Source organism: Chaetodon auriga, chromosome 6, assembly GCF_051107435.1.
Source record: "Chaetodon auriga isolate fChaAug3 chromosome 6, fChaAug3.hap1, whole genome shotgun sequence".
Taxonomy (NCBI): Eukaryota; Metazoa; Chordata; class Actinopteri; order Chaetodontiformes; family Chaetodontidae; genus Chaetodon; species Chaetodon auriga.
Window position 1 is genome coordinate 18,670,167 of NC_135079.1, and position 143,803 is coordinate 18,813,969.

Sequence of the window (143,803 nt, forward strand, 5' to 3'; positions counted from 1 at the left end):
GCAAACAGGAGGGGCTTTGGCAGTGCTGCAATGGTCATGCCAATAAAGCAAATTTGAAATTGAAAAAAAGAAAATGACGTAGTGTTTGTGTTCCCCAGTGTTTGTGTTGATCAGATAGTGGCTGTTTCCTGCTGGTCAGTTCAGAGAGCTGACAGGGAAAGGCTGCCATATGGCAAGACAGGAAGGAGGGAGAGAGAGAGAGCATAACACACTGACGGGGAAGAGAAAAGAAATGACAGGAGGTAGTAATGAAAGAGAGAGGAAGAGAGGGAGGGAGCATCAGAGGGGGAGGGGGGAGAGCGTAGGAAGCAAGCGAGAGGATCAGCAAGAGCAGCGACAGCATGGGGACGCCAAAAACGTTGGAGACCGGAAAAAGAGTGCAGACCTGGCGATGATGTGTTTCTCACTGAAGATGAGTGAGACACAGGGTGAGGAAGGTGGGTGGCAGAGCCTACAACTTGGAAGCAGAGGAGGTGACAGTGGGGGGTGTTCGCTGCTCAGTGATGTGTTATGATCTGATCCCCCCCATCCCTCCTACATACACACTAGCGTGTTTTTGTCACTGAGGAGGACATCGCATTGATGGGGACTTAGCTTAAACGATAAGACTGGAAATATTCCATATTTTTCTTACTGTGAGCAAAACCAACAATGTGTTCGTCCATCTCCATCTGAATACTTTCTGTCGTCTGTACTCTGTCTGTGTCTCTCAGTCCCAAACCAATTCATTCTTACTGAAGACATGATCCTGAACAAAAGAGTAATGCACTTATTCATTACAATAAACAGACTAAATAATTTCCCTGAACAGCTGGACGCTAGTTTTTCGCAAACATTTCTCAAACACAAGTTGTTGGGGACGATTTTCAGCTGCGGATTAATACACATTTGTTGCTCTGATGGGTATTCATGGCAGCAGGGTGATGTATGTGGGACTGACTGCACATAAACTACAGTGCCTGTGTTCATGGTAATGAAGGACTGTGTCATCTAGTGCAATGTTGTAACTCACTGATATGTTCTTAATAGTTTTTGGGTATTTGATCAAGGTCTGGTCTAGGCAAGGTATTTTAAATTCTTTTTGGCATTTTTATATGGTTTGTTCAGCCTTATCCTTTAACCCTAAAATGTAATGTTTTACCATGTGGGGGCCATCTTTTGGAAGTGAGTCCCCGTAATGTAGCTGTATGTACAGATTAATGTGCCCACAGTGTGATAAATACAGACACGCACACAGTCTCTCTCTCTCTCTCTCTCTCTCTCTCTCTCTCTCTCTCGCTCTCCAGCTCCCTCACTTGCTCGCTCTCCCTCATTCTGGCTCTGTTGCCAAGGCTACCGTACAGCCTCTTGCTGCATATACCTAGACGAAGCTGCCGCCTGTGGATCTCTTTCTCCACCAGGATACAAACAAAAGAAAACCCATTAGACTTTTCTACCTCTGTCTCTCTTTCACACACAGACACACACACACACACACATTCATAGATCCTTCCTCTCCTAACCTCACACACATCCCCTGCCTCTCACTGTCGGTCTGTCTCCTTACATGCAAACACAGTCCTTCTTCTCCCAGACAGAGGAGCAGTAAAGGGATTGGCGTGGTTCTTGGTGTTTGGCTCCTGGTCTTTGGCTCAGAGGGAGCAGAGCAGCAGATGGCGATGTGAAGACAGGCTCAGCCAGGTAAGAGGACTTATCCTAACCAGACTTAAGGCTCTGGGTGAGTGACTGTTCCAGCCCTCCTCTACACCCCATGTCCCCCCCCCCCCCCCCGCCCGTGCGACATGAGGTGAATACCAATTCCTCAGCAAAGCCACGGTTCATATGGCTGCTGCGCTTTCCTGTTTGGAAAAAGGTAGGCATCTGTGCTGTAGTCTACGTATGTGTGTGTTTATTTTCAGTTTTTAAACTGATCATTTGCCAACAGGTTGGTTCTTCGATGCTGTTCTAACTATGTGTTTCCTCTGTCATCGTTATCTTTCAAAGCTTGATATCCTCTGTGTTGTATCATGTCTGTGTGACAGTGTGGGGGTTACCAGAGAGAGATGCAACAGTCCACCTCCCTGGGTGATTCATTACTAATCCATCTAGCTCTGCACTGTGTGGTCGCTCCAGCTCACCGTAGCCATGTACGTGATATGAATGGTGTTTTGTCTTAGTATGAATGACTGCCAGAGAATGCCATTCCTGCACTGGTGTTTTGATGCAGTGCAATCATGTAACACAATCCTTTGTCACCGGGAATCCAAATTTATCTCCAGCAGCCTGTAAATCAATTCGCTATGCAGCAGATTTCAATTATTCATACAGTATATCTTTGGTTGAATTGTAAGTTGATACGTGTGCTGAAAAAGATATTGTAAATCTCAGTGGGCCTCTCCTAGTTAAATAAAGGCGAAAATTATAAACAATGAAATTTCTCTTTAAAATGGACTTGGAGGTGCTGCAGGAGATTGTAGGAGTGTATGTAAACAATGGAGCTGATTATCTGTCTGTGTGATATACAGGAGCTGGGTATTTAATTTTAAGGTCATTGTTAGCTTATGTGTGGATTGATATGAAGATTATGTGTGTGTGTGTGTGCGTCTAAGTGTATTACTCATGTTGTGGGGACACAAATCTGTTTACACAATGACATTGTGGGGACTTGCCTTCCTTATGGGGACAAAATACTCCATACTTTAAATCATTCAGTTTTAGGTTGATGACTTGGGTTAAGTTAAGGTTAGGTTTAGGGTCAAGGTTCAGGTTAGCAGGTAGGTTATGGTTATGGTACCAGGAAATGAATCTAAGTCTATGTAATGTCCCCAAATATGATGGAAACACGACTCCCTCTCTGTGTGTGTGCGTGTGTGTGTGTGCGTGTGTGTGTGACAGGGGAAGGTTGATGAGGCAGGTCTTGGACCTTGTGACTTCATCTCACGTTACCACCCCATCATCACTTTCAGTGAGAGCTTCCTCTCACTTCCTCTCCCTGCCACATTCAGCGCTTCAGCAGCGTGCTCGATACTTCACACTCGATACACGCTCCTTTGATTCACCTGGAAACAGGAAATGCTGCCGTGCCTGAGATTTTGCTGTAACAATTGGGACGCATCAGACAAAGCAAAACAAATCCCAACCTTTTTTTTTTTTTTTTCGTAATAAATAGAGTGGAAAAGCAGATTTGAACACATTATTTTTACAGGCAGAGATTCTTGGAGCGTCAGGAATGTCCATTAAAACACAAGCCAGTTGTCACCAAAAGAATAAGAAAATAGACCATATTAATTCCCCTCGTTCCTGGGACAGAGGCCACAGGCTTGTTGTATCGCTCCGTTTGGACTCAGCTGAATGTTGGGTGATTTGAATGGGCGCAGATTAATGGAAACACTACACACACAGTCTATTTGAAGACTGAGGGGGTGGTGTTTGTAAGGACCCAAAGACAGTAGACCTTCGGCGGGGAATGAGGCTGAATCTGCTCCGGTTTGACTTATGTGCCATTATTTTCTCAGAATAGCGTTTAAATAGTGATTTTTTGGGTTTATTGATCATTTGACTGTCAAAGGTGTTTTATTGAAGTGAAACTACTTCGTGCTTGGTATTGTTTTTTGAAATTTTGAACGATCCTTTAATGTGTCTCCCCCAAATATTGCATATAAGATAAAAAAAAAAAAAAGGGGGCCAGTGTTTTATCACTTTCTAGATATTAATAACAATGACAAACATTGTTCAGACCCACAGAACTTTATTTTAAACACTAGTGGGGATCCTAAGGTTTCTAAACATATCAAAAATGTGAGTCAAATAAGGCTGAATTCTGGAGAAATGTGTATAAAATGATGCACAAGACATCTAGAATATTTCCATTTGACGGGTTTGATGGGAGTCTTGGTTTGATGTTTTCTTCCATGTTAACATCTTATAGCTTCAGTGAAGAGCTGGGACAAGCTGACAGAATATATACCAAACATGACAGTTGAAATAGGCAAGTCTGACTATGTCAAACAAGAGAAACACTGCTTGTTAAAGGGTTAAATGCAGGGCCATACTTACCACTGAAGACACTGAGGTCATGTCCTCTGTGTTATTTCTGGTCCGTGGGGGACATTATGTTCTATATTCTGACTCCAGTATTCTCAATACTACTATCTGTACATTCTGCTATCTTAAGACCTATGAATTAAGAAATATTTCATTCAATATTTCATTCCTGGCTGTGAGAGAAGACTTGGACACAGCATGTCAGGAGATAAAATACAGAAAATGTAACTGAACTTTTCTGGGGTTGGGGGACTCATGACCTCAGTATCTTCAAATCCAAGTACAGCCCTGGTTAAATGTATCAGACAAGTGACCAAACAGGCACTCAGCAGCCAAAGGAAGTGACAGAAAAACAAAGATATTTACCTCAAAGAACAAAAGAAAAGAGAGGCGCTTTAAGACAAACCTGAATATTGTCACTGCTCTCCCAGTGCAGATGTATGTTTGTGTTTTTCATTTTTCAGGCAGTGTGTGTGTGTGTGTGTGTGTGTGTGTGTGTGTGTGTGTGTGTGTGCATGCTACAGTATGTTGGTTGCCACAGTTACCAAAACGCCAACCTCACTGCGTCATTGCTTCAGACAACCTTCACGCAGAAATGAGCTGCTCTCTCTCTCCCATTCATCCCTCCGTCCACTCATCTGCATGTACATCTATTGTTTAAAAACGGAAGCAGCTTCTCTTATACAACACAATCTGTAAGTGTGTGCGTGCGTGCGTGTGTGCTTTATATGTGTGTGTACATTGTATGTATGCACGTTGCCATAACGACGGGCCGGGCTAACTGGCGTCATCACTTCAAAACCACCTTCGCAGCAAGCAAAGGGAGATAGAAAAGGAGTCAAAGCAGCTCCCCTCTGTTCAACACCTGCACTCTCTCTCTCACAGACACACACACACCCACACACACACACACACACACACACACACACACACACACACACACGCGCAGACATGCATATAGCTCCAGCTACTGGTGTGGTCTCATATTCCGCTGAGCTCACCTCATTCGTTCAACAGGGTCCAGTGGCACAGAAGGAGAGGAGGGGAGATGAGAGCGAGGAGAAGGCTTGACTTCATGCATACTGATTCGACTCCAGCATTGTGAATGTATTTCTGAGGGCGTCTGCTCGGTCGGCCTCCAATCATCGCGGCCGTTTAGGGAGGCAGAGAAACACAGAGAGGGGAAGAAATATTGACAGTTTACTGTGTCACCTTACATCACCATCCTCCGCTCATGAAAGCACAGCTGGGAGCTGACGAGGGTGCTACTCTAATCCATCTTTCGATGAAACTAGATGACCAAACCTGTCTCAGCATGGCCAGTTGACTTTGAGTCACAAAGTGTGTATCTAACATATATATAGCGTTTCAGGACACGATTTTAAATTTGGAAATGTTTGACTGTCGTCCTCTGTCCTTCAGATTTGACTCTGCCTCACAATGGCTGACGACGGCTGGTTGCCACAGGATACAGGATTTAACTTGATCATGTGATCTGATTCCCCTCCCCAGTTCCCTGCCGTCTATCATAGGTGAGTCACGTGACGGGCTGTATATGGTTTTAATATTCCAGTAAGCTAACTGGGACAGTGTTTTCCTCTGCGTTGTCGGTGGGTAGTCATTGATGAAAACTGCTTCCAAACTCACTCGTGACAAATTTAGCCATCAGCAACACATTCAGACAAAAGTGATATGTGCGCAAAACAGCACACCACCTCTCTCACAGGCCCCCACATTCACACATCGGCACAAACCACGTGGTGCTAATCAGCCAAATGTACAAAACACCTTTATTAATGGTTGAAGGACAAAAGTGTAGGGCGTAAAGGGCTTTGAATACACTGCTGACTGATACAGAGAGGCTGTGTGTGTGTGTGTGTGTGTGTGTGTGTGTGTGTGTGTGTGTGTGTGTGTGTGTGTGTGTCTGTGTGTTGCCAGTAGATGATAATGCTCAGGATGGATGAGAGGGATGAGAGCCACTCTGTTGCCAAGGCGACGTACAGGGCTGTAAACACGCTACCCCTGACTCATCTCTCCACAAAAGAGCCTCTCTCTCTCTCTCTCTCTCTCTCTCTCTCTCGCTCTCTCTCACACACAAACACACAGACTCACACACACACAATAATCTGGGGGAGACAAGAGCATCGGGAGAGGAGAGCCACTCCAAGCCGCTTAGCTACACATCTGAATAGGCCTGTGGAATAAACACAACTCTTTCTGTCACATTTAAAAACAAAATCAGACACACACACACAACCTGACAAACACAGCGAGAAACTGGAAATCAGTATGTGGTTTTGTTGATTTTTTTTTTCTGTACATGTGTATTATTAATGAAGATACAGGAAAAAAAATGTAATAATGTAATTATTCACCAAGATGTTTTAATGGTGACATGAACATAAAAAAACCTTTTATTTTGTCAAGTTTGAGACATGTCTGTTTAGTATGAATGCTAAATATTGTTCACACAAAGTGTCAAAGGTCTCAAAAACAACACTACCCTCATTGGCCTTTTCTGGGTTTGTGAGTGATTAAAGCTAAAGGACAAACTGTACTTATTTCATTCAAGCAGTGTTTTTTGGACATTCTTTGAGATCACACGCTCTTATTCTTTCAGTATTCTGTTGGATTTTCAGATAGTCTGCATGGCAAACACATGATATGTAAGCAAATGTCAAAAAGGAGAGTCAGAATCCAGTTGATAAAACATGTAAGCATACCTCTAACACAAAGGATCCTCATTCAACAGGGGGATCATGACCCGCCGGCTGAGCAGCTCCACCCGTTCCCATACCGAGGACTCCATCTTCCTGAGGCCCGACGAGGACCCCGTCTGGCTGGATGAGCCCACAAAGACTGAAAAACTAGCCGATGGAGTACCTAAAAAAGATGGACTACCAAACTGCAAAGATGGGCCCACAGGGGGCCAAAGCCAACAGGGAGAGGAAGTGTTTATACACAAGGTGTACGCGCTGGTGATTGAGATTCACTGCTGGGCTGCACTGTTTGTCATCTCGCAAGTCACGGTATGTGAATGGACATCAGATTTAAGCAGAAAAATAAGTGAAAGTGGATAGTCTTATTGGATAGTCTGCTTTTTCGGATGAGTTTCTGCTGTTTCATGTCACGATGCCAGGCCAATCAGTCAAGATTCAAAAGTCTGGACCCAGGCAACAAATCCACAGTAGTGCAATTACAACATTAGCAATGCAAATGACACCTTAACACTTGAGCACAAAGTATTCTCTCAACTTGACCTTTATTTTTCCACAGGGATTTTCTTTTCATATGTTAGTGTTACATGCATGATATTCTCTCAAGTTTAGTCGACAGCTCACTTTTCTCTGGCAAAATTTGGGGCATAAATTGGACACCTCTTTAGTATTCATTCCCTCTTCTCGTCTCTTTCTCTGCTGACTTAATGTTTGATTCATTCACGAACAAAAGGACAGGTGCAATGTTACCATATGTTAAAAAAAAGCCTTGTAAATGTGGCCATAATTATGACATCTGAGTGCATGTGCTCAATTTACATACAGTGATTTTTATGCCTGCATAATAAGCTGTCTTCTTTTTAAATCTGTGTTCGCTTTTCACCTGGGAGCAGCCACAGTCCTGCCTGATTACCAATGCATGAATGACTGGTGAGTGCACAGTGACAGTCTACCTTCCCCCCTCTTTCCTCCCAGGGGTACTGGGTGTTTTTTCTGGTAGAAGGAAATGGACCACTCTCTTCTATCTACAAAGCCCTGCAGGTCATCGACTTCTACCTTGGCTTTGTGTTACCCTGCCACCCGATTTTTGGAATGGACGTAAGTGTCAGTCCAGGATCAGACCTACAGTAGAGCCGTTTGCTTTGGAGACCTTGCAGATATGCTGAATCCAGTGTTGGCTGTGTTTAACCGCCTCTTCCCCTGTGTTTCTGTTTCTGCACTGGCCAGTCCATGGTGCTGATGAGGGAAGTTGTAAACACCAAACAGCACAACTGGATTGTCCATGGAACTGCAGGGATTGGTGTGGCCATCTGTGTTATCATGGTAAAACACTGGACGGACCATTCAGTTACATTACTATCAGTCACATTCAACACAACATTTATTTTTATGCTAAATTTCAAATATTTGGTCATTTCTGCATGAACGTGGGATTCTGGTGGCTGTTTAATTGTTGTAATTTTCCATGAAGGAACAAGCCAGTCTTGAAGGAAGCTAGATCTACTGATTTCATGTGCAGACTGGCTATTTTCTTGCTTTATTGATATTTTATTGATGATAATAAAAAATGCCATCCCCTGCATCCTCCCTCCCACCAACCTCTCCCCAGGTTGTCCACATGGTGTGTAAATGGCGTTTCGGCACTGGCTTGTGGTCGTCAGGAATGGTGTCGCGGGACATTGGTGATCGGCGTCAGTCTGTGAGCCGCCAGCCCTCCTTCACCCTCTCAGAGTGGACGGACGCTCAGGAGGATCTGCTGGACATGGAACCTGTGCCCCAGACGCCAGTCTTTGAAATGGGCACTGACACCAAGACGGAGGGAGACGCCGCCACCCTCACTGTCACACCAGTGGGGCTTCAGGAAAGGTTAGAGTGGGCTGCAGAAGGCTCCAGGGTGGCTGGCTTTGTTTGTTTGCATTTTTATATGGATGTGGATCAACAGGAAGGCATCCATTGTACTTATGCATTTCAAATCCATATTTGTAGATACTGCAGCAGATGGGTAAACACATACTGTATGTCTATATGATTCAATATTTATCACACAGGAGGGGCTCCAATGTTTCCCTGACCTTGGACATGTGTACACCGGGCTGCACTGAGCCCTACGGCTACGGAGCCCAGCTCTCTCCCAGAGACCAGTCGGCCCAGGAGTACCTCCGACAGGGAACACACACCCTGACCCCTGCCATGCTACACACACGGGCCATGGATGACCAGAGCCTGCAGGCTGAATTTTATGTGAGTGCAGCAACAGTGGCTCACCCACCTACATGCTTTAGATTAACAGGGATGAACAGAGACTCACCGGAAGAGACGTACACACAGAGACACAGACACAAATGCACACACCCACACACACACACACACCCAGTGGAGCTCTGTACACACCCGTAAGCTTTTCCACTGTCTGTTAGTGGGCGAAGGACAGCTAGATGAAGGGATATTTGCATACATAAACCCACAGAGGATTCCAATGTCTGCCAGGCAGAAAGATGTGCATTCAAGACCATACACAAGTTGTCCATAGAATTTCAATCACGTACAATTAGACAGCAACAGTTTAGTATGAAGGACAGTGGATGACTTAAAGTTGGATATTATTTTCCTACTGTTTTGTTGTTGTTGTTGTTGTTGTTGTTGTAGAAGGTAAGGACAGAATTTCCCCTCCATTTTTACAAAGACTGATTGTTGTTGGACCCGTTGATTTGTGTCCATCAGGAGACTCCCATGAACTTTGTGGACCCTAAAGAGTACAACTACCCAGGGCTGGTGAGAAAGAACCGCTACAAAACCATCCTACCCAGTGAGTACAGCTGCAAGTTGGAACATTCACCCAGAAGAGATAAAACAGTTGTAAATTGTGTAAAAGCTGCCTTTCTGTGCTGCTTCTCTTTAATAATCCCACATCTGCATCAACTATTTAGCTCAGATGTGTCTATAAAAGGTCTGTCTCTGTGCACCAGAGTATTGATACACACACTGAGACACAGCACACAAAAAGACACCAACCTTTTAACAGAACTGAGCTGTGAGATATAATATACCTAGTATGCATGCATAACCATTATCTCCCATCTTCTTCTGCTGTTATCTCTTTGAATTGCAACCCATGTGTCTCTCTTTTTCATGATAATCTCATATTGTCCACCTCCAGACACACACAGCAGAGTGATCCTGAAGTCACAGGATGAAGATGATTTCCTCACCACCTACATCAATGCTAATTATCTCAGAGTAAGTGGAAATATGTGTATTCTTAGGCAAATTCGTGCTCCAGCATTCTCCATGGATGTAACCTTGAATTCTGTGTCTCACGCTCACAGACAGTAGAAACAGATAACTGTGGATCAGGCCTGTTTGCGTGTGTGTGTGTGTGTGTATTACTCAAATTGTGGGGACATAAATCTATTTACACAGTCACATTGTGGGGACCTGCCCACCTTACGGGGACAAATGCAAGTCCCCATCATGAAAATCATTAAATTTTCGGGTGACGGCTAGGGTTTCGGTTAAAGTTAGAGTGTCGTGTAAGTGTTAGAGTAAGGCAAGTATTGGTTATGGTTAGTGTTATAGTGAGTCTCCAGGAAATGAATGTAAGTCTGTGTAATGAACCCATAAATTATATAAACACAACTCTGTGTGTGCAGGGTTATAGCGATGAGGAGTGTGCATACATTGCGACCCAGGGTCCCACCGTGAACACAGTTGGGGACTTCTGGAGGATGGTGTGGCAGGAGAGAAGCCCAATCATAGTGATGATCACTAACCTGGAGGAGAAAAATGAGGTCAGTGTGGCGGGATGCAAGATGATGATGACGATGATGATGACAGATGCATTAATGAATGAATCGACATATAAGCTGATAATGGGATGAGTAAGAATATCTGCTTGAGTACGCATTGTTTCTTGCAGAAATGTGCGGAGTACTGGCCCGAGGACACTGTGACCCACGAGGGCATCGAGATCACCGTTGTCACGGTAACGCAGGAGGATGACTACAGTCTGAGGGTGTTTACTTTGAAGGTGAGAAACAGAGAGACGCCTCCTCAAGCTAAATGTAACACATCAACATGCTAACATTCTCACAACAAGAATGCTAACATGCAAATGTTTACCACATTCATCATCTTAGTCCAGCCTGTTAGCACGCTAACATTTGCTAATTAGCACTAAACACAAAGTACACCTGAGGCTGATGGGACTGTCATTAGTTTCATAGGTATTTGTTCACAAAACAAAGCAATGGACAAATTAGAGGAAAAGTCAGGTGAACACCAAAGTCACAAGGAGTCATCCTCTGCGGACCATGAGTGACTTTGTACAAAATTTCATGTAATGCATGAGATAATTGTTGAGATGATTCATTGTGGTGGACCGACACGCTGGCATTGCCATCCCAAAACTTGCTGAGTCTGTGTTGAAATCCTTTTATCAGATGATTGACTGACATTCATCTGTTCTCATGATTAATATTCAACCACGTAATAAAAACATGATGCACTGCAGTGTAGATTTGTCTGTCGTCACACCAGATTGTTGTTCTGCATTTCCAACATACCGAGCTAACACTACCCAGGCTTTCTTCCTCCCAGAGTAAATGCTTTCATCAGACAGTTTCATCAGACTGTCAAGGTGCATACAGACTGAACACAGATGTGTGTGCTGGGCAGTAGTTTACTCTACCTTCCTGAGGTAGCTGTGCTTTTCAGTTCCATTCATGTGTTTATGACGGTGCCTTATATTTAATTTGGGGTCACTGTGGCATTGGTGTTTATCAAGCCAAACACGATAATTCAGTAAATGCAGCCTGCATCTGATTACTAAGCACCAGGGGAGCATTATACAACTGAGTTAAAAGCTTGTTGTTTGGTTTCTGTTGTCTATCTGTTGGATTAATGATCATTGTCAGGCTGACACTCATGGAATAGCGTCAGCTGATGGGTTTGATTATGCTACAGTGCAGGCAAGGGAGGAATAGACGATGTCAGCTCTTTTTTATAACCCTCACTCTTTTTTTTTGCTGTCTTGCTCTGTTCATTGTTGTCGTAGCAACTAACACCAAGGTAACAATTTGGATATACATGCAGCGCAACCAGCTGATCAGACAGGATTCTGCGTGTCTCACATACATGTGTGCACAACTCGGTCACATCTGTATTTTATGCCCAAACGCCTGTCTGTGTGTGTGTGTGTGTGTGTGTGTGTGTACCAGTGTGGGGCAGAGGAGCGTCGTCTGCAGCAGTACTGGTACACCTCGTGGCCTGATCAGAAGACTCCAGACAAGGCTCCACCTCTTCTGGAACTGGTGCAGGAAGTGGAAAGGGCCCGACAGGAAGCCCCGCCCTCTGCTGGCCCTATAATTGTTCACTGCAGGTACAAAAGCAGTCTGCTTGTGATATAAGGATGAATAAGGAGCTCTTGTTACTGCACACCCATGGGGGGAATTGTCCAGTTTCATGTTAAACAGACCCTTTCTATTGCTTTTTTTTTTTTCCTTTTTACCATAGACACCACTTGGCAAAGCAGTGCATTTGTCTTCCTCTAATCCTCTGCTGTCTGATTTCCCTGAGGAGGATTTGACGTTAATCAAATTAGTGGGATCAGTGAAAATCAATACACCGATCCATCCATTTTCTCCTCCTCCATCCCTTTGTCCAACTTTTTGTCTGCAGTGCTGGAATTGGTCGAACTGGCTGCTTTATCGCCACCTCCATCCTGTGCAAACAGCTGAGGACTGAGGGTGTGGTTGACATCCTGAGAACCACCTGCCAGCTCCGTCTGGACAGGTGAGATATTCTTAGCCCTTTTCCATGCTCATGTCTATCTTTAGTTCTTGGCACCAAATTGTTGTTTGTTATGAGAAAAGAGCCTAGTTGACTAAGTTTCATTTGATCTGCTTCCAAATCAGCGGCTACAGTAAGTCCCTGCAGGCTTAAGTTTCAGTAGTTTATCCCAAAATGAAATTTAAATTTAACTTTAGAGTTTACAGGACAACCAACCGCTGTGTTACGTCACTTAAATCAACCACAGGCTTCTTGCAATGGGCTTTGAAATTGTTGTGTTTATCTTTTTCAAAAACCTCATTTCTTAAGTTCTTAAGTTTTTCTTGCCAAGTAAAGTGGTCACGAGAGCACCCTTGAAGTAAGTATTGATGAGACAAATACAGCCACAAAATGCTTTTAATTCTAAAACATTTTAACAAATCTCTCTTTCACTACTTTAAATTGTCATAGCAGGAAAAGTACAGATGTAACTGATAACTAATTAATTAATTTAAGCTATGTTAGAGATCCAACATGCACTATAGCTTTGTCCTGACTCTGGCACACCTGAGCGGAACACAGCCGCTATTAGTGTCATTAGTTACACCTGCTGTTGACCATTCGAAATATCATAGTCCATTGTGTTGCATGGGCTGTTTAAGCAAATGTGATGAACATTTTATTCTTTGCTGGAGCTGTTAAATGATGACTGCTGTTTGATGAATACCATACCAAAGATTTTCCATACTTTATAGTCTTATAAAAACAACCCATGCTACCAGCTCTGAGGCTGTACTTAGGCACAAGAGAGCTTTGAGCTAAATGCTAACATGCTCCCGGTGAACATGTCGCTGTTGAGCAGGCATAATGTTTAACATGGTGACCATCTTGGTTTGGCATGTCATAGAGTCAACCTGCAAGCATGGCTGAACAGTGTTTTCGATCTGAATGATTGTGCTTTCTGTGTGTGTGTGTGTGTGTGTGTGTGTGTGTTTCTCAGGGGTGGAATGATCCAGACGTGTGAGCAGTACCAGTTTGTGCATCACGTCCTCAGCCTGTATGAGAAGCAGCTGTCTCACACCGCTGAGGAGTAGAGTGAGCGCCACAGCCACACCCAGACCGAGACACACCACTGTACACTGTACCGCCTCTGGTGGTATGCACCACTGTACCTAGCATCATCTCAGTCTCACCCTTTAACAAGCTCAAACCATGTTAATCTTTCACCTAAGACAGGCTCGCTCAGACAGGACTGAACAGTTGACATGAAATCTGTGCTTACTGTATGTCTTTGACCAGAACAAACATAGAGAGGTGGGATTTGAGATAGGCCCCAAAAATCTGGATCAGACGCTTTACTGTCGTCGATCCACAGAGTCCTGGAGAGTCGTAACAGTCAGGCCCGAAATAATCCAACCCCGCACTTATGACATCGTATCATTTGCACTGCTGAGGTTTTTATCACGTTACTGTACGTGAGTCTCAGTCACGAAGGCCTCATCTAGTACATGGTCTGAAATAGCCCCCTCACATACTGTATGTACAGTTATCAAAAGGTTAAACTGGAGCTGACGTATAACCAGATCACCTGTAGCAGTGTCAGTTTGCTGTAAGGAGGAAATTCAAGTTCAGTCTCCTAAAGTTAGTGACAATATTAAGGGCCCCTTACAGCATAAATGCCAGCATAATTTAGATCTACAAAAGTGATCAAATGCCAGCCTAATATTAAATACTATATAGATGTAAAGGTTCACATTAGATATATGTTAACTGACATCTTTTCTCATTGACTCTCATTTTAAATGTAAAAAATCATGACAGAAGGCCTGTTTCAACTTTTGATGCGTTCAGGAGCCACCTCATCTTCAGGTTGCATGGTGCTAAGTGTTCATTAAAGGCATGTGCAATGTTATGGAACATAGGAATGTATAACAATTAGGTTATTAATTAACTAATTAGGATTTCTGTGCAATCTACAGTATTACAGTTTTACCATGCTGCCTGTGCAGTCTTCATGGCCCATGATGTTTACAGTAAACAACTCCTGCATTAAGACCACATAGATGTACACTCAGAGGCATCACAGAGCCAGCGACACTGAGGCGACAGTGACACAGGAAGTGTGATCCAGGGGAAAGCAAAACGTCGCATAATATACTTGCAGATGTCCCATTACGATCGTGGAGCCTGTCACCCTCAGAGTTACACGCTCTATGATGCCTCTGCTTTCAACAGTAGCTTGAACACATCTGTGAAGTAAGAAGCCCATGATTGTTGTATAGACAGGCCAGGCCTAATCTGTATGAAGCACAATAGACCAACTAAGGTTGTCTCTGATGTTCAGCTGTAAAAGTTCCTTTTTTTCCCGTATTGTGTTTTGATTGTGTTGATTTTAATGGATTGCATGTGCTGTATGGGACTCCATAGGTCCACAATCAAAGCGACGTGATTGGTTGTCCTGCTTTTTGTTGTGTAAAAGGGTTTAAGCCTATTATATTGCTTGCTCTCGGCCAATGCTTTTGATACAGTTTGCTTTTGTGAAACCAACCAGAGATATTTTTAGAACATTTTGATACAATCCTTTCGAGTAGATGCCTTGTGTATATTTCCGTTTACACCATGATGGAATGTAGCTCATACTGTGGATCAAACCATCGGTTTATATTGCAAGATTTGACAGAACAAAAATGTGACAACTACCTAAGTTACCTTACAGTACAGAAAATAAGTATATTACATTCAGTCCTCAGTATTATTACGTTATGCCTTTAGGCTTTGCTTTAATATGCTTTGCTTTCTGTGTATGTTCTTATCGTTTTCTTGGAGAATTTTACCTCAGACTGAGTTTCTACGCAGTCCCCGCTTGATTCCATCTGTGACTCTAGGCCACTCTCAGTTGACAACACGAGAAATAATTGCTATGTGTAAGGCAGCTAAAACAGTGAAGACAGTTTTTCTGTGTAACAAAAATCACACTCAAACCACTTCTATCTTGACTTAATGCATCAGATCAATAGTCATGAACATTATCGGAGGATGAAATTAACTGTGTGGGCTTGGACCAATTTATAAACATCAAATCAACTAGCAAATTAAACTGCCAAAATTACTTTTTACAGGACAATAGGACTGGGATTGATAAAAAACAAAGAAAAGCTACTATTTGTTGTCAGACTTTTGACATAATCCTCAGATAATGTCCAGTGTACTTGACTGAAAAGCTTTTATTTTGAGTGCTTGTTTTCCATGCTTACCTGGTCCTCTTCTGATGATCAAAACGGGGATGACGAAATAGCCAAACAGTCAGACATACAACCAACCAGCAATCAGTATTCCTCTCCTCTGCTACAGTATCGCTTTAAGTTGTGAGTTTTTGCATCCAAATAAAGGTAGATTTTCATGAATCTGTGTTGATGTCTCTGACTCTCTCTACCACTCAATCATGCACACAACCTCCCTTCAAAGCATCAGTTATTAGTGCAATGAAGCAGACAAAGCTGAGCCGGCTGCATGTTGCGCTGGGCATGTGACATCCACTCACATTGCCTTTATTGTACGTGCAAACATTTCCTCCTGCACCACAGTGTGCAGTTACATATTTGTACCACTGGGTGTCAGTATACACAATGTAATTGCGCATAGTAGCAATTGCTCCATTACCCTGCATTCATCTGCTTACTCAACACGTTTATATGGCAGAAGAACAGAACAAAGGCTTTCAATCAAACAAAAGAGAATTCATGATACTGAATTCAAACACCCAGTTATTACAACTGCTTTATCCAGTGGATACTAAGAACGCAATACTGTGGATAAATCATCTTTAATTTCTTTTGTAAATAAGATCTGAAAATATTTTTGAAATGTTCTTCATCTATCTCTCTTAAATCCTTTGAAGCAGAGTTTGGTGACATCATAGTTTTCCCCAGCACAGCTTCACCGACATCCACCCAATTAGAGATCCAATCTGCCAGGCCAATTAAAAACACCTCTGTGGGTGTGCAAGGCCTTTAAATCACAATCAAAAATGTTGATCAGTCTTATCATGTGTGCCTCAATTAACAAATTCGTAGTATGAGACAAGCAATGATTCTCAAATAGCTGTTTTAAGAGAATATTGTTATTACTGTGCTCATTTATTATTTAGCTTTTTCTTATATGCCACATCTAAATTGTGTAGTCTGTGGTGCAAATATTTTGTAATTGTACATTCAGAATTAAAATAATGGTTTCAAAAGGAGACTTAAGTAAAGTGTACTCCGTTTTTGTCAGCACATAGACCTGGGCTAACACAGATGAGCTGCTCAGTGGCTTTCTGCATATTCTGCAATTAAAAATGTCATGTCCATCAGATCGTTGTCATGTGCATCTGATGAATGGTGTAAATATATTAAAATTAAATCACAATTAGTCCCTGTACCTAACAAGCTAAATAACAATTATTGAAAGCGCTGTGCTAAATGTTTTCTCTGCTCAAATATTGGAGAAATAGAGGGTCACAAACATTTTACAATGCACTTTACTTTTAATAAAAGACATAAATGTTTGATACAGACAATAAAGTTGGCATTTGCATTGTTTTCTCCTCTACTTTAATCACTGTGGCTGGCCTGTAAGGGTTTTACTGCAATATTAATTTGAAAGCTATTGTATAGTTTTATGGCAAATCTATATACTGTATGTGGAAACAAATAACCCAGAGCAATATTCTAGTAGCGTTTTATCATGAGAGAATCATTAGCACTATGTAACGCTGATTTGCTTTAAACACAGTCTTTGTGTCGCCGTTGATGTGTTTTTTTCCTCGCGGTGATCTTTGCATCACTGGCACCGGCGCACTGCTGTGGCAGTCCGGTGTTTCTCATTTAAAACCGCGGACTGTCCCTTTAATCCCGGGATCAGAACGCTGACGTCACCATCCCCTGAGCCGCCTGCACTGATTGGCTGGAGGTGACGTCAACCTCATATTTTTTTTCTTTTTTTTCCTCTCCCCACTGAACCATGACCTCATCGCTTTAGTTCAAGAAAGTGCTAAAGTGCACCTTCTGTAACTAACCCCCCTGCCCAACACACACATACACACTACCCGTTTTAGCTATAACCTAGCCTAGCAAAGCTAATCTACTTCTCCACGAGCCGATCACGTACCCTGGGCCAGTTAAACGGCTGAAGGAGCGCTTTGTAGCCTATCACCGTGCTTTCATGTCTCATTTGTTCCTGGCGCTGTCACCCTCTGTCAGCTGTACTGTCCCCCGCCACACAGCCAGGTAAACACCGGCCAGCCTCATGAAGACACGGCCGCTGTCCCCTTACACATGGAGGCCAGTTGAATAACACACAGGAGCCGCGTGGAGCCCGAGGTGAGTGTTTGTGTGTGTGTATCGATTAGTAGAAACGGGGTATGCTGTTATCAAGTGCGTTGCTACACACAGAGCTAGCTTACGTTAGCAGCCGTTGCTCGCTATCTGTGCTCGTGCCCCCCCTCCACTGCTGCGGCGAGTCCGTCAGCGCGCACTCCCCCTTAGATGTGCGCGCTCGCCTTATAATGGGAATTAAACCCGTCCAGGCTGAACTTATCGATTCTTTCATTCTGGCAAACATCTGATCGTTTACCGTCCGACCATTTCAAGGTAGGTAGTCTCCGCGTTTGTCCGTATTTTCTGTTTAATTTGCGCGCTTATAATCATCACAGCCTGTCCGATCAATGGAGTGGTTCATTTTCGCATGCGGACATGTCCACGCGTCATAACAACACAGGGCAGGTTTCCCACTCAAACAACGCGCACTGAACCTTTCCATAAACGTGTAGTTTCACATCATTCATGTATATTGTGCAGCCTTTGTAAAGGCAATGGCCGCTGTCCGTGGCGTGTTCTATTCTTATTTCTAATCTAGGTCGGTTTATTATAGTGCGCTACGAGCGCTCACCCTCCATCATTGTCATTAACGTTATCAAACAGACCACAATGTCCCATCTATTTCTTTGTGCGCCCCGTTTCTGTATTGCTCATAATATCTGAGGATGTGCAGCTTTTCACCAACGATATTCCACACTTGTATTCACACGCATTTCGGAGGCAATGCAGTTTATTTTATATCACGTATTCCTGCTATTTGCTATCAGTATCCCTGTCGTAATTATTGTTATGATTGAGTCGATGTAGTCCCAGTTTGTTATATGACCCCACAGTTTGCAGCAGCCCATTGAGAGAGTATTGATTAAAGGACACCAAAAGGCTTTATATGTTGTGTTGTTTACAGAATGATGCTTCTGCTTCAGCCAAACATGAATCGATTTTTCTAAATTACATGATCACTGTAACAGAACCACTCATGCTGTTTTCCCCCCTGCGTATGCCATCCCTGTATTTTACACCCCAGGCTTGTCACTCTACTAACCCTGTTTGTAACGAACACATTTATTATTTACATCCAGCTGCTCCAGTGTATTGCTATCAACCACATGTAGTAGGTCTCCATAAATACGTGTTTTTAGGTGATTTTGAGATGAGTTCCAGTGACACAAACACTGGATTTAGATGGCATTATCTGATTATTGTAGAAGCAGTGCTGGGACATGCTGGTTGATATCAGGGTGTTTTTTTTGTTTCACTCAGGGGATCAAAACATTCAAGAAGAGCTGAAACAATCAATCAGTCTATTGACAGAAAACTGGTTTACTTAACTTTTCTGCTAATTGATTAAGAGATTAGAGCGTTGCCAAACAGTGTTCAGTTCCAGCTTATCCCTTGTGAGGATTTTCTGCTTTTCTTTGTTTTATGTGATAGTAAACACAGCACCTTGGGCTTGAGGAAATCATGTTTCACTATTTTCTGACATTTTCTAGACCAAGCGTTTTATCCATTCCTCGAGAAAACAGCCGATCAAATAAAATGAAAATGTTTTGTAGTTGCAGCCCTGTGCTCAAGGTCAGATTTCTCGATTTCAGTGAGATATGCTCCCATTTGTCTTAAAAATCAGCTAATGTTACAAAAACTGTGAGGAAACAGATAAGAAATATTCTTATCAGATGAGTTACCTAGTAACTAATAACTAATCCAGCAGTGTTTTAAAGGCATGGCAACATACCCAAACACTGGTGGTGACCCTGTAATCCTCCGGCAGCCCTGTGTTGACGGTGGTGACCCAAATACCTGCAGAGTCCCTTGTTGTGGTCGCATTTTAAAGTGTAAATGCAACATACACACAAAAGAGACACTGTGTAAACATACACACATGCAATCTCTTAGCTCATGAGAGAGCCTGTGGCACAGAGTAAAGGGCATGAGATGCTCTGATGATGTAATTGTTTGTGGTCTAAACAAACAATTCCTGTCTTTCATTGTATGAAACTATGAACCGGCTTTATATCGGTCGACTGGAGACTCTGGCCACAGGTGACGTTATGCAGGGAGTTAATGGATAACCTGGATGGCATTACATCAGCGCTGGTTGCCCTCCAGTTGCTCTCTTTGTGTTTGCCTGATGTCTGATATGGCATTATTGAGCTGGCCCATCACGCTTGGCTCATGGTTTTGTATGAAAGGCCCATGAATGTATCTGCATGGATTATCCATTTCATGGAGATGAAGTTGCATGCCCAACCTTGTTTTATTGGCCTATAACTAAGCTTTTTTTATTATCAGCCTTTTCTTCTCAGCTGTAAAGAGTAACAGCGAAGTCTGTTGATGATTTGTGTGACTGTATTCTGTTTGACGAGCCAGGGGAAAATGTACGGATCTCCAGGATTTCCTCCTTCCTCTCTAGTTAGAAAACAACATATTGCAGTCATTATTTAAACACACATGCTTCTGAATCTGTAACTAACAATTACTTTTATGAACAATTCAGCTGTTCAGGAGTGTTTAACAATTAATAATTAATAATAGGAGTTAAATGATTAATAATTTAACCAGTTACTGTTAAAAAAGTCAAAGTATCACACCGGTTGTGTACAGTTTTGAATGGCAGGTTAGACATTACTTGTTTTGTGGTTAGGGTTAATACATGTGTACGCTCTGTATAAACACAGGTTTGTCATCCTTGCGCTGTAGCATTCATGGTTCTGGTGGTTTTAGTGATGCACGACTGAAAGTTCCAGTACTTTGGAGGCACTGCAGGTAAATTCAGATATTCAAATTCCCCAAGCAGATTAAAAAAAAAAAAAAAAAAAACTCCTTCAAAATGGACCAGTCGATCTGGTTCTCCTGCCTTCAGCCAGTAGTGGCGGTGTAACTGAATTGCTTCAACTTTAAGGAAGTGCACAACCTCGTCTGCCTAAAGCTTTGGTCCATGTGCACCTTTTTGAGCTGCATTTTTGGAAAAGTGGTCAAACGTGTGTTGTTTTTTAGCTGGCTCAGGACCATGATGCTGAATTTGTTGTCTCAGACCAGAGGAGAAAGGGCAGCAGACCAAATCTCAGAAATGCTTCTAACAGCTTGCCGCTCCCTCACTGTGAAATCACATCATTTGTTGAAGGGAACATGATCACTTCAATGTAGTCGTATAGCTGAAGTTGGGAGAATCTTTTCTGTCAGCGCCAGTAGCATCCCATCACCATCACCCTCCCCGTGCCCCCTGCTCACCCCAGCCGGGCTGTTTCTATGGCAACAACAGAATCTGCTCCGGGCCTGTACACGCTGTCTCTTCGCTTTCTCTCCTCTTGGCTTGTTTTCCTCTGTTCAGCCAGAGCCTCACAGCGAGCTCCTGGCTGCTGCCTATTTTAGTTTGAGGAGCTTGTTTGTTTTTGCTCCTTATTGTTCCTGCCTGGATGCAAGATGGAGGAGGAAAGATGGTTTTGCATAAGGGGTCGGGTTGTGGTTGTTGTGCTGAGCAAGCACACTGAGGTTTGAGCTCCCTGTCTCTATCATTCGTCATCTTATTTGTGTCCCTCTCCGTAGTCTGATATTTTCCTGCCTCCATCATTCTCTTTGTTTCCCCTCATCTCCTCTCTTCATTCCCCTTCTTCTCCACACAAACAGGGTCTGCTGCAAGAGAACTTACCGCAGGATGATTGTCTAGTGGCGTAGAAAGGTGCAGAGCACCAGTCTCTCCCTCTCACTACGGCCACACATGTAAACCTGCACACTCCTCCCCTCCCCGTCCCCGTTCACTGCACAAGAGCAAGAAAGAGAGTGATAGAGGAGGAAGGAGGGATTCAGAGAGAAAAAGTGAGAGGCTGGGCGGGTGGGAGAGTAGTCGCCATTAGACATATGCAGCGTCAGATGTTGTGTTCAGCAGCAGGGACGCAGAAAAAGAGGGAGAAAGATTCACACCCCTGGGAGCTGTGTCGTTAGCTGATCAGCTAAAGGGCTCCGCGCCATATAAGGTATGGTATAACAGGTGATGGGGCAGGTCGAAACGTGGCGGGGGCTGTTTGTGGTGGGGGAGCGCTGGCATCGCAGCTATGCTTAGTGCTTCCACAGAATGGCTGCTGGGGTGCACATCATGGGAAAGGTGGGGAAATGTCACTGTGTCAGTTTGCTCATGTGTCGCTGCAGGTCACAGAATTGTGCTTTGCTTAAAGAATTGATGCGGAACTCCACATTCGGTCATCACTACGACACAGGGCTCAGATTAGATTCAATTGTCTGTGTTGTTTTCGTAGAATCCAATATAAGACACATGGTGTTTGTGCACAGTGCTGTGTGTACTGCCGTCAGTCTTCCTAGACTGACTCGACCCTCCTATATTTTATTGGATCAAGTTTTGTCTGTTATGGCTTGTTTGTGTCTGCACATGCCTTTACTGCACAGTAGCTGCTTTCTGATGCAGCAGCTGTTTGGCTGTGTTTACGGTGCAGGCAGTTGCTACTGTCTGTCCAGGTTTTCGTCCATGTTCCTGTGCTGCTGTGCTTGCATCAGGCAGGTTGCCAGGCAGCAGCAGCAGCATGTGTACATCTATGTTGAGGCTTGGCCCACAGTCTATAGGAGACGTATGATTACACATCCACGTCTTTGGTTTGGTGTGGCCGCCTGCAAGTCAGTTTATGAGAATTTTAGCGATTTCTCTTTCCCCTCTCTCCGTGTCACCCAGCTTCTCCCTTTATGTTTTCCTCTCTTTCAAGCAGTCTCTCTTCATCTCTTCCCTCCTCGCTCCATCTTCACCACTGTCCCCTCCCTTACCTTGAGCTGGCTGAGTTGCTAGGCTGGAGAGATTCTCGCTGAAAAACATCCTTTGTTACCTCGGCCCTCCTCTCTCCTCTGTCCTCTCTCCCTCCCTCCATGGCGGCGGTGTCAGAACAGAGGTGAAAAGTTGCACAGCAGAGCCGCCTGGAAGTCTTCCCAAGACAGTACTGATCAGAGGACCCGGTTTCTCCACGTCTCCTCTCTCTCAGACTCAGTTTCTCCTGCCCACCTTCTCACCGCTGTTCTGTTGTGCAAAATATTTTTCTTCTTTCTGTTTGCATAGACAGTGCTCTCCTGTTTCCTGTTGCGTATATAAAGTGTTATTCTTATTATTTTTTTGCTTGCTGTTTAGTCATTCCTTTATGAAGTGGACACGTGTTGCTGATGTGTATTAAATTATGCGTTTTTCTACTTTACCTCCTTCCGCTGTCTGTTTCTACACCTCTATCTGTCGTACTCTCCCTTTTCAACCGAGGTTTAAGCCTCCATTTAGGCTTTGGGGTAAATGAGAGGGGGCCCATTCATTTTTCATGACACCATGTGCCAGTAGATGAATAAAACAACACATTCACATTCTGACCTTCTCGCTTGTTGCATGACACCTGGTCGACCAAGGAAATGCTCCTGAACCTGCACAGGGCTTTTATTTCTATGTTCTCTCAAACAAATGGCGCTGTGGTTTTGTGTTGGTCAGTCTAGCACACTGTTTCTCACACACACATGCACTCATTGATCTTCCAACCCAGATACATGATTACGTGTGCATGTGTGTACATCTGTGTGTGTGTGTGTGTGTATCTCACGTTAAATCCACAGGCGCTGTGGTGAACATGAGCAGGGAGGAGATCAGAGCGGTTAGTAGTGATAGATAGAAGGAGGCAGTTTGTCAAGTTTATAGACCGCTGTGCAACACACACACGCTCACATTCACGCACTCTGTCACACACTCATTCACACGCACGCATGCACAGGATGTCACACAGGCTGTTTGCCTGTGTCCAGACCTGCTCTCTGAATTCCCCTGGCTTAATTTATCTCACGCCCTCAGTTTCCTGTTTCATGAGCCGCGGCACAAGAGACCCTCCATCAACAACAACCAACCTTCACACACACTGACAAAGACATGCACACACACCCACGTTTTATTGTTGTGCATGTCTAACTTAAGTCTTTGGCTTTGTGTTGGGATGTGTGATACTCCCTCAGATCTCAGGACTGATAAATCCCGGCGGACGATCCAGTTGGCTTTTAAGCCTTTAAATAACTTTCATATTCATGTTTAGCATTGTGACTATTTTTAATGTTCAAGCCACTCAAAGTCTGACAGAAAAAGATGATGCACAAAAATACAATGTGCACTTGACCGTGGTTTAGAAATGAATGCGGAATGAATCTGTCATTGGGGCTTTGTAGCGGTGGGAATGATTTTATTTGTTGCACTTGGCATGAGTGGACTGAAGCTCAGGACGAGAGGTGATCGCGCCCTTGATGTCTGATCATCAGCTGTCTCGTCATCAGCGTCTCAAAGCTGACGGTGGTAGTTTTGAATGTCACTACAGGCTAATAATAGCATTGAAATAAATCATTGAATGTCGTGCTTTCTTACGCCAGAGTGATTATTTTCTGTTACCTTTTCTTCTTTTTTATGACTCTGCGCCGCTGACAGGCGTGGTCAGAGGCGGTATGTTTTCAGGGTGCCCGCCCCGTTCTCATGAACGCGATGTCTCTGGAACACCTTTAGGAAATTTCCTCAACTTTGGTGCAAACGTCCACTTGGACTCAAGGATGGACTGATTAGAATTTGGTGGTCAAAGGTCACTGTGACTCCACAAAACACCTTTTTGACCATTCATATGCTAATTCTCACTGGAATTATACATGTCAATATGGTGGTAACTTCCATTTCACCAAAAAAAGACACTTAATACCTTGTAAACTGCAACTTGACTGGTTGACGGAGGCATACGACCACAAGATGGTAATTCTTGTATCTTTTCTCTTTGTCTCCTCTTTTTCAGGCACCATGAATCTCTCAGCGCCTGCTCCGGTGGTAGTCCTCCTCAACTGACCTCTCCTCCTCCTCCTCCCCATCTTTTCCTGCACCTCGCCCTCTCACATCTACCCCTCTTCCTCCACACCCCACCCCTTACTACCTCACGTCTGTGATCCTGGGCGATCACTCCACTGCTCCTACATCATGGCAGGAGAGAAAGGGCCAACGAAGCGGAGCGCCATGGACATCAAGCGCCTTGCGAGCCTCATCCAGAGAGGGACGGGCCGTTTGCTGGTGATTGACAGCAGGACATTTTCTGAGTACAATGTGTCACACGTGCAAGGTGCGGTCAATGTCTGCTGCTCCAAGCTGGTGAAGAGGCGACTGCAGCAGGACAAGGTGTCTGTCACTGAGCTGCTGCAACCCAACGGCAAGGTGAAGGTGAGTTAAAGCTCTGCAGACATGACAGTTGATGCTCACTGGGTGGTGGTGGCTGGATGTGATGTTTGAGAGTCTTTCCTTTAAGTGTCAGTGTGGATTCAAAGTGTCTGTGTGCCAAGCTTCCACCTTGCTGATAAGGGTAAGACAGTGGATCTCTGCCAATTTGATAATCAAGCACATAATCCCTGTAAAACGGCAAATTGTTTTTGTTTACCTTTGCACAGAGCCAGGCTAGCTGTTTCTTCATATTTTCAGTCTTTCTGCTAAGCTAAGCTAACTGGCTGCTGGTTGTAGCCAAATATTGACCCCACAGACATGAAGAGTGTTATCAATATTCTCAAGTAACTCTCCATCAGAATACAAATATGCGCGTTTCCTAAAATTTTGCAGAATTCATGACTCAGATTTTGATGTCTGTCATTTCCTTTAATGTGGTGCTGTGTGTATTTAGTGAACCTCCTCATCCACAGATCTCGCTGCAGATGTGGGATGGGAATTGAAATGGTGCATTTACAGTGCGTTGAGACAAGTCAGCATAATCTTTCTTGTTTTTGGCAAAAGCAGCAGAATCAGCAGGAGAATGAAAAACATGAATACAGCGGGGACTTCTGTGACAAAATATCCTGTGTATCCTGAACCACAGGATACACACAGTTGAAGCTTAGAATACACTCCTCTATGCTATAGTAGTAAAGCAATGTTGTGTGTGCTGCTGTGGAAGTACAGTCTGTGTTTTTTGTTATTCAGAGATACGGTAGTTGCAACAAGTTAGACTTTCCCTGAACCAGAGGTCTCCCATTCGGGTTCCCATGTCAACAATTGTTCACCCTCCTGAAGGTTTCTCAGAACATGTCAGACAGCCTGAGCCATGCACCGCTGTGGTTCTACGTTGACCTCCTCTGTGCTAGGCCGGGCCTGCACCACATCAATGCGTGCTATATTTGGCGGGCAGGCGGGCGTACTGTAGGTTCGTTGCTTATCAGTGGCCCTGAAATCGGATCCTCACGTTTTCCATGACTTCTACAAATATGACAGCCTTTTTTCCATGGCCTGTCCACCCATGGTACGCTGACTCCTGTATTTTTAGTCGCTGTGTGAAACTGAAGGAACTCTGAGAGGGGAAACCTAAGCAGGGATGGGGGTGAAGTCTGTGTGTTTAATGTGTGGGATGTGTTTTGTGCCCTCATGTAGTCTGTGCGTGCATTCATCATGGACAAACACGTTAACGAAGCTGTGGAGATGGCAGATGAGATTGTTCTCTCTGGCTGCGCCCATTCTCTTATTTTTAAACATATATTTAACTTTTGACATGGTACACCCAGCTGTAAAATGTTGATTCAAAGAGGCCGGTGACACATAGGCTAACAGGTGACTGACATTTTTTTCTTAGGTGTGACACATTGGCTTTGAATGGCAGTCCATAAAATGCTGTTCCTTTTGTTTTTCTTGTTTTGCTTCCTGGTTGCCAGGAATAAATCGGAGAGTCTGACCTGCAGCACCGCTCAGTCTATTGAACCTACTTAAGAGATGTGATTTATTACCTGCTCCCATTTTATGCCCCATAGATACTGTATCAGTCCTGGAGTTGTAGGGAACAGACTGACTGTATTTCCATCTGGTGCACAGTAATAGAACTTTAATCACCGAAAACACGCCATGCCCAACAAATGACAAATAATTACACATTATTGCTTTAGATTATTGCTTTGCCGCTCCTGTTGGATTACAGTTATCGCTTGTAGGTGACTGACACTTTCCTTATGGTCAGATGGTAAAATGCAGGAGAACTGTGTATTATTGTTACTTTCTCAAGTCAAATGACCTTCAGTTCAGATGATAGCCTCTGTATAATTGGTACATTGGCCGAGAGTCCCCATGCGCCTGCTGTTACTCACCGACTCTCTGTTATACCAATTAGTTTTAATTCAGCTTTATTGCAAGGGCTTCTGGCAGTGAAACCCACATGCCTTTCTTCTCACTCAAAATTTACCACCATTAACTCGACAAGGATCTTGGATAACACCTCTTGTATTAGTGCATTCTGCATATACAAGGTTACAAAAGAAGGCCACACGCAAGATTGTGCATCTCATGACTCATCCCGACCAAAAGGCACAATTTTGCTCGGATAATGGTTTTATTTTGGGTTGTGATGATGCATGACCTGCTTTTGCCGTCTACGGATTTGGGGAGAAAAAAACAACAACAAAAACAAAAGAAAAGCTGGAGTGGCTGAAAAAACCTGGAGCTGGAGAGCTGTGAAGTGTGAGAGGTTTTGGATGGAGTCAGACTTTGACTTTCATCATCTTAGTCAGTGCAGCGGGCTTGAATGTGTTTTCTGTGCTGGGTGTATTGGGTCCGTCTCTGTGTGGGGCCCTGTGGTTGGCAGGTCTCACACTGTGGCACCCCGTGGAGCCATGCTTCCTCCTGAATTCTCTCACTTTCAATCTCCTGACAGCTCTGTCTGTCCGTCTGTCTCCCCCAACCATAGCTCCCGATCCGTTCCTTCGTCATTTATTCCTTTTTAATCTCCTCTTCCTCTCCCTATCTGGTGTTGCCCCATGGCTGGTTTGTTATTATCCATCCCCCACCCCCAGTAAAGAGGATAAGGCTTGCGATTAATGCTAGGCTGGATAAAGCTGGAACTAGCCGTGTGAGAGAGGAGGGCCCGACGGACCCAGACTCTTTTGTTATTGGCTAAGCATGACATCATCCCTTTTGTGTGGCCACTGGCAGGCCGCGGGCTGGGCACGTGCAGACTGGCTGCGTGGTGTTAAAGGCGGCTCGCAGCTAACCCCTCACGCACACACACACACACACACACACACACACACCATCCTCTCTACCCCCCACATGGCTCTGAGCATCGCCAGGAGCCGCCTCAGCCAGCCAAGACAGCAAAGGACACTATTGTGGCTCTTTGTTGGGGAAGTGAATGCAGGAAGCGGGAGAGCAGCACTGAGGGTATTCATGGATGGGCTGCTGCCTCCGCCTCCTCCCCTGCTGCCTCCCGCCTCACATCCCATTGAGCACTAATAGCCTGCATCCCCCAAGGCGCTGCACTCACCCTCTTTCATAGAAGCTCCCAACGTTTCAGTTAACTGAGCTGAATGAACATCCATGACCAGCACAGCAGTAATCAAAATGCTGTCCTCTTTCTTCTCCCTTTCACATCCCATGCTTTCATAACCTCTTTATTTATGCTCTCTATTAATGTAGGTCAGAAAGAGCTAGATGTAGTAGGTTAGGTGGTGGTGGACCTCTGCTGGGAGAGGGATGACACAGGCTTAGCTGGGAATGGGGCTTCCTCGTGCCTTTTCTGTCAGGCTGGAGGGCAGGCGGCTGGTTTCTTGTCTTAAGCCTGGCTAATCCCTGCTGCTGCGGCGGGGACAGCCGGCCAGGCAGGCCTGACAGATGGACCAGAGGTTTTCACTCCCGGCAGCCGGCCTAGGGAAGCACCCTTCCTCCTGTATGCAGACATGGAGGCCAGACCTCTGATGAATGGAACCCAGAGTAGTGGAGAAAATACAGCTACTCACAGAGATAGATATTACTCGCACAAGCTGTCAGTGGAACATAAATATTTATGACCACAAGCATGTTTCAAGTCTTAGAAGTCTTAGTTTTGTAGTTTTTGTGGCAGAAGACACAAACTGAGCATTAAATTTGTCTGTGATTTGGCATTTTTGATGTAAACCTAAATAAGTGACCTCAATAGGTGGATTTTTTTTCCCCATGTGTCCATATAAAATTTTGTGTTTCCACCAGCACATCTGATGACAGTGACTTCCATTATTGTGGTATACAGATTTTTCTTCCATGCGGATAGCAAGATTTGTAGGCCAGGGCTGTTTTGTCACACATTTTATAATTTTATCCAAAAAAAAACTGCTGCTTCTGCAATTTGGATATTGCATTTGGTCACATTGCGATTTCAGTAATACTCAGTTTCATCGCTCTATTGTCAAGTCAAACGTTTTGATTTCTGTGCTGCCGGGTAGATTAAATAAGCAGTTTGAGGATATCAATACCAGCTGAGGGGAATTCTACTGCTCATTGTGAATGATTCCTCTGTTTTACCGCATCAATGAAAAGATGAATTGAAAAAATAATCAGCACGTTTAAAGATAATAAAGATAAGTGATAATACATCCGTACTCTTATGCTCCACCATTAGTATCATGCCCCTATGACAGGTGAAGAGCTCTTACATAGCTAATTATTTACACTGGTGTTAACAGTAAAGTCCCATGTCTGTAATTACGCTCTAGTATGACTTCAAGTGTTGTTTACCAGCAGATTTGTGTTGATCATTAACAGTAGCCCAGTTGTCGTTTGGTACAATGACTACGAAGCAAGAAGGAGAGCCAGGCGATTGGTCCTGTGAACTTCTGTGATCTTAATTGTTAGAGTTGGCTGAGTGCCCTGCTGCCTCGCACAGGGCCAGACTGCAAGAGACCGACTGATGCAGTGCAACGCTTGCTATGAAGCAGCTCCCCGTATGTTGTGTTGGTCTTCCTTGGAAGGCTGTAATGACACATGATGGAAAACACATGGATAATTCTGACGAATCAAGGGCGAGTATTCCTGCGATTGTGTACAAGCAAACAAAGACGGTATGATTTTGATTGATTAAAGAGTCAGATACAGGGCAGACGCTGGTCGTGCCTTTGGAAAAAACTGTACAGGTTTCGTAATGGTATTGTTCTGAACACAGAAGTTTCCAGTAAGTGCAGTATTACAAAATTAAGGAAAACACAAGTGTTTCATGTGTCATCTGCCTTGACAGTAGCAGCAGAACTGAGAATTTAGTTGATGACTCACCGTGTGGATTGTTTCCCAGATTACCCAGAGGGCAAATTCAGGAAATTTTCTTGTGTTTCATTCACATTTTTCCTTTTGCCAAGTTCAAACAAAGACGCTGTAGCTGGCGGTGGTTTTTCTACAGAGCCGGATATGTCATGTGTTTGCTTTGATGAGGTCATGCCATGAATCATTGTTTGCTTTAAAGATCCTACTGTTTGACATAAACACACACTCACACTGTATATAGTTTCAGACATGTCCTACTGCACCACGAGGCACTGTAGAGCTAACGTTTATGTAAAAATGTATTTTTAATTCATGGATGTAAATGAAAGATGGAGGGAATGATTCATAGTTGATTTGCGGATATGAAATGTGGCTTTCATTATATACAAAGTGAGGAGGATGACGTTGTATAACCGGATCTGCAGCATGCATGTGGTCTTTGTAGGCAACAGTTTAGTCTGTGTGTGTGAGACAGGCAGGGACATGGACAGAGAAATTGTATACTTGTACTTAAATGAATAAAAAATGAAAAATAAGAATAAAAATGCTAACCTTACATAAAACAAGGAGAGTTGTAATGTACCAGGTGTTATTAAATTGATTTGTTCCACCCGTTGTCCCAGGGCAGGCAGTAGAATAATAAATGAGTGTGAGAATTAGACATTAAAAATACTAAGACAGGCAATTAAAGTGTACAAGCACAATTATGTCCACATCCCAAAATCTTAAATACAGCCCCACGACCCGCCGTGGATGTGTTAACAGTGCTCTGCCATTCAGGGGTGTGAGGGTGTGACCAGATCAGGTGACCACATCTCTGAAATGATCAGTGATGACCTCACACTGCACATGCACAGAGGCATCAGGGACTTTCACCACCCTGCCACATCTTCACGTCCTTGTCTGAATCACACACACACACACACACACACACACACACACACACACACAGTTAGAGACTCTGAAACTTCTATCAAAACCATCAACTTAATGCTAATTCTGCACACAAACATGAGCCTGTTACCTAAACCCATAACTTGAAACCTCTGTGTATTTGGTCCTCATAAGGACAGAAGTACAGGGACTCTGTGACACACACATCACACCTACACACATGGAAGTGGCAGCTGCCAGTGCCAGTCAATGACATCATCTGGCCCCAGGGTGGGATCTTTACAGCGGCGAGTGGTATATGTCACAGCTTGTGTGTGTCTTAAACTGACAGATCAACTGCTCGGAGAGGTCGCTGCCTGGTGCAGCGGTCCTTGATTAGTATGTAATGTACTGTATGTGGAGGCAGGTGTTGTATGTTTTGGGGCCGTGAAAGAATGTGCAATGTGCAGAATTTTCTGCAGTTGGTGAATCGATGAAAGGGCAGGAGGTCTTAAGGTTTAAAAAAAAACGCTGACATCAAAATGCACAGTCTGAGCTGAAAACACTGTTAGTTGAAGGGAGTTCATAATGCGGTCTTCTGTGAGACATCCCGGAGAGGACACAGGGAGAGGACCCAGACTGCGCTTCAGGAATGTGGGGCCATTTTTAGTCTGTTTGTGCTGATGTTGTGTCACAGGCCAGTTCACACACAAACACACACTGCACTGCTCAGCACTGACCTTGTCACTGGTCAGAAGCGCTGATGAGGTCAGGGGGAACCATGTTTCACTTTCTTATACGAGCTCTTAGCGTATACGCCGGGACTGTTTCCATTTTTCCACTGACATGTTCTGTTCCCAAGCTACCCCTAATCTATGTTTTATGCTGTGTGTGTGTATGTGTATGTGTGTGTGTGTGTATGTGTGTGTGTGTGTGTGTGTGTACAGACTGTCCCTCAAGAGGAGCATTGACAATAAGGCCGAGCCTCAACCCGCAGCCTTGTGTCAGACCTTGTTCTCCTCCTACTCCTTGTATATTTCATAACACGGGGTCAGAAACACGCAGAGAGTTTGGTCTCCTTCCCAACACATCCGCGTTTTTCCTCCTTTACACTCACATTTTCTCTTTACAACACAAATGTACACACTTGTCCAACTGGCTTTCTTTCACTCTGTCTCTTGCTTTCGTCGCAGTCTCTTTCTGTCTGTCTTGCTGTCTCCCTCAGCAAACGACGGGAGAAAAATCACCTCTCCTCCTGTGTTTTTGTCCTGCTGTGATGCCAGCCTTAAGGTCTTTCAGAGAAAGCTTGGGTGCAGCCGGATCATGGCATTTAATCTGCCACTGTCCCTCCCTGCACCCTCCCCCCTCTTACCAGTCTCTATACATCTGCTCATACTCCTGCCTCAGTTTCTCCTCTGATCCCCTTCTCAGGCTTCTGTTCCCCCTTCATTCCTTTTAACCCTCAGGTTATTCCCACACGTCCCCCCCCCCTCTCTCTCCATGGCCCCTCCTCTTTCCTTTTCCCTGCCAGTGGCATTCCTTGTTTACCTGCAGTGTACATGCGTCAGAGTGCCTGGCCCAGTACAGTAGGAGCAGTGATGCTGTAGCACTGCAGAGGGATGAGGGATCTGTACTACTGCTGCAGTCCGACAGCCAGCCCCACACTCCCTCAGGTCGTTGACCTCTAACACTGCAGCAAACTTTATGCATATAACATACTGGGCTGGAGGTGCTGTTTTAGCTTTGGGCAGATCTTAGCAGATGTTATTTTTACTGCCATGTATACACTTCTATCAAATATAGAGCCTGCTGGTTTTTCCTACCTTGCAGGGAACACTGTACTTTCATCCTCCATAACTGCAACATTGAATGAATCTTCTAATGAAACTTTTTGCACAGCTGACAAACAAGACTGTCGAATATGTTGTGTTTGTGTGTGTATTTCTGCATGTATGTACAGTTAAAGGCCTGTAATCCTCAGGCGTTCAGATCAGGCTCCCAAATTAGATCTGATCCCATTAGGATCATTAGCCAAAATTATCCACAGTTAGTAAAGATGGAGGGTGTCAGGGATTTAAAACAAAGGAAGAGAGGCATGAAGATGAACATGCTGTGGACAGATAAGAATTAAGATGAGGAGACACAGGTTAAACTCTGTGTAACCTCCCTATGACATCACAGGTGTGTCATTTAAATATCTTAAAGACCAGAACACAAATAGTGTGAAGTTGCTCATTATTGATGCTACAGATCAGTGTTTCTGCCCCAGCTTTTCATGCTTTTATGTCAGTATTGGTTCTGCAGGCAGGCAGGCAGGCGGCGCTAAGCTGGGTTTTGCCGGACCAGAGACTGACTGACCTTGTGCCGTCTAAGTCACCTGCATGGCCGTCTGCCCAGGCGCCTCATTACAGCTGCTCTTTGAGCAGAGGCATAATGGGACACACTCTGTGCACACTGTGTGGCTGTGTATACCATGAGCTATCATCACCAGTGTGCCTTTCAGCATGCAGAGAGCAAAGAGGAGATGGTGGCCCGCTTAGAGAAAGTGCAGTTTTGCCTGGAAGCTAGCGGCTATTCAGTGGCACATTTTAGATGAGGATGGTGCACTGTATGTTAAACTAAACAAAGAAATGTAGTGGCTCGTCCTGTCTCGTCCTTGCCCCCCCCCACCCTCTTCTGTTTCTCCTCCACCACCTGCCCCTTTTCTCTCGCCTCAGTTTTCTCCTCTTCCCTCACTCCCTCTTTGTTTTCCTCTCGCATCTTTCACCATCTCGTCTCCATCTCTATCTGCCCCACCACTCCACCACCCCCACCCTCTTCATCTCTCCCTTCCGCCCGCCCTGCTTCCTCCTCCCTCTCTCCTCTCCTGTCCAGTGGCGGTTCAATGATGCAGTGATTCATAGCTGCAGTAGGTGCTGCCTGATGGTCATGTGACCAAAGCCTGCCTGACAACATGGGGAACAACACAGCCTGGGCTGGTGTGTGTGTGTGTGCACGAGGCACATGCACACACATTCACACAGGCGTCACAGTGGCGCATGCTCACATCCCTTCTTCTTTCTCACAATCTGATACAAACAGCATCACAGTGATGCATTGATGGATGCCCACACCCTTCGCAACATCTCCAGCGTTTATGATTTCGCTAATATCACCACCAAACAACCCTCTCAGCAGTATCTGCACAGTGAATACTGCAGCCACAGTTGCATAGTGCAACACTTAGCCCTAATACATTATTTATAATCCTATGCTTTATCCCCATAACTAACCCTAGAATCACCTGTGTAATCATCCTGCTCACTGTTGCAGGCATTCCGATAAAGCCAGTGTTTACTGTCAAAACTCCCAGTGGTGTGTTTGTGAGTTCATTGTCTTTTCCTTATTGCTGCTTCCTGGTCTATATTAAGAAAAGCAGAGTGGTCAAGTGTTTGGGGAAACTCTCCCACGGTCAAACAGTTGTAGGTTTGAAATCAAATGCAAATGCAACTACTTTCCTCAGCAGCAGATGCAATTTTAGGATCACTTGCTCTGACAAACTGTACATGTTTACTGTACAGTACTGTCCTGTGTGTGTTTGTGTGTTTGTGTGTCGTGTGGTCACAATGTGGAAACTCACATTCCTTACTGGGACAAAATGCCCCATAATTTGTGTCCATAACTGCTATGAATTTTCCGTTACAGTGTCCTATATACAGATTAGATTCTAATAATTCCAGTCATATTCACAGATTCTTCCTTGTTGGCACTGGAAGCATGGCAAACTTTCCACAGTAACACAGTGTGACATCAACTCTCTTCTCTTCCTTGTTGTTTATCCTTTGTGCAGGTGGAGCTGGGCAGGAAGCAGGAAGTGGTGGTTTATGACCAGAGCTCCAAAGAGGCGGGGCATCTGTCCAAAGACGGCTTCATGCACATTCTCATGGGAAAGCTGGAGGGCACCTTCCACAAAGTCTCCCTGCTCACTGGTATGCGAGAGTGTATGAAGCATGAGTGTGATGGTGTTTTTCTTTTCTTCTTTCTTTTTTATTTCTTTATGTTGTTTCTCTGTTCATTACCCCCCTCCCACTGCATAAGGAGCAGGTGTGCTTCACCTCATCACCCCCCCGCCTGATTTGAGTGGAGATGTCATTCCACAGTTTGCTCAGCAGATGTCACCGATGAGCACAAGTGTGCCTCGTCTTAGTCATGTTCTACTTGTTGTTCCTGGGTTCTTAACTGGCTGTAAGGCTTCTTGAGGTGCATGTGGAGAAGGAAAGGAGAGGAGGAAGAATAAAAGCATGCAGCCTGGATACGAAGCCTCTCTGATGACTCTTTGATGTTTAAGCTTTTCTGGAGTCGTTCTCCCACCCAGCATCGCTGAAATAAAGCTGAAGCTTAACTTCAATCCTCTGGCCTTATTTACCACAGTTATTATCCTGTCATAGTGTCCACTAAGCACACTAAGACTTATAATTGAGCCCCGGCAAGACTGTTAATAGCCTCATTGAGTTAATAACATCTCGATTGCGGTGGCTGCAGCTTTTTAAGGGACGACATTACACACCCATCCACCGGCGGAGGCTTATGAACCCGTCCCAAATGTGTCAGCGCAGAGAGGACGACGTAATCTGCCTCAGTCAGGATTGGAAATGAGACGGCAGAGGCATGCTGTTCAGGCAAATCTCTGCTCTCTGCATCCCCACATCCCCATTCTTCTCCTCCTCTCAGTTCTCTGCCTCTGCTGAGAGATTAGCGCTTTTTCATGAGTCATTCATCAATTAGTCACAGTCACAGAGATGTGCTGAGGACATGCTTGGGCTGGGCACACCCGCATATACTGTATGCACACACACACAACCATGCTCAGTATCACACATACACACACACGCACACACACGGGCTGATTGTCTCTGAAAGCCAGGATTTTCCTCCTCAGCTTTTTTGATCAGCCATCACACCCCGCTTAATGAAAGACCCCTTGTCAGCGATTCCCTCCTCTTCCTCTTTATCAGTCTCCTCAGCTCACTCTTGCTATGTTTCTTCAGGAGAAAAAAAAGAGGAATCACACTTCTTCCATTTCTGTCCCCGCTTTTCTGCTGTTTCCACGACAACAGTGGCAGAGAATATTACCCAGAAGGACTCAGCCAATGGCGTTGGCTGTTGTTTGGGTGGTTGTATTATTGGGGTCAGTGGAGCTAGCAGCCTCCGTCTGTGCATACTTGATGTTTATGTGCGTTTGCGTGTATGGGGGTGGCCAGATGGGGGGGGGGGGGGCATTACGTGTACACGTACGCATGCTTGCGTGCATGCATTCATGCCTGCACACATTAGTGCAAGATGACATGTGAATGAGTGCTGCAGGATACGTTTGTGTGTCAAAGGCAGCTGCAGAGAGATGGCAGAGGAGACAAGAGGGGGAAATGGTTGCCAGGGAATTCTTTAGGCTTTTGAACTTGATTCATCTTCATAAGGAGACAAGATGCTCATTAGAAAATGTATGGGGGGGACTATTTCAATCCAGGGTTTCAGTTCTTTGTCCAGTCTTTGTTTTACAGTTAACAAAAGCAATGAGCCCGTGGTCTAACAGGGGTCATGTCTTCCTATACTGCGCACAAAGGATTCATGAGCTCTACTTCAGAGCCTCTGTGTGTGTGTGTGTGTGTGTGTGTGTGTGTGTGTGTGTGTGTGTGTCTGACAGCAGATAGACAGTAGTGAGCAGGCTCAGAGGTCAGGGGTCATGCTGGGCCTTCTCCAACCACGTCAAGCATACACAGATAGCTTCTTAGTGCTGAAATGTTTAGTCCATCTACAAAATAGTTTTGGCGACAATTAATTAAAGTTATTTATGTATGAAAAATGTCTAACAAACTCGCGGTTTTCAATTTGATGCTTATCTCTGTTTTCTATCATTGTAAATTTCATGTAAGACGTCACCGTGGCTCGAGAAGACATGTTCTTTTTTTCCTTCCCTCTGTCTTTCCCCTCACTCCTGGCTTTACTTGGCTTTACTCCCCCTCCCACATTCTTAACTATTCAAGGTACTTCAAAATTGCAAACAGTAATCCTCCTCCCTCTCTTTCTCCCGGTCCTCCTCCCTTCCTCCTCCTCGTCTTCATCTTCATTCTCTGCCCTCCCTCTCCCCCTACCTTCCTCTTTTCCACCTCTCCCCCGGCCCTCTACTGAGCCTCAGATTTATGATTCTAATAATTCCTGCGATGACTTCATATCTGACTGACGACTTATTTTCAGCCTCACGTATGCAGACCACACACGCAAAGCACACACCGTAACATTGCTGAAAATCAAGTGAAGGGTAATGCAAGTGGAAGGGGGGAGAAGGGAGGGTCAGATAGAGAGATGAAAAGAAAAGAATCCATAAATGGGATGGACGGGGTGAATAAAAGAATAATTACTGAGTTTGCTGTCTGAGGGGAGGAGGATTTTCTGCCTTAACTGTTACTTATGCAGAATCTTGCCACAGAGAGATTAGGGCACAGCCTGGCAGAGACGCATTTCTCTAACGGCGGTTTGTTTTTTAAAGCAAAAATCTAATGATTGAAAGTTTCCATAAACTCTGGGAATTGATTGCAGGAAAGATTTGGCAGATAAGCTGCTTGAACAGCTTGTTACGCAGCCTGAGCACATGTACTGGCCCCGTATTGATCTCAAAACAACTGGTGACTCCTCTAAGGTTTCTGTCCATTCACTAAATAATCAATAACTCAGAAAGCTCAACACTTCCTACATGTGGGTGATGTCACGTCCCAGTAGAGCCATTGTTTTTGTGAATGAGACAAGTAATCGGTGACTCTCACCCTGAGTGTAGTTTGAAACATATTGGGTATTCACGCAGCATGCGGTGGTGGTGGCAGTTGGAAAACGTTTATCTGACGTGCGTGTGTCCGTGTAGGTTGTGCGCATGCTTGTGTGTGCGCCCATGTTTGCCTTATTACTTCATGGACTGTGTGAAAGTGTTTGTGAGAAACATGTCTCTCAGAGGACAAGTCATATTTTTACCACAGCAGTGATCTCACCCAAATGGAGCTCAGGCTGATGCGTCTTGCCTTTTTCAGATTTCTGACTTTGTGTGTGATCGTGTGAGCGTGTGTGTTTGCGTGTGTGTTTTTTGGTCGAGGAGGAGGAGAACATCGCTTGGTTGGAGCCAGCTGCCTCCCAAGTGGGTCTAAATTTTGCGTGTTTCCCACCAATCTGCAGCACACAGCCAAACCAAAGGCAACGCTGCCAGCTAGTGTGTAGCTAGGTGGTATGTTAGCTGATTCCAACTGCGTGGCTGTGTCATTCGTCACATCGGCTCTGATGTAGGCCTGCCAGGATGAAATGTTTTGATGTTGGCCTGTGAACCCCATGTTCTAGTTTTAGCCGAGGAAGCTTCAGAGAAAGAATACAAAGAGAGCGCTAATCATAAAGGGACGAGGGAAGAAAGTATGGAATATGTTCTCATTTTCTGCAGATGAAAAGAGAGTTGGATAATGGTTTCAAGAGGATGGGAAGAGATGATGAAAATGCATTTTATTCATAGCGCACATGTTTTGTTCAAGTACCATGAAAACCTGATAACAGGAAATCAGTACAACAGGGAAATGGAACAAATGCAAAAGAAGAATATAGAAGAGGCTGACAGGAAATGGAGAGTTAGGCCATGAAAGAGGAAATGAAGGTGTGGGGACAGGAATGCAGGTCCGCAGGTGTGTATTTCACCCATCTAATGTGTGTGTATGTGGAGTTTGCAGATGTGCAAGACTGCTCCTAATCTTCTCTAGCGCCATCTGCCAGTGTTTTTTCGCTGGATTACTAAAGCGTCACCCGACTGGGTCAAAGAGAGAGAGTGAAAAGAGAGAAAAGGGCCGCACAAGGAAATGGGATGAGGAGTGACGGCACGTGCCCGACATGTCTCGATGCCCTGCACTGCGGGGAGCTGGAGGGCAGCAAGTACACGACATCTGAGAACTGACTCAACTCACAGTCCCCCAATCATCATTAATTATGAGTGCTAAAACAATTCAGCAGAGCAGTTGTGATTAATCATTAAGCATGGCATTTAGCGAGAAAAAATCTCATCATTTTTCTGATTCCAAATCCCCAAATGTGAGCGTTTCCTGCATTTCTCTGCTTTATGTCTCTGTAGTTTGAGTATCTCTGGGTTTTGTACAAGACATCACCCTGCACTCTTGGAAAGTGTGTTGAACATTTTTACCTTTTTCTGACACTTATAGACTAAATGATAAATATATTTAATGTTTTACCTCATTGACTTGAAACACATGATTGTATGAAGGACTTTCTACATGGGCTCAGGAGCACTTTGCTGTCTGTAAACAGTTCCTTTGCAAATGATTGCACTCTGTTTTTATTTACACTTCACGCAGCGTTTTTGGACTCGGGGTTGTGACCAGATAGGTAGGAATGTAGATCTGACCTCTGACTTCTACCTGCTGTGTATCAGCTAAACAGGCTTTGTGAGATTTGAGCAGTGTCACATTCCAAGCTACATACTTAGTAAGTCTGACCAGATTTTGAGTGTGTTGCGCTGTCACACTGAAAAGTGACAAAGTTACGAGTACTCAGATTTAAGTATACTTGCATACTAACTTCACTAAATTTCTGAGTACTGTATGCTATTAAATATATTTCCTGGATGTTCAGAACTGGGAAAAAATGCATAATTTTTTGGACTGTGATGAGACAGAAAGCGTTTAATCTTTTTCTTTCCAAAGTCTCTAAAGTTTGATTGATATGTCACTTCTTGTATGACTGAAAAACAGTACACTGTGATGATTGATAAAAAGGTATCTTCTGTAGTATTAGCAAATAGTATGTAACTGGGACGCAGCTTTGGTTTTTACAGGTTAGCATGCCGACTCCCACGCTGTCAGCCTGCCAGCTCAATGCAAAAGTACACAGGATGAGACATGACGATGACACACTGATGAGAGGAATTAGGAGATGAAAGGTGCCTCTCTCTCATTTTCTTTTGCTTGCCCTCTCTCTCGCTCACACTCGCTAAAGACACACACAGGAGCTGCTGTGTAGCTCGGGGCTTTGATGAGATCAGGTTAGGGTGTGACTGCACAGACAGAGGTACAAAGGTCAACTCAGTTATGTGTCATTCCTCTGTGCAGTTACACAATGGGGCGGTGGCCCGTGTGTGTGTGTGTGTGTGTGTGTGTGTGTGTGTGTGTGTGTGTGTGTGTGTGTGCGCGTGCGCGTGCGCGTGTGTGCATCAGAGAGAAGCTGAAGAAGTGAGGTAATTGTGGGAGGCCGGACCTCACAATGCAGCCGTTCACAGAGACATTCCAATGAGCTACATAAGGAGGTCTGTTTGTGTCAGTGTGCATGTGTGTTTTTGTGCGTCTGTGCGCATGTCTGCATGAATATGTGCATATGAAGTAGTGTGTGCACGCGCATGAGGCAATGTTTGAGAGTGCGTGTGTGAGAAAAAGCAAAAGACAAAACAAGAAGGAGGAGAGCTATTGAGGAGATGAGGTAATACTCCTCATTTCAGCCTGAGTGTGTGCGTGCGTGCGTGCGTGCGTGCGTGCGTGCGTGCGTGCGTGCGTGTTCATTTGGCTACATTTATGTGCATTCATGTGTCTGTCAGTCAGAGTGTGTGTGTGGTCGGAGAGCTCATTCAGTGAGACAGGCGGTCATGCTGACCTGTGCTGTGTTTGTCAGCCTCCTCGGAGTCTTGCTTTATGGTTTCTTCTTCTCCTTCTGGAGCTCAGCAGGAAGTCTCCACATCCTGAGGAGAGAAAGCCACCAGCATCTCTGCCTGAATGAACACACGCACACACACACACACACACACACACACACACGTGCATGCCCACCTGCAGAGTGGTAAAGTGCAAATGTGTGCGGGGTGCTGCGGCAGACACGTATCACTAATTTTATGTGATTAGAAAGTGCGAGACATGAAGGAAGCTTTGTTTTGCTGCAGCTCTTAAGTGTTTGTACAGAAAGTGTGTGCCGCCTGCACCAAACGGGACCATGGATTTCCACAGATACCTGTCTGAGGGAGCTCGGGTTGACATGATCTCTATGCCTCCAGGTGTGTTGTGATTGGCTGCAGTGTAGGTCAGAGAGGTCGCACATTAATTATGCTTGTGTGCCATTTTCTTCCTTCCTCCATCCTCTCCTCTCTGCACCTCCTCCATCGCGCTCCTCTCTCCTGTCTCGCTTAACCTCCTAACCTGCCCTCTCTGCACCTCCTTGCGACCTCCTTCTCTGCCCTCTCTGCCTCCCCCTCCATCTGACCCCTCTCCATTACGCCGTGGGGAGCTCCAGCAGATCAATGATTTCATTGAGAAGGAGCCAGTGGTGCCATTAGGAGGTGAGCTCACCTTCCCTGGGGGAATCTGACACATTATTCTCAATGACCTCGCCTTCCTCTCCGTCCCTCCTTCCATCTCTCCTTCAGCCCCTTTACCTTCCGCCCCTATTTCTTCCCCTCTTTTCCCTACTCCTCCTCCTCCTCCTCCCTCTCTCTTCTCTTCTGTTTCACGGTGCTGAGAACAGAGCGCTATTTTTAGGGCCAGACTCCTGCGGTCGTCACATCTGGCGCCAGTGGCCTCGGTGCTCTCACCCTGGCCTGTAGATACACAAACACACACAAGGACACACACACACACACACACATACACAGCAGCCGCACCCCAGCACCGAGGGAGCACAAAGGTCAAAGAAAATGGCCTACAAAAATATCTATGACATCACCTCCTTGCTCTTGAGAAGTGTTACAGACGTTGAGAAGCCTTGGAGCTGCACGGTGACATAATGCTGTGTTTCTCTGCAAACAGTCACTCTGCAGGTATGTAATGAGCTCCGTTTTTAGGCTCACACCTTGATGAAGTATCGCGCAAATGCTTAACTTGCACACACTCCTGCAAGCGAGCAAATGCATGCACATATGGGCAGACTCACAAACGCACACATACACACACACACATAATATGGTAACAGGGCCCAGAGGAGGCCTGTACCGAGTTTTATGTAACAATGTTCTGTTTCTGCCAGTGTTCTCACCCCCTCCCTCGTCTGTCTCATTGGCCTCACATGATGAGCTTGATGTCATTTTCCCCTTCTTTCCCTCAAAACCGGAGAACAAAAACAGGCCAGCGCGCGCGCCTGTGTGTGTGTGTTTGTGTGCGCGTGTTTCTGCATGCGCGTTATAATGTGTGCGTGTTTATGCATCTGTGTGTGTGTGTGTGTGTGTTTATGTGAGCTGTTGCCAAATGTTTCCACCATGACGTGATCTCTCTGCTCTGCTTGCCTCCTGCTCCTCTTCCCCTTCTCCTCCATCACTCAGAGTCTCTTGCTGGCTCAGAGGGGCCACACACACACTCTCATACACACACACACTCACACACCCACACTCACTCTCACACTCACACACTCTATCATGCAAAAAAAGAGAAAGATATTTTCTCCCAGATGCACGCATAGGAGAAATTCCAAGTTTTGCAGATATAGATTAGAGCTCAAGACATCAGTACAGACACACACACACACACACACACACACACACACACACACACAATATTTAAGCTTAGATATGTTTCAAAACAAAGTGACCACCATTACTGTTAATCTCTTTCTGTATTATATGCATACAGCATGAACAACATGTATTATTATGTCCTCAAACTCAAGCTATCAGTTAGTCATAAAATGACTGAATGACCATGAAAGACTGGAAATATCATTAATAAAAGGTGAATACTGTCTTGCAGCGTTTGCACTGCAGTTTGATACTTGAGTTGGTTTCAGGATACAATCAAAAAAGGTCAGTGTGGAGCATTTGGAAATCATGACTGTGAAATGAGAAAATTCAACAATCAAGTGTTAACTTAAATTAATCCATAATTTGCTTTTTTTTTTTTTTTATATATAAAATTAAAGCCTGAGGAGAAATCTGTGGGACATCACCTGTACCACAGTGCCCTAAATACTTCTAGCTGCTTTGTGTATACAGTCCATTCACAGTGCATACCTTCCGGCTCCTGCTGCGTTTAAAATCTATCTAGAGGCCTTTTGAACATCCCAACCCGCCTCTGTCATGCTTTCATCCAGCATGGAATAAAAATAGTTTGTTTAAACTGTTACCTAGGCAGTGTCAACACATCAGGTCAACAGGAGCTGAAGCTGAACAGCGTGCTAACCCAGGCCGGTTTCTCCGCGCTACGCCCCCATCAGCACCTCATAACTCCAACCTCACCATGAATTTGGGCCAAGTGCTCCGTAGTTTGGTTGCTGCGCCATCAGTTTACCGCTGCAGCATTTATCCTGATGACTCTGACACACATGTGGTGTGGAAATTTCCAAAGGCAAGGAGACAAGGGAAAGGAGTAGCAGAAAATTATGCTAGTTTATCCTACCCAGAGCTGGCCTGCTTCCACCGGATTCCATTCATGCTCGGACTGCCCACTGCCGCTCCTGTCGTAGCGTCATTCCCTGGAACAATGGTGATTCCTGTTTATCGCCGTGCGGTCTTTGATGCTCTTTATCTCTTGCATACCACAGTGTTACCTAATTGGTTTCCATTTATATATTTCTTTCTCTGCTGTTTTAATCAGATTTAAACAGCACCTCTGCTGTGTGGATGAGGCTCTATTTCTTGGCAGCCTTTCCAAGTGTGTTACAGCATGAGAGGCTCTATTTTCATGTGCAGTTCACTATAATTTTAGAGAGACAGGGGGATTTTCTTCTCCATGCTCATTGGCACAGGTGTAGACTAGTTGCCTGTGGCAGAGCAGAGAGTTTGAATCCTCGATGGTTTAACACTTTTCCTGGTATGTACACAGACTTGTAACAGAGGTCTTATTACCGTAAATACTTGCTGACCGCACGCTAACTTTTGGGCTGGACCTCTGGGGCTGCCACTGCTTCCTGATAAAAGTGGGAGATTTTCCGTCGCCATGGCAACAGGCTAATTTTGGAGTTCCAGGCAAGCCCAAGGCCCCAGATTGAGGAATGCAACAGTTTGTGATGATTCCCGGTCCGCCTGATATCTCCCCCCTCAGCTCACACACCAACACAAACACACACAGATGAAGGCAGCCTCAGAGAGGCCACTTCCCCTTCTGTTGTGTAACTATTTCCTGTTTCTGATAAAGTGACATCAGGGCTCCTCAGGGTGAAAGGCGCCTAGGGAACTCAGCAAGCAAGTATACATATTTGTGTCATGAGTATTTGTGTTTTTGCGTACTTATGCTTTGAAAAAAGGTCTCTCAGAAGTCCCTCCATCAGCTTTAAAAGTCATTTTAAAGGCATCATGAAGGCGTTGGCAGGGCTCACACAGAAACAGCTTGCCCAGTTCCTCTCACGGCATCACGTCATTCCTTCTCTATTGTTCTGCTGTAGCTGGTGGAGTGATGTCACTGCAGCGTTGTGGATGTGACACATTCACACACACACACACACACACACACACAGGTCTCCAGGGCCTGTAATGGCAGGAAAGCCAATCCTGACCGCGGGTGTTGCGATAGTCGCTGTCACCATATCCTGTACGCCCAAATACAGTCTCCAGGGTGTAACGCCTAACTTCTGCTTCAAGTCTGTGTCTTTGTCACGCTGCTGAGCAACTACGAGCTCAGTAATGTGTTCACATCCTTGGAATGAATGTGCAGAGTTTGTATTGTTTTTATGAAAATTCCCAAAAATCTGTTCCATTAAACTTTGATTTGGTGTTTGTGTTGGAGCTAATTTATGTCATCTCACTGGAACATCAGCAGAAGTATTAAATGTCCATTTTTGTTTGGGAAAGAATGATTTGAAAATAATTCTCTCCTCAAACACTGATATGCATTTGAGGTCAGAGGAAAAACTCACAGTAGTTACACATTTCTGGCCTTTCATTGTGCCATGAGTCATGCTGCATGTGCTGATGAGATAATCGGAGCTGTTGTGTAAAAGAATATTGGGGGAAACTGATCATACCACTCAGCGACAGGCACAGACAGATACTGGATAGACTACAGAGAAACACCCAGGTAACGTCTAAGACTGTCTGAGCTAATTGTGAGACAGGTAGACGACATGCTGGTAGACACTGCAGAGTGTGTGCGTGTGTGTGTGTGTGTGTGTGCGTGTGCATGTATGTGTGGAGCCAACAGTGGACCAGATGGCATGGCTTCCAGCACTAGTGTCAGGGCAGTGAGTCTGTCAGCCTGCCTGCAGCGCTGATAGGAGCTAATTAACACTGAACTGATCTGAGACCTGCCTGTCAGTCTGCATGTAGCAGTGGTACAAGCTCATTAAAAACAAACTGATCTGCTGTCTGCTCCTCTCTGTTGGAGCAGCACAGTTATTACGTGTGTGTGTGTGTGTGTGTGTGTGTGTGTGTGTGTGTGTGTGTGTGTGTGTGTGTATGGGTGTGCGTGTGTGTCAGACTGTCCAACATGCGAGAGACAGAGACAGAGAGAGGGCTGAGGTGTGTTTTCAGTCTGTTATTGCCTTCAAGTGCTGCAAGGAAACCATGTGCATCCCAGCTCAGGCCATTAGCATTTAGAATGAAATAACAATCCGATATGCTCAAGTGAACCTGTGAAGACAAACTCACCTCTGGGGAAATCAGACAAGAGCAGAGTGTGTGCTCTCTTTACACACACACACACACACACACACACACACACACACACACACACACACACACACACACTCTTCATCTTTTCATTCCAGAAGACTGATGTGTTCAGTTCCTGCACATATTTAGCCTTTATTCTCACCCTTACACACACAAACACACACACACACACGTATTACTCATCTTTACACAACCTCAGAAAACAGCTGTGAGTCGTCTCACTGTTGGCCAAAATTAACATTCATTTTATACACTCACACTTTGACTCAAAGTGAATGCACAGGCTTTTTATGCGTGCAAACATAGTGTAAGCACATGCCTGCGGTGGCATTTCATGTTGAGGCTTAGCGGTTCCCCCTTTTTGCCCCCCCCCCCCCCCCCCACACACACACAGATACACACACACACACACAGCTGAACATCTCCAACTGGGATTTTTAAGTAGTTCATCTGGTTTATGAGGGCCCGTCTGGTCCTGAATGCCCCCCTTGGTGTGTTTGATAGCTTACCCTCTTCTTTTCCTCTCGTGTGTGTGTGTTTGTGTGTGCGTGTGTGTTTTGTACATCTACTTGTTTGAGTATATCTATCTGTGTGGAAACTAATTTCTTGCCAGTGCGATAGATTTACTGGTGCAGTAGCCACGGGTGCTGAGCTCCTCCGGGGGTCAAGTTGTTTGGAGGGCAGGGGGTCTGCTGCATGACTGATGTGTGTAGGCCTCCCTGCAGGCTGCACAGATAGAGATGAAACTACCTCATGCGTGAGCACACACACACACGACCAAGTAGTGCCCCAGCACTCCTTTAATCTCATACACCCTCCTCCCTTTTACTCTTTACATCTAAGAAGCGTCTCCCTCCACCGTCTTCAATTTCACCTCCTCAGCCTTTCTTTTTTTTTACTATTAATATAATTTTGCCATTTTTGCCTTTATTAGACAAGGACAGAGGCAGACAGGAAACAGGAAAGAGAGGAGTATGACAACAAAGCAAGGTATGGCACTAAAGCTCCTGTTACCTGTCTGGAAACAGACACAGGTGCAATATGATGAATTTCAGTCCTGAAGCCAAAACAAGACTTTATTTTATGTTCAAATCATGTTAAATGAACACTTTCACTTCAACAAAATATAGTCTTAAACATTTCTGATTTACGTCAAGAAATATCTAAATGAGGAATGCATACTTTTTTTTTTTTTTTTTAAAGATTTTTTGATACTTCATGCTACAAACACATTTCAGTCAATACTCGAAAGCATTAAGATTGGATACCAAGCCGTTAACACACAGACACTCATCATCCCCCACTGCACCGCTGATGTCCCTTTGCGATATGACCGCATCATTTCAGCTACCGGTTCCCTATGGATTCAAGCCCCCATTACTTCCAGCACCCCCAGTTACCTAATCTCCCCCTTATTTCCTCCAGCACCCCCACCCTCAATTGCTCCATCCCTCCATCCATCCTCCCCTCTCCCTCCCCTGGTGACTACCTCACCCCCCAGGCATGGCAGCTGTGTTCTCCTGTAGGCATTACATCACTGCAAGAGCAGCCTTGTTACTGATCCCCTGACAACCAGCACTATCAACACACACACACACACACACACACACACACACACACACACACACACACCAATATACATGCATATCCACGTACACACTTGTGCATGGACACATATGCTTGTGTTTGCGCATATTGCAGCAAGTAACTGTCCACCCCATCCTTAACCTCTGCACCAATGTCCTCTCTGCCTTCCTCTCATCTTGCTTCGTTCATCCTGTTCATGCACACTTGCTCACACACAGGCTCACAGACACACACACACAAAGATGAACTCACACACACATTAACTCACAGTCTTCATCACCCTAACCTGCCCTATCCGGAGAATGACGTCTCCTTCCCATGATATCCTGACAGATGATATGCGGTGTTGGATGACGCTCCTGTCGCTGCCTGTCTCACTGGGGAGTGACAGGGGTATGGACTCTGATGAAATGGATTAAATGAAAAATGTTTTAATTACGTTGTGAAGTGAAAACTTACATGGAAGCTCTTTATATAGAATAGAAATCTTTTTTTATTGTTCGGGTTAGCATTGCATTGCACATTAGGGTTTGCATTGGTCATTTTAGACTGGCATGATTGGTGAAAATTAGGCTCAATTTCCTGAAAATTGTGCATCAGAATCAGTTGTTTCACCTCAGTTTATATGCTTAGAAACCAATTTCTGCAGAAATCAATCACAAGCTTTATTTGTTCCCAAAGGGTATGTCTTTGTCCACAAGTTAAAGCAACTCAAAAATAAGTCAACATGTGAATAAAAACATATATTTAACAAAAACTTAAGGGGGAACCCTCAGGAAGAGCGGCAGGCGTTCCTCCTCCAGGACAAAAAAACATGTAATATGGAGAAAAAAAATACAATATTAAATTAATAATGTACAAAACATATAGTATTAAGTGTAGTAAGTTAGAGAATTGCAGGCACAGTGTGAAAGTCTTTGGACAGTGGACCAGAGAGAAGATGGCAATCAGCTTCCAGGTCACACCTGTCACTTTACATTGCTGTTACTTCAGTGCAAAACCTATTTGCACACTTACGTCCAAGGATTTGCATGCACACACACACACACACACACACACACACACACACACACACACACAGAAATAACAGCTAATGTTTTTAACTTACAGCTAAGACAAAGGAACTACAAACTGAGCTGAAGCGGCAGAGGTACCTTTGGCAGGGCCACCATCTAGCAGTCTTAACACCAGTGCTTGTACATGAGGAACACTCATTCTCCATTACTGTTTGCAGCATTCACAACACACCTTGTGGCTTCCAGTGCCAGGACGCTGTGCCATGTTGTTCTGGTCTCCAAGGCCCCTTTGGCCTTTACACGCCATCTCTCTTTCTGTCTTATACCGCTATCTCATACTCATCTCTACTTCTCTCCCTGTCTGTTTTGGCCCGTCTCTGTGTGTGTGTATGTGTGTGTAAACCGTGCGTTGCCCCAGTAACAAGCCCTCTACCATAAAAGCATGCTCTAAATCTAAGAGATGTCAGAGGAGGGGGGTGCCCGGAGTGACCGTCCTACCTATTTCTGTCGCAGCAGAGCACACATGTGCCGTCAATAAAAAAGGCCTGGCTGTCATATATAGTGTCTTGGCTGTAATCCTCTAATTAACACACCTGCTATTCTTAGCGTTGTTACCTTGCTGAGGTCTAGAGGGGGAGGAGAGGGGGTGTAAAGTGAGTGAGGGCACAGTCTTTGCTTCAGGAAATCAAAAGACTTTGGGCCTTTAAACATCAGCGGCTGCTTTGTTTTTTTGCTGCTGGCTTCCACTTTCTGTGGGCTTGCAGGTGTTGCAGGAAGTCGTGTTTCAAAGCCAGTTTTATGGCTTCGAGCCACACGGACAGAACAACCAAACCGAGGTGTTGATTCAAACCAGGGTGAGGATCAGCATGTTTGAAGTGCAGTGACCCCAGTTGACCACAGTGGAGTGCCACACCTGCTCCAACCATCTGCAGATGAGGAACAAAAAGTGTGTGTGGGTTTGTTTGTGTGTGTCCGTGGACATAAATTTGTCACACTGTGGGGACTCACCTTCTTTATGGGGAAAAAAACGCAAGTCCTCATGAGGTCAGTCCTTAGATTTTGTGGTGAAGACGTGGGTTTAGATGAGGGATCGGGTTTGGCAAGTAGTGGCTGTAGTTATGGTTATGGTACGCTGAATGAAAGAAATGAATGTGAGCTTATGTAATGTCCCCAAAACTGATGGAAACATGACTGTGTATGTGTGTGTGTGTGTGTGTGTGTATTCTGAATGTGTGTTTGTTCTCAGTCCCTCCCAAAACCAATGTCTGCATTTTTCACAAAGCTCATCATCACCAAGTGACCTATTTCCACTCCCGCTCCCTCTCTCAGTGACCCGCAGTTTGACAGAGGGTGACGTAAGGCTGTTCTCACCCTTGTGTGATCATTCAGGGGTCTACAGTGATGAGATGAGGTCAGTCAGTCAGCATGCAGCTGGCCCCCTAACTAGACAGCTTGTATAAGCTTATTTGCCTTTTTTTGGCGCTGGGCTCACTGTGGCGATGACTTAATGTACTTGAAGCCCATCTGACCTGGTTTGAACATAATCAGTATAGCACGATGTCTCAACCTGAGACTGAGCAGACCGTCGAGGACCTTTCACTGGCCTACCCGTGACAGCCACTGTTTTAGGGAATCTGTGCTATTTTTACCAGCAAGAAGTTTAATGACATAAAATGGAAGCCCGTTGTGTCAAACTGATTGTTTTGGGGCTTTAAAATGTATTTTAAAAAGCTGTACCTACATAATAATTGGTCAACTTTCAGTTACATTCAGTCTCCTCCAGCAGTTGTTAACTGTGCTGCTTTGCTTCCATCACTGGACTTGTGGCCTACATGTTTGTCATTCCATAGTAAAGTACCAGGAGTCTGTGGCCTGTCAAATGGATGATGTCTGCCGACCACAAGCTTGTTTGGTCTTCTCATCACCTCTGGTTGTCCCTTCCTCTTTTGTCTGCTTTCTTTTTTTTTTCCTACTCCTCCCTTCTCCACAGCCTCTCTTTCTTTCTGCTCCTCTCTCCTCTCTACCTCCTCCAACACGAAGACACGGTGTCCAAACACCAGCATGTTAGACATGAACCAGCGCAGGAAACATGGTGAAGTCACGCACATTCCCTCACCTTCAGAGACAAATCAGCTTTCAACACACTGACACAGTCTTAATCCCCCCTGACCTATGCAGACACAGTACATTTAAGGCAGCCAACCTAATGTAAGTATGCAGCTTCTGTTAACTGATGTACTGCATAGCTTCATTAAAGATGCAGACACTTTAGTTTTGAAAATCATCTTTGGTATATAACATGAATTAAATGTGAAAGCGAAAAAGGGACTTTTGAAAAGCGAAATTCCGCATCTCGTGTCTTTATTATTTCTTTGAAACCGTCAAGTTCACAAAGCCTCAGCAAACATTCAAATATCATCTTTCACATGAAGAACTCAAACTGTCATGCACATCAGCACAAGCCTCTTTTTAGAAGCCAAGCATTGTCCTATCTACCCTGTAATCAACAACACAGACTATTCAGTCTTGTAGCGGCGTGTATAAATCTATATAGCTGTGTCTTCGCCGCCATCCTTCCCTGATAGAGGCCTGCCTCTGCAGCTAGGCCCCTGAGGTGGCCGCATATTTGTTTGGTGAGCAAGGAATGTGGTTACATGCCTTAGACATTAGCTATGATGGAGTGCTGGCTCCACAAGAGAGGGAGGGTGCAAGGGAGGTAGCAGAGGAGGAGGAGGAGGAGGAGGGAGGGTAGAGTCTGAGCTCACGGCAAGTGAGCTCATTCACCCTCAGAGCTCGAGGAGAGAGTGCAGCTCCGTCATCCTTTTTGCAGAGCGAGCGAGAGAGAGAGAGAGGGGGGAAGAGGGAGGAGTGTAAGCCAGCAACTGAGCGAATGAGAGACGGGGAGAGTGGAGCCGCACAACAATAGTGGGCTGCTCTTCTGGCTGTGGACTCACAGAGACAGAGAGAGCGCTCAGAGAGACACACAGACGCTCTGTCAACCAGCTGCAGCCAGATTACAGCTGGTTTATATGTACAGGGATCACAGACTACTCACTTTCTTCTCCGTCTTGCTCTCTGTGTGGGCGACCATTCTTCACAAAACCACAGAATTGCTAAATACTGACGCAGGAGCATTTTAGGAATTTTTGTGGTCATTGCATGGGATTTTAGCCATAGGTGGACTTGAGGAGCGTGTCCACAGACATTTTGGACTAGTTTTTTGTTGTACTGGGTCTGTTCTCTGAGGGTCACTGCCTGGACACTGGGACAGCTGACTTGACCAGAGTGGACTTGAGCACCAGCAGGAGTTTTGTGTACTGGGGATCTTTACACTCGGACTGTGGACTCACCTTAATCGGCCCTCTGTGAAGAGCACTGCTGTTTGCTTGTTCGGACATCTTTGCGCGGCGAGGGCTCGCTCCATCCCTGACGGAAGGAGCACCAGAACCTTTCCATCTGTGTGTGTGTGTGTGTGCGTGTGTGTGCGTGAGACAGAGTGTGTTCTGGGGGATGCCTCTGGATGTGGTGATTGCCCCAGCGGAGGACTGTTTTTGGCCTGACCTGCAGGACACAGACATGAGGCTGAAGATAAGAGTCCGCCGAATGAAGGAGGGGAGAGAGCTACGAGGTGTGTATCCACCTGGACTCAGAGCAGGAGAAGTGATGTGTGTGTGTGTATGTGTGTGCTAGTTAACAGGGTTATGAGAACATCCATTTGTAGCGAGTAAGATGTTGAGGATGTAGGCCTTTGTGGTTACAGGGCTATCATACATAGTGAAGATGCATGTGGAGTGTGATTGAACGTACTATAAACACACAAGTTGCAGGGGATTTGACTGTAAAATACTTCACTGTTGGATACAGTTTGAGCTGCTGACAATGGTCTGTGCACTGCAGATGAGTACAAAGACACAGTGGGCTCTCAGGTATTGAAGTATTCCAGTCCAGGCATGCTGCAAATGAAAGATAGATGTGAATTGAATTCTAAGGACGGGTACAGGATCAATAGTGAGATTTACCGCAAGAACAGCCTAAAAGAATACATCGCGGGGACCCTGCAAGACCCGTTAATTGTTTTCCCACCTTTTTGTTTGCGCACTTAATGTGTTTAGAGAGACAGAATAGGAAGAAGGAGGATTAAGAGGATGACATTATGAAGACGAGAAGCGATGAAGAGGAAAGAGAAGGGAGAGAAAAAGGGCCCGGGGGGGCGATTGAGAGCCATGACCCGCGGTGTGACATAGTGCTCATGCTCTCTCAGCCTGTGGTCATTGAGATGTAAAACTATCACAAAGGCTCTTTCTCTTTCTCTTTCTTCTCCTCTGCTCTTGGCTTTTCTCTCACTCCTGCTCACTCTCTCTCTGCAGAATGGTGTCTTGTGGAGATTATGTTATCAATATGTGTGCAGCGTGCACTGCAGGTGTTTAACATAACACCTTTCACACAGAGCGTCAGGCAATACAGAGCTGTGGTGCTGTGGAAAAATCCTTTTTATATACCAACACCCTCTCAAGCATATTGCACACAACATCTATTCAGTCTGCATTCATGAAAAGGAATTTGCCAGTGTTATAGTTGGATCCTCTGGGTCATAAATTTATGAGAATATGAGTGTAAAGTTTGTATGCAAATGTGGCTGCTGCATGCATATCAGTGCATATCAGAAAGCCGGTTCAAAGCAGTTAGCACAGCAGCCCTCCACACCTGCCACACTTCACACTGTTACAGTAGGTGTGTGTTTCTTTGTGTGCGAGCACGTGTGCACATGCAGTTCATCTCAGCCAGGTTTTGCTGCTGGGAGTGTCAAAGTAATTAGCCCAGACAAAGCTAGCAAAAAAAAAAAAAAAAAAAAAAAAATCACACGTTTGCCATCAGCAGGTGAAAATAGAATTGTGTCTGTCACTGGTTATTTTGAGGCACTTCAGCCTGTCTCTGTGGAAATACACCTGTGAATGCAGGCTAAATGATGGGAGGGTTTATAGCTCTGTATTTCAGTGACACAATACTGCTGAAACACCAACTGATCAAAGTGACATACTCCCGCTATCTGTCCAAGGAACAATAAACTGTTTAACCATCAGCCAGAATGACGTGTAAATCATACAGTTGTTCCAGGCTGTCATCAATTTGACGCTTTGCGTGAGAAGCGATGACCTCATCCCACTAGCTTATCTATGCTCTGTCAATCTACACGTTTTCTGACAGACGTGGCCCACTCTGCCCCAGCACACACTCCCATGGCTTCTCCAGGCTGCAGCAGTGCCTTTGTGGAGCTGAGTGGGACGTGTGTGCAATGATGTCATGTTGGGAGGGTGAGGGATGGTGGTGGGGGGTTGTCACATTGAGATGCTAATGTCCCCTCATAGTGGAGGGGACAGCTGGAGGGAGACAGAGGATGGCGTCATGTCTCCCCTGATATGAACCACAGAAGAGAGGGATGGAGGGGTGCGGGGTACTCATTCAGGCAGATCAATGCCCCCAGGCTGTGGAGGGTTGTGTGTGTGTGTGTGTGTGTGTGTGTGTGTGTGTGTGTGTGTGTGTGTCCGCACCTGCCGTGTATGCCCGTGTGTGTGTGTGTGTTCTATCCATTAACAGACGAGTTAAAGAGGGCAACTGAAAGCGACTGGAGAGTATGAAACACACACACACACGCAAGCACACACGCACGCAGCCGAGTGGGAGGGGGTGAGCATGTATTGACGAGGCAGTCAATTGTACCAACGGCGGTGATGTAACAGCAGAGCTCCCATTAACCACAACAGCCAGGCAGGTGTTGTGTGTCTCTGTTTGTCCGCTCAATATCTCCGGGATTCCACTTCCATTCATCTTTGAGCTTTCTGCATCGATTCGCACAGCAGCCAACTCAAAAAGGCAGAATTTGATCCGAATATCCTCCGCTAAACGCACACTTTCCGCCTCTGTGGCATAATTGCCTGCATCTTTAAACTGAAATGTGAATATTCAGTCAGTTGTAGGAAATGAGTAAAGAAGGGGGACCACCGCTCGCTACCAGTGAACAAAGGAGGCCTGAGTGCTCGGCTCTGACAGGGCAAGAGAGGAAAATAAGCAGTTGCATAAGTGATGAAGTGGGCAGAGGAAAACGGAAAAAGGAAGTCACCGCTGGCTCGCATTGCCGATGGCGACACAGTGCCCTCTTTCCCAGTTGTGTGTTTTCTTTCTACCCGAACATTTTCTTCTCTCTTTTTTTCCCCTTTTTCGACTGTGTGTTCAGAATTGGGTTAGTCACATCCTGCCCAAGTACATTTTCCAGAAGTCAAAGATAGATGACGTAGCGGCGTGCAAAAGGTGATCCCGTCGCTCAGAGACAAAACGTTTGAAGAGCGCTTTTGTGCGGCGTGACAGGTTTTCTTATAGAAGCCTTAGATCAGCACAAAACACGTCTGCTCGTTTCCAAATGAAACCAGGGTTGGATATAAGCGTGAGACAAGCATGAAGCCTGGCTGGAGCTTATCTCTGGAGTTTCATGTGGCAGTGTGTTAGTCTCTGCTGATTATAACGCTGCACTGAAGGTGAACTCATCTCTCCCAGTTGACTTTCTGATGTCATCCTCATGGACAGCTGGGCTGGTGTGTGTCACGGGGTATTTTCAGTGACCTCATTGTGAGTGTACGGTGTGTTTATGTGTATGCCTTGTGTGCTTAGATTGGAATGGACGGATGTGTCATGTCTTTTGGAGAATGTGAGGCCACGTCTCTTTGGGTTATTTGGTGTTCACTGTTGTCTGTGTGTGTGTGTGTGTGTGTGTGTTTTATTCCATCTTGACAGCGCTCAGGGGGACATGATGAGCCAACTGTCATCAACATCACTGCCCTTCCTCGCCGTCATGGCAACCTTAAGTAGAGAGGGGTCAGGTGACGAGGTGACAATAGCACGCTATCTCCTGTGTGACTAACGTCCATTATCGCCAGCCATGTAAAGCTTGGACCACAAGGAAGGTGTTTAGAATTGTGTTGACGTAGTGTCACTGTCATGTAATAGGCCTAAGAAGCAGGCAGGCACACTCAGTCCTGATCTCTTATCTCTGGCTTCAGTCTCCCTTCATGCCAGTAACCCCTTACTCACTCTGGCCTGACGGTCTTCCTGCCGTTTTGATGTTTGCTTAACGCGAGATGACGTCAGCTACAGTAACCATGGCAGTAATTATTAATCCAGACGCAGGCGAGATCAAACGGCGAGAGTGTTTTTGGAAGAGTATTCTCATTCATGTGTTCACTTCCTCCTTCTTCCCTTCAGCGTTAAACACGGACACAAATGCTGTCTCCACTGTGGAATGTCCTGTCTTCTGTCCTTCTAACAACTCTCCAACAATGTCCTCGCGTAGAAAGGGAAATGGTTGCTGTGTGATGTCAGGCTTTTCCTGTTGATTTAACTCTCCAGGAAAATACCGCTTCCTCACACAGATACAGTATATGCCTGTGGTGGGGGCTATATGGAGCACCATTTATTTTCCTTGCGTGTGTGTGTGTGTGTGTGTGTGTGTGTGTGTGTGCGTGCAGGCTCCACACCAGCAGCTTGGGAACAGAGAAACCAGGAAGAAGCCCTTCAAAGAACTACCCTTCCTCCCTCTGTTTAATCAATTAGTGACACTGTAGCACCGCCCATAGGATCACTAGAAAGACGGCTCTGGTGGAAATTGTACAGTGCCAGCACAGACCAAAGCCAAACTGTGAACTACAAATGGCTCTTTAGTTTACTCTAAAGGGGCCAAAAAGGTTAGATCATGGACACACTCGACACAGCAGCTATGCCTCAGACTCTCCCTCTCTGCATTAAGCTTCCCTTCCTGTATCTTGTAAGGTATCCGATCGCTCTTTCAGCATTTATCCATCCACCCCTTCCCTCCACTCCACCCCCCATGTGGAGCGCTGATGTCATTGCTCCGCCGGTTGCCATTAATAGCTGGAAACAGACAACCCTTCTTCACTGTGCTCTTAAAGGGACAGTGTGCCCAGAATAGCGTTTGGTCATGAGGATGCACCCAGCCTCAGAAGCTCTGGTGTTGTGAAATAGCGCCAAATACCAAAGCTGCTATTCTCTGACCGTTTGCACAACTTTATGTTGCAGCTTTTAAGATGTCATATCTGTTGAGCACACAGTCCATGCTGCTGACAATGTGTGCACTGTGTGTGTGTGTTGGCCAACTGTTGCTACATGAGTAGTGCAGCTGGGTGTGTGTTACAACGGAAGGCAATGTCCTGCCTGCACTGTGCTGTGTGTGCTACTTTAGAACAGTGATGTCATGTCTCACTCACTCTCACTCTGTGACCGTGTGTGCGCGCGCGTGTGTGTGTGTGTGTGTGTGTGTGTGTGTGTGTGTGTGTGTGTGTGTGTGTTGCGCTATGTCCCAGATTAGGTTAGGCAAGGCTGAACCTAGATTAGGTTCTAATCTCCTTTCTGGGGCTCAGGGTTTCCTTGAAGCACTCCACTCCCTTCTACACACTCCTCCTCAGCGAGGTCATTACCCATTCCTCAACAGACACACACATGCACACACCTCACCCCCGCCTCCTTTCATTGGCCCTCACCCTGTAGTTACTGTAGTTATACAACCACATTTCTGCAGAGTAACGATGAGTGAGGGTAATTGTGTGTGTTTCTGTGTGTGTTGTGTCTGTGTCTGTGTGTGTGTGTGTGTGTGTGTGTGTGTGTGTGGGCAGAGAATTACAGTGAAAGTGAATATTGAGCACATGTTGACTGCAAGATTATATGATGATGTCTTCAGATTGCATCTTGTTAATATGTGTGTGTGCATATGTATGGCCGTGTGTATGTGTGTGCGTGTGTTTGCACGTGCGCATGTATGTGTGCACGCGTGTATTTGTGTGTGTGCGTGTGTGTGTGTGCGCTGTGCGGTTGTCAGGGGGATGTTACTGGGCCTCTGTCCTGGCCCTGCACCTGTGGCCTCTCTCATTCCCCCAGCCTGACGCAATGCACAGCTACAGGACATGAGCTCATGCAGGAAACAGAGCCACACACACACACACACATATGCACATATGCCAAAAGTGGAGCCGCCTGCCTCTTAAAGGGCCAGACACACACATTCCTGGCCGCCCAGCCGTTAACCTAACTTGCACACAGAAGCACAGAGAGACTCCTTTTTGTTCCTGTTGCACTAAGCAGGACCCAGACATTGTAGCCCAGATTCACCTCTGAGCTGTAGAGCGTCTGTCTGCTCTGCTAATAGAGGTGCAATGTTCTTCATGAGTTCTTGCAGAGTTCCCAGTGTGCCGTGTGACTGCTCTGTGGAAAACCATGAGTGTACCTAACCAGTTGTCTCCTTCTCGTCTGTCTGTGCAGGAGGTTTTGCTGCTTTCTCCTCCTGTTTCCCCGGCCTGTGTGAAGGGAAACCTGCCACTGCTCTGCCTATGAGCTTGTCCCAGCCCTGCTTGCCTGTGGCTAATGTAGGGCCCACTCGCATCCTGCCACATCTCTACCTGGGCTCACAGAAGGACGTCCTCAACAAGGTAGAATCTGTTTTTGCATCATTTCACTCATTTTATCACCGGCATTGAACGATGACTAACGTGTTACTTTGCAACAAAAGATGGCCTTGAACTAATTTTTTCCCTGTCTCTACAGGATCTGATGGCTCAGAATGGTATCACCTATGTGCTGAATGCCAGCAACACCTGCCCCAAGCCAGACTTTATCAGTGAGAGCCACTTCATGCGCATCCCAGTTAACGACAACTACTGCGAGAAATTGCTTCCCTGGTTGGACAAAACTAATGAATTCATAGGTAAGAGGGAAAATCTAATAAAATTATAACATGTTGGAATGTGTTTGGATAGAAGGTGAGGATTAGCAGTAAAAAGCAAAATAGCCATTAAGGGAAGTGTCCTCATAAGGAAGTGAATTCATCTCAAGTTATGCGTTGAAGAATGCCATGATATTCAATACAACATATCCTCACAATGTCACAGGTGATAAACGTTCACGTGCAATTGTAGGTAACAATAGCATCAGGTATAACACATCCGTTCAGATGATCTGCTGGACTCTTCCAGGAAATGTCAGTTTGCTTTCAATAGAACTCGATTGACTCCAGAGACCTTGTGCTAAAGATGTGTATTCATACCTGTTCATTTCCCCCCAACAGACAAAGCTAAGGTGTCAAACTGCAGAGTCATTGTGCACTGCCTGGCTGGAATCTCGCGTTCAGCAACCATCGCCATTGCATACATCATGAAGACAATGGGCTTGTCATCAGATGATGCCTACAGGTACGCTTGCTCCTCCCATTTACCACCAGCTGAGCTAAGGTGTCAGCCCTAGTAAAAAGGCAACTCACTGTTGAAGTAATGCTAGACGATTTACTCATCCTCCCCCCCAGTCGTGAGAAATGAAATTGTCAGATGGCCGAGAGGGAACCGAGTGTGTACAAAAGGCTTTGCTTTGTGTTGTCTGAACAACGCTGGCACAGGATTGTGTATTGTGCATCAATAAAATGTTCACACCTTACGCCTCATTCATCTAGGTAAAATCTTGGCCACAGATAGTACCCAAACTGCTTACAAGAGTGGCCTTGTTAAAACTGCTTCCCTGTCACTAATGTTATTCAACTCTTTTCCTCCTTTCAGGTTTGTAAAGGACCGAAGACCGTCCATATCCCCCAACTTCAACTTCCTAGGTCAGCTTCTGGAGTTTGAGAAGGGCCTGCGATTACTGCAAGCTTTATCCTCTGATGACAAGATCTCTGAAAACAACACTAAGCAAAGCTCCGAGGTTAATGGAGTCAGTACAGGTTTCGAAATGAACGGTCATCGCAGCAACTATGACTCATCTGTGGCAGAGCCACACATCCCACCAGAACCCAAGCTGCCATCTCCCACCTCCCTCCAGCAAGGCTTCAACGGCCTGCACCTCTCTGCAGAGAGAATCATGGACACTAACCGGCTTAAACGCTCCTTCTCCCTGGACATTAAGTCTGTCTACTCCCCGAATAGCCCCAGTCTGGCACCTACACACTCTGAAGACGTCCCCAAGCTGTGCAAGCTTGACAGCCCAGGAACAGGCACCTCCAATGGTGTCTGCTCCCAGTCTCCCATCCTGGACAGTCCTAGCTCCTCTGATTCACCCTTCCCCTCACCAGGCAGTGGGGGCAGCATTGGAGGTTTGGGGTTTGGAGGAATTGAAGGAGTCCATCGGTCTGGTTCTTCCTCATCCAGACCCAGGAGGAAACCCAAACACTGCTCTGGCAGTTCCCCAGTCCACTCCCAACCACACCAACCTCCACAGTCCCTCAGCTTATCGCTGGACAAAAAGAGCCCCAGCCTGGAGGAGAACCTGAAAGGCTCCCTGCTCCTGTCACTACCCTCCCTGCCCACTATGGGGTCTGGGGCCATGTGGACCAAACACAGAGAGACTGTCCAGGCCACCACTCCTGTTACTCCCGTCACCCCCACCACAGATGCCCCCTGGCACTTTGGGGCAGAGGAGGGTGGTGAGGGAGGGATGGAGCTTGGAGGGGGAGGAGGGGTTGGAGGAGGAGAGGACACATCGGTGAGGTTTGGGAGCAGCTCAGCGTATGTGGCATTTGGGTGCAGCGAAGGTGTGCGGTTACGAGACAAATCCCAGAGGGAGAAGCCCTCAGCACCACAGACACAGAGAGACCACCGGGACTCCATGTCTTCGTCCACAGCGAGCATGTCCAGCAGTGCGAACACCAGTGGGCCTGTGTCAGAGAAGCAGTTCAAGCGGCGCAGCTGTCAGATGGAGTTCGAGGAGGGCATCTCTGAGACGCGGTCCCGAGAAGAACTGGGGAAGATTGGGAAGCAGTCCAGCTTCTCTGGGAGCATGGAGATCATCGAAGTATCCTGACAGATAATGGACATGGGCAGAGCTGTCCCTTGGGGACACAAATGGACCTGGTTAGAGGGAGTACAAGAAGAGGACATATGACAAGGAGCAGAAGAGGCTTTTTTGTGCTCCCTCACAGACAGTGTTAAAGACTCCAAATGTGAGCAGGACAAATAGATACACAAGAAGAGTTAATGTGAAGAGGTTAGCAAGCGAGCTAGCATTCACACCTGGACAGACGGGGCCTGTGATGTGGTGCTTAGCAGACCCTAATCATCCTGAACTCTCATACAAATCTGAAGAAAAGTCTGGGGGAGGGTGGGGTAAAGGGGGTGACTGTAGGTACTGAAACTTTTAATTTTTCTGAGCTCTGTCACAGATAAAAAGAAACGACCCAGGGCAAGTGTCATGTTGCATCCTTAATATATAGAATATCCCTATTTTGACAGAGTTCCGACTCAAACTGCTTGCCTCTGGTCAAATGTAGTGTGCTTCAGTGGGTGTATAGCTTGTGATTTGAACCAAGCCCTGTATTTCCTCCCAAAGCATCACCCCAGTGTCAGAAAGCCTCAGAACCTCGCACGGCTACGCCCAGCCCTCCCACCCACCCTTCCCAGTGGCTCTGCCTGCTACAGACTCTGCATAACAACATCAATAACAATAACAGACTCCTTAACAGCCTCGTCTCCTCACATCACCACAGCACAAGGCAGAGAGATCCCAAGGACTTAATCTAATGGCGGTACTGTATCCAAACAATGAAGGATCCTCAGCATTTTGTTGCTGAAAAGACTGAGTTGAAGACTCTTAGCAACGGGCAGTGTCCCCCCCCCCCACAAAGCACAGCGTGTCTCTCCTGACTTTGGCTCCCTTGTTTCTAGTGTTAACATGATGGGACTGAGCTTTCGGGATGGTGGCGAGGGTTCGCTTTAACAGCCCCTCAGCTCCTTTATAGACCCCCCCTCTCCAACCCCCTACCACTGCCCCCAGTCACCACCTATGGTCACCACTGAGCATGCACCAGAAAGGCTGACTACAGACAGACAAATACTATATATACAATATGAATATATATAGCAATTTTAATGGACTTCTAATGGACTTTTTTGTTCAGTTATAGTTTTAATTTATTGTATTGGTTCATTCTGGTAATGAGAAATAATATAATGTTTTGTGGATTTATTTCTTTTTTCTTTTGTTGAATTATTATTATTATTATTATTTGCTGTATGGTATTTATGAACACACACAAACAAATACACACATTCAACAAAATCAAGCAAGCAATACGTGCTGTTCCTTCTTTGGGGAGAGTGATGTATGACTTTTAAATGCACTTTTCTGCTTTCTGATAACCAAGTTCAGATACCCCCTCACACTCTGGCAACATGATACTCCAAAAGACAAGTCTCGAGTTTTGTTAGTACAAATATAGAGCCTCCGTTTTGTGTTTGGAGGGTGGTACAGACAGCCCACTAGTGGCATCTATATGAACAGGATCTCTGTTTTAGCTCATCTGCATCTGTCTGTATTCATGGATTCATCACAAATGAGGTTCTGTGTGCAGAGGAAGACAAAGTAGACACACACTCTCTCATCACTCGTTTACAGGAAAACATTTTCTGCCAGTTTCACGAGGGCTTGCATGACAACAACTATATGCAAACAGACGCACGCTCTTTCCCAGGTTTGAAATGTATAGACTTGTACCGAGTGTCCTCTCCAAGCCAGCACCAGTTCATCATCATCATAGCACGTCCCACCAAAGCTGAAACCAACACACACACACACTCACACACACTATACTGTATGCACTTACATATATTTTCACACATGTAAAGCATAGGCCCTACACACACCCTTTTGTTTATTCTCAGGGGATCTTTCAGTGAGCCAAGCCCGGCACAGGGTACACAGCTGCTGGTACATCAGCACAATGCATGTCCATAAAGCTCCCTCGCTTTCTCTCACTCTCTCTCTGTCTTTTTTTTTTTTTTGTCTGTTTGTTTGTTTTGTTTTTTGTTTGCTTTTATTTCATATTTTCCAAAGCTTTGATAAAAACAGCATAACAAAATGGAAAGAAAAAAAGAGGATCTTCATATCTTGAGGTGAAAGAAATGAAAACTTTGCTCTCCTGGTGCGAGATTATTTATTTATAATGCAAAATGTGTTTATTTTTCCTTTGACCCTTGATTAGCTTTTCTCTCTGGTGATCTCTGACCTTTGACCTTGGGCTGCTGCAGCTACAGTAAGTTCAGATAGACTCCTATGTTCCCCCGAGGCTCAAGCGACCTCTCCTCTCCTCACCCTCCTCTATATTTTTAAGAAATGTTGTTAGAATTATTTATGACATGTAACAAAGATGATGCAGGCTGTCCCATTTGCTAAAATTGTTATCAATTATTATTATTATTATTATTATTATCATTATTATTATTATTATGTTGTGTAAATAGCAACGCATCTAAGAACACTGATGAATTTAGATGAGTTTTTAAAAGAAAATCCTGATACCTTAGGCTGCTTGACGCAAAAATACCTCAGGTTCTATTGAAAGGCTTTTCCTTCCCCTGTACATGTTTTGTGAAAATGAGACAAAAATACAGACATGACAAAATACAGACTCCTCTCTGCTTCTTCTTCTTCTTCTTGTGTGCCTACATGGGGGCTGAGCGGGGCTGGGAACAGAAATCCACCAAACAGACAAACAGCGCATTACCACATGCCGAGTCCAGGAGTCTTCTTTGCTATTGATTTTGTGTTTAACCAACTCCACTCTGACCGCACAACACGGCTTCATTGATTTTTTTTTTTTTCTCAGACTGGGCCACATGCTTCGATATGCTGATGGGATGGTGAATTATTTAAGAGGGATGATGTGTTCAAAATTGCTTTGTTGAAAAGGCACATCCACCTTACAAAGTTTACACCAAATTATGACTTATAGTGTAATAGAAGCTCCATTATGAGCAAATGCAGCAATACCACAATGTAAAAATGCTCTGTTAAAAGTGAAGCCCTGCAATCAAAAGCATCATAAGATAAATGCACTTAAATATATGATTGTGCAGCCGGCCAGGAGAAGGTTAGCTCAGGCTAGCACTGACAAAATCTCGAAAACAGATTTGGTTTCTGACAGTGTTAGCTCAATACGAGATGACAGAGGAAATGTGCAGGCACGCCGGAGGTTGGCGACCAGTCTGTGCTTCTATCAGTGACCTGTGATGCAGTCCCACAGGAGGAAGAGACCCCTTCAGGGCCCTGTTAGCCACACCTCTGAGCAGCGTCACCCTGTTGTTCCCTGTCTTCTCTCAGATTGACTCACTGGCTGGTGTTATCCCCCTGCTTCCTCTTCACACACACACACACACACACACACACATACACACGACTTCAGGTTTTCACCTCTTCCTCATTCTGAGTGTCTGCGGACACAGGAGCAGGAGGGCGGCTGGTGAGGGAGCAATGTTTGCCAATGATGTGATGTGTTTGAACAGCGCTTACCTCCAGGGGATGAGAGAATGAGGTGAGGTAGTGGTGTAGTGTGTGAGAAAAAGAAAGACAAAGAGAGGTATTTGCCCCCAGAGGACACAGAGTCAACCGACATTACAGAAAAACAGCGTCCAAATCCAGCAGGGGGGCAATTTGTCGAGTCCCCTCCATGGGGGCTTGCGTACAAAGGCAGTTTTGGTTTCATGATGTCATGGTGGAATTTCACCTCGCACAGTGAAACAGCATCTCTCCACAAAAAAAAAGCATCCATCCCAAAGCTCCACCATTTGGTTCAATCCACACAGAACACACACACACACACACACACACACACACAGATACACAAGCAAAACCAGATGGCCCCTGGCCTTTTTCAGTGATCACAATGCTGTCTTAATGTGCGTTTCACTGAGTCCAATAGGAGACAGGCAGAGGTAATGGCATAACCAGCATCTCCAGCTGAGTCCCTCTGTTCTTGCATATGTGTGTGTCTTTAATTTATCACCATCATGGGAATCCCCCATGACAAGACCGCCATGGTTATGGAATACATAGCAAGTCCCAGTTTCTCACTTTCATTCTCTCCAACATGAGCCCAGAATGTTGGTGTGTGCATTTATCACTTGGATCATAACAGATAATCCTTTCACAATATGTGTGTGTGTGTGTGTGTGTGTGTGTGTGTGTGTGTGTGTGTGTGTGTTTCAAGGTGCCCTCAGCTCGTATTATATGGATCTGCATCTCGGGTAACCTGCTCGTCTACAGTCTCCCCTCCACTGTGCTGAAGTCTGCACTTCTATTCAGGTTTCTTGTTGCCGGTGTACTGAACCCCTTCAGCAGCTTGAAAAAGCTTTCTGATGCAGTTTTTCATAATTCTCACTCATTTTTTTTGCTTTTTTTCATTTACATCTTACATCTGCCTCTTACTTTACATGTTGTTTGCTCACTAAAACAAATATATGGGAGGGTTAAAGTCAGGCAGGCAGCACGAAAGAATGCAAAGTAAGTGTGTGCAGATATGCTACTCATCTCTATGTGTGCACTCAGACATATTTTCGTGGGTATTTTTATGCATGCGTATGAGATGTCCATCTGTCAGTGTATATGCATTTGTATATATTCTGTAAAGTATCAGTAAGTAATTAAAAATGCCTCTCCAATGGTCGGAAAGCTCAAGGTGATGCATTCAAATGTCTTGACAGTCTGACCAACAGTCCAAAACCCAGGTAATGTTTGGCGTTTTTGCAGGAAAAAAATATTTAAATGATTAATTACTTATAATTGATTTGTTTGTTGATAAACTAATCAAACGAGGCAATTAATTGTGTCAGCTCCAATCTGCATTTAGTCAAGTTTTCCCTTTGGTTTGTCACCTTTCTGTGTATGTTTGTATGCTCATCCATGCGCATGTATGTGTATATGCATATGTGAATGAATGAATGAATGAATGAATGAATGAATGAATGCTCATGTTTTGCGTGTCATGGCAGTGAAGTGAAAATCTGAAGTATTTGTATTTGTGCACAAATATGTGTTTTGTGTGTGTGTGGTGTGTGTGTTTGAGCATCTGAGTGTGTATCCTCCCTCTCACACTGGCTGATGGGTACCAGACGTATCCATGCTGAGGAGCTGCCTGGCGCCTGGTCCCAGGCCGTCTATATGGAAACAGTTAGGAACTGTTACGTCAGCAGGCTACGGCACTCTCTCTCTCTCTCTCTCTCTCTCTCTCTCTCTCTCTCTCTCTCTCTCTCCACTTTTCCACTCGCACACATGTGCACTCACATCCAAAGTGCACTTACACACGCAAATATTTTCACAGAACAGCCCACTTTCTTCTTCTTCTTCTTCTTCTTTTCCTCTCTGCGTTGCTCCTTTTTCGCACACTTTCATCACAAACACACTCTCATAACACACTGCTCGAAAGTTGCGTCAGCACAGCATTCCACACTTTTCCACGCGTCACTAAGGATGACTGACTCCAAACAGCATTTCTTGCCCTTTTTTTTCCATGGAAAACTCTTGTCCTTATATAACCCTGTAGTCTGGCAGCCTCCTCGTCCTACTATTCTCCTCTGTCTGTCTCCTCTCTCTCATCCCTATCCATCTCTCACGCAAGTGGGCAAAAACTTGAGCTCTGTGGGCTGAGAGGCCGGGCAGCCTTTGGTAGTTTCCCTCTCCTCTATGTCAGGCCAGCAGGAACCTTGGTACAAACATGTGTGTCCAATATTCTCTCCCTGCTGCTGCCCTCCTTCAGTCATAAGCACAGTCATGAGTCCGTCTTCATTTCGACATGAATTCCAACTCACCGCAGTGAAATGAGCTAAATAAATGAACGCAGGGAGATCGTTAGCGCATTTTCTGCAGCAGCAGCAGCAGGCAAGAGTTTGTGTGCCTGTGTGTGTGAGGCCTGTGGTGAGGAGGAATCCCTGGCTGGCTCTGAGGCTCAGCAGGCCTCAGGTAATCCAGCTTAATGCAGTTAGCGTTGTCATGGCCACCTGTGTATTACACACCGCAGCATTACAGCAAGACAAGGGGGGGTGTCTAGACTGGCAAATCACTGGAAAACAAAGACAGGTTGCAAGGGCTACACCGTGCTGTCTGGAGCCTTTGATATGAACAACAATAACAGAAATTGGTGTTAGTAACGTTCAGGGATCCACCTGGTTGATTTTCATAAACCACAGACGGGTTTAATGTAATTTCCATGTATGGAGGTGATGGAATATGCAGGGGGGGTCGATTTGCACACAGAGCAGCACCAGAAGGTACACACATACTTGTTGTGATTACTCAGGCAGGTGTTGTGTAACTGACTGCTGCCACCTACTGCTGGCTCCCAGTCAAACTCAGCAGCTCAGGGTTCGTCCCCTGACAGGAAGCCCAGAGGCGATCAATACTTTTGTTCTACGATTCAAGCCAGCAGCAGATTGAATGTGCATCAGTCTGTCAGTCCTCAGGTTTCGCTTCGCCTCTGTTTTCAGCAATGACACTGAATGAATGGACAAAGACAGAGTGTGTGTGTCTTCATTTCCTCCCTGCATGTAGCAGAGAGGCAGCCCCTCTTCGCTGTCATTGAGTGTGTGCGTGTGTGTATGTGTGTTCAAAGTGCTGACTAAAGCAGCTGGTGGTGCTGACATCTGTATCTGTCTTTCTAATGGTGGAACAAACTGCAGCACAGTCTCTCTCTCTCAGCATCAGCCCCATCAGCACTCTCTGCCCAGGTCCGAACCCCATCAGTGTGTCAACACACACACACACACACACTGTTCCTGCTAGTCTGCAACATAGCAGCACATATCCCATATCTCAGCGTCTGCACCTCCAAAACCACATCCCGGACCACCGCTGAAGAAGCCCGAGCTTCAGGTGGATGTGCACTGCTGACACAAGGTCAGACACTGCCTCACCTCGTATTAAAACCAGACTACAGTAATCACAGGTTTGGTCTGACACATATGTAAGCGCCAGTATGTTTCTCCTCAGGTTCTGAACCAGTCATTTAAAGACCAGATCAGTTAAGTACCATAAATGCCCCCTTTCAGAGTTTAGGTCTGCTGGGAAAGCTTAAGTGATTGTATAGTTTTCTTTTTTAATTCTTTGCTTTGCTTATGGCCTTAGATTGAAGGGAATCCATTACAACGAGCTATTTAAAACGTGTTTTCCTGATGACACCGGCATTGACCGTGAAGCTATTCCTGACTGAATCCATAATGTAGAGCTGTGATTTGTGGATACTTTGAATGGAGTGTTGCTCTTATTTCTGTCTGTAGATTTGAATACACAGCTTTAGAGGATCAGAGGTAATACTTTGCTTCCTATAAAGTACAGTACACTTTTCTTTTCATTTTAGAGGAATTAAATCTGTTAAGCTTGATAACATTTCCATTAAGATGCACATGAGCGTGCAATGTGAAACATTTTGCAACACATCACACCTTTGCTAAATTTTCTCTTTCAATAAACATACTAAACAATAAATTAAAAGTTGGTCATCTACATGGGGATTAAAAATACAACTTTCATCAGTTCTTAAAAAAAATGCACTGATATGATAGAATGATATAACAAAAGATCAAATAAGACCTTGTTAAGTAGCAACAATGTGGGCGTGGAAGCACCGTGACAGTATGCAAAACCATTTTATATATACATATACACATTTATATTTGAAGGCTTTTTCCTTTTGCTTGGAATGTGTCGCGAATCTGTAGAAGTTATAGACACAAACCAAAGCAAAAAAACATTTTCACTGCAAACACACCATGATCAGACTGGTGGGCAGCTTTAATGAGCACAAAGACGAGATGACTTGTATGTTGCTAAAACAAAGAGTGAATCTCTCTCTCACACACACACACACACACACACACACAGCAGACTGCTTGCTGCTGACACACAGTGTCTGTGGCTGCAGCTCTGTTATCATTTCTCCTCTCTCTGCCCATGACCTCAGAGCCACATGCAAGCTATTTCTGTTGAGTTGCTTCTGGCTGAAAATGACTTCATGTCTGATTTGCTTGAAACAGAAAGAGGGGAGGGGGTCGGGGGGTGCTGCATCTCTGTGTGCATGGAAAATTTATTGCATTAAAACAGGATGCTTTGACTGTTGTGCAGACTACTGTCGTCGGTCTGGGTTTGATGCACCGGAGGCAAGACTGTGCAAGCAGTGCACCTCTTCTCCTGCTTCCCTTTTTAATGGTTCTCAGCCCCTTTGTTCTATCAGTCCTTCTGCTTTCACTTCTCTCCTTTTGTTAAATCTGCCACATCTCTTCTCAGATCTCCTCTTCTTTCTCCTTCACCTGACAAGCTTCCCATCTTTCTCACACTGCATTTACCCTCCATCTGTTGTTCCAGAGCCGTCCCTTTCTGTCCTCCACCTCTCTCCTTCTTTGCGAGGATGGGAGCTCTGGAGCCAGGTAGGTCTGCAGACATGAGTAATGTGGCTGAGACTGACTCATACGGCAAGACATCAGCCGTCAGTGTGGAGCCAGCAATGACACAAGCACAAGAACACACACACACACACACACACACACACACACACACACACACACACACACACTCACTACAGCATACACTGAATCGGCACACAGGCAGACAGACTTGGCGGTGCCGACAATATGAAACCCAGTCATGCAAGTGGCCATTACCATCACCTTATATCGTGTGATCATAATTGAGAAACTGAAAATGAATCCGCAGTGATGACATCAGACTGCTAACAGTAAGCATGTCTAAGACACAAACAAACACACACACACACACACGCACACACACACACACTGTCTGCGTGCATAAAGCCAGTTAGGTAAACACATTTTGTGTTTTATTTCTGAACAAAGTGCTTGAATAATATTTAATTGTGAGTTTATTATCGTAATCTCTGTCAGGTAACGCGCTGACCTTGAGCTTTGTTCTCAGGTTGCTCCCTAAACATTTGTGGTTTTGGAAAATAATTTCAGGAGGGCTTTGGAATCAAACACTTCCAATCAAAACATAGTTTTAGTTTTATGAGGGCATGAAAATGTCCTTTTAAAGCTACAAACCAAATGTTACATCTAGTTACTGTGTAATTTATGAAAACCGAAAAACACACATGCACACACACTCCTCCCTGCTTCTATTAAACATTTATTATTCATGCAAGAGTAATGCGAGGTGTCTCCATTTTAATGCCTCCTAATGGCTTTTTGAGTTACCGCTGCCAGCAATGAATAAATCATATCAGTCATGGCGCAGCCAATACCTCACTCACCCTGGCACTGAGCTGATCTGTAGGTATGTGGTGTGAGTGTGAGTGTGTCTGTGTGTATGTGTGTATGTGAGAGAGAGAGAGAGAGAGAGAGAGAGAGAGAGAGAGAGGGAGACAGACAGACAGACAGAGGGGTTTGTGGCTTAATAGCTACAAATTTCTACAGAAGACATTTTGACATGTTACAGTAGGAAAAACAAAGGTGGAAATAATACAATCAACAATAGCTCACATGGTCACTTGAATCGAGTGGAGACATTGTTAATTTTATTAGCTTTTCTGCAATGACAAGCCAAAATGTAGCTGCCTTCACTTCCTACACACTCTAACAGTGAAACCGTAAGAGTCAAATCATCACTGCTGTGATCATGACAGATGTCAAGTCATGTCAAAGTTTATTACACCCTGATACCATGAAGTATGTCTCCAAATGCTACATACATAAGATGGATAACCATCGTTTAGTATGTATGCCAAGTGAGGCTGATGGCTGATGGGAAAAGATGTGTTTTGAGTTAACGTTTGCATGAGTCCACTGAGCCCGCCTCTCAAATGTGGACAAGAAGACAATTGCAGAGAAAAGGGGCTTGTTAAGAGAAGGCCCTACTGATCTTTAATTCATTGTTGGAACAGTCTGGAAACCTGCGTTTTGAGATTGCACAGCCCTAACAGGTACATGAGGAGTGACTAGAGGTGATAAGCAGGATGGTGCAAGTCTGTGCAATATTCTATAAGTTTAAAGCAAAATGTTGAAGTCATATCTAGCATGTACAGGGAGCCAGTGTAATGAAAGAAGAACAAGGATCACATAATCACATTTTCTAGTCATGGTTAATCTCCTAGCAGCAGTGTTTTGCACAAGCAGATTTAGGTAAGCCGAAGAAAAGGGTGTTGCAATAGTCAAGCCCAGATGATGCATGAAGAAGTGTTTCAGCATCGCCCATGGAATGAATGGGAGAGAGCTTGGCAATGTTTCATGAGTGGAAATATGCAGTCGACACATCATTGGTATGTTTTTGAAGATGGGCTGGAAAGGACAGGTAGAGGTGGTGAGATAGCTGGATCGGACAGAGAGAGGCTGTAAGTCAAGAACAGGTCAAGTAGAGGTGAGCAGGTACCACTAGAATCTACGAGGTCAAGGCTTCGCTGAATGGCTCAGATTTGTCATTAACATGGATATTAAATTCCCCCACTGTCCATTTGTGTCAGTATGTCACAAAGACAGGAAGAAAACTGACAAAAAAGGTTGATATAAAGGTGGTAAATACAATGATTGCGACTTAGACTCCATAAGAGGAACCTCAAATGGAATAAAGTGCATCATATAAAGCAGCTATACCCCCACCTCTTCTTCATTCACGTGACACTTGTTAACTAGTGTGATGTGGAGGTGTTGCCTCATTTAGGTTTGCCAAGTCATTTGGCTTTAGCCAGGTTTCATATAAACCAATAAAATAAAGACTGTGGTCATTTATAATGTCAGGGATAAGCAGTGATTTAGCAGAAAGTGATCTAATATTAATAAAGCCACTGCTGAAAGTAACATTTGGCAAAGTGGCAGGGGATGGGAAACACAGGAGGCCTGAATGTGGATGATGTTACTTGGATTTAAAAAACTGTAGCTCTTATATTTAACACCCTGGTTTTCACTGATAATAACAGGAATATGGCGATAGCTGTGGAGTAAACGGTTATCAATATTGTCAGGATTTTCTGGGACTTGGCAGCTTTCATCAGGACTGTTATTAGGTGAGTGAATAACAACAGGCCGTGAGCCAGCAGGACCCGCTCTATCAAGAGCGGCTGCGTTTTGAATCCAGAAAGAGTTAAAAGCTATACAGCTTCCTCGTCCCGTTCCAGTTTGGGTGTATGAAAACAGTTTTATATAAATCATACTCAGTCCATTGACACAGAGAGGACCAGATAGACGGCAGCCTTTGCTCAGGCTCCCAGCAGTTAATGCCAATGTTTCCATGTTGCTGCAGCTTAATTGATTGTCTGGACATTTGATATTCATAAATATTCTGACACCTTCTTGAAGGAGCTATGGCAGGTGGACACAAGCTGTACAGTGTAACAACCCCCACTACAGCGCCATGCAACAACACCACCTTTATGAGGCTTGTAACGTCTCTCTTTTGCTGAGACTCCTGTTGAGACCTTTTTCATGGCTGATATTTTGGTATGTCATAGCAGAAAAAGCACAGGTGTAATTACGAGCATTGATAATGACTTTAATTGGTCTAGGCGCTTCAGTTCAAAGGCACAAGTGCTGGAACACTTAATTAAACCGTCATTAAGAATATTAGGCACACCTGTGTCTGTATGTTTGCTATGTATGCAATGGAAAAGGCCCATTGAAACACAACGCAATCATACGGTAAGGTGTAATATTTTGCTGTCCTTATGCCTCCTGTACATGAGCTACAGTTTAGAACACAGAATCCATGACGCTACAAACACCGTCAAGCTCAATCAACAATTTTCTGTCATTCTCACCTAAATTTGAACATGAAAAGCTTGAAAATGACAGACGATAGACTGCATTGTATGGATACATTAGCTGAGCTGACGCTGAGCTCTCTCATGCACTGCACGGGCTGGGATGATGTGAAATGGGAACATATCGACCCCTGAATGGCTCAGTATTGATGGGTGGATGGATTTCAGGAAGTGACCTTGGCTAACTCAGACGAGCACCTGACCAGAGCGTGGCTCATTTTCCCACAGAGCTCATCTCTGGCACCAGCCGGCCCTCTGAAAACACACCGCGGCTTATGTCCTTGTGGGAGTTAAACATAGTACACTGGACTGATCTGAGGTCATTGGAGAGTGAGCATAGCTCGCTGTAGTCATGCTGAAATGGCGTCATGAATTTGGTCATTGGAGTGTGTCCCAAATTGTGGGGTCAAAAAGAGTTAATGGAGCGGGTGGAGCCTGAATGCACAATAGCAAAGATTCAGAAACTGAAGCAAATAAATGGATTTCAGCCATTAATCATTTTATTATTTACATCTGAGCTTTTTCTACTGTGGCATGTCAACATGTCTGCAGTGACAAGGGGCTACTAGAGAGACCATAAGTGCTAATATGCATAAAGAGCCACAGAACCTACCATCTGCTCATGAGCAAGACACGAAGGCTACTGATGCACAGACATACCAATATACATTGTTATTGGTACCAATACTGACTTTATCAAACAGATATCGACAAGAACATGCAAATTGTTCACTGTGTGTGTTTGCTAAACAAAAATGTTTAGTATCAACAGTATCTTTCATGTTTTGGATGTCTTGATTTGTGACATTTCTACACATACAGTGCGTGCAAGAGGTCAAGTAAAGTTATGGTCTCATCCTATACCTCCAAATCAGTTCTACACAGGGCGCATGGATCTTAAAATCAATGAAATAGATTTCAAACTCAGATCAGCTTGTTTACAACATTACTGTATTAGTCCTGCAAAACTGAGGCTCGAGTAAGCGCAGTGCAGCGTCTGTTCAGACCTGTATCAACAAACATCCCACACCGCCCCCGTGTGGCTCTTACCAGCATTACATCAGGTTTGACCGCTCCACCAGCTTCTTGTCAATCATGAGTATAACCCCGCCTCTCAGTGAACTGATTGGAGGACAGCAGGGCGCTGGAGAGACAACGAGCCAATCCTGCGACTCTGCCTCCTGTTAACAAGGCTCCTATTCTGAATGCCCTCTCCGTCACCTGTGTGTGTGCCACTGTTATTTATAGAAGCCTGATGATGCTGAGTGGAGCAGAGAGGAGGAAGAGAAGGAGGAGGAAGCAGGGAGGAGAGAGGGAGACAGGAAAGGAAGAAGGGAGAGAGGAGTGGTGGGACTTGATGACGACTACACGTCTTGCTCTAACTGTCTCTCAGAGAGAGGGAGGCAGACAGGCCAAGAGAGCAGACCAGGCTTTTTTTTTTTTCTTTTTTTTTTTAACATATTGATCCCATTTATTTCAAAATCCATCTGTCTAATTGGTGGGTTTCTGAAAGAGGGGAAGAAAGGAGGGAATGGAAGGAGGGAAAGAGCTATGAAAAGCTACAAAGACTGAGCAGTCATGGGTTAAAGTTAAAGCAGGGGCAGCCTACATGATGAATTATGGCATTGAATATATGCCTGTGCCGAAAATAGAAAACCCACATTGAAAAAAAAAGTCAAATTGAGCTCTTGGTGTCTTGAAATGTCTTGTTTTGTTGAAATAAAATAGAAAAAAAAAACAGCAAATCCTCACTTTCTAGTAATTGAATCCAGCACTGTCTGGCAATTTTGCTTGATAAGTGACTTCACATATTAAGCAACTGTCAAAGTAGTTCATTTTCAGCACTATTTCTCTGTATACAGAGTGGCTGATATGAAGATCTGCATCAGCTGACCAAATGTCATGTTGCCTCAGTGAATGCAGCAGGTCATCAGTTTAACTTAAGTCTTTCAAGTGAGTGAAGACATAAAAAACAGCTTGTTCTGCCTCTGCCTGGCCTGTGTCTAAGAACAAGCAGAGCGGTACCGCTGATAGTATATAATAATTAAGCCTGTGATACATATGTCATCACTGTAATTGTCCTGCCTGCACGGGTTCACAGTGAAGGGTCAGTGCACATGAGTGCTTTCTCTTTAGATTTATGGCCTCCAGTGACATTTGTCTTAGTTTTGTTTGGAGGGTTCTTTCTATTCTCTATGTTACAATGATGAACACTACAGGAGGCTTACTAAAGGCAAAGACATGGACAGATTAACTGGTGGGCCCCGGTGCCCCTAGTGACCCCCAGCCTACCACCCTCTGTACATTGTGTATGTACATTGTGTCGCCTCAGATTCCCATCAAATACGTGGGCAGACAGCAGACTGTATGTGGCAGCTTCATTATATGCCCACAGACCCTGAGACCCAATGCTGTTTTTAAGCTGTTGTGACACTACCTGGTCTCAAGCTTTCAATGTGTTTTTACAACCTTATTTAGGAAACAAACTGAATAATAAAGTTTTAAAAACTAGATTTAGACAGACAGTCTCTCTACACGACAGGGGCAGAACATTGTTGGAGTTAATAATTCTGGACCTGCTTTGGTAGATATTGTGCGTTTTTGATGCAAATTCCCGAGCAAAGTTGCAGTTAATCAAATGGCCTGAACCCAGTGACATATGGGCCCCCGGGGGGGTCTGTGGCCCCAGGGCAGTTGCCTGAATCGCATGTGTTTGCAGCACCAAAATCTTCATTTCAATGCCCGCTGTGCTCTAACAATTAAACTTAAGAGTATGTCAACAGCGCATGCAATGATCTTTCTTTTTAAGCATCTTTCTGACAGTCAAACTCACTGCTACGTAACCCATCGCATCCATGTTCATACATACATAACAGCCTGCGTGACACGCATTTTACGCACAGGAGAGACAGAGTGGGTCGGGTCTGTGTTTACTTCCGGACTCCGATTTAGACTTCGCTCAGACAGCAGCAGCTCCAGTGGAGGTTCAGGCTGTCAGCTAGCACGGTAGCCATACAAGGCTTCATGACAGAGGTTACCGGGTTGACCAGCGGCATCCCAGCAGACAAGCCTCACTCGGCGCCACTGCACACCGGACAGCGCGACTCCAGGCAGACCCTCACCGCTGCCCTGCTCTCCTTCGTGCTCAAAGTCACTCAATGCTGCACACCCGCTACCAGCTAACATACTGATCTGACTGTGTTACTGCCACTTCATGATCCGAGCTAGCTTGGGACCAAAACAAGGACAATCGCTCCAAGTTTAAGCGGCGCTGGTATTTGACCGGCCAGGATCCAGCAGCTGGGAGAGACACGGGCCCCAGGGCGAGCGACGGGACTCGGGGGCCAGGCAACCAGGGCAGCAAGGGTGGTGGCTGGATAAACTAGGGGGTCGCCTCCAGCTCCTGGTGGATTTATCCCCTGCCAGCTAACGGTAGCTAAGCTAGCTACAAACAGCGCCATGGATTGGTTAATGGGGTGAGTACGGACAGCTAACTTGCCTAGCCAGCTTACTCTCCCATGTCAGGTCAGCTGCGCAGTCTTTCTGATGCTGGCTGCAAATTCACCGCACAGTAACTGACACCACCACAGTCAGCATTAAACAGGTGCAGTGTCGTGTTGAATACTGTCAAATTTCCACTTAAACGCATTAATCTTGCCACAAGCGGGTAGCATGTTGCCTAGCTTAGCTTAGCCCTGCGATGCTAGCTTGATAGCAAAGCTGGCAACGGTCTCATGGTTCAACAGTAACGTTAAACCAGCCTAATGTTACCCAGGGCCAGGCGGTATTTTTGGGCATCCCTGTGGCCTGCAGCGAGCTAGCCAACGATGGCAGCGCCCAGATTAGGTCGTATGAATGTCTGTGTAGAGGCCAGTTTGCTACACAGGGAGCTTATTAATAGGAATGATTAACACAGCGAATGGGCTAACGCTAGCAGCCCGTCAGTCTTGCTAACGCGACTGTGTCCGGGTTTAGTTTATTGCGGTTGCAAGGTGCGCTGGCCGCTTTTATGGGACCCACCGTTAGCAGGCATGCTAACCTAACGTTACCTAATGTGCTGCCTTTGGGACACAACAGAGGTTCCGGTGTCAGCGAGCTCTCTGGTGGATAATACTGCTGTCATGCTGGTGAGATAGATGCCATGGAGGATGATAAATAAATGTTGGTTGATTTTAGTGAGCTTAACTGAACTGAATTGAGCTGAAACATAATATATATTTGTCTCTAACGCGAGGTCCACAGTAAAGTAGCTTCAGGTATTAAAAGCTTGGTGTCATCTCTGCCTTGATGGAGCAGGTGACACCTGACAGACACTGATGATGCTGATGTGTCACTTTCCTTTTGGTCTCGGTCACGAGTTTGTTTGAAAGGTGGCGGTGAGTAAAACTGAGTGAGATTCATCTCTGTCAGTCTGACACCTGCTTTACAGCCAAAGTTCAAGGCCATGATCGTTGTATTCAGAATGAACCTTGAAGTGATAAGAGTGAGTGACGGGTCTGGTCTGCTGTGGTAGAGCTCAGATGTGTTATGCCTAAAAATTTGTTATGCAAACTTGAAGGCACTGCATTGTCTGGTCAGGACATAACTCGCATTTGCCTGCAAGTAAAGGGTGGACTCAATGAAACTGCAGTCCCAGGTGTGTTTGCAGTTTCTTTTCTGTATTTTAACACATTTTCATGTTCATGCTCATGGGTAAGCTTTATTTTCACCACTGTGATGCATAATTATGAAATGCAGTGGTATCAGACATGTTTCCAAACAGGACAACAGCAGTTCTATTGCACAAACGGTTTGGACTTGCACAGTAATGTGTGTCACTGTGGTTATTCTTATTGTTTTTGCTGACTGGTTATCAGGTTGGCTTTCTGACTGCAGCAGATCAGTGCTCAGAAAGGGTGGAGTAATGTTGTCAGGGGTGTTTCTTCACTTTGTGACATTTTGGCTGAGAGATAACAATGCAGTCCGTCTAGACCCCCAACCAGACTACCAATGGGGTTGTTGTTTTTTTAGGCCATGGGCAAAGGAAGACCTAAACTTTGGGTGGCACGACCTCATTGCCATTTCCAAAACTGTTAATGTTCTCAGTCATAACTCTGGAACTGTGAGCGATATGAGCAAAAATAATTTTCCTGGCGTCACTTGGTTCAACATGTATTTATGTTTGTCCCACTCATTTTCCTTTTATTCATTGAATCCAACCTTAGTAAGTTTTGATGACCCTGAGAAATATTGTCATGTGTTTTTGCATGCATGGCCTGTTTCACAAACCTGTTTCACAGTCTCAGTGTAGGTGTTTACTCTCTGAGCTTTCTTGTAGTTTTTTTTTTTCTCCTTCTGACACTTGTTTTCCTGGTTTTGGTAACTGGTTCTTGCATCAACTTGTCTCGAGTTGCATGTTCTCTCAGTTTTAAATGTGATTTATAGGTCTTAACCTCCTCTTCCTTTTCCCCCTCAGTCACTCACATCAAAGAATGAAGATTTTTTCCGCTAACAGTTGTTGCTGTCTGAACTAAACTGGTTTGCTTAGTGATTTCTGAGGAATTCAAAAGCAACACCCAGTTATGTCTCGTTGTTGGAGGAGGTGAGGAAGGCGAAGAACATGAGTAAAAGAGAAGGCCACCATCTGTTTGCACTGCAGTCAGGATTATCATGGATGTTACTTAATGCAGTTGGTATTAATAAACTTTCTCCAGTGTAACAAAGACTCCCTTTAATAAGTCACATTAAAACTCTCACAGAAAAATGAGGCAAGCTTGTATATAACTTATAATTGTGAATTCGTGACTTGTCAAGTTGGGTATCTACAATGTGTTTGGCATACCCCGATATTGATCATCTCTTGATGACCAGCCATAGTCAGTTGTAGATAATTCGGGATTTCGTCGTCTTCTCTGTGGACTGGAGCCAGTGTTTGAGATTCCCAGCCGTCACCACATCACAGAAACCTTATTACCAGTCAGGCTCTCATCGAGCCCAAGTGGGCTCTGGGAATATTTGGGTCTGAATATGAGCTCCCTCTTCGACAATCAGGTTAATGCTGTTTGAAGAGTCAAGTGCTCAGAGGGGAGGGTTCAGTGACCGTCTAGGTAACAAGTGAAATAACGTTTCTGAAGTTTTTGATTTTGTCAGGGAAGAAAATTCTGGACTTCAGGTGCGACTTACATCGCTGATGAGGATTCTATACCAATATACACCAAGCTGCCATGGAACATCTTAAATGAAAGCACAGATGCTCAAAGGATGTCAGTCAGTCATGGAGCATTTAAAGCAATCTTTCTAGGACACAGCCACTCCTGTTACCCTTCCTGAATTTCTAGGCTTGTTCAAATAACAGTGACCAACATTTCAACCAGTGACACAGTATCTAGTGTTTCCTGGAGATGACAACATCTGCCCATGTTTGGTTATAGATTTAGATTGTAGATTTGTTTATTGCAGGGGGTGCTGCCCTCCCTCCCAACAGGACAAGGTGGTGTCATCTACTGCCAACCAAGACTCTGTAATCATAAAAAAGGCAACTTTATGGGAAGTAATAAAACTATTGCAAATAAAGGTTTTGTGCCCTGATGATTGTTCATTATGGAGGCTGAAGTTGATGGGCAAAGGAGGAGAGAGCTGCTAAATGAGGCTGGCACTGTATATGAGTAAGGACTTAATGATTGTTAGATCTGAGGAAGGAAGAGTTGTAGGGCCTGTGATTTATACAGCGATTACTGGAATATTAGCTGGTATTCAATTATCAGATAGTTAATGTAAATGGAGATAAAAGTTGGTTGTTAAAAGTCTCATCGACCTCCTATTTGGGTGAAAGTTGTGTTTCCTGATGAGGTCCCTCCTCTCGAATGAGTCAAAGTGGCTAACAGACAGTTACAGCACAGATGCTTTCAGACCACCCCTACTTAGTCTGGACAACAGGGCATCCCTATAATGTGTTATTAATGTCAGCTGTCTCTTAAGCTGTAATGCCTTTTCTGCACTGACCAAGACTGATGGCATTTCTGCATGTTGAGAGTTTTTGTTTACCTGTATTTTAAAGCTGCACGTTGTCTATTGTTTATCTATGCGGGTAAGGTGTGGGCATGTGAGCTGATTGCATTGGAGGCAAGCAGGCATGCATCCAGCGTGCATCACTGACAGAGTGGAGTCCATGAATGAGCTAACCAAGCGTGTAATCACTCTGAATACAGACCCAGGGTGAAGGACACCGCAGCCAGGACTGATGGAGGGAGGAAGTGAGGGGAGAAGTGAGAGAGACAGAGAGAGAGACAGAGAGAGAGCTCAGGGATGATAGACAGAAAGAGGGATAGAGTGGGGAAAGCAGCTGATTAGGGGAGAAATGTGCAGATGAAGAGAGAGAAAGGAAGGAAGAAGCATGATGAATGAAAGAGTTTCAGACCAATGGGTGGGAAGGGAAGGATGGAGGAAGGAGATGAGAATGCTTTTGATGGAATGGTTGATTAGGGAGAAAAATGGAAGAATTGAGCAGGTGGGGAGGAGGGGTGGAGTAGTTGATTGGAAAGATGGAGCTCCACAGGGAATAAAATGGAGGTCTGTAGCAGATGACAAGCACATGACACCCGACTAATGTTGGTTAGATTGAGGAAAGGAAATGCAGACTGTGATAAGAGGGCAAACGGTAGGCGACAAATTCACGAGAACAGAATCTCTTCTTCTGTGGTTTCAGCAGGAGATAGACAGATAACACCTGTCTGTATTAGTGTATATCACATGTGTGCTTACCTAAAAATGCAGGAAGGAATATGTTTGCAACTACATTCAGATCATCGGTGTGTGCAGCAAATGTATTTCGGACAGAGAGCATTATTTCAGAGCTGAATGACCTCATCTGTCCCGAGTCAGAGGCAGACAGGACGTTAAATCACTGGAGAGATGCATGACGCCTGAATGTGTCTTTTTCCTGCTGAGTGAAATGGGCAGGCTTTGACAGATGTTTAATCCCCTTTGCTTTTCAGTGATGGATTGGTAATGCTGAACGAAGAGCGAGAGAACGGAGCCTGCAGCAGCTAAGTGGAGCGCCGCTTTCGGCTGCCAGGCCTTAGCAAAGAGCCCGATTTAATGTACACAGCTCACAGTGCATCACCTGTGACTTCGTGGTGTATAGGCGGCGTATCATTATCCTGCATCATTGGGGTAGTGCCAGAAATGGTATGAAAGATTCCTGTAATGAAGGCCTTGCTTGTTGTTTCCTCTCAGCTTGTCAATGACAAATTTTAGGCATGATGCTTATTGTTTTCATCAGGTTATCATATTTGATAAGACAGTGTTTGTTTTGAACACGCTGCTTTTCTGCAAGAAAAAAAAAAAAAATAAGCATAACTCAATACTTTGTCAACACCGACCAAAATGGGTCCATGCTATCAAAAACTGAGTTCTCATATTTCGACAGACAACATCAAACACTGACATGTTTGTGAAGTTTGCGTTTTTTTTGGTTTCTTTTCCTCAAAATAAGGTAGTGAAAGATACTGGTATTGAAAAAATAGAGCTTCAATCAGATGGCCTTCTTCCTGGAGATTTGTGAGGCCTGTTCTGGAAAGCGTGTCAGCCTTTGAAGCAGCCGCTGCCGCGGTTGAGCCGCTCATCCGTCAAGAATTGGCGTGCACTCGTCACTTCTTCTTCGACCTTTTACGTTGCTCGCTAAAATTGCTCAAAACAAAGCACGAGAGTGAAGATGGTGTCAGGTGATTGGTCAGATGGCAGATAGAGAAGGGGAATTTAAAACAACCACATGTAGGCTGAACTTCCTCTGCAGTGGGAAACATTTGTCTCATCACTGTGGCTCACATCCAACAAAGAAGTGAGCCGGAGCGTTTGACAGATGCTGTTTACTGGTGTGATTGTTCTCACATTGTTTGTGGTTGTGCATTTTCTCAACCGTTTCGTGTTCTGTTGACAAGTTTATGTCAAAACTGTCATGACCCCAGCAGTTAGACATGAGTGAGAACACAGCATGGTTCATAAGAGATGATTTGTCTTATTTTAAACAAGCCACTTTTGTATTTCGGATCAATTTGCTATCTGTTTAGCAAGTACAGTGCATGAAGTGCTCTGAATATGCACGTGAACCCTGACGTCACTGCTCCGGCCGATGAGATTCAAGGGTATTGTGGCGTTTAGAGGCACTCAGCATACCAAACTCCAGTGGGGAAAAGGTTCATTGTCAGGAACAAAGATGGAACATTTAAAATAACTGATGACCATAAAATACGCTTGTAGCATCATTAAATAATGCGACAGCCTCTTGTGTTTCCACGCTGAGGTTGTCATAACCTTTCAAATGTGAATTCACAGTTGGGGAAAACTCCTCGGTGTCTGACAGGAAGCACAGTGGCAGATGTTGTAGAGAAATTATGTCTTTCAAACAAAAAAGAAAATCCCGCACCAGTCTCTCCATTTGCATATCTACCGATCTCTACATGTGGTTCTGAACGTTTAGAAACTCTTTGGTAGCATTTAAGCTAACAACGGTTGTAATTTCATTCTGAGTCTACATCTTTGAGCAACATCCTTTGGTGCTTTCGGCTCGCTCTGCATGTATATGTACATGCTCCTAATGGGGATTTTTGCACACTGCAACCCTGTCCTCATGTAACCTACTGCCTTTTTTCCATCTCCACACACACACACACACACACACACACACACACACACACACACACACACACATATACACACTATTGCACACAGCCTCAGCCCAGGTGGCTGTTTCCGCTGCTCGCACTGCAGATGCAGTGCTGATGATAGGCTGTGACAGATGAGCAGACATCATCTCAAAGCAGTCACCTGCTCAAGAATAGAAACTAACCAACCGTGTCACCACATTGCTTGGTCTAGACGATCTCTACAATGGACTGTGACTTCGCTGTCTTTTTTTTCTAACTTTACAGTCCTCCACAGTGTTTCTCTGGTACACTGTTGTGTTATTAGGACTGACTTGAGGGCGGTTTAGCAGCCAGCTTAGCAGAAGGTCTCAGTGTCCACCAGGGAAAGAGCTCTTAACTAGCTTGTTACTGTTCAAGCTTCTGTTGGCTCTCTGTATGTCAGAGCCCTTGCTAAGAATCCCTCCCCATTAAGAATCAATTTATTTTGTCTGGCAGTGAAGTTGCTTTATAACTACACACCCAAAGCAGCCTTGGCCAAGACGTTTAAGACCACGTAAGCCGGCCAAACCTTTAATGACAGCAACGTAGTGTCGTTTTACAAATTCACTTGGTGTTGTGAGTGGCTGGTAGCCCAGCATCTCAACACACATCTGCTCTCCACAGCACCCAACCCTGAGAACGACCAGTTCATGGTTCACATCAGTTGTTTTGTAAAGGTGGCTTCAGACAAGTATGAACCTCTGTTAGATGCAGTGCAATCCAGTTTAGTTATATTCTCACAGTGTCTTAGAGACCGTCAGATAGGTGTTGACTCAACTCTATGAAAGTGGATTCTGATGAATAGCATACTTTGAAATGCTAATGAGTCCACTCATTTGCATACAAAGGGGAAATAATATTACAAACGCCCCTTAATATAGCGCACACCAGCCCAACCCAAAAACTAGAGCCTCTAACATTGACCATTTTGACACAGAATCAACAACAAAAATGAACAGTCTCAGTCGGGATTTCTCGCGGGGCATTCCTGTTGGATTGCAATCAGTTTTACAGTCAATGTTTCAGTCATCATTGGTTTATATCCCCCAGTTTTTCAGCTGCAGCCAAGATCAACGCTGCCCTGCTTTAATGCAGCTGGGCCGTGGCCCTGGACTCAGTGGCACGCCTCGGGCTATTCTTCCGTGATGCGCTGCCATGCTGAGGGATTGGCTGGATGACAAGGAGACTAGATGGGTTGTTTACTCCCCAGAAAGGGCATTTTAGTCACTTTCAACCCTCCAACTGACTCTATCTTTCACTCCGTTGCTCAGTTTCTCTCTGTTGCTCTCTCTCTCTCTCGGGATGCTGATGTGCAGAGACATTTGCGTGCTTGACTGCTGCCTGAGCTGGACTGTTCTGCTGCACAGAGCAAGGCAGCGTTGAACAGGCCCAGGGCAGCCTCAGCCCTCTCCGAGAAATGTTTAACAACAAAAGCTAGCAGGGGTGTTGGCTCTATTTGTAGCTGAGCATGTAGGAGGATAGCCTATGTTGAGAGTAATATTGTACAAGCTCTATCGTGCTGCGTTTCTTCTTCATGTGTCTTTGGGTGAGGGACAGAGGCAGGGATACAGAGCTGGAAGTCCAGAGTGTTCGCTGCTCATCAAGGCTGCGTCATTCATTTGGGCAACACCTCGAGCAAGTAGATGATCTGGCGACATCCACAGCTAGCTCCAGGCCAGACAGACAGATCTGCTGTTTGTCTTCCTTAAGTGATATATAACTACAAAATCTCACGCAACTATTTTAAGGTTAGTTGGTTAAGGTATTGCGCCATCGCGCTGCAGTGCAAACTTGCTGGCCACTGGAGAAAAGGCCTGATTGAATGTTAAGTGAGCCTTCCCTAGGCTTGAAGGCACAATACTGTATGATGGAGTGTTTTTAAGACATTAGCGTGCATCGTTGAGGGAGATGTAAGGGCTCTATTGAATGCCTTTTTAAGGAGGCAAATAGCCCGGGTGCAAGAACACACACATACATAGACACAATCCTGAGTGAATACTGCTGCACTCTCTGGTTTGTCTCTCGAGACGCCTCTCTCCACTCCCCTGTCTACCCTTCCCTTTCTCTGAGGCAGGGACATGGAGAGGCCCAGAAACGAATGTGATACCAGAATGACTCGGCAGTTTGCCTTTCACTGAATATGCATAAGTGGATAATTGGAGAATCTAAATGCACGCATGGCTGTATTAAGCACTTTTGCGAGCACTTGAGATGGAAACTCTTGCTAGGTGTGGTGTTTTTAGCCCCCCCCTTTTTTTGCTGCTATGTTTGAGTGAAGATGAGGTTTCAAAAGCCTGAGGACAGTGCATGCTCTGTGAGTATAGCGCAACCCAACACTGTGATGGATCAAGAGGCTGCAAATGCAAACCAACTCAAACTTGAGCTGTATTTATGAAGCTTCTCCACCCACTCAAATAGGTCCTGACCTGTTCTGAAGCTTGTAAAGGCTGTATTTCACAATGTCAACTGCACGGTTTGCTGACATTTAACCAGCAGCCTCTTATGCATACGGTGAGGTAACCACTTAGTGCACAGTGGACCACATTTTTATGTAACGCGCCTGATATTTGGAGATGTGTTGATCTCCTGACCCATTTTGCTCTTGCTTTCACTTTGGAGATGTTCTGCTCATTTGGGCCACACTGTTGTTGTGTTGCTCCTGGCATGGCCTGGGGTGTCATTGTGTGTGTGTGTGTGTTGCCTCTGTTTTGCTTGGCAGGAGATTGGCACCATGCTGTGACTGTGTTCACTCTTTTGTAATACAGCCCTGCCCAGTGCACACAACTGCCACTGCACTGGGATGGAGAGGCTCGGAAAAAGAAGAGACTGACAGAGGGCAGGAACGGTCATGACTAATCAGTCGCTCTGTCTCACTCTCTTTCCCCTTGTGTATCTTGTTATTGGTCAAAAGAGGACACTTTCTCTCAAAACATGTTGTTTTAGATCCAGCCACCATTGCCACATGGATCCGGGACTTAACTGGCTCATCCAGTAGCAGGACGACCTCCACAGGCCTGGGAGCAGCTACTGTTCTGTCAGAGAGTATCACAGTCATGGACCGCTGCCAGCTAGAGCTGTCTTAAGATCATCTAAAATAAGTTGAACCCCCTGCAGCAGGATTTCGGGTTGTTGTTGCCGTCCACCCACAAGGGACCCTCTGCAGAACAGTTTGATGCATTTATTTCAGGACAGGTTGCAGTCTTTCAGGATCAGTTCTGGCTATAAGTTACCTTTAATGATACCTCTTGTCTTTGGGTAGAAGAAGGGTTGGGCAATATGACAAAAAAATATGATCATGATAACGATGTTTTCCATATTTCCACACATGCAAGCCAAACACTCCAGACTGACTGGCTGCTGTTGTGTTTATTTCTGCCGTGTGATAGGCTGTTGAATGAATGGATCCATGTAAGCAAGTAAAAAAATGTGTCATAGTTATGGAAATTTTAATGCTATAACCTATTGAGATCGTTTTATGGCACAGCTCTAGGTAGAATATCGCTTTCAGTTCATCATAAAACAGCAGCTTCTGAAGCTTTTGATATAATTGTGGTGGTAATACCAAGTAAAGTGGCTCACATGGAGTCCTGGTCGGAACATGAGCCTCTGAGTTTCGGTGTGGTGCCTAACATATTGATCGGCCCCGCAGTTTGGGGTTGATGAGCAAAACACGAGCTGCTTATACAACTTCAGCTGGATACAATTTGTGTCCGGCTGGTGATTATCTAACTACCATCAGCCTGGTGTTTGATCGGCACTGCAGACTTTCCTCTTGCATCCCCAAGCCTGGTCTTTTCCTATTCATAAAAGCAGGGAAGGTTTTTTCTGCCACAGGTTGCGATGTGCGGCTCTGATGAATTACTCTATCGTCAAGTGAAATGAAGTGATATCCTGACCCATCTCATTTCATGATCAATTTAGTGAAAAATTAAGCTTAATAACTTCCTCTTACTTTAGTGGAGACACTCTTGATTACAAATGTGGATTTACAAACTGCATCATGTCTTATTTCCACCAAACTTCATTAAAATTTGATCAGAAGTTTTCCAGTCGTCCGGCTAACCAACAGACAGATAGGACCAACTACATAACTTCCTTAACTGAGGCAATCAGATAGAGAGTTGGGATGTGAAATGTAGTGATAAAAACGGGAAGATGGGGTACTGGAGGAGTGCAAATTGAAAAAAAAAAAAAACTAGAGAAAAAGAAGGAAGAAAGGCAGCTGATGATGAGAGCAGCTGGAGAATACAGAAAATGCAGGTAAAGAGCGAGGGAAGGAGGGAAACTACAGTGGCGCAGAGGCGGTAGGTGAGATATGGAGATAAATGGGAAGCTTCAACAAGGGTCAGAGAGCTAGATTAGAAACAGTAGAGGTCTGCAATAGAGGACGGAGAGGGAGATTTAACAGCAGGGGCTCAGGCCGCCAGCAACAGAGAGAGAGAAATGGTGTTTAGAGCTGTGTGCAGGTCAGAAAGGAAGGGATCTGGATCTTACATTCGTTGTTTTAAATCCCAACACCTTAAAAAAAGATTGTGAGCATTTGCCCAGTAGAGCAGGAGGTCATCATTCAACGAGTGAGATAAGAGACTTGATTTGTCTTGGAGGAGGAAGCCTCTAATTCTGGATGGTTTTATTTATTCTTCACCAAGATGTGGTCAGCGGCCTCGGGCGAGGCTTCGTAGTGAGCTGCTAAATCTGTGCAGGGCTGGTGGGCTGCTAGCGTTGGCGTAAGCTTGCTAGGTTTGTCCTTGGTGGCTGAGGCTAGGCTGCTAGGCTGGTCTGAACTGTAATTGGATTAGAGATCTCTGCGTTGCATCAGGCTAAGCAAATCGAGTGCGCGCGCACACACACACACACACACACACACACACATTAAACGCACGCCTCGGGGAGCCAAGTTCATCTCAGAACTCGAGGCTGTACTCCTCCTCCTCCTCCTCCTCCTCCTCCTCCTCCTCCTCATTTTTTTCCTCTCAAACTTTCTTCTTTCCTCAGCATCCTGCTTAAGTCTGCATGCCCCTTTAATCAACAACCCTCCTCTCCCCCCTGGCTGTTATGGATGTGTGCAGTGTTGATGTGCGTGCACAGTGTATGGATCAGTCCTGTGCCATGGGTACCCTCTCTGAACAGGACTACAGGAGTTGCAGCAGAGCCCATGCTGACAACACCCAAGAGAATAGAAGAATAAAATAGTAATAATAATGCAAAGCATTATTAATTCATCATTAAAGCATTTGCCAGGTTTACTTGCAGAAAGGAGTGAGGGAGCTGCTCTTGACGTTTTTTGTAACATCCTGTTGAGCAGTTTTGGACAGGAAGTACCAGGTGATGTCATGGGTGGTGTGCATCCTGCTTGCCATTTACCCCTCCTCTAAACGTTTTTGCATGCAATGACTTAATCTTTACTTCACCAACTGGGAAGTTGTACTAATTTCTTGAAACTCAGTTAGACGTTAACTGGGAACACTGTGTCTCTTATTCTGTCCATTCATTGTCTGTCTCGCTTTGTGGCTCATTGATGTGATTGGAGGTGTCGTCTTTCTTTGAACGGATTTTACTAATTTAGCTTATCCTGCTACCTTAGAAAGGCTCACAATGCATGAATGAGGAGGTAAATTCCCAGTTCAGTAACACTGCCAGCAACATTATAGTAATCACGCTCCTCGTGATCAGTACAACGGAGCAAGTGCCAGGAAAAGAAAAGAGGCACGAAGGCAAGAAGAAAAAGTGGCTTCCTCCCTGCCTGCTCTGCCAAGGAAGAAGCAGGGCACTGAAAGGTGTCATGTGCTGCTGCTCACTGTAACACAGGAGCAGGGTGTGGTGAGGTGTGTTCGACAGGTTTCAACAGGAGGCTGGCCTGCTGAAGAGAACGCGCAGATTTCAGCAGCTCCCAGGAAGATGGGCAAGAGAGAAAAGATTTTAGGTTTCATCTTTCCATGATTGTGTTTGTACATGCTCGCTCATAATGCACATGTGGATGCGGTTGAGGCGAGAAATGAAACGGCAGCGGGCCAGTCAGTAAGATTAGAGGGAGACGGTGATAGAACTAGCTTAATAGGTGACAGGCCAGCAGCAGCAGCAGCAACCATGTGTTTCATATGTGTCCGCTGTCGACCCTGACGGGTGGCTCTGATCTGCACATGTGGCCTGAACATCTCCTCAACTTCCTGCCACCATGACAGCCAAGTGAGGGAGGGAGCAGGCAGCATGTGGGGTTAAGGAGGAGGGTGTAGCTCTAATGTGGGGTGATGTTAAAAGGTGTGGTGTGTCCTTGTTTTGAGGAGTTGATTAAGTTTAATTAAAGCAAAACTTGCAGATCCACACCCAGCAGTTATCACTGTGCCGAGGCTTCAAACCTGTCCGACCTGATAGATTAACAGTTGAGATTTATAGACCAACGAAGTCAAATGTTATGCCTTTTAAATACTATACACACAAAAAGAAAAGCTAAGGAATAAAAGCACTCATTGCCTGAAGATGAAGCAAACGTTCAAATTGTAGCAGCTATTACTTTCTTTGCTTGTGAGATGCAAACATCAACATCTCCACATCTGCAGATTGAACCCAGGCTACTTCGCTGACAGCCTGCTGCAGCCTGCTAAACACCAATGCCAGTTTGTGAGTGTGTTACAAGCCAGCTCTGTGAGGTGCTTCACATCTAAAAAAGGATGTGGAGGAGGGAGATGTTTTCCAGGGAACGGTTTGACTTGGAATGAAGGCAAAGGGATAACAGACAGGGGGCTGGTGTTCAGGGTCGTCTCATATCCGCTGCTGGGAGCCGCTGACCGGCCTCCCACGAGTGAGGCAGGAAAGCTCAAGGCTGGACACAACACAACACTGAAGACCATCTTTCGATGGAATCACATGAACCATGATGGCTGTCAACATGTTGAAATTCTGACCCATGAGGACGCAGTAGTCGGGACTCCAGTGTTACATGAGTGCTGACTCATTACTCATGTTACAATGCAGTAAGGGTCCATGTTCTCTGATAAGAAATGAGTTGTTGAGTGTTTTATTGCACTGCTATTTTAGTCAGTATTTTTTACTTATTTCATAATAAAGTATATTTCAGTATTTTTTAAACTTTATTATTCATTCTATTTTATTTGCAGCCCTTCAGCCACACACATTAGAAAAGGCTTCTTTCATTCTGGAGCGCTGTGCTTTTCGGAGGCCACCTAGAGATGGAGAGGGACTGCATCTTGTAGAATAGTAACGCCGGCACAGTGCTATTTGAAGCCAAGTGTTTCGTGCCACCAAATGTTGGTGTTTCTGTGCCACAGCTTTCTGTGGGCACAGCATGCACAGTACATGCTGATGTATGAATGTGCAGTAAAGGGGGAGAGGGTTGTAGTGCTGCTTCAGCGTAAACAGCTGGTGTTTTTAGTGGCTGGCTGTCAGACTTCTACCTTCAACATAGACGTGGAAAAGTTCATGTAAATCAACAGCCCTGCCCATGTTTGTAGTGGCTGCCTGGTATTTTATTTGCAGCTGAAATACTGATTGCAGCTCATGTTAAACAACTTGAAGCAGTATTTGTCTTGTTTGACAGCTGTATAAATTCTAATAGAGTGTGTAGTACAATTTGTACTATTTTTCAACTCCTTTTGAACTTTCACACACACACACACACACACACACACACACACACACAGACTCAGACTCACAAGGTGATAACAATAGCCATGCTGTTGCAACTGATGAACACAAGACGCACAATAGACAATTTGACCCCTCAAGACCTCTTATAGCCCTCTTATAGGAAGTGTGTGTGGCTTACAGAGGGCCACACTGGGTGCGTGTGTGTTCATATCATGCTGTTCCACTCATGCGCACACACACACACATACACAGTACACTGAACTTAACTACAACACAGTCAACGTCTGACATGATGTCACAACACTGGCCTTTTCTCCTCTTTTTGCTGTGTGCTCCGAGCCACAGACCTGCTGAACGTGACCTTTGTGAAAGTCTTTTAAACTGGTGGTCTCTGTGCTGGGTGGCTTATGATAAACGCCAACAGCCTGGAAGCATTAGGAGCTAGGTTAAAAGCTAGCCGCGTTGAAGACGTGTGAGCAGAGGGTATTATGAGGAGTCCATGTGGGAAGGAGGCCAGCAGCTCACTTTGCCACAGTTTAATCCAGGAAGCCAGGGCAAGGAAGGAAAGGCTTCTCACCATCACGGCCAGTTCAATCTGTCAATGACATATTACCAGTTAGAATGTGAGAGGCATGCTGTATCTGTCTGTTTGTGTGACAAAGGACAAGACGACCACATTGGACAAATACACTGATGAAATGTCATCTGAACTCCAGCTGGGAAGCAGAGAAAATGGGGGTCTAAGTGTGTTCTTGTCTTCTTTCCAGTTTCATCCTTTACCATCAACTCTGTCTTCCCAGCCTTGTTTTCTGCATGCTGTCTGACCCGTACTCCCAAAAGAGGTTTTCTACCCACAGTAGCTGCCTCACACTGGAAGCCAAAGTGGACTGAGTCATACATCAGGGGGAGTGTGCAGAGCAGAGCAGGCTACTACAGATTAGAGGTGAGAGGAGTGTGCTGCTGATTTATTACCAGCCGTTAGCTGGTTAAATGAGGCTAAGTGAGCTGGCCATCCCGGGGAGGAGAGATGGAAGAGATTAGCCTACAGAAAGAGCGACGGGGGGAGAAGATCTGTGAAGCGAGCGCTGACTCCTGACCTCCTGTGTTTTGCATAGCGTGTCTCTTTATCTTCTCCCTCGTCCTTTCTCTTCATCCTCGGCTCCCCCTCCCTGCCAGTGTCTCATGTTGCCTCTGCAAGGCAGTGCCGGTTATGTTGAGGCTTTTTGACATGTGGCCAACAATGTTCTCTGTGTTGTCTAATTATTATGCTACAAGTTAGAGCTTGTCATTGTCACTGACAGCGCTGCTTGCCCTGTGCGCAGCGTTGGCTTGGTCATGTTCACATAACTAATAGACCACATGTCAAAACATGTCCGTTTATGAAAGTGAAATGGTTTGGGATTTAACTCTGAAGTCTGGTGTCTCTGTCGGTGCTGTGAGGGACCCTTTTGGGATATCTGAGTGTGAACAAAGGTTCAGATATGTGATATGAGCCACAATAATAATCAGCTCTATTTATGACCATGAATCAGCAGTAATTCTGATAATGGATAAAGTGTTGCAGTCATCTTTCAGCTTCTCAAATATGAGGATTTTTTTTTTTTCTGTTTTTTGAAAAACAAATGGTGAGAATTGACACAGTAAAGGCAAAGTTATTCTAGTTTTTATTTCCCATAATGCGCCTTTCGTTGGACTTCCCCTGCCCGATAACTGCCCATGTCTGACTGTTATAAATTTACAGATAGGTGGAATGCCCCTTTTGACCAACAGCTTCCTTCTATCACATTCACTACACAGTCGCTGTGACCTTCCTGACTCGCCTTCAAAAGCCAGGATTTGACAAGAACGACAGATAGAAGTGGTGGACGTCTATCTATAGCCTGCACGAGGCGTCTATATGTGAATACACTGTGGTGGGCTGGATTTCCGCTCTGTAAGCCGTTTCTGTCCTCAGCCGTTGGATGATGTGTCAGTTTGCACGTTTTGTTTTGTGTGTGCGTGAGTGAGTGATAATGAGAGAGTGAGAGACATTCCCCACATCCGTTTCCTCTCATGGAGGAACAGTAGGTCAGGGGTTTTTGGTCCGCTCTGGTGAGTTCGTGTGTTGCTCAGGGCTCAGAGGAGGGGAGGGGGCAGGAATGCAGTGCAGGCAGATGGGACGTTTCTCATAATCACAGGAACACAGCAACCTCGTGAGGTGGTGGTCATGTTAGGGAAATTTTAGCCTTGTTGCATTGAGTTAGCTTTGGTGCAGGCTGACGCCTCCTGAATGAAGGACGGTCACCGTCCTGGTTTGATGTCAGACGTTATTTCACTCATCTGTGCTCTGGCTGCGTGTTTGCTGTTTGGCCTGGGTGTGTGTCCTCGTGCACCTGTATCCGTGCCTCTGTTTGCATTCGGCCTCATGTTTGGCTGGTGTATGTTACTCCTTTATCTCCATTTATGTCCCACCCTGTACTGTAACATGCTCTCCTTTCCTCCTCATTGTTCTGCCTCCCTGCCAGGCCAGGGAGTCTGCAGCAAGAGCTCGCAGGAAGTCTTCGTCACTCGTTTTTGCGCTGAGGGGGAAAGCAAACAGTGAGATGCACAAACACAGGAAGCGCCGCTTTCCTCACACAGGCTCCAGCTGGGCGTCTGTCACTCTGCTCGCTTTATCAGAAATCAGCAACGTGAGTGGCGTCTCCGCCCGCATGTGTCTGTCTCAGCCTCTGCCGTCTCGCTTAGTCGACGCGTCCCGTCCGCTGTCAGCGATGACCATTTTATTTAGTGATTGCATTTTTTTTAATGTGACAGTGTAGTGTGAGGGTTTCTGGGAAATTCATATGACGTCATGCCATTTAAGGTGGATTTTTCCTTTTCCCAGAAGCTTTAATAACACACATGAATTCTTCATTGTGCTTCTTCTCTGAGTTTGCTCGGAGCAGCTGACCTTGCTCCTTCCTCTTGCCTTATATTGCAGTGAGACCTTCACTGAAGCTGGTATATTAGTTATCTAACTGAAGTGCGTCTCTAACAGCTGCAAGGTGAGCAGCTGTGGTCCAAGGTGGTTAGAGGTCACTGGTGTCTTCAAAGGCTGCGCAGAGGCTGGATAATGTACACTTCCACGCACACACACACACACACACACCACTGCACATACCAGCTGTTATATAACCGCTGGCAGTTGTGCAGTGCACACTTCAGAAAGTGTATGTTTGTGTGTGTATGCATGGAAGTCAGGAACTGTTTCCAGGCTGGTGATTGGCTACCTGGTGAAGGCCTTTTCTAGCATCAGCTCAGAGCTGCTCCATGTGCTCAGCGCACGCTTTCTGTGTCATATTCATGTAACCGCAGGTCTGGAGATTTGAATACATTAAAAAGAGCGTCAGTGCACATTTTCCTGTCTTCTGCATTTGGATCTAAGTCATTCACAGCCTGCTGCTGTCAGCTCACAGCTCTGTTTGGTAATGCGGATCAGGGTGGCTCTCCTTAACACTGCTGTACAAATAGCTGAGAAACTGATCTAAAAGGTGTTTTTTTGTGTGTTTTTTCTGCTTCTCTCGTTTGGGGATTTGACTGCAGAAAGCTCCATTTTAGGATGTTTTGGTCACATCGACGGTAAAGCTGAGAGTACGATCATTGACTTTCATATGTCTGCATCCTCAGACAAGTGTCTGTGTATTTATAGAAAAATCTCTGAAGATGAATGAAGAAACATGAAACTACTGAGAAGATTCATGACACCAGATCTATTAATACACCTCAACTCTGTGAACGTCTGCTGGAGATCTGAAATGATTTAGACACACACCATGAGTAAAACAAAGTTGTGATTGGACGCCAGGAAGGATAGCCTCTGTTTTGATGAAAATTATGGGGATCATAATAAATGAAATGAATATTATTGAAGTGTCCTTGAATTCAGCATCCTGATGTGTTTAGGAATCTTGTGGTAGACAGTGATGGCATTTAGGTGCTCCTTAGTTGTTCTGATTTGACCAGCTTGCCAGGATCTGTTTGTCTCTCTTTCATCTGTCTGGGCTGGTGATACCAGAGCCACATCTCAGTCCATTCATTGAAAATGCATGCAGTTATCTCAAAACTCAACCAGCAATACCAGGAACTTCAGGAAGAATGGATGGGTTGCTGTGAACAGAATTTGGAGTGGTGTCTTCTTACCACAAGAGGGCAGCACATGTCCACTTCACATGACTGCTCAGTGGGCAGGAGTGTGCTACTGGCCAAAAAATGCTTACCTGTCAGCAGTTAGGTAACTTTTTTTGGTCAGTCATATTGATTTTAGCAGGTCACATGAGTTCACTATTGTGCAAGAGAGGGTGGTGTGTGTGTGTGTGTGTGTGTGCAAAATGCATATATGAGGCATAAAGACAAATGTACATAGAAAGCAGAAGGAGTTTGTATGAAGAAAAAGAGAGAGTTAACAGAGGGGAAAGAGAGAGAGAGAGATCCAGTGAGCATGAAATCTGATCTTGTTGCATAATCATGGCTTGCTGGCCTTCCCAGTGTGCACCAGGCTCTTTCCAGTCCAGTATCACATGACCGTATCAAGCGGCTGCAGTATTAAACCAGCAACACCAGTCCACCACCAGCCAGAGGCTGACGTGAAGATCAATAGTTCTGTTCTGCTCTGTGCAGAGGCAGCCTCCTTTATTTATTTATTTGTCTTTTAGGGATTTTTTTTACAATTTCACGTGAAGGTTAAGGGATAATTAGTTTTTCACCAAAAACCCAGGTCTGAATATTTGGATATTCAAATCATGATTTAATGGCGGTTGCACACTGCAGTCATCCAGACATACTGATGGTTTATGTCTTCATCCCCTCCTCTCATTTTAAGTTTTTAAGGTTTTCCACTGATGTGAAACCACTAACAGGGATTTATTTTTCTTCACTGCATGTATGCTTTGAGGAAAAAGCCCAGATGCTTTAAGTATGTTCTTAAAAATCTTGCATTTTCTCCACAAAGGATCCTTTTGGTGATCAGAGAGCCAATAACTCACCCTTGCGGTTTACGTTAACACCACAGGCCTCGCTTCTCCTTGTCTTCCTCCATTCATTACACTCCCTCAATGTCTTTCACATGCTGGCCACAGTGCTGACGCAGAGCTGTAGAGATCGGTCTGGCTATGTGAGACTGCATGCCAGCAATAGCAGATGTCACTGTGGCATCAGCACCACTTTCCTTCTTCCTTCTCTTGTCTTTTTCTTTCTCTATCTTTCTTCTATCCTCACCTCCTCCCTGCCTGGACTGGCGCAAATACTTTATTCACATGCCAGCAATACCAGACTGCATACCAGTCAACAGGACATCAGCGACAGCCTACACCTCTGCCTGCAGGTTCTCTGCCCTGCCTGCCTTCTTTCCCTCATCACTGCTCCTCAGCCATCAGCTCAACTCACTTAGCACAGCAGCCCCCAGAGGAAGAATGAGAGAGCGAATATGCTCATCTGTTCTCTCTACATGAGCGGTGCAGTACGTCTTGTTGACAACAGGTGGCAGCATTGCCCCACCATCCTCAGCAATTCCTCATATCAGTGCTTCACCTCCAGCTTTGTATGTGAGCTCTTTAGATAAAGCATTGTCCATCATGACTTAAAGGTCACAGGGTGGATGTGCAAAGTCAACCGTTCAGACAATGAATGTTTTTACTGAGAGGCCGAAAACAATCTGAATGCCAAATTTAGACACACTTTCACACATGATTGTCTAAATAGTTTTCCCCACACTGCCAGGAATGAAAGTTTCACTTATTTAATTGTTTTGCTGAACTAAAAGTAGCCAAACCTTAATATATTTAGGTTTAAAAATAGTCTAATTAGCTTGTAAAATGTCCACCTTGTTTTAGTTTTTGAATGTAGAATGTAAACACCCTCCAGGCTCCTTAAATTGAAATAAAACTTGTTTTATTTAAGCAGTTGTCTGCTCTATAAAGTGTTAGAAAATGGTGAAAAATGTCCAATGTAGTTTTTACCAACAGCCCCAAAGCTACAGATATTCAGTGTACAACCATAGACGGCTATGAAATCCTGCAAATATTCACGTCTGAGTGGTTAAAAGAAATGAATTTGGTCTGCTTTTTCGTTAAGAAATGATTTGGGATTAACTAATTCATATATGGACGAATCATTTCAGCTCTAAGAGACATGACCTCTATGTCTTCATCGATAACTACCACTATACTATCCTCATAACTATGGAAATTTTAAAAAGAAAAAAAAAGGTACTTTTTCTTTTGCAGGCTCGATGGTTTTCCAAAGCTGGTGCTGAACTTCACATTCTTAAAATGCCTGAGCAGTGATCAGTGCATGGGTAGGGTTGCATCTCATTTCCTGGAATTTGAATTGAAAGCAACGCAGTCTAGATACAGCGAGATAATACTGATTGGGTGCAGAGCCCAGAAATATCCAGACATAACATTTGCCTTTGTGGGCATCCAGGAGACATTTGAGAAAATGTCAACATCACTGTCATTTAGCACATTATTTCACTCTTAACTCTCATGCACGTCGACATACTGAGAGACCAGTGTCACACAGTGTTTTTGGAAGCTACCTCACCTTTGTGATGATAGATGAGACAGATAGGGACCAGCAACAGAAGCCTATAGGGCGACTAAATGGACAGACAGACCTGTTGACGATGAGTTATATTGGTGTCCCCTGAATATAGACCAGGCTGTATGTGGGCTGTGTACAGACAGACAGACAGACATACAGACAGACTGACCGACTCCCGGCGTCGTCTAGCCTGGTCATATATATAGGCTCTTTCATGCTGCTCCCCTTTGCCTGGCCCCAGCACACATATACCTCTAACTGTGCTCAGTGCGTGTTTGTTTGTGTACTGAAACATATATTTGTGCAAGTGAGAGAAACAGTAGGTTCTTGGTGCTTGGCAGTAAGACCCCATGTACGTTAAATTGGATAATACACACATGGTTTTGTAAGATTCATCTTTTTTGGCATTACAGCATGTGCGTGTGCGTGTGTGTGTGTGTGTGTGTGTGTGTGTGTGTGTGTGTGTGAGAGAGAGTGTGTGTTTTCTGTCACTGTCACCTCTGCTGTAGAACTTGGCGCATGTAGTGAAACACTCTCTCTAAAGCTGTGCTCTCATGCATGCACTCAAGTAGCTGGAGCCACAGTAGTGTGTGTGTGTGTGTGTGTGTGTGTGTGTGTGTGTGTGTATGTGTGTGTGTGTGTATGCGTGTGTCCAGTGTTGTGTGTTTGTGCACTGCAGTCCAGCATTTTGACTGTGCAGTGTATTCCTGGAAAGCCTGTGTAGGAGTGGAGGGGCCAGGGCTGTTCCACGGCCTCACCGCAGCCAGCGATGACTGTTTTCTGGAGGCTTCCCTGTCACTGGGAAAGAGGCAGTGAAAAGAGTTTATGAGTATTTTATCCTGAATATCAACACCCGTAGGGAAAATATGCATCCTCCCCCTGAGACGGAGCAGAGGAGGTGTCGTGCATTGGGCTGGCATTTTTGATGCCATTAGTATGCACGGACACACACTGAAAAGTTCACATCACTCTTGCACAACATGCACCAGGGAGGGATTTAGCCGGATGGACAGAGGGGGGGGGGGGGGAGAGGGGAGGAAAAGGGGGTTTGTGATGCGACAGAGGGATGCATGGAAAAGAGGCTTGAATAGAAGCAAGGATTGCGAAAGAAGCAAGAAAGCTCAAATTAGCTTAATGAAGGGGATGCAAAAGGAGCAATAAAATCAAGGGGCAGTTAAGGTGCTGGCGATGAATAAGTGCAGGAAGGAGGAATGGATTGAGACTGAATAGGATGAGGAAAAGGAGGGGGGTTGTTTTGAACTGCATCAATAAAGCTCAGGCTAATTGTGCCTGTGAAGTCTGCAGTGCTCACCCTCTTTGCCTTCCACCATCCTCCCTTTTTTCGACTCCACTCGGTCTCATAACGTCCAGAATCTTCTCACCTTTTGTTAACCCTCTTCCTCCTGTAGTCCTCCTCCTCCTCCTCCTCCTCCTGCATCCCATCATCCTCCTCCTCCTCCTCTTTTCACTCCAGTGGCTGTTGTGTAACTCTGCAGTGACTGACTGAGCAGCAGCAGCAGCAGCGGCAGCATCAGTGGTGGTGGTGCGATTGATCAGCATTTCTGGCGCCAGGCTGCTCTTACTGTAATAAATGAACTCAGAGCCATTGAAAACCAAACCTGAGTGCTTTTGTGAGTAGAGGAATCACATCACACACACACACACACACACAAAAGAGGGATGCACCAATACCACTTTTTTACCACTTTTTTTTTTTAGACCAAGCACAAGTACTTACATTTGGATACTTGCTGAGTACTGATATGTGTACCTAATAATCAAACATGCTCAGCAGACACACACACACACACACACACACACACACACAGTGCTGCATTCCCATGATGTAATGCTGAATAAACCTGAATGCTCTTAAACTTACTGCATGCCTGCATTCATCATTTCGTACCTCTCCCTGCTTTAATCCCTCAAGACCCACAAAAGTTAATGAGACATTTTATTTTATTCTTAGAGATTTCTCTTTGCGTGTGCACATGGTGCTCAGGATCCTTTGAACTGAATGTTTGCTCGTAGATCAGCTGGATTTGTCCTTTAATCTCTGCCATTATAGCCATGGAGATGACTTATAGTTTTGAAGCGTTCAGTGGAAAATAGTTCCTTTTTTTCCTTCATTTTTTTTTTTTTTTAAAATCTCCAAATCACTTCCAGATTGCTTCATAAAAGTACTAAAAACTTAATTTTTTGGTTGTCTGGACAAGTTCAAGATACTAAAACAATTCACATGTAACCATAAACATTAGGCCTGGATTTGAGATCAGTCTGGGACCCTTGTTGAATCCCCCCTTCTCCTCACTGCTTCCTCAATTGGCTGTAAGAAAAGCACATCTGCTCTTTCCATTTTTTCACTCTTTGTGGTCTGGCCCTCTGTTCAACATATCCCCACTCTCCCTTTCTCCCCATCCATCCATCTTTTCTGCAGAACTCCTCTGCACAAACTTTCTTTTTTTTCCCTTTTTTTAACTATTACCATACAAATCCAGACTTGACAAAACAAGAGCTTTTCCCCCACCTCAGCTGTATGTAGTGTACACACATCCAGCAGGGGAAACATGCTTGCTTCCCCCAAGGGCACGCATACACGAGGCTAGCTGGAGGGAGGCAGTTGGGTGCGCCGGTAAAGGTTGCAGTTTGTCGTTGTAAAGCCATACCAGTGTCACCTCTGCATCAGCTCAAAGTCACTTTGAGTTATCCTACAGATCATTTCCTCCATTTTAACATTCCTGCATCTCCTTTCATTGTCAATTCTCACAGTGTTTACCAGAGAGGATGCTGAAAATGCTGCATAGCACGGATGTTACTCGCTAGCCAGCCAGTGATTATGGCCTATTGTTAGCAGTCACTTGGTTGTTGTGCTCACAGCAGCACCTGGTGAGAGGTCAGGAGTTCATTCATTCATTCATCATTACAAGGCAAACAACCACCCGTGCAATCATGGGTAATCGTCAAAAGTATAACATCCAGTAATCTGTGCTAATTGAATCCAGAGATATGTGCTAACAGTTCATCAGTGTAGTCTCCTCCTGAAGTAAAGCATGTTTACTTGCTTCCTGTATCATGAAATGTAAAGTGTGTGTGTGTGTGTGTGTGTGTGTGTGTGTGTGTGTGTGTTTCTCCATTAGGAAGACACACACAAACACTTGGAAGGGTTACTTTAGATTTAAATGGCATTAATGGCTCCTCAGCCCTATTCTTAGCCTTAAATCTGTCTCACCCTCCAGGCGTTGACAAGAGCTGTGCTGGGGTGGTGGAGTCTGCTTTGTGTTCAGCATAGGAAGGTACATGTGTAAATGTGTGTGTGTGTGTGTGTGTGTGTGTGTGTGTGTGTGTGTGTGTGTGTGTACAGCTCCTCATATAGGAAGCGCTACTGAAACACGAGAGCCTGCTCAGGACCGTGAATGGGGAGAAAGAAGCTGGCTCGCATCGATAACCATTTTTCATAGCGGGACCTCCGGTCTGTAAATGGCTCTTTAATGCTTCTTTTTTCATGTGCTAAGCGTCGCTTTTAGTTAGGTTTTATGTCGCCGAACCAAGCCGGAGGAAAGGATGTAGATGAGGACACATTGACAAGAAAGCTTCAAGTTTCATTTGGGTGTTTTTTCAAGGGGGGAGTAAAAAACGTGGTGGTTTGCGTCAGCGAGGCTGTGGACACAAAGCCTCCACCAGACTCCGTGTTAATATCGCTGCCTTTTTTTCCTGCCAGCTCGCATCGCTCCGGACCGCACGCATGTCACCGATACGAGCTCTGTCTGCTGGACTCGAAACGCCTGCAGTCTGAAGACTCGTTAACCCTGCCCCACGGAAACCAACCCGAGAGGGGGGGACCGGAGGAGGAGGAGAGGGTGGTCTGAGAAGAAACGGTAGAAAGATAAAGGTGTTGGGAGGAGTGAGAGAGGACTGCAAGGAGCAACTCCGTATTGTTCCGCGTTTGTTTGCACTGCAGCCGTCCAGAGAGAGAGAGAGAGAGAGAGAAAGACGGTGGCGTTTGTTTCTTTCGGGTGCGACAACAAGCTGAAACGCCGTCAATTCTGGATTTCTTTATCCGCTTCCTGTCGTCCAGGATGAGGTTTAAAAGGAACGGGTCCTATACGCTAAATAGGTAAGAGGCTGCTGTAATGTGCGCAGCGGTAACTTAGCACTGTGTTATTCATATTGGGGGGGCAGCAGCATGTTTTGTACACGCTGAACTCAGAAATCAGTTCACTTTCTCTGGGATATTTCCACACACTCACAGTGGTGCTTCCACTGACTTTAGAGGATCTTCATCCCAGTTTATGGCTGCAGTGGCACCATTGGTTCTCATTGTGATCAGTGTTAAGGTCTGAATGCTGCATCTGATGTAAATTCCTGTGAATACTTCAACTTGCAGTGATGCATAATTACAAAACATCCAGTGCGTGGCTTCTTTTTTCCATTTTAATGCAAGTAGAGTGGCTAATCAGATATTTCTAATGTCAGTTCCATTCAAGGGTCCCCTGATTTCACCAGTGTGGCGCCCACGTGTAGTTTTCTCAGTGAGACTGAATCGAGAGAAACCTGTCCGTCTCGCTTTAAGGGAGGGGGGGGGCTCTCTTTTGTCTCCTCTCTTGTATTTCAGAAAAGAGCAAAATGATCTCTCCCCTTCTCCTCCTTTCTTTCTCTCTCCTTCCCCTCCACAGAAATACCCCCTCTCACCATCCCCATCACCTAGCAACTTTGTATGTGTGTAGCAGTGTGAATGATACACACTATGTGCGTCTCTCCCTAACCCACTTTCTCATGACTTGATTGCAACGGACTCTATTCATATCCTGCCTTTTCTAAACCCGGTCACGAGTCGGGTCTTTCCCCTGCCCAGCGGTTCAGTCTCTCTCCCTCCCTCTCATTGTGTTATCTCTCCAAGTCACAAGTTTATAAGGAAAATTCTTTCTTTGTCTCTCAGCCATCCGCGACCAAGTCACACAGCTTTTCTTGCGTTCACTCAGAGCGGATGTCTTGCTTGTATTGTTTGTCTGGATTTTAATGATAAGGCCCAAAAGTTCGCGGAAGCACGCGCGCGCACACACACACAGACACACACACACACACACACAAACCCACAAGATCTTGTTCATATTGTTGAAAGTGACAGTTAATTTAATGTCAGTTTCACTTCTTGCACTTTTCCCCCGGCACTCCTTTTCCTCTTTGCCTTGTAATAAGGCATCTGGCCTTCCGCTGTACTTGACACACACAAAACCACATCCTGACTTTTAGGCACTGAAACACAAAGGGAGCTAATGAGTGCCAACACTTTCATCACACGGCTGAAAAATGCGAGAACGATCTTATCGCCGTTATCCTCTACCCCCCCCCTCCCCATACTTCCTCGCCTTTCTGTTTTCACTTAGGAAGTGTGTGCAACAGAAGTGGGTGTTGCTGTCCCCCTCTGCCATCATTGTGTGAGCGATGGTGTCACGTGTGTCTGTGCTCTGCTGCAAGCGTGCATTCACGTCTGCGTGTGCAGGTGAGAGGGATGAGGTAATTAAAGAGTGAAAGAGGAGGCCTGTTAGCTGCATCTCCTGGTGACAGGCCTCCAGGGAGGAGGTGGTGTTGGAGGAGGAGGAGGAGGAGGAGGGAGGAGGGAGGGATGACGTCATGGGATGGGAAAACGCTTTGCCTGGCTGCTGCAGTCCGTCCTTGTCATCTTTTATTTCAGAGAGAACAGGAGCAGAAAGAAGTGGCAGAGGGAGGACGCTCAGTGTTGTCCTGCAAGGTGGTCTGAAGTTTGTGTGAGCAGGGTGGAGGTGAAGGTGGAGGTGGAGATATCTACCAGCTCTGGCTGCTGTTAAATCCATCTCACTGCTCAGGAGCTCTTTGATAAGTCAGTGACAGAATAAGAGCACATCCGTTCCCCTGCGGTTGCCACATAACTGCCGTCTTCTGAAGGTGACTGTCGCCTCTGCCTCTATCGTCTCTCCTTTTTTGTCTCGGCAGGCTGCAGTCATTTGTTTTCTCTGAACAGAGCGGCCTGTTTGACATTGAGCGTCAGCATTCAGCGTCGTCGGCCGCCTTCGTCGTGGTCGGTTAATCCTGTCTCCGTCTGTTGAGTCCGCCGCCAAACGCAGCCTTCGATTATAGCACCACGCTCGCTCCCCTACCTGACCACTGCAGTCCCCGCGTGTGTGTCTGTCTGCTCGTTTTGATGTGTAAAGAAGTGAATAGCAGAGGGCAAAAGATAGTGATTGCTCTTATCGGACGATGCAGGGGGAGAGAGAAAGGGATGTAACGAGGCCCGTGATTCACTCCGTGTCCTTCACCTTATTTGCCCACACCACAACAACAGTGCTCTGCAGTGATTGGCTCGCTTCCTGGAGGCTTGTCTCCACGCTAGCCCCTCCCATCCCATACTGCTGCATCATTTGTGTGAATGAAGAGCTACAGTTACTGTATACACGCACCAAACTGTGTACATCCCCTGCTGCATGTTCATATGTTCGTTTAGTTTCTCCTCAGTGTCGATTTAAGAGTTGACAACTAGCCGTTTGCTGTTTTAACTAAGTCAGATATCGCTTCATGTGCAAACGCATGCAGGAGCTGTCAACGTGCTGCACTGATTTACCTCCCAGAGAGGTTTGACAGAATTTGACTTTGACTCTGATATAGAGGAGTAGCAAACAGAGTGTGTTTGGTCTGTGTGAGTAATGGGTGGAGAAGGGATGTTTAGCTCTTGTTTAGGATGTATACAGATGGCTGAGATTTCTGCCTCCCGAGGATTGTCTCCCCCATCTCTCTCTCTCTCTCTCTCTCTCTCTCTCTCTCTCTCTCTCTCTCTCTCTCTCTCTCTCTCTCTCTCTCTCTCTCTCTCCCTCTCTCTCTCTGTGTCCATCTCGCTCTCGCTTCCTCCCCTGCAGTCCATCCACCCTGTGCTGCCCAGCAGTCAGCAGTTTGTTTATGGGACTTTTTTTGCCAAGCTAATCTTCCCGCCTTTCAAGTGGGAGCCAGCAAGTGACTGAGGGAGGGGGGGAGAGAGAGAGAGAGAGAGAGCAAGAGAGAGAGAGAGAGAGGCACAGTGTGAAAGTGAGGCAGGCAGTTGCAGTAGTTGGAAAGGAGAGAGAAAGAGGAACATGTCCAGAGAAGTGTGTCTGGTTTGGTGAATAATTTTTCTTGTTTTGAAACTGCATTTTTTCACGTTTGGCCGACTCTCCTGAACGGCTTGCGTGCATCCATCCGTGCATCCATCCTTCCCTGCGTCACCTGCGTTAAAGTCAGAGGCCGCTTCAGTAGCTGCATGATTACACAAGGTGCTATGCTGGAGCTGCCGCACCTGTAGCCAAGGAGCGGAGACGGGGAGGTGAAAGGAAGGAAGGAAGGGTGCTGTGGGTCGGAGCCTTGTAACCCCGGCTCTGCTTCACCACTGACTGGATGGGGGTTCTGGTGTGCTGCGACTGCTTCTTCTATCGGTAGTTAACCAAGTCCCTGTAACTCTTCTTCCTCTTTGTGACCTGTGCTTGCTGTCTGCTGTTTTTGTTGATTATTGTGGTTGACAACAATCGTCAATTCTTCAGTTGACATTTTCAGACCTTCCCCTCATCTGACCCCCCCATTTACCCTCTTTGTTATGCTGCTGCAGTCTTGTAGGAGACATTTGAGGACAGTGCTGCTGTAGCAGGCAGCGATTCTGCTGTAGTCAGACACACAGCGTAGTCTTGACTTGTGGGAGGGGAGGAGGAGGGAGGGAGTTGAGGACAGAGGGACAGCGATGGCACATAGCCATTCCCTATAGCTGGCTGAAGGGGAGGAGTGGTAGACATCGCTGGTTACTGGGTTCGTTAAGAAGTTACTTAGAATGAAATGGCACAAGGCCAGATGTGAGCTCGTCAGTCGGGCTGGCCTAACTTTCCCTCTCGTCCTCCCGTGTGCCCCTTTGGCTGTGCAGTGCTGTTTGTTTGGACACTGTGTTCCTTTGCAAGGGGGCAGGGATGCATTTTTTTTTTTTTTTCCAGTTTTTTGTTTGCAGTGCATTGACTTAACAGACTTTGCTCCTTTTTTTCACCTGAATTTGCTTTCTATTTGGTTCCCTACAGATAGCCCTGGAACAGCGATCATGTGTTAGAGAGATCTGTGCCATTAATTTTAAAATGGGACCGACTTGCTGGCGCTCTTATAGCTGGTTATTGTGCTTGAGAGAACGGGTAGATGATTTAGGTTAGGCTCTCTGGCAGTTGGAGCAGAAAGGATCTGGTTCCCCTCTCTTGTGGTTGTGGGGTTAGCCAGCCTGAGCCTGTCTTAACTGCTGTATAAAGTCTAAATATAACTTTCTGGTTCTCTAAGGAGCGTTTTGATGGCGAGGGTAAAATTGTAGCTTTAACACAGACACACACAGCACAGCTGGATTAGATTAGGCCTCGCTGTGATTCAGAACTTTGTTTACACTTCGCCGCTTCTCTTAGTATGAATAACAGCCTGCTGGTTCTGTGTGTATGTGTTATGTATGATGTGAGGCTGCACGTGTTATATACTGTAGGCCTTGGTTAAATACACACAGAAGCCTTGTGGAGGGGTACTTAAGTTCTTCTCTCCCCCCGTCATGATCAAGGGAGGGGTGGAACCTGGACAGCACACCGATGTCTCATGGGCTCATTAAGCCAAAATGGGCCGTCACATCTATTTTTAGCATTTCCTCTCCCTTGGCGTCTCCGTCAGCCAATCAGGCGGGCTGGCGATGATGTTATATGGCTTGATTGATGTGTGTTTTTCGAGGCACACCCATCCAACCAGGTCCTCGGTGACCTCAGCCTGGGCCTGCCCTCTGTCCGCGGGGCTCCGGTGTTTCATCTTTCAACAGTAGCATTGTGCTGAAGTAGGAACTGCCTGCCAGTCTGCCATTGACCAGTCAACTCTAATGTTGATCATCCTGTTTTAGAATGGAGCGATTGAACAGTCTCCCATCATATGACGCACACACACACACACACACACACACTTTACATTTCATGATACAGGAAGCAAGTAAACATGCTTTACTTCAGGAGGAGACTACACTGATGAATTGAATTGACGATCATTGTCATTGTGGATTAGTCTTGCGGTTATTTTCTTGATTAATCATTTAGTTGTTTGGTCCATGAAATTTCCGAAAGTGGTGAAAAATGTGTTTCTGAAAGCCCAAGATGCCCAAAGATATTCAGTTTACTGTCATAGAGGAGTAAAGAAACCAGAAAATATTCACATTTACGAAGCTGCAAATCAGAATTTTATTTCCTTCTCAAACCAATTAAGCAATTATTTAAAAAGCTTGCAGTTCATTTAATAGTTCACAACTGATCGATTAATCATCGCAGCTCTACACACACACACACACACACACACACACACACACACACACACACACACACACACACACACACAAACTCACTGGATCAGTTTTGAGGCAACATCTGTCACAGTTGTCAGAGTTGAATCTTGGGTCAGGTTCTCATTCTCATGTTGTCAGTATGCCTGTTGTGCTCTCTCTCCCCACGCACATGTCAAAGACTTAAGTTGTAGCCATCATTTATTCAAACACAATGGCAGCATGAAGCAGAACATTTTCCCAGTAGTGAGGTTTAATGTTACTGTACCCATATGAGGTATTGTTGTTGACATGTTGCTGGAAAGCAGGCACATTCAGACCTGGAGGCTCCATCACATGACAAAAGCTTGTGTGTGTGTGTGTTTGCTCTCAGCGGATCACTTGGTGGATTTTACAATGTGTGCCGTGTGGAGCAATACTTCGGAGTGTGTCATCATACTGTGCGTGTTGTATTAGCCGAGCAGGCCATACTGTTTTCCATGTGTCTCTCATTAGGCTATCTTTGGCAGGCCCGCCTGCTTCCACAGAGTTGAGACGGGCAGCTCAACAAGGACACCATTCTCCACCAACCAGCCCCGCGCTCCTTCCCCCTCAGCCCAGCAGGCTCCCTCCTCGCCTGGCTGCCTGTCACTCAGACGAGGTTGAGCTGAATCAAGCTGCAAAATGCTCCGGTGTTTGAGGAAGGTTTAGTCGAAGATTTGAGCTGCTGTAGCTCCGATTAGTGCGTAGAAATCTCATTAAAACATGATCTATTAAATGCTTTGCCTGGATAGCATTATTTCCTGTGGCGGTAGAATCGAGCTGCTTTGTCATCCTGGCTGCAGAAAAATGCTGAGACTAAAGTAAACAGCAGCATAATCTTTGATTTTTTTTTAAAATGAATTTTGATGGTCTGTTGAAAAACTGTTTCTAGGAAAGAACTTTAGAAACAGACTTTTTTTTTTGGACCTAATAAATTCTGATTCCATGTAACCCAACTTGTGTTAATCATAGACAACTTCACCCAAACACCACCTCAAAAAGTGGGGCACGCAGTCCAAAATCAACTAGCTGGACTCAACAACTAGTGGAGCTTGCTGAACCCACATAGGAGACACTCCCAATCACTTATCATCAAGCTAATGGCTGAAAAACCCTGCCTGTGGTGCCTGAGTTTACTCGCCAGTATAAGGACATGTGTTACATTAGACTCTTATGGAGGGACGCAGGCTGGTTGGTGCAGTCCGTCTGTCTTGATTTGACTGACTGTCCTCTGTGTTCACCTGCCCTACAGTCACTGCGGAGGGCAGACCTCACACACGGGGCCAGTTGCATAACACAGACACTGTGTGTGTGTGTGTGTGTGTGTGTGTGTGTGTGTGTGTGTGTGTGCGCGCGCGCGCTCTCTCTCTCAGTAGCAGCCCAGTCCTGCTGGCTCAGGAGAAGGAGAAAGAGATGGCCTTGCACTAACCTCACCTCTGCATTTAGATCCACCCAGTCAGCACACACACACACACACACACACACACACACACACACACACACACACACTCTCACATACACTCATGCACATGCTTAAATCAAAAAGGCTCATACTCATTTCTTTCTGAAATCAACTTAATTCAGAAAAAGCACACCCGATAACACACTACATGTTTAAAACACCTTATTGTTGCTGATCACATGAACATAAGGTGCTGTGTAACAGAGTTAAAGGTGTGTGCGTGTGCGCATGTGCGTGTGCGTGCACGTGCCCTGTAGGCATGGAAAAAGTCATTACAGCTGCTTGGTGGCCGAATTGGCAAGTGGATAATGGCTTCATTGTGTTTGGCTCCGTTTACAGGTTGTTCAGGTGGCAGGAAAAGGGTTAGACAGAATTCACTACCAAAACAAGGGGCCGGGAGGCTTTCTGTGGGCTGTAAAGGTGGCAAGGAAATCGGTGGTCGCAGTTGTTGCAGCAGCAGCCTATGGCTTCTCTGTACTGCCTCTGGGAACAAGAGACCCATTTGAAGAGAGGCAGGAAGTGCCTGGGCGCCTCACTTCCTGTTTATTGAGTTTGTCCCAGGCGAGAGTGAGAGGGAGGGGTGGTCTGGTGCAGCCTAATTGAACGGAGGAGGTGGTGGTGAGTAGGTGAGCCTTCATTATTTGCTCTTTGTCTCAAACTGAAACATAGACTCCCTCTCACACATACACACACGCTTGCCTGCATAGCTGTGTAATTGCCTCTGTGCTGCAGTGCCTTTGGCAGCTGTGCTCCCTCATTTGTTTCAATTATCTACCATCTGACATAGAGCTGTTACCAAGGATAGACCGAAAAGAAAGACGAGAAGAAACGAGACGAGCAAAGTTTTAAGTGGCCTCCAGAAATGCAACTTTATTATGCACAGACCGTCATAATTCACACCTTGAAAAAACAGCTGGATCTCACCTACGTCATGTTCAGATATCGTGAGTCACACGCACACATTGAACTCCCTCCTCATGAGACTATATTTAATCAGAGAGTAGCTGTGGCGAAGAGGCTGCTCCGGAGCGAGCAGGGAAGCTGCAGAGTGCTGACTCCAGCATGTTCTGAGGTGACGTTCGTAACATTATGTTACGGCTCTCGGGGGCTGCAGGCCAAACAAGGACTAACCTTAAATACCCTTTCGTATCACCAGAGCACCTCGGATCTCTGCCAGCGTGTTATGAGCTGCAGTTGCAGTATATATTTTTTTTCACACTTTCGTATTGCAGACAGATGTGCACACTGCACTAACAACCCTCCCAACCCCCTCTAGGACAGATGATGTCACTGCATAAGCTCATCTTTCCAGGTGGGAGCCAGTCCCTCCTAACTCCAGCCAATCAGAGGCTTGTTTACACCTGAATCACCAGCGAAGAGACAGACACTCACGAACACACGTTCAGCTTCGTAGTGTTAAGAGACGCTGATCTCATCTGCTCATAAAAGGATCAGATTATATTGTTCCCACCACAGCTCATCCGTTACCGTAGGATGTGATGCATCCGCGGAGGGCGGAGGAAAATGTGAACATCAGCACGTGTCAGTGGACTGACGCTGTGCGGCAGCGTTGAAGGGGCACGCACATCCTTTCTCTCACTGCTCCAAGGACATCTATTGATTTGACCCCTCTTGTGTCTCCTTTCTATCCATCTCTCTTTCATTTTCCCATTTTGACACTGGCGACAGCTGCCTCCACCCACTTCCTTCCCTCGCTCTGTGATGCACCATCTGTGGACGACAGGCACGCTTTTTGTTTGGTAGCATATGTGTTGATGAGGATGTTTAAAAAGAAGGGGAGAAAAGGTCAGGCTGTATGTATAAATATAAGAATCGTTTGCCTTGTGTGACTCCTGTACACATGTGTTTGTGCAGCTTTTCCCTCTCCGCAGACTGACAGGACGTGCCCTGATATTTCCTCCGTGCCAGCCTCTGACAAAGGGCAAGGCTCCGCTGTGGTTTCACTGTCATCCCAGCAATGCCCTCAACGTGAAAAACATGCGTGGCTTTGTCCAGGAATTTCCATAACATTTGCTGCCTTTTCTTTTTCTCTTTTTGCCCCCCCCCCCCCCCCCGCCTTCTGAGCGCACCTCTTCCTCTCCTCTGTTGTCGTCGCGACGCAGACACACGTGACGCCATCGCCGGCTCTGCCTTTGCCCTCTGCCAGTCACGTACACACTGCCTGTTTTTCCTCCTGATTAACCCAGAGAGACTGATATTTACCGACGTCCCTACATGATCTGCTGTCAGAACTAATTACGGGAAAACAAGTCTTTGGGTGGAACACATCGTCTGTCTAAACAAAAAAAAAAAAAAAAAGTTGATCTCAGCCCACAGCCCGTGTGTTGTGTCAGTGCTCTGTGTTATGGGACTTGCTGTGGGCTAACCGCTGCCTCTTGTTTTTGAGCTGCTGTTGTGTGGTGGCAGTGCGGTTGTTGTTAAGGGTGGATGTCCATAAGAGACGGTGCTGGTGGTGAAATCATGTCTGTCCCTCCAAATATCTTGCTTGGAGAAATCAGGCTTCCTCTCTGGGCAGGAGAGGTGCTGCTTCATGGCGCACACACACTCACATTAACTTAGGTACTGTGAACACCTCTAAGCCGATAAGAGGTTCAGGCGCCCACAGAGGCTCTCTCACCAGAACTTCCTACAGGGAGCACTGACTCGCTCATGTTTTCCACCAGCTTGGCTTTTGGTGTGTTAATCTGTTTGGCTGCCTTCAGGTGTGACCACTTCCTGCCTACGCCTTCGTCCACTCCCAGTGTTAATCAACCTCACACAATGGGCCAGAGTTTCCTCTGCTGTCAGATGTTGGCGAGATCTCGTCTAGTCATCAGGGGAATGTGAATTTTCTTTTTTTTTTCTTTTTTTTTTTTTTTTTGGCTTGTTCTCTCAGGATCAGAGCCTGACTGATAGTGGATTTTTGGGGGGGGTGATACCAATATTAAGGAGTCGACATATCATAATCCTACAGCTTTATAGCCTATTTTCTATTCTAAATAGCTTAATGTTCACTAATAATGAATTTATCTTTATTTTTAGGTTTATAAAAACACTTAGTGAGCTCCCTGACAAAACATCTGATATAATCCTCTCCACTATAGCACATATTCTCTGCTCAATCAAACTAGCTACTAGTTTCATGTTTCAGCTTTCTTCCAAACCATTATTTCAATTCATTGAACTCCAATCAGAAATGCTCATGTTTCTTGCTTATGGAAACATGTAATCTTTACCTTTAGCTTGCTATTAACATATGTGGTTCGCTGCTGCCGTGTCAAGAGATGAACAGCTCGGGGGAAACTTTTCAACAGTGGACAGCCAGGAAATGCAACAATTGGAATTGTTTGGTTTGGTGTCCTTAACAAACCAGTGTGGTGTGAACATGTTTAACTTTACTGTTAGACTCTTATCAGTGTTACATGGTATAGATGCTCACACATTAGCTTCCACTCATCTGACAAGGTGTGAAAGTGGCTCCATGGTTAGCTCATTAGCTAATGTAGCGAAGGCGTATGATAAGCAGGATGTTGGTTGTTGTCATTTTTATGCTGGTTTATAGTTTTAACCAGTAGTGAGGTGGCTGTTTTTCTTGACTTCATCCACATTTTAGCATTGTGATGTACGCCCTTGTCCATCGTGTTGTCTGTCACTTAAAGGCTAACTTTGCTTGGAGGTGGGATTTTTAGTCACAGTGCACTCTGCTGGACAAACTAGGTGATGACACCGTATGTAGATTACCACAGCATGTTTTTTATACAGTATTTAATGATAAAAAAAAAAAAACTGTACTTAGGATTTGAACACTGAAGAGGTTTTTATTTTCTTAACTCTTTAAAGATGTTTGTCTCTGTTTTTGCTTGCTGTTCTCACATTGCTGAGTCATCACTATTTGAAGAGAACAAACTGGTGCTTTTAAATTGGGTAAAAGATGATATACAGGAGATTAAATGCACCACTGTCACTGTGTGTGTGTGTGTGTGTGTGTGTGTGTGTGTGTGTGTGTGTGTGTGTGTGTGTGTGTGCTTGTAGGTGGGCACTGACTGTACTCATCTCTGGAAATGTCCTTGTCCCCTCTGTTTGACCGTGCGGTTGTTGTGATAAGCAGAGCAGCAGTATGGAGTCAGATCAGTCTCTGTATCAATAAATGCACAAATGTGTTTCAGGATTTATACATAAATATTTTTCATTGCACACAAAAATAGTTAACCTTGTGTAAAACAAATCCACATGTAAAACAGTAAAGTTCACAAATGTATTTGTGATGCACACACAAATCTTTCTTGTTTTAAATAAATGCAGTAGAAATCCAAAAATGTGTATTTTAAGGCACTTGCGGTTTTTATTTAAATGTAGAAAATAGTGACAAATGTTTAAAAGTACTGTTCTTACAAAAAGTACTTTTTATTGGATATATCATGAAAAATTGGTCCATTTTACATACAGCAGATAATAATAGGCAGTGAAAAAGCATAGATCTGTACTGCTTGTTTACAGCAGCTCCATCTCAACAAGCTTCGGCCGAGTCACTAAGCTCCATGTTCTCATGGTTAGAAAAGCAAACAGGACATTTGCTCGAGCGAAATAACAAATCAGACATGAGAGTTGCTGTTCGCTCACATGCCAGACAGTCTGACGGAGTTGTTCTGTCTGCTGATGCAGGAAATGGAGACCTCTCCCCTGGGAAAAAAGCTCCCCCAAACCTCCTTTCATCTCTCGTCTCTGTCCGTTATTGTTTGTTCCTCACGGGCCAAGAGCATGCAGACTCTCTGCGCAAGTTATGTAACATACCTAGAAACAGACTGCGGTGTGTTCAGGGGCAGGCTAATGTGATTTGACTCGCACTCTTTAGCCAGCATGTTGATCTTATCGGCTGGTTTTCTCCGCCGACGTGACACCTCCTTAGATTTAGATTCAGGTTCAGGGTGAAGCTGTCGAAGCTTACCTCTCTTTATGTAATACAGATTTAAACATTCCTCACGTAGCTGCCTCATTTCATTGGCCGCGCTCTGTTTGAGTCTGACAGTGATTTGTGGACTGTGTCCTCAGAGTCACTGAAGCAGAGATGAACTAGGCCTGCTCGACATCGATCAGTCTTCCCCCACGGTGGTGAGGGTTGGTGTATGAGGCCATCAGCGATAATTACTCAACTCAAGGAACATTCTGTACATTTAAGTGTGTGTGAGTCTGTTCTGGGAAGAGCTATATTCATGCATCATGCACATTCCCTAGAAACCAAATAGGAAATCTGTGACTAAATGCCCTCACTTAGGAGTTAATGAGCTGGATCGGGGCAGGCATGCACAGCCATGGAGCAGAAAACAGAAAGCCACCCAAACTGTGTGCATGAACCCCACACCCTCCTCTTTATGTCTGCACCATTTGGATTAAAGACTCACCAACAGTCCCCACAGTGCCGTCTTTGTGTGCTTTGGTTCTGTCCCATCTCCTCAAGAGCCCCAAGTACACTTTGTAACTGTGCTGTCACCTATTTTGTAGTAGTGTTAGATAATGTGTGATTTCTGAGCTGTTCTCCGGTTTTTGTGTGGAACACCCTCTCCTCTGTTCCCCTCCTTCCTCCCCTCAGACAGGCCTGGTAATCCATGCTCTCTGGTTTTGTTGTTTTTTTATTTTTCTTTTTTTCGTCCTCGAGCTGTGAAAAGAGAGCTCTGTTCACTCGTAAGCGCCACGGCCTACCCTACACACACACACACACACACACACACACACACACACACACACACACATACATACGTCCTGTGCAAACATGGGCGCTACCCCAGTCCCTTTTCCCGCCACCTCCTCTTTGCTTCCTCCATCTATCCCTGTATTCCATGACGGTCTTTCTCCTCTATCCAGCCCCCTCCACCTTATTCTTTACTCGCACAAACACACACCCTCGCACACAGACTGCCTCCTGTGCTCCTGAGCAAACAGTAGCATATGTCTGACCACAGCTCTCCTTGCACCTCTTCTTTTACGTCACACACTCCCCCAAACCTCACCTCTGCTCTCACTGAGTAATTGCTATACTGTTCATTTTTCACACTTTGCTCTCTCTTACACTCTTCATATTACTCAACCAAACCAGTGGTGGAAAGTAACTCATTAAGTTTTACCGTCTTTAAAGGATGCTGGCGCCCATAGCGTGAGCATAGGCCTGGTTCAGTTTCAACTGTACCAAGCGCGCGCACACACACACACACACACACACACACACACACACACACACACACACACATAGAGAGCATCACACGCTTACAATAAATCCTGGAATGGAAAAGTTGAATGGAAAACTCAGTCTTGCTTTGAGGTTGTGTAAGGTTCTGTGAGAAACCTTTTTCCAAGGGTGGGTCCTGTTTATGGTGATGTAGCCCTCTCTCAGCTTTCATCTTACTCTAATGCACAAAAAAGAGCTTTAATTACCTCTAAACTCTTCTCCAGAGTCAGGTTCAGGCTCTGTAGGTTTCAAAGGGTTTTGATATCACTTGTCTGATGTGGAAACTGTGCACAACTACATTGTGTGCCAGCAGGTGGCAGTGTTGCTCTCACACCGTCATAGTCTCTGGAGTTTTTGTGTGTGTGTGTGTGTGTGTGTGTGTGTGTGTGTGTGTGTGTGTGTGTGTGTGTGTGTGTGTGTGTAAAACAAGGAATGTTCCTCTCACAAGCCAAGCCGCCCTGTGCCCTGTTGTGTTACACTGGAGCTGTAATCTGTAGGTAATGTTTTGCTTTGCTTCAGAAATGTTCAGAATTTTATCTGCAGTTGAGACATCAGCAAGTTTAGAGTGATTGTGTGTCTGCGTGTGTGTGTGTGTCTGTGTGTGTGTGTGTGTCCGTGTCCCAGCCTCATTGCCAAGGTTATCATAGTCTTCCCAGAAAAATCCACATTCTTTTCCTTATAGGAGTCTTGTTAGAGTTCTGGGAAGAGGTGTAGCCTTGGGGAACCTTTCCTGTTTCCTCCAGCAATGCACAAGACGTAACAAATGGCCACACCCACACTCATGTAAGCGGTAATAAGCCGTATGCGATGGCAGCTATCAATTTGAACACTCACCTTTTAGCTGGCGTTGATGAGCAGTCCTTAGAGTTCACATCGAGCAGTGAGCAGAGTGCCTGTAGATTCAGTATATTTCCTGTCTGAATGTGAGACTAAGGAGGGACATGTCATGCATATTGATTGCTGTTTAAAGTAGCCGAAAGTGCTGAATGTGCATTACGTCCCCCCTGACACGCACATAAACATTTTCTCTTGGAAATATGAGACAGTATCCCTCAAATCAGCAATTAAAGGGGGTGTTTTTGTGCAAGTTATAAAGTTGTGTTTTCATACAGTGACCCAACACTCCGCTTGAGCATTTGAGGAAGCATTTCATTAGATGGAAAATGAGCCGAGTGCAGGACGAGTCAGCAAAAATAATTTTCCAGGAAATAAACTCTAAAACCCCATAATGAGTAACTTCTACATAATGACTTTTCCTCCATTGTTGGGACAAATTCTGGCGTATAGGTGACGATCAGCGCAAGACAGTTGAAAAAAAATGTTTTGATTTCCTGGAAACCTTTAAGTGCTCTGAAAACAGGAGATCTGAACATCTAGAGTCCATGGCACCTGGGTGAACTCCACCTGCTGATGAAGATCATGTGATATGATGTATGAAGAGCCAGAACAGCTGTTAAATTCACCATGTTGTGAGATTGTTTCCTCCAGTTTGGTTTCCAAATTCATGAACAAAATCTGAACTACACGGGCAGTTTAGAAGATGTGCTGGCATTATCGTGAACCCCCTTACTCCCTCAGTGATGGACTCCCTCACTCCTCTGATGGCATAGGTCATTGAAAATGCACATTACTCCCTCTTCCCCACACTGTCTCTGTGTCTCGATCCCTTCTGTCATGTGATCAATCTCACGACATGATGGACTGACTCTGCCACAGACCCACAGCCATTAGCAGGATAGAAAGCCTCATTTCATTTCCCTTTTACCTGCAGGCCTGAGGACAAAGTCACATTCTGTCTGTGCCTTGAACACCTGTGATGCAGCACCACGTCACAGCTTATTCCTCAGGTCGGCTTCCTGATCCGTGTCTCCTCCGCCTTGACCGCTAATTCGTAACCTTGCCACCTCTGTCAGTGCGGTGACCATTATTATCTTTGCTGACCTTGCTCCTGAGCCTCGGGGCTCACAGGTGTGTGTGTGTGTGTGCGTGCTCTTACACTTGACAGACCAGTGTTTGGTGCCCAGGTGGCGAATTATGGGATGGATAGAGACTCTCCCCCACTGAGGAATGTAGGGAGGAGGAGTGCAGCGGGCGGCCAGGGCATGCTGTGACAACCTCCCACACTGAGCCAAACTCTTTCACTCCTCTCATCCAAACTTCTATTATTACTCTCCTTTTTTTTGCTCAGTCTTTCACTTTTCGCTCCTCCGTTACCCTCTCTTCACCCCTCTCAATTAGGTCTTCACTCCCTCTTTCTCATTTCCTTCCTCCCTGTCCGCTGCCGTCTCCCGTTTCATCCTTCGCTCCTCTTCATATTCCATTCTGGCCCATTCCTGCTGATATGATAGTGGCTAATCTAAGCAGTATCCATGGAGATGGTGATTTATAAACGTCTGGACATGAGTCTGGTATTTCTCATCTCCTGTCTTCCAGCTCGCTAAAGCCCTCTCTTCCTTCAGTCATAAACCAGTCAGAACATGGCCTCCTGACTTTCAAACACACTTGGCTACTCTCTTCTTCTTTGCAAACTTCCCTTTTGGACTCACTCCAGTGCCCAAACATATGCAAAACATTTTAAGTTTCAAGATTCAAACTAACCTCACCTAATTGGATTAGGAGTGCAGTGGTAATTAGGCAGTCAAATATTTTTCCTTTGTGCCATTGCTGTTGTTAAATGGTGCATGTCATTGAATGCTAATATGTTTGCTCATGAAGTGCACACATCTACCTCCCAAACAAGAAATGCCCAGTTGAAAAAACTGAGAGCTGAGCCTCCTCGATTTCCCGCTCTTGACCTCCTTTATCTCACTCATGGAGCTCGTCTCTCCTTTGTTTAGCCAGGCTGTGTGTGCAGAGAGCAGTGGCATGTCTTTGCATGCAGCCCTTCCCCTACAGGAATGCAGAGCGAAGGAGAGATGAAGCCAGCGAGGAAAAGGGCGCACATGCAAGGAGAGAAAGAGGACCTCAAGACCTTAGAGGTGGAAAGGAGATAATGGGTCAAAGAAAAACTGATGGGCAAGAACTGGTAATATCTGGTCCACCTTTAAAGGGCTTGAAACAAAAATATAATGTCTACAATATCATGTATTGTCTATCAACAAAGATATGACAGCAGTAGTATTGGTGCTTCATGCACAGTGTGGAGGACAGGAGTCCCTAGTTTGATGCTACCTATTCTGGACCAAGTTTTGTCTGCCCATGCACAGACACACACCGACATACAAGGCCACACATACTCAGTATTTCATGCAGCACACACGGTCCAGTCCAGTTTGTAGCAATGAAGGGTAAAGAGGTGAAGCTGCTTCTGAGACAAAGATTAGCTGATTTGCCTTTTCTAGGGTCAATCAGATGATATTTTTTTTTGGTTTTTTTTGTTTGCATCCCTCCAGCTGTGGCAGCATACAGCATGCTTTTGTCTAATTTAGGAGGCTGGTGGGTCACTGGGTTCAGTCTCTCCTGGCCCTGGTGACCTCTGTCCGGGCCTATAGAAAACCCCCTGGCAGTAAAGACCTTCGGTCTGCACTGTTTTCACTGGCTAAGACCTTACCTAAACATACTGTACTACGCCACCCCCACACACCCAGAATGCATCACCAAATGTGGGTCTTACAGAGCAACTTGGAACTGCTCAGATTTGTATTCAGTCATTTGGTTTTAACACGGTTGGGCGCCTGACCCGTCCGTCATTTGGATCCCAGTTATGATAGGCTGGAATCTTGCTGTGGTAAGGACGGGGCTGAGCTGCTGCCAGGCCCCAAGGCGCATCTGCTGAGGTTGTGACTCATCCACTGCTGGCCTAGAATCAGTGTTTTCTTTGTCTCAAATAGGTGGAATGTTCGCTGACTTTCAGACCCAACCTGTTGGGCCAGCCGTCCACCTCTCTCTGCAGGCGAGAGAGCACTGCAGACCAATATGTCCTGCTCATTTGGACTGCTGTTTAATGTTTTTATGTGTTTATTTGCTTTTAACAGTCCAGCGGCTCTTTCACATATCAGCACATGGTTTGAACTTAACATTCCAGTCTAACATATTTTTTTCAATGACTGCCTCCAAGCTGATGCATTACAACGTCAATCCTGCAATGATTTGAATTACTTGCATTTTTCTCCACTGCAGTCTTTGTTGTCGTCATGTTATCTGTTGGTCTCATCAGTCATTGCTGTAGTTATTGTGCTTATTGTTATCGCCTCACTCATCAGATTAAAGCTCAACACATCCATCAGTCAAAAGGCCGGTGACGTCACAGTGTTTTCCATGAAATGCCTTCATTTCATCTCCTCCCCTCTTTTTAATGAGTGACGTGTTTTCTAGTTAAATCAGAGCCTTTATTGTCTGTCTGCAGGGTGGCTGTCTTTTGATGGGGTTAGCATACTTGAAGCAGCTTGTTATTACTGCTAAAAGTCAGGCAACCAGTGGTTCAGCCTTTGGCCATGCACGGTGTTGTATGTTAATCTAATCTGAAAATTGTTGTTTTCACGTGCATCACAACTTCTTTTCTAGTTAAAAGGATCCTTAATTCTCCCCAGGTGTTCTTATGTAACGGTTAAAGTTTTTGATTTAACCCCAAGTAGGCATCTCCAACGAACAAATTAGGAGGTAAGCAGAATTCAGCTGTCATAACTCATATCTGTGCTACTCATTCATTACAGCACACATGCTTTCTTCCTGCAGTAGGCTCGACATGCAACCGGTGATTGCTAGTTAAAATAAAATGACAAAAATTGGCCAAAAAGCCCCACCTGCCGTTGGATTTGGCCAGTTGCCAACCTGTTCATCCAGTCACCCAGCCTCACCTCATATCACCTGTTTAAACAAAGAAAATGCCACTTTGAGTTAAAAGCCACCTGCTCTTTAACTTTCGTGTCCGATTCATTTAAGCACTTTGTCCACAGTAACTCAGCAGTGACTGTAGAGGCCCAGGACCAGGCCAAGCCCCAGTGATCTTGAATGGATGTCTTCTATTTTCAGTGACCGTACGGATCCAATAGTTAGAAGCAAATGAATGGAAAGTTCCCTGAGCACAAGATTTCCATTACAGCAACAAAGTGCTTTCTCTTGGGCAGTCACAAGTGGCACACGAGCACTTCATGTATCAACTGTAGAGACAGTTTTACATTGTGATCTATCACATTGGTCTGTATATATCATATGTATGATATACTATGCTACATATGCTGCTGCGTATCAGTGAAGTTTTTGATACTAGTGCCACTAGTATATCTGAGTTTTGACACCAAAATTAGTTTTTTAGAAACATGTTTTTTTCTTCAAAGCTCACCTTTTAAGTTCCCATTACAGTACAGTTTTCAATACTCACTGCTCCAACTATATAGCACAGCTTCCCTCACCACATAGCTGATGACACGTTCCTCCCCTCCCTCTCTTTGCACTGTTCTCTGTATTCTTAGGGGCCGGGCCAGGCAGGCTGATGCTATATTTAGCGCCAGGGGAAAAGTCAGTGCCCTGTTCTGGTCCCTCTCCCCTCGTCCCTGCTCCTCACCGCTGCTACCACAGCAGGAGCCACTCACTGGGCCCCTGGATCACCCAGCTCCACCCACCAAACCCTAAGCAGGAAGGCAGTCAGTCATGTAGGAGGATGGTGCAGAGAGGCGCCTGTCAGACCCTCTGCCACTTTGATTCGTTCAGATCGTGTGTCTGGATCTCATAGAGGCTTTTAAGCATAAACAAGCGGTGCCTCAGAGAGGGTCCAGCAGTCCACAGTAAACACGCTTTATACACACTCCCATACATACACACATATGAGCACAGTCCTTGTATACAAGACCCTCACAAGGTCTTTTATCTTCCTCACTCGGCCACTTGCACCCACCTGCATAACTGTGCACGTAGCTCCACAGATCCCATAGATTAGTTTGTGCATGTCCGTGCAGCAGCAGCCAGCTGGTCCAGTATTTCTCACAGCAGCTCCACCGTGGTCCCAGAAGTTTTGTCTGAGGAGACTTAGAGGAAAAACAAACCTGTTGAAGAGAGGGGGAGACAATGAGAGGGAGAGACACGTAAAAACAAACCAAGAAAGGGAGGAGAAATGTGTGAAGAGAGCAATACAGGAGAGAATAAGAGAGGACGTTTGTTGAGAGGCAGTAATTAAAGGGAAGGAGAGCGAGGGAATGATGGTTCCGTAACAGGAGTTGTAATCTTCTCATGAGTCGCACTGCTCCCAGTCTTCAGTGCTCATTTCCTCTTTTGCATTTTGTAATGAGGTGTTGTTGGCTCAGCTCTGTGTTGACAATTTAATTAGAATTTACTCCGTACTCCTACTTCAAACCATGTCCATAATATGAAATTTCTAAATTTATAGTTACAAACAATTTCCTCAGGCAAAGCCTTGCCCCACAGACACACACAGAAACTCCTGTATATTCTGTGAATCTGCCTTTGACTCTCAAACAGGCTTTGTTTGATTCCCTTTGGCTTTGACATGTTTGAACAGGCCCGGCTGCTGCCAGCCGACCGTAGTTGGCCTATCCAGGTGAAGTTCAGAATCAACAGGAGGAATGTCGCCCCACAGTCCCTGCAAGCTTAACCCGGCACCAGTTCTCCCAGCCAGAGAAGTGACACACTGTGACTATACACATGTTTTTTTAAACCTTAGTCAGCTTTCTGAGCCTGACATTGAAGTCCTTTTAGAGTCGGATCCTGTGTTCAGCTTTCTTTTGTTTTGCCTGCTTTCTCCTGTTACAATTGTATGTTTTATTGCTATTTGAATGGATATTTCATTGGCTAAAAAGTCATTTGACAAAATAATCTCAGTCGGTCCAGTTATTAGCTTTTCCTTGAGTTTCCGACCACATTTCAGTCCTCATTAGCAGATGAGTTTGCTTAGTTTAATAATGTACATTAATAATGATAAAATACTTGGGCCATGGGGGTATTTAAAAAAGGAAAACACACACATTCATGTTATTTCCTCCTACATGTGTGTATAGCATTTTGTTCATATGAGTACCTGCTTGCTCCATGAAAGAAACCAATGCATTCTAAACTAATTAACTCATGCATAATGAGTCATTAATTACAAGTTTTTCTCTTGGCCGTTCAGAATATTTTCCCATATTTCGGTGTTTTTTATTGCCATTGCTACAGTAGGCTCATAAAATGAAGCACTGAAGCAACACCTTTTTATTTCACTGTAGTCCAGTAGCAGGCCACCTGTTGCTACATTGTAACGACACTTAAGGGAGAAGCATGAACCACGTCCACATGGGCAGACTTTGGCGTCACCACGGCCCGCCCACTGAGCCCTTTCTAATCGCTGATTGGACGACAAGGTACAGAGAAGGAGGGCTTCCTGTATAGTCCTCATAAAGATTTTCTTTTTGCTGTAGTAAGTCAGAACGCCGCACGGATCAAAGTGTGTGAGCCGGTCAGCTTTCATCCAAATAATCTGGAGAGCTTTTCTGACATCATATATCCATGTTTTAAACTATGCTCGGAGATTATTGCTCCTTTTCTCTAGACAAGTCGGACATGCACTCTCAGAGGAACTCCAAAAACGGACTAAGTTGCAAAATGGTGCTTCAGGCAGTCGGGAAAGTACTGAGGTAACGTTAAAACTGCGTGCTTATTTTCATTCGTGTCAGTGGTGTCTGCTGTGAGCCTGTGTTGTAATTGTGACGTTTTAACAATTTTATGACGCTTCGACAGACCGAGAGAGCCTTATAGTAGTGATACTAGTAAATAATGTTGTTAATATGTCGTAAACTGCTGCTTTTACCACAGAAATCTCGTTGCCAATATGTTTGTGTTATTTGTTTGGAGTTATGTTTCCGACGCATTTCATCGTTAGCACTTTTATCACAATGGTATGTGCTTTATCTGACTTCAACAGTCGTGCTCACGTGCCTCCTGATATCTAAAACTCGTTGAAATATGTTTTACTCTGTGCTACTATGCCTCTATATATCGGCTTGAAAGATAAGTAGTTGTCTCGTCTCAGCGGTGGTTACTCAAGTATTGGGACCCTCTGGTTCCGGGGCCACAGTAATTTACCAGCCGGTGGTGAGAGGGGACGTGAACGCCTCATTCCACTTCCTCCGACAAGACTCAACAAGCGCGAGGGACATGCGACACTCTCCTCATCCAGTCCGATAAATTATTTAAGAGGCCTGTTCACGTTTTAATTCGAAGAGGAAATTCTTTTGAATCACAGAGCTCCGTTTTTTAAAAAGCTTTTTGGTTTTCAACAGAGGTGGAGAAAACAGCAGCACATTGTGATTAAAGTTGAGCGTAGCAGGACTTTGAATGCTATTAAAATCATATCTCTGACTATCCCATTGACACGTGATAACCTGGCACTGAAAGGAAATAGACTAAACACATAATTTAAGACTAGAACTGAAAGTGCATTCATGTGATTGTTTATTTGCTCCTAAGTGTGTTGTCTTTTTTGCTTGTAACCTACTGTTTTAGGTGGTTTTATTTTTATTGGAAAGAATTTTGACCTATATTTAACTTGCACAATGTGCTGTATAAATTAGTTATTTTAAGAGCAATGTAAAGGCCATAATGTGACCCAGAAGACATGAGACTTAAAGAATGCTTGACCCAAATAGGAGTGTTAACAGTGTGTTTGTGGGTCATACAAAGTGACACAAACAACAAACCCAGTCATGATTAACGTCTGTGCAGAATCCAGAGCTACCCATGTCAAAGCGGTTTATATATGGGAAATGTTAGCCAGGTTTACATATGTGTATTTACAGTGTCTCACATGAAGAAGAAATGCAGTCATTGTGAGTGTGTTCCTCGAGGGGATAGAGCGTCCTCTTAATGCTTTAGTGAAGTTTCCTCTTACCTTTCAAGTCAGGGGACAGGTTTGTTTTCAAGCATTTGTCCAAAGGGCACAGGCCTCAAGAGCTATTGACAGCTGTGAAGATGTGGAGAGTGATAGTGAAGAGTAAGGATGCAACAGTACTCATACTGTGTTCAAGTACTTGTAATCATAATCGTAAAACTAGTCTGATACAATTGTAGCCGATACCACTTTACGGCAACATGGAGTTAACGTCTCGTCAGTTGAGCAGGTAGGCAGAGGAGTAGCAGCGTCAACAGTCTGGAGATATTTTAGGATAAGTGACAATGACAAATGTGGAGCAAGCTATCCTCTGTTTAATAGTCAAGAGGAGGAGTGAAAAGTAGCTCCTTTAATACAAGCAATTTGATGAAACATCAAAAGAACAATGCAACGCAGAGTTCAAGGAGTTTGCTAATGCTACCTGTGGGAAAACAGCAGCAACCAATTTGCAGCAAATGATGGAGAAGTGAGTGAACATGTCTGGAGACAACCCACAGGTGGCTCTTACCCAGTGCATTGCTCTTGATGACCAGCTGGTCGTTTTCTTGGTGTACTGGAGCCAGTGTATGAGTTTCCCAGCCGTCCACACATAGCCTAAACAGTATTACCAAACAGTCTCTCGCCGAGCGGAAGTGGACTCTGCTGGGGATATTTGCTTTGAATATGAGCTCTTAGCAATCTCACTGCTCATCAGTGGACAATTTTGTGAAAACACTCAGTTAACCCGAGCAGTGAGCTCCTCTAATGGTACAGTATCAGATATGATTCCTGCTGGGACCGTGCTTCAGAGACTTTTGACCAGATAAGCAGGCGAGGACCATGGCATCAAAACAATCAAGAGACACTTCAGTGACATGGAAAAAAATCCACTCGACTGCATAGCAGCTGTACTCAATCTACAGTAAAGTGTTTCAGTGTGTTTTTCTGTCCGTGTGTGCTGAGCAGTACTTTTGGTACTCAGTATCAGTAAGTACCCAAATAGAGGTACCTGTACTTGGTCTGAAAAGAGTGGTATTGATGGATCCCTTGTGAAGAGAATATCCACCATCTTAGGATCTCTGAGCAGATGGTAAGCAGGATGTAATGGACGCAGCAGTACAGTATGTTGTTATGTCTGTTGCAAGACCTGTGACAGGTAGAGACAAGTTCTGCTGCTCCTGTGTTTTTTTACTGTGGACTCAACTGCCTTATTTACGAAATCGGCCCGTTACCAAGGAAATACACCTTTCATTTATTTGGCTGGCAGGGACAGAAGGGGGTTCCCACAAATTTGAAGTTTTAAGGAAAAACTGAACAAAAAACACTTCATCAAAGTTAACAAGGATGCATAGTTTGGGGTTTTATGAGGGGGTTGGGCCATGCCGTAGACCTGTTTATAGCTCCACTTTTAGCAAGTTTCCTTCTCCAGTGAATGGTTGAATGCCCTTGGCTTAAATGCAGGTATGAATACTACACTGGCAAAGATAGTTAAGATAACCTTTAACAACCCAGTCCACTGAGAGAGGATATGTAGCCATGTGTAAGCTTATCACTTTTTTCAGAACCCCACATACACACAGCTCTTTGTTTTACTGTTTGAAACCTTTCAGAAGGACTGATTGGATTGATCAGAGTGAAGAGAAATCTCACTCAGCTCTTCAGTCATATCATCCCCGCCAGTCTCTTCCTATCGTGCCAAATCAATGTTGGAGCTAACCTTCTTCCAACATTTGCCAAGTGCTTCACCAGCGGCTCGGCCTTATCTCAGCCCAAACCCCCCTTTCCTGTCACACATGTGCGTTGTGATGTTGATGAGGCTCCATTATAGTGCTGGCAGGGGGTCCTTACATACTCTGCAGGCCCAAGAGCCACTGAATGGGACTTAGCACAGGATGACAAGGGGAAGAGGAGGGAGCCAGAACTGTGCTGGGGTAGGGTCAGTAGTCAAATTAGTTGTGTGTGTGTGTGTGTGTGTGTGTGTGTGTGTGTGTGTGTGTGTGTGTGTGTGTGTCTGCCTGCACATGTTTTGGGCTGCACCCTGGCTACAATTCTAATTTACTGATTTACAGTGCTGCTGACACCCCCGGTGATGCTACTGATTAAGTGGTGGCAGCTGTGCCTTCTTTGTGTTTTGTATGCTTCTTATCTCTTTACTCTAGAACTAAAACTGACAAGTGTTTTTTTTTTTGTTTTTTGTTTTTTTTTTTCTGTCAGCGCTCTTTTAAAAGTGCCCTAAAACTTCAGGAACAGCTTTGATGGAGCAGTTACTCTGAGCACTGCAAACCTCTGGTTTGGTCCATCCTTAACTCAGTCTCTTTTTAGCCCCATAATGGCTGCTGTGGTTTAGCTTTGGTGTGCTCAGACTGCCTGCTCTCCTCTGTCTGTGGTTTTTCGGGGAAAAGAGCCATTGAATCTATTCAATTTGAATCCTGAAATAGATCAGGAGGCCAGGCTTGGAGAAAGCTGATCCCCCTGACTGAAGCTCCTCTTTTTACAAAATGGCAGAGTTCATTCACTCAGTACTACTCTTATCAGCTAAGCTTGATTCTGTTGCTCTTGCAGTTTTTTGAACCCTGAAGAGGGGGGTTGTCAGTCAGTTGACAAAGAAGGGAGCAAATTCCTGATATTTGATTGATTCTTTCTCTGACCTATCAGCTGTTTGTTTGAAGGTCATTTCATTTAAAAGTGTTTGATATCTCTGGGTTTCCTTGGTAGAAGACCTCTGATTGTTGTCTGTGGTGTTTCTTATCGCTCATATCCTTATCGTAAATACAGGGGCTGTTTTCCAGTAAAACAGTACCGTACAAGGAACATGTAGTGACAGCTATCTTTGCACCTTGGAGTGTATCTGCTGAAAAGGACATTCAAGAAAGAAAGAAAACATTTTCTGCCTCTGCTGTTAGCTTTATTTGCCTTGGCGTGCCAGTTGCAGAACTTAAAGCAAATCTCTAGATCACTATAAGCAGCGTCCTTAGAGGAAATGGTAGACTTCTCTGTTGGATGCTTGCACGTGCTGTTCACCCTCACAGATCACATTAACTGCATCCATATGCCAATAGTTAGATTCCTCTGCTATCCAGAAAGCCAGTTCAAGCAACAGTTGTGCAACATGGGGTTTGGCGGGAGCAGCAGGCTTTAGGGGAAAGTCATGACATGGGTTTTGTTCAATGTGTTTCAGAGTTAAGTTGTATTCAGTCAGAGCGCACACCGGTCAAAACACAAAATCCCAAGGCAGCTGGTTAAGTCTGGTTATAGCATGAGCATCAGTGTAGGTAGATTCATGTTTTAGTGTTCAAATGATAAGTAAGCATGAAAAAGTGCGTGCGTGCGTGCGTGAGAGAGAGAATAAGGAGTGGGGGTCTGTAGAGAAGAAGGAGGAGATCTTTATTACTAAATTGTAGTATTTTAGAGAAAGCACTTCTAATTCTCCAGCATAGCTCGGTAATGTGCCTCAGAGTGATTCCAGGATTAATTGGAACCAGGTTCTGGTAATGAGACAGGCTCACAGTGTACCTGCCAGAGGGCTGCTCCTCTTTACGCAAAGTTTATTTTCGAACTAAGTGTATTCAGCATTCAGAAGGCACACAGTCAGCTAACACACAGCAGCTGATACATGCACCACTGTGAGGCCAAAGAGATGTATGTTTGACACACTTACCCATACGTGCACATGCTGGGTTTGCTGGACAGACACGTGCTCGCACACCCGGACCAGACAAGACTCTCTTCTTGCAGATTTTCTCGAGGCCTCTGGTGGGTTCAGGCTCTCGACACAGCTGTCGTGACCAGCTGGATCGGCCATGAAAAGAGGGAGAGGGGGCAGCAGCCAGAGAATGTGTGCAACATGGTCTGTTGGGTACTGGTGGTGGTGTGCAGGGGGAAAGGTAATGGGTGAAGATGGCCCATGGGTGGGGGAGGAGGTGTTCCTGGGAAAAGTGAAAGGGATAAGAGAGTGGCTAACAGACAGAGTTGAACAGCTGTCAGGTCAGTCACTCCTCAGTTCTGTAGTACTGACCTCCATGTCACCTGACTATACAACCCTAGTGGGGCTAGGTCCTTATTGTTTTTATTTTATTCTAAGATAAACTCCAGCATATCTGTCTTCCTGCTTCATGCCCTCCACCTCTCCTTGATAAGTTCAGAAGACATCAGTTTTATGCACACAGTTTGTCTCTTAGTAGACGTGTTATTCCACCGAGCCAGACCAGGTTTTCAGGAGTGTGAGTGTGTATCACAGACTGGTTCCCCTTGGTGCCAGGCAGGCTGTGGCTGTCCTCCCGGCCCAGAGACATGTGTCTGGCCCTGGCCTCAGTTCCCCTCCACTCCTGCCTTCTGGCCTGCCCTGATCTGGTAAGGAGAAAGAGGCATCTGCTGCCTTTTATGGCAAAGACTTGCCCGGGAGAACTTTACCAAGAACAGACAAAGCTCTGTGTGTGTGTGTGTGTGTGTGTGTGTGTGTGTGTGTGTGTGTGTGTGTGTGTTATGTACGTATGAGGGGAGGAGTGTTGGCATAGAGGAAGTTTTCTTTATCCTAAAATAAACTACTGGCTCCAGAATTTCACCTCCCCTTACCACACAAATGTTCGCAAGAAGCGGAGGAGGCGTTTGTATGGAAAATGATGAAATTACACAGGGAGAGAGGCAGGAAATAGCTCAGTGAAACAGAATGTTTTCAAAAGGAAAAGGGGGGTGGGGGAGACGAAGGAACCGAGTTGAACCTTTCACGGGAGCCGAGCGCTTTTTTTTTAGGGGCTTAGCAAAGCCTTTGAAAAGTTGTGAGAGCTGACGGTATCTGTGGATGAAGCTCCATCCTCTGGTAAAGCTCTTTCACATGACAGAACATGTAGCTCACAGTGTAAAACCACACGGACCACATGAAGCTGTACCCTCATGAGCAGGAAGGAGGGGGAGAAGCAGACAGAGATGAGGAGAAATGAAACAAATGGTAAAACTGATATGAGAGGAAGCCTTCAGTTAAAAGATGAAACAAAAAACAACAAAGGAGCAGTAATTAAAAGGTGAGTCAGAGTAGCAGTCATGGAGAGTCAGAGAGATGAAAAGAGAGGGCATGGTTGGGGTCTGTGAGACCTGAGGCATCTGACCCTGAACAATAGGCCGTTTGGACAGGTGACCCTGCGGCCATGAAGAGCAAAGGACAGAAAGAAATACCTACAAGCCTTGAGAAAGACTAGATATTGTAAAAACCAAGAGTGGGGCGGACAGAAAGAGCAGAGCAACAGGAGAGAAGAGGTGAAACAGAAAGTGGTTACTCATTAATAATTAGCCAGCAGTGTAATCTGCAGTGTCCTTGTTTTCTAAATGAGCCCAAACAAGCTCAAAGCTGCCTGATAGGAAGAGCTGAATACCTTGATGAATGATTACTCAACAACTGAGAACCAGAGCGGCGTCGTGTGTCTGTATGAACATGATTGTGCAAGTGTTGGTCCATCAGAGCTCAACATTTTCACAGGAGGCCCAAAGGCAGTTTATACCTAAGAATGTCTCCTGACAGCTAAATTAGACATGTAAAACAGGGTAAACTTTAACATTGACAAAGCCAAGGGCTGCTGGCTCTGTATACATACACATGTTGACATGCCTTCCCTTGTTTGCAACACTTCCTGGAGAGGGGAATTAATCTGCAAATGGCTTTTGAACACTGTGCTCTGGCCAATAGGCCTCGTGCTCCACAGTCCTGTCATGTTGTGTAAGTGTTTGTGAGTTTCCATGGATATCAGCCGAGCCTGTGTCCATCTACCTCGTCTCGTCATTCCTTACTCCCCTTCTGGTCTCACTCCCCCTTCCGTTCTCTGATTGCAAGCCCCTTTTTTTCTAAAGAAACCCCACCAGTCATTGCGTCTTCCAAGTGAAGTCCAATGTTAGTCGCAGCAGAGCCAGAGTGAAAGTGAGAAGGGCTTTGGCTGCTGCTGGAAAATAGTGTTTATGATCCCTCTTCATTAGTGTTTGAACAGCTCTCGCCAGTTCAGGAGTCTGAGCTGCCATCTTTGGGGAATGAGCAGATCTTGGAGAAGGGACAGCTGTTGTTAAGATTTTAACATTGCTTTATTTAATTTATTTATTTTATTTGTAATTGAAATGTAAAGTGAATATGATAAACAGTTAGCAACTACACTGCTAAAATGTTACTGTTTCCATATCCATCTGTATTTGAGAGCGTTTCTCTGGAGGACAGTCAGGAGCCAAGAACACATGGCTGGACGAGTGTGTTTAGACAGAGGTTGTGGAGAGAGGAGGCGCATGAGAACTGGAGATAGAGGGGGTGAGTGCAAGACAGGCGGAAATGAGGGTCAACAAAAGCACAATAAATTCAGTGAGCAAACTAAAACTCCCTTATCCTTAAGCAAATCTAAACAACGGGAGCAGATCGATGAAAGTTGGGAACAGGAATAGAGTCATTACAGGATGATGGAAGCCTTGAACAGAATAGTGATCAAGTTGGCTATTGTTAGCTCGAACTTTCAGTGTCTTGACGTATGATTGGCAAGCGGTCGATTCCATTAGTCTGTGTTTTGTAAGGCCGTCCCAGACAACTCTTAGTCTTTTTATTTGTCTCACTCATGTACCAAGCCTTTCAACCTTTGACCCTGGATTGCACTGCCTCCACTGACACAGACAGGGAGTGGGGGTTGGGGGAGGAGAGGTTACAGCCCTGGAAGTCCAGGAGGAGTGTGATATGCCATCCACGTGCTAAAACTAGCAGTGGAAGTACAAGGCGCTGGGGACGGCTGTCTGCGTGGAGGCTATAGAGCTAACATAAGGTCAGAGGTCAGAGTTGGGGGTCAGGTACAGCAACAGAGGATTCTTTGTTTTCTTCTGCTTATGTTGCTGTGAATTCGTGTGAGTTTGTGTTTTCTAACTTTTTTGTAAGAGTTTTCAAAAGCATTTTCCATTTACAGTTAATACATAACAAATAACCTGTAAGGCAACCGCAAGATCTGTCCTCCACGTCCAGTGCAGGCTCAGCATTTGGCTGAAACTGCCTGAGTATGTGGTTGGCGTCTAGGACCCCAGTGCCAAAAAAGTTAGGACTCAAACAAACAACAGTTTTACAAAGTGCTCCCACGAAGTGTCCTTTATACAATCATGTGTTCACTAAGTGGTGAACCTCGCTCCGTCCTTGCTTGTGAACGACTGAGCCTTTCCAGGATGCCCCTTTCATACCCAACCATGATACTATCACCTGTTAACAATCAACCTGTTTACCTGTGGAATGATCCAAGCAGCTGTTTTTGGAGCATCTCTCTTTGTAATTACCGTTTTCCTTTATTCCCCTTATCAAGTCCTGTGCATCTCCTGAACCTGTCCTCTTTTCTTCTGTGTTGCAGGAAGTCGAAGACGAAGCCAAATGGAAAGAAGCCTCCAGCAGAAGAGAAGAAGCAGTACTTGGAGCTCGAGTACACGAAAATCCGCGTGGTGGACTTTGACCTCAAGGAGCTGGTGGTGCTTCCCAGAGAGATAGACCTCAACGAATGGCTAGCCAGCAACAGTGAGTGACTGTGGTGGTAGTCAATGATGGAATATATGTAGGAATACAAACAAACAGTCCAACATGTAGCTGAGGATGATGTCCTCCTCTACTGTAATGTCTAATCATGTAAGAGCATTGTATTACGATCATTGTTAGAATTATGAAAGTGGCCTATTATCTTATTCATGATATAAGAATTCATTAGTCAAGCTCAGTGTTTGCTCTGACTTGTTTATAATGTTCCTGAAGGGCTTGGAATTGTTTATCCAAGTCGGTGTCTATTTGTCATGTGGAGATGACGAGATGTTCCAGTGGTGCTGGAGATGCAGCTCTGACAGAGCCAAGCCCTTAACATGATCCAGGCCTGGCACAGCATTCAGCCTGTTCCCAATAACAACACACACCGCTTCTTTAAACACCGTCGTGCACTGCCAGCTTCAGTGCAGTGTTTTAACTCTTAGTTAAAGTTATAGTTGTCGTGATGAGCATCATTTCTGGAGTTTTGTAAACTCGCTGCAGCTCGCCTGCTAGATCGATCTCATGAGACTCTTTATTTTGTCTGTCTCCCTGACTTTGTTTTGGTTACGTATCCAAACCAGCCAGGTGCTTGTGAGAGAAAAGAAAAATACAAGCATTCTTCTTTCTTTTTGTTTTAGACTGATACAGCTCTGTTATATAAAACAGATGGGATAGGTTTGTACATGTTAGCGTGTTGAAATTGGAAGTTATATAAGCTGGCTTGTGTCATCTTGTATCCACCACTAATTGAGCTCTTGCTTGAACACAAATAACAAGGCCAATAGATATTTTGTTTAAACAAATCAATAATGATTGGAGTCATTGAGTTCTGTCCACATGTATAAATCAGTAGTACTTTCACTGAATATTTTCCCACATGGTGGCTACTTTGAGCAGGAAAACATGGGATGGGTCCTGGAAGGATGCGGTGGGACGGCACAACTTTCAAGCTGTGTTCTTGAGTTCATTCGTTCCATATGGAAAGAGAAATTGCGATGGAGAGTCATTGCACACGGTGCAGCCATTTCAGCATGATCTATGATCATTTACTTGACATGACAGAAATTTAAGCCTCATAAGCTGCAGGTTGAACTGTGGCTCACAAGTTAAAAACACCATCAATGTACCCTCTGAGTGAAGCTCCACATTGTATTTAGAATTCACATAATTGTAATGTTTTAACATTAAAAGTGGAGGAAATCCTCACTGTCAGTGTTTCATTAGGTGTCTTCTTCATTCATTAATTATGTTGACGTCTCTCATCAGTGTTGCTCCAAAATGACTAAGAATGCTATTCTGACAGTTTCCTCAATATGTCATGTGAAGTCAATTAATTACAACCTGCTTGAAGGTGTGTCTGTAACTGATGACATACTTGTCTCGAGTCAGTGACGTTTAAAAGCCCTCTTCAGCGTTGTTTACTACTGCACTGTGCAGACATTGTTGGCAGCCAGCTACTTATCATCATGGACTTTCAGGCTGATTTTTGCTTTGAAAAACAGAGATAGAATGATTGAAACTGATGAAGTATCTGCTTTGTCCAGTAATTACAGCAGAGGCTATTCAAAACATGTTCGAATCGTTACTGAACGATAACGAAAGCCATCTGATGTCACTGCAGCAACTTAAAGGCAGTTGCGTGCACGTTGACCTGACTTGGCACTCGGTGCGTTAAAACCGGTAAAGCAAATACAAATGAACGTGGCATGTTTGTCTCGTGCCAGTTGAAGAGTCCCAATTTATTTTGCAGCACAACAGGCTGTGAAGGTTTCACTTGCAGTAGAAATACTTGTTCCACTTTTAAGTGACTTGAGCAACAACTTCAGTGCTTGTCAAAGCCACAGCCACCTCACACTTTTCCAATTTGCACGTGTCTGTTGAAGGATGTGCTGACCTGATTGATTAGTGTTGTGCATGTGACTGACAGATGCACAGCAGTGTATAGTACTGTGGGTGTCTCCTCCTCAGAAGAGAACGTGACATGACACAAATAGTCCACTCTCATGTTGTGGTACAAAAGTATTTGAGCGTCCTCTCTCTTACACTAAATGACATCAAGTCTTTTCTCTCGTTTTTGCCACAGCAACGACATTCTTCAATCTTATCAACCTGCAGTACAGCACCATCTCAGAGTTCTGCACTGGGGACACCTGTCAAGCCATGACGGCCTGCAACACGTAAGTTATCTCCACTGCTTCTGGTTTATTCATCGCTCATCCAGATAGTTTCAATCTGAACGGGCAGAAACGGAAACTTGTGCAAACAGTGACGCACTGCATTCTCTTCGTGATTGGAAGATCATGTGATCACGCTTCCGTTTTCAGGACATCAGCTACCAACTCAACGTGGATAATGAATTACAGGCGTTGCTAACCTTGTTGTCTGTGCTAGCATCTGCTGTGCAGTTTTCTGTGCTTGTTTTGTTCTGTACAGCTATTGTGAAGTTCACAAAGAAACTGTAAACAAACAAAATGTAAATGCTGCTCTCCAGTATGAGAGGGACTTCAGCCACCAAGCACAGCTAGCTGAAATTATGTGTTACCATTAAAATTCACTGGAAGCAAAAGTACACAAAAATAAAAGTACTTAGTGTTCTGTAAAACGGTCCTGGTCAGTGTTTTACTATGTATACAAATATTGCTGCTTCCCAGCTGATCCGAGAGGTATTTTAAATAGTTCATTTGGCTGAAGAAGGATTTTCACTAGACAAGAGGGCTATGAAAAAATTTTATCTGAAAAGTAATTAGTGGCTAGAGCTTTCAGACAAATGTAATGAAGTAAAAAGTAAAGTAAAAAGGTAAAAAATATTTTCCTCAGATGTATGTGCCTCAGGTCTGTCTTAAAGCTGTAATCTACTGAGGCATGAGCAGCCTGACAAATCAAGTGGGTTAGAGTCTTTTTAGTACCAAATTCCTCTGTTTCTTCCTGTAACTAGCTGCACACACTTGTGTGAGCAAAACAAAGTCAAGACAACAACCCACTTCCCACCCCACCACCACTTTTAAAAAAAAATTTTGTTCTTTGTGCCATTAAACCTCAGGAAAAGATATCCTGTTTACTCAGGAAACTGCTAATTACTGCGGTTCCTACTCACTGATAACAGCATTATTAGAGAAGAAGATGCACAGATTCTGAGTCAGGAAAAAGAAACACTCCAGAGGTCAACAATAGCAAAAGAATCACTTCATCTGTGAATCTGTTGGCTGAATTTTATTTGGTGATAATCGGCTGTCAAATCTAGATTCTTTGGCTGTTTCTCCAGGCTGTATTTTGGAAACACAGGCCTTCTATAGACTGTCATGCCTGTGCTGATGGTGTGGTTTTTTTATGACGTGTGCATGAAGTTAATTAAAGTATCCATATGTCTGAGCACGATAAAAGTGCTCAAAGAGTCCGGGTGTGAATGTGTAGTCTGAGCAGAACCCATGTGTCTCCTCTCAAGACCTGTCGATGAGTTTCAGACACATCCAGTGTAGCTGCTGTTTTCAGGTCAGCTCCAGAGCTGCAGGCTGCAGGTTCACACCTCTGTAAAGTCACCAGACAGATGCTTTGAAAAATATCTGTGATCATTTTAGTGGGATGTGGTAGCTGCAGTTCTGCCCAAAGGCAGTTCATCGCACTATTTACAGTAAAGCATGACATACCTGTGTAGGAGTTAAAAGTTGAAGAGAAATCATAACACGGAGGCGTATTCATGCCTTGTTAGCAGAGGGGAGGTGACTAACTGTAAGTATTTATCGAACTAGTTTGCCCTGTCGGGGTGGGGTGCCTTCCTTATGTGTGAGCCCTTGTCTTCGGAGAGAGGCCTTCGTTGCCCCTGTGTATACTGAAGGCTGGAAAAACCTGATTACCCACACTCTGAGAAACCACAACGCTCGCTATGCAGCTCTTACCACATTTACATGCAGGCTGCAAGTGCAGATGCTCACGCACGCGTTCCTCCTGGACAAAAATGGCAAACAACAGCAGCATTGAGAAATGACACACATATGACAGATTTGCTGCGAGTGACAAACTTGTCACGAGTTAACCTGCGTCAGCGGTGTGTTTTTCCACTGCTGTCACCTTCAGTTGCTACTGCTAAACCACACCCTGAGAAATGGACGAAGCCAGTGTGCTACGGCTGTGCTGCGTGAAGAGCGGAGAGATGCAGAGGAGATGTTAATCGAGAGCACAGAATTGAACTTCTCACTTTCACTCACAGCTCCACTGGATTCAGCGAAAAAGATTAATGCATTTTTTGTTGTGACTAAAACTCTCACTGACGAGGCCCATCATTTATGAATGTACCTCACCCACCCACCGCCCGCTGCCCGACACCCCACCCTTTCCTGCCCGTGCAGGACCTGGCACCCGCGCCCCCCTCTGTGGTGAAAACTGACTGAGCCACAGTCACAGCCCCTGCCCGAAGGCAGAGCTCAGCACTATTTTTGGAAGAAAATGTTTCCATGAGCTATGAGGGAACGGAACCATTTGGTAGCTATTTAGACCCATTTTGTATGGGTGGGTGGATAGATGGGTGGGTGTGTGTGTGTGAGATGGAGATGTGTAATGTGCTCAAACTCTTCGTTAGTTTTGAGTTCTTATAGTTTCATTTTGGCTTTGGTTGGTAAAACACACAGATTCATGAAGCTTTATTACAAATCCCTTGTCAAATATTTGATTTCCTACTTGCAAAGAGGGTGCAAGACATTCAGGCAGTCATTTAGCTCCATTGCAAACATAATCTGTTGAGCACAATCTGAATTTTAGTCATTGGATTGTCAAATTTTTCAAGTTGTTATTGCTTGCTTGCTGCGCACTCACAAATCAGCATATATATTGTTTGTAAAGCGTGCCATCGTTCGCACCATGGTGATATTGAATGACCACTTAACCCCTCCCACAGCATCCCATCCCATAACCTCCAAAATCATATAGAAAATATCTCGTTTACATACATAATAATGAAAAAATAAAAACAATTCATGAAAAAAGCACGCTGAGGCAGCTCTGAACCTCATTCATCGGACTGCAGAACAATAAAAGAAGTGACAAAAAGACAAAAGTGTTGAAATGTTAAGCAGAAATGAATGATGAATTTATAAAAATGAAGATTCACTACAGTGCTGAGGAGCTGTGTGTTCAGCCACAGTTTCATTACGTCTGTGCGTGTGGGCGGTGTGTGTGTGGGTGGAGAAGGCGTGTTCGTCGCATAGTCAGTGTCTCTCCGACACAAGCACACAGTCTGACCCTGTGTGACTAAGTGCATTGTAAGAGTCTGGTGCTGTGGTCAGTAGGTCCCCTCCTGCCGGGCCACGTATGTGTACGCTTCACATTCCTCAGGTTTTGTAATGTCTGGCCTCCCAGACCCGCACGGCTAACAGTCACACCTGCATTTCGCCTTTTCATCTGCTCATTAATCGACCTTTCCAGCTCACCGGTCAGTCGGCTCGTCTCGTGTCTCTGTGGTTGCCTCACTTTGCTAGTAGCCGCCTGCTGCTCTTTCATCTGTCTCTCAGGTGTCTGCCGACCTGCTGTTTGACTTAACCATGACTCCAATCCGTCCACCTACTATTTGGCTATCTGGGTCACCCCCTGCGGAAATGTTTGACCAGCGGCAGCCGGCCCGGGGACTGCAAGGCAGGGGATCAGTGTCCCGTTAACTCCTGTGACCGCAGAGAATTTGGCCCCGATCAGGAAATGAAAGCTCCAGTTCACAGAGTTCAGCATGAAGGAAACATGCAAACATGATATCAGGATAAGGATGCATCAGTATGGGACACAGGAGGCAGTTTCTGGTGTCACTGGACTGTATCTTCTCTGTGATCCGTGCTGTCAGAAAGCCAGACGTCACTGCGAGTATGGGTTTTCCCTGAATGACGAAATATGGCCCGGTGATGTCTCACAGGCCACCTGTACGCTGCTTCCCCTCGTTCTTGAATGAATCACAACATTCTTTAGGAAGCATTCATCTTCACAGTGTTGCAATGTTGTTTTGCGTCAGCCGTAACAGGGATTGTTTTCTGTGTTTTTCCTTTCTAGAATATACTACTGGTATGACGAGAGGGGGAAGAAGACGAAGTGCACTGCTCCACAATATGTCGACTTTGTAATGAGTCTTTGTCAGAAACTGGTCACAGATGAGGAAATCTTTCCCACAAAATACGGTGAGTGTGTGTCTGTTTCCAGGCCTGCAGAGCCTCTCGCGGCTTACAGCCTCCTGGAGGTGTGTGATGGTGTTCTGCTGCCCCCTGATGTTGCACATGTTTCATTCACAGACTGAGTGGTGGTGCAACAGTAAACATTTAGAAGAAAAGCTTGGGATGTTATTTAGGGCTGCATCTGTCATGATCAATTAATCTGATTCATTTCTTGATTCGCTGATGAATCATTTGGTTTGTTGGATCAAAAAAGAATGAAAAATGCTCATTACAGTTTCCTGGAGTTGACAGATTGTTTTGTCCAACAAACAGTTCAAAACCCAAAAATATTTGTGCTGCGTCTGAAAATAGTCCCCAGCTAATTCACTGCTGCTCCTCTTGGAGTAATATTTTCTAAACACTGGGGTTTTTTTTAGCATATTTCATCCTGGAGGTGATTCCTGTGCCTAATCCAGTCTCTCCTGTCTGCTTTTGTTTCCTTTTTCTCCCTTCAGGCAAAGAGTTCCCTAACTCCTTTGAGTCCTTGGTAAAGAAGATCTGCCGGTACCTGTTCCACGTGCTGGCTCACCTCTACTGGGCGCACTTTAAAGAGACGGTGGCTCTGGACCTGCAGGGCCACTTGAACACTCTGTATGCACATTTCATCGTTTTCGTAAGGGAATTCAACCTGGTCGACCCCAAGGAGACCTGTATCATGGACGACCTGTCCGAAATCCTCTGCACCCCCGCCCCGCTGCCCGCCCCAGCCCCCTCCACCCCAGCCTCAGCGCCCTCCCCCTCTTCACAAAACCACGTGACGGAGAGATGAGCGGCGGCATCGGCGAGGAGACGGCAGCACCCGGGGGTGATAGAAGATAAGATAGAGGAGAGAAGGAAAGACAGCCTGGCCCCCTTCCTCGGTGCCAGCAGAACTTAAGAGACCTTCCACTACCCTTATATTTCGCTACGACACCAACCAACCAGCCGGAAGGAACGGGGGGAGGATTTTCGGGGGGTTTGGGGTGGCGGGGAGGGGTTTGTCACGCCAGCAGGAATTGGCGTGAGCGTTCCTCCCATGGGACAAATCCCTCCCATCTTCTCTGCAATTTAGACTAGGAACAAAAAAGTATGTGTATGTTTTATTTTTGGTTTTATTTCACTTTTATTTTCGTTGAAGTTTTATTCAGTTTTATTTTTTGTTGTGGCGGGGGGGTGCGGTGTGTCCGTCGGCCCCTCACCTCCCTCCATCCTCTACCTAACATACAGTACAGGAAGGGGGCTCTGCTTTGCTTCAACCTACTATTGTACAGTGTTGTTAATGTGTGGAGAAGAGGCGTCTCTGCTCACCTGCCGGCTCGTCCTTCCCTCCTCCTGCAGCGGCGGGGGGCGGCCTGCAGGCGCACGGCCACTACGCTGGCCAGTAGGGAGCCACGTTACTGCCTGATGGGGCGATACTAGCCAATCACTGTTTGGGTTGTTTTATGTGGGGGATGATTGAAGCGCTTCCTACTCAGGACCTGAGAGAATACGTCACTGCTGCCAGAGAGAGAAGTCACTCTCTTTTCTTTTTTTTTTTTTCATTCTCTGTCCCTTGTTCACCAGACTGCTCAGTCCCTCGTATGACAGATCGTGTTTAACTCCAGCATAGTCACTTAAACACCCGGTGTACCCCTAACAAACATGTCCCACAGCCCACCTGTAGAGGGCAGCAAACACGTAGAGAATGCCACAGAAACTGGGAGACAGAGAGGAAAATATAAAGATTGTATGTTAGATATTTAATCTGATCAGAGAGTGATGCTTTGAGACAGACCGGTGCCCACATGAGGCTGAATCAGAGCTGTTTGCTGGTGTAAGCAGCCCCTTAAACCACCAACACTGCCACCACCAACGCCCACTCCAGCAGCACAGGAGGACAAAGACATGAGGTAATGTCTGCAGGCAGAGAGAGGCAGAGACGGAGACAGAAAGAAAGGGTGGGAGTAGATGGTGTGGAGCTGTTTGACAGTCATCAGCACTCCCAGCGCAAAACTAAAAATCTCCACTTCTGTTTTTTTGTTTTTACCTGTCCCTTCAAATTTGCTTTTTAAAAAGATAATCAGAGGAAAATTAGTTCAGAAATAATAACAATAATGGTAACATTACACATGTATAGAAAATGCACAGTCTGCTTGGACTTTACTGTACAAAGAATCGCAAGCGGGTTCTGTCAGACATAGCCTCTGTATGGAGGAGGATTGGGTTTATAATTCTCCTTTTTTATTTATTTTAATTCTTTTTTTTTTTTTTTTTTTTTGCAGGGTTCTTCAGTTCTGGCTCTCGTTTTTATGTATTTTAATTATTAACTAAGTTAAAAGCAATTTAATATTTTAAGCTCTGCGGATTATAATCTAATAAAAGAGAGAAATGCCACCCTGTCTCAGTGTCTTTTGTATGAATGTCTTTGTGTAAATTATGCAAGAGGAAAGAAACATGATAAGAAACAAACATGGTGTCTGCCTCTGAAAAATGATGCTATTTTTAAAGGCGAACTTGACACCGCGCCCTCGTCATGAGGAGAATGACTCGGCCTGTAAAAACAGTCTGTAACGTCTTCTGTTTGAAAAGTCTGAGACTAAAATCCCGATGATGTCATACTGATGTCATAAGGGTTACATCACGCTGAAGTTGAGGTAACTCAACCAACTACTGTGACATCATCAGGAGGACATGGTTGTCTCCCACATCTTTCACATTTTATGCCCCCAGGTGGGCTTGCACACATGATGTGACTGGTTGCATTGTGGGAAATGTAGGATTTTGGTTCTGGAGATTAAATCATACCAAGGACCACAAGTCAGGATACCTGAAGGATACTTCAGGTTTGAGTTCAAGAAATTGTTCAGGACATATCTTGGTTTCAAGCAAGTTAAAATGATGTTTATCTACAATGTTTATCTATTGGCTCATTGGTACATTTTCAAATGATGAAATATTGATATCTGCCTCCAGAACTATGAGTCAGACTCTATGACTCCCCTAACAGTACTAAAGAGTCTCAATGTCTCTTAAATCACAGTATCTGGCCTCCACAACACACATGAAGCATTCTCCTTTATTGCTCATCATACATGCAGCCATTCTGGGTTAAAAAAAAAAAAAAAAAAAAAAAAAAAGATACAATCTGGACTCTGGGTTGGCTCTGGCACCAGGACTCCTCACGTCATGATTCTTAGTGCATTCTGTCATTGTGCATCTTCACTGTGACCCTGAGTAAAAAGCTTCTTGAAGTGTGCCTACATTTGACTGCATAGAGATGTGATGTGGATTAATTATCCATAACATATCAAATAAATATGATTCTGACATCCGACAGTCCTCAAACTCAAATCATTGAACCATAAAATGCTTGCAGACGCGGATCAGCCGTTTACTTGCTCTCCATCCTGGACCTGCGGACCACCGTGGTGCCTCGCCGCCTTCTCACAGACGTCCGCAAGGTGACGCCCTCGTCCAGTTTAAAGCGAGCGATGCCGCCCGCCTCGTCCAGTTTCTTGGCGCTGCAGCACGGTGTCGGGACCTTCACGGTGTTACCGAACTTGGAGTAGTCCACCGCGTACATGCCGTCCTCCTCGGACACTGTGGGCACGAAGCGCTGCCCCCACAGGATCTCCTCCGACACGTAGGACGTCCTGGCCTGCGTGGTGATGCCCGTGGTCTCCACCACCCCCTCCAGCACCACGATCACCTCGATGTCTTCGTGCTGCAGGTCCGAGGCTGACAGCTGATACAGGGGGCTGTCCTTGTCGATCACGTGGCAGATGATGAGGGGGGACACCAGGAAAACGCCATTGGTACCCACCGGGTTATCCATGTGGATGTCGATCTGGTCCAGAGGCACCACCTCGCCCTCCTCGGTGGTGGTTTTCCTCACCACCTGCATCCGCACGGTGGCGCTGATGATCATGCTTTTCCTCAGGTCCCCGATGCGGATCATGAAGCACAGCTTGTTGTTTCGGATGGAGATGACGGCGTGCTTGCTGAAAATGAGTGTCTCTGCGCGTCGGTTGGCCTGCGCAGTTTTCATGAAGATGCAGCCGAGCATGATGGCGTTAATGACCAGTCCGACGATGTTCTGCACAATCAAGACGATGATGGCGGAGACGCACTCCTCCGTCACCATCCGGCCGCCGAAGCCGATGGTCACCTGAACCTCAATGGAGAAAAGGAAAGCGGAGGAGAAGGAGTGGATGCTCGTTACGCACGGGACAAAGGTGTCTCCTCTCTGGTCCAAGTCACCGTGCGCAAAGGCAATGAGCCACCAGATCATCCCGAAGAGGAGCCAGCTGCACAGGAAGGACATGGTGAAAATGATGAGCGTGTGGAGCCATTTTAAATCCACGAGCGTTGTGAACACGTCCTGCAAGAAGCGGCCCTGTTCTCGAATGTTGGTGTGCGCTACATTGCAGGTGCCGTTCTTGGCGACGAACCGAGCTTTCCTCGGTTTCGCCTTGAATTTGGGCTGCAGGACATCCTCAACCAAACGTGTCAGCAGGTAATCCTCCGGGATGAGTCCTTTCCTGGACAACATAACGCTCCCATGCTACGGACCCACAGCCTTGAGACTGTGAAGGTCCAGTCTCTGCCTGGCTGAAAGCAGAATTTTTGTCCCCTTTCCTAGTCGGTCGGCTGCCAGCCGAGAGGCTTGTCGCCTGTTTTCTGGAGGAATGTGCGCTCCTCACGTTGCCTCCAGATCAGGCGCTCCACAACCGCGAAGTCCCATGAGAAGAATCTTCTTCCAGCTCCGCAGCTGCCGCCGTCACTCACGACACCGACCGACCGGGCATAATTGTGCCACAGCACCGCGTCCCATTGTGAATCCCACCGGCCGCGGCCTCGGGCGAAGAGCAAATTCAGTGAGATGTGAAATGTTGACGCATCGTGGGCATCTGAGCTGAGGTTTATCAACTTTGGATGAGAAGGCAGGTATTGGTGGCGCAGTTGGTTCTGTGCTGACTCCGCCACTTCACCATAGCTCCGTAACGTGAGATGGAGACGTCCCTCCCTCCACCACCTCTGTGGTGCCCTTCCTGTGATTTTCAATGAGAATGCAGGAGTGGGCCCATTACGCATTAAAACTGCAGTTGCGCATCGTAAAAGCCGGATGAAGCTCATCCTGTAGTCTTTAATGGGTTAAATATAGAGCTCTGTACAGTAAGTCATCCTCAGGCTGTTTAGGTACTTTGCTTTACATGAATACAAAGTTGACTGTTCATCCACAGGGACCAGATTAGCATCCAGTCCTGGCTTTTAAAACCAGATCTTCCTGCGCTCCTTTTCCTTTTCAGACCACCCGTGGAAAGACTTTATTTTACAGGTCACTGGGCGTCCATTCAGATTTCTAATATCAGACTTTATGGCTGCAGCAGGCGCAGCCTCTCATCCCACCCTGGAGTATTTCAAGATGGTCACTAGGCTGATTCTGGCTCTTTGCCTTCTCTTGCTGGCCAGCATCATGTGTTCCACAGCTCTGTGCTCGCTCGTTTTAAACCTGCAGTCCACTGAGGACTCATTTTTTTCCAACATGGCAGACAGTCTCACACAAGCACAAAAAACTTTTCCACCACTTTAGTCTTAATCCCAGTCCCAAAGACTCCAACGAAAAACACAAATGTAAATGATAATTTATATTTTATTAACAAAGAATTAACTTTTTATGTACAAATATAATACAGCATGATTAAAAAATAAAAGGAATATATTCCATGGAAAAATTGCACTTTGAATTTCTTCCTTTAACGCCTCCTCCCTCTCTCTTCTTGTGCTACTTGTCTGCTCGCACGAAGGAGGTGAACACGCTGTCCTCCTTGTCCAGCAGGGCCTCGGGCCGGTCGTACTCCAGGATGATCCCCCGCTTCATCACAATCACCAGGTCTGCATTCAGGATGGTGTGGACGCGATGCTGCGTGACGGAGGGGAAGAAAACCAGTCACTACACTGAACGGCACAGAAAGACATCAGAGAAAGTGGCTCCACTTTGCGTCTGTCACTAATTCAGACTGACATGTCCAAAAAGAGACAAACATCCAGTGTTTCATCACATCCTTACTATCAATAAGCAGTTCAGAGGTTACTGAGGGGAAACTTAGTTAATGGCCTAGAGGTAGAATACTCATGCAGACTGAGACATTAATAAGACTTAGAAATAGTCAGTATGCCACTAATATGCATTATGAATGTGTATACCTTAATATAAAGTGTTGCCATAGTTCACTCTGCATTTGTTTGCAGCTTTGCATCAGTTGACAACAGCTGCATCAGCAGTGCAGGACAAAGGTCAGCGCTCTCCGGGGGAAATGGGAGAGAGCTGCATGCATTGCTGGAAATGCCTAACGCACCGGCACGGTGTGGGGGGGATACTCACTGCTATGGTAACTACTGTTCGGTCAGCAAAGGCAGTCATCACCACTTTCTGCAGGATGCTCTCCTGTGAGGACAGAGGGAGAGGAGGTGACCACCACAAACCAGACTGAGAATCAAAGACTAAACGGACTGGGTAAAAATCTGCTTTAAAGTCCTTCATGCTGGTAAAAACACACCTGTGTGCGACTTCCTGAAGCTTTTTTTCTCAAAAACTGTCACCAAATACATTTACTCAAGTACTGTATTTACACCTGATTTGAGGTATTAGTACTTGACTTCAGCACTTCCATTTTCCAGATAAAAAATAATTAATTGATTAAATTGAATAACTGAATGGAATTGAATAAATTGCATTATAGCTATATCTACCAAGCTGTATTAGCTACCAAAGAGCATATAAAGAATTTAAAATGAGCCCCGCCTTTACCAGCTGCAGCATTACAGTGTATATTTAGTATTAGTATAGTATTTTCAGCATATCATGATGCTAATACTTTTGAACATGAGGCACATATCAATGCAGGACTGTTCCCAGCTTGTAGAAGAGTATTTTTATAATGTGTTACTGCTACTTTTACTTAAATAAAAGACCCCGGTACTTCTTCCAGCACTGCTGTCACCTCTCTTGTTCCTCAGCTCGGTGTCCTCGATTAAACACTCAGCTGTGCTTCCTCGAGGGCAGTGCAGCTGCGGTACTGTAAGCTCAAAATGTCGCTCTTTGTGACCCATAATTCAGGAGAGGGTCTTAAGTAAGAAGCAGCCATTTGCTGACACTGACCCCCCCGCAGGCTCTTACTGCGCTGAGCACTTTGCCTCCGTTTCATTCTTTCTGCTCCATGCACACCTCCTCCACCCAGCTTTCTTTTTACCCCCCTCTTCACCATAAATCATCAGTTAAAGGTACCAATCTGATGAGAGCCTGTTGTAATGAATGGTATTTGAATGTTCAGTCATAGAGGACCGCCGGCCTCCTTCAACACCTCCATCTTCCCCTGTTCTCTCTTCATAATGTGTCCATCTGTTAGCCTTTCCTCATTGTTCTTTGTTTCCATGCCTACAGATGAAAATTACCTGCTGAACTTTGCTCCACCTGTCACATCTGGTCTCCAGCATCTTTCCTACACCTCTTCATTTTCCCCTTTCCTGCCCTCCACCACTTCACATTGCTCTTGTACTCTCTCACACACTGACCGTTGCCATGTCGATGGACGCCGTGGCTTCGTCCATGATGAGGATGCTGCTCTTCCTGACGAAGGCTCTGGCCAGACAGAATAGTTGTCTCTGACCCTGACTGAAGTTCTCTCCTCCCTCCGTCACTGTGGCATCTGAAGGGGAAATCAGTGCTCATCACTCATGTCTGCATATTTAGGTACATTTAATACAGCACAGAGACGTACAGACACATGGCATTTTAGCTAAATTAGAGGGCACAGTTCATTGGTTGTTAACTCTTGGCTTACAGATCAATATCTTGTTGATTTTCCACTCACATCTGAAGGTTGAAATCGATATTAACTCTCCAGTGATCTATCAGTTCCTCTGTGGTTTAGAGCAGCGGTCCGTGGGCCATTTGGTCCCAGGCCGCACAGACAGACTGAACAAAAAATATTTTATTGATCCTCAGAGTCTGAAAGAAGTTTTATTTTGAAAATCAGGTGCATCCGCCTGTGCGTCTGTGCACATGTCAAACCGTTCGTCTCGGTCACATTATACGATAGTAAAAAAAGCAAGACCACAAGCTAGCAAAACTGAGTAAAAAACAAAAGTCTGTGGAGAGCTTCTTCGGAAAGGGAAAAGGCCAAATGATGAGATCAGCAGTCCTACTTTATCGCCTCAGGTGATTCTCACGCACAAAGCCGGCTCTGCGTAATATGTGGGGACAGGCCCGCAAATGAGGCAAAGAAGCCTTCTTGTAGAAGCGAAACAAGCGCAGGGCTCCCACTAATCACAGCAACTGCACTCAGGGTAATGGTGAATTGTATTATTAATAAGTTGTTATATTATATTATATATTGCTATACGTGTAATCGGTCTGTGGCGCAAAAAAGGTTGGCGACCACTGGTTTCGAGGACTTACTCTGCTTCAAATCACACAGGGAGGAGTTTTCAGTGTCTTCATTTTGAAAGCAGAAAGCTGATGTGGGAATGACTAAATTCAACCTTAAAAAATGGTTCATCTTGAGTCATCACAACGTCTGGATTCACCTGAGTAAATATACAGGATCACATGCACACTGAGCAGTTTCTTTTCCTAAAGGATGACAAATACTCCATTTGAAGATGAGAAAATAAAATGTATTTTTTGGGTGTGTAGCATTAAATAAGTATATGATGAAGTAATATGTTTAGAACACTGTGCTGTTACTTTAGCTGTAATTAGCCATCAGCTCCTGGGCTGCAGTTCAAAATCTCACTGAACATTTGGCTCCAGTGAGCATAAACTAAAGCAGAGAGTAGCTCACTTTCAACACACCACACCCCAACCCACACACACACACACACACACACACACACACACACACACACACACACACACATTTGTCTGTGTCACACTCGTGAAAGCAGGTTTCTGCAGCAGAAATACATCAAATACATGAGACAAGCA

The 143,803-nt window shown here is 45.2% G+C and overlaps 5 protein-coding genes across 15 annotated transcripts in view; 3 read left to right on the forward strand and 2 right to left on the reverse strand.

The window, feature by feature from the left end:
* Positions 1–1,304: 1,304 nt before the first annotated feature.
* Positions 1,305–15,910, forward strand: LOC143321991 (tyrosine-protein phosphatase non-receptor type 5-like). 2 transcript variants are annotated; one of them, XM_076732812.1, is made up of 14 exons: positions 1,305–1,680; positions 5,446–5,555; positions 6,776–7,052; positions 7,716–7,838; positions 7,968–8,063; positions 8,350–8,606; positions 8,789–8,981; positions 9,462–9,546; positions 9,898–9,977; positions 10,391–10,528; positions 10,657–10,767; positions 11,957–12,117; positions 12,417–12,530; positions 13,507–15,910. In XM_076732812.1, exons 3-14 carry the CDS (start codon positions 6,783–6,785, stop codon positions 13,598–13,600), a joined length of 1,722 nt encoding a protein of 573 aa, XP_076588927.1. In that variant the 5' UTR covers positions 1,305–1,680; positions 5,446–5,555; positions 6,776–6,782; the 3' UTR covers positions 13,601–15,910. The 2 variants fall into 2 exon arrangements, with proteins under 2 accessions (XP_076588927.1, XP_076588928.1); XM_076732813.1 differs by having other exon boundaries at positions 1,643–1,852.
* A 1,641-nt stretch (positions 15,911–17,551) lies between these two features.
* On the forward strand, positions 17,552–62,386 carry dusp8a (dual specificity phosphatase 8a). 4 transcript variants are annotated; one of them, XM_076733344.1, is made up of 7 exons: positions 17,552–17,866; positions 24,652–25,067; positions 34,582–34,720; positions 57,264–57,430; positions 57,546–57,705; positions 58,066–58,189; positions 58,547–62,386. In XM_076733344.1, exons 2-7 carry the CDS (start codon positions 24,831–24,833, stop codon positions 59,784–59,786), a joined length of 2,067 nt encoding a protein of 688 aa, XP_076589459.1. In that variant the 5' UTR covers positions 17,552–17,866; positions 24,652–24,830; the 3' UTR covers positions 59,787–62,386. The 4 variants fall into 4 exon arrangements, with proteins under 4 accessions (XP_076589459.1, XP_076589457.1, XP_076589460.1 ...); XM_076733342.1 differs by lacking the exon at positions 17,552–17,866 and adding an exon at positions 17,996–18,136; XM_076733345.1 differs by lacking the exon at positions 17,552–17,866 and adding an exon at positions 21,720–21,834.
* Positions 62,387–74,439: 12,053 nt separating this feature from the next.
* Positions 74,440–137,208, forward strand: mob2a (MOB kinase activator 2a). Of its 4 annotated transcripts, none has more exons than XM_076733184.1 (5): positions 74,440–74,987; positions 128,514–128,674; positions 130,758–130,851; positions 134,699–134,823; positions 135,312–137,208. In XM_076733184.1, the coding sequence occupies exons 1-5, from the start codon at positions 74,971–74,973 to the stop codon at positions 135,623–135,625; spliced, it is 711 nt and encodes a 236-aa protein (XP_076589299.1). In that variant the 5' UTR covers positions 74,440–74,970; the 3' UTR covers positions 135,626–137,208. The 4 variants fall into 4 exon arrangements, with proteins under 4 accessions (XP_076589299.1, XP_076589297.1, XP_076589298.1 ...); XM_076733182.1 differs by lacking the exon at positions 74,440–74,987 and adding an exon at positions 98,707–99,453; XM_076733183.1 differs by lacking the exon at positions 74,440–74,987 and adding an exon at positions 102,410–102,775.
* A 668-nt stretch (positions 137,209–137,876) lies between these two features.
* On the reverse strand, positions 137,877–140,539 carry kcnj11 (potassium inwardly rectifying channel subfamily J member 11). Its single transcript, XM_076733180.1, has one exon. The coding sequence runs from the start codon at positions 139,364–139,366 to the stop codon at positions 138,206–138,208; it is 1,161 nt and encodes a 386-aa protein (XP_076589295.1). The 5' UTR covers positions 139,367–140,539; the 3' UTR covers positions 137,877–138,205.
* The window catches only part of abcc8 (ATP-binding cassette, sub-family C (CFTR/MRP), member 8), a 57,494-nt gene continuing 54,140 nt past the window's right edge, over positions 140,450–143,803 (reverse strand). For all 4 annotated transcript variants that reach the window (XM_076733177.1, XM_076733176.1, XM_076733175.1 and 1 more), the window contains 3 exons: positions 142,390–142,523; positions 141,200–141,262; positions 140,450–140,737 (listed from right to left, as the gene is read on the reverse strand). In XM_076733177.1, the coding sequence (XP_076589292.1) occupies positions 140,600–140,737; positions 141,200–141,262; positions 142,390–142,523 (335 nt within the window). In that variant the 3' untranslated portion in view covers positions 140,450–140,599. The remainder of the gene's footprint in view (positions 140,738–141,199; positions 141,263–142,389; positions 142,524–143,803) is intronic.

Bases quoted from the DNA above. Each gene is read 5' to 3' on its own strand.
- kcnj11 (XM_076733180.1), bottom strand. From the start codon at position 139,366: ATGTTGTCCAGGAAAGGACTCATCCCGGAGGATTACCTGCTGACACGT.
- LOC143321991 (XM_076732812.1), top strand. From the start codon at position 6,783: ATGACCCGCCGGCTGAGCAGCTCCACCCGTTCCCATACCGAGGACTCC. The intron at 7,053-7,715 runs GTATGTGAATGG...CTTTCCTCCCAG, and splicing joins TTGTCATCTCGCAAGTCACG to GGGTACTGGGTGTTTTTTCT. The intron at 9,978-10,390 runs GTAAGTGGAAAT...CTGTGTGTGCAG, and splicing joins TCAATGCTAATTATCTCAGA to GGTTATAGCGATGAGGAGTG.
- dusp8a (XM_076733344.1), top strand. From the start codon at position 24,831: ATGGCAGGAGAGAAAGGGCCAACGAAGCGGAGCGCCATGGACATCAAG. The intron at 34,721-57,263 runs GTATGCGAGAGT...CTGTCTGTGCAG, and splicing joins CAAAGTCTCCCTGCTCACTG to GAGGTTTTGCTGCTTTCTCC. The intron at 57,706-58,065 runs GTAAGAGGGAAA...TCCCCCCAACAG, and splicing joins CAAAACTAATGAATTCATAG to ACAAAGCTAAGGTGTCAAAC.
- mob2a (XM_076733181.1), top strand. From the start codon at position 119,820: ATGCTCGGAGATTATTGCTCCTTTTCTCTAGACAAGTCGGACATGCAC. The intron at 119,936-128,513 runs GTAACGTTAAAA...TCTGTGTTGCAG, and splicing joins GCAGTCGGGAAAGTACTGAG to GAAGTCGAAGACGAAGCCAA. The intron at 128,675-130,757 runs GTGAGTGACTGT...TTTTTGCCACAG, and splicing joins CGAATGGCTAGCCAGCAACA to CAACGACATTCTTCAATCTT.